The 142,759-nt window shown below is 41.4% G+C and overlaps 8 protein-coding genes across 14 annotated transcripts in view; 3 read left to right on the top strand and 5 right to left on the bottom strand.

Moving 5' to 3' along the window:
• hnrnpa3 (heterogeneous nuclear ribonucleoprotein A3) overlaps positions 1-1,492 on the top strand; it is an 8,627-nt gene extending 7,135 nt beyond the window's left edge. Inside the window, exon 11 of the mRNA XM_080478333.1 lies at positions 537-1,492. The gene's annotated coding sequence lies outside the window, so the exon portion shown is untranslated. The remainder of the gene's footprint in view (positions 1-536) is intronic.
• Positions 1,456-8,843, bottom strand: nfe2l2a (nfe2 like bZIP transcription factor 2a). Its single transcript, XM_080478331.1, has 5 exons — positions 8,370-8,843; positions 5,300-5,566; positions 4,955-5,047; positions 4,654-4,836; positions 1,456-3,730 (listed from the first exon to the last, which is right to left on the bottom strand). Exons 1-5 carry the CDS (start codon positions 8,403-8,405, stop codon positions 2,486-2,488), a joined length of 1,824 nt encoding a protein of 607 aa, XP_080334457.1. The 5' UTR covers positions 8,406-8,843; the 3' UTR covers positions 1,456-2,485.
• A 6,040-nt stretch (positions 8,844-14,883) lies between these two features.
• On the top strand, positions 14,884-43,407 carry agps (alkylglycerone phosphate synthase). The gene is made up of 20 exons (XM_080478380.1): positions 14,884-15,083; positions 18,201-18,290; positions 19,303-19,393; positions 19,485-19,605; positions 19,737-19,811; positions 20,800-20,871; positions 22,625-22,704; positions 24,676-24,756; positions 26,241-26,366; positions 26,625-26,733; positions 30,239-30,366; positions 31,276-31,327; positions 33,065-33,141; positions 33,231-33,343; positions 34,625-34,694; positions 35,612-35,673; positions 36,445-36,534; positions 37,813-37,912; positions 38,022-38,079; positions 41,527-43,407. Exons 1-20 carry the CDS (start codon positions 14,917-14,919, stop codon positions 41,646-41,648), a joined length of 1,884 nt encoding a protein of 627 aa, XP_080334506.1. The 5' UTR covers positions 14,884-14,916; the 3' UTR covers positions 41,649-43,407.
• Positions 43,408-49,130: 5,723 nt separating this feature from the next.
• On the bottom strand, positions 49,131-84,529 carry pde11a (phosphodiesterase 11a; the record flags this gene model as incomplete). Its single annotated transcript, XM_080479156.1, has 20 exons — positions 49,131-49,364; positions 52,354-52,437; positions 53,387-53,461; positions 53,967-54,030; positions 54,150-54,227; positions 54,436-54,536; positions 56,429-56,519; positions 57,330-57,439; positions 59,469-59,576; positions 59,690-59,836; positions 62,013-62,063; positions 63,086-63,178; positions 63,273-63,340; positions 66,694-66,769; positions 67,776-67,908; positions 69,332-69,396; positions 69,556-69,696; positions 70,345-70,434; positions 82,179-82,337; positions 83,726-84,529. 20 exons carry the CDS (start codon positions 84,527-84,529, stop codon positions 49,131-49,133), a joined length of 2,772 nt encoding a protein of 923 aa, XP_080335282.1.
• Positions 84,530-85,749: 1,220 nt separating this feature from the next.
• Positions 85,750-87,812, bottom strand: LOC308118478 (cytochrome c-like). Its single transcript, XM_080477916.1, has 3 exons — positions 87,668-87,812; positions 86,658-86,834; positions 85,750-86,562 (listed from the first exon to the last, which is right to left on the bottom strand). Exons 2-3 carry the CDS (start codon positions 86,827-86,829, stop codon positions 86,417-86,419), a joined length of 318 nt encoding a protein of 105 aa, XP_080334042.1. The 5' UTR covers positions 86,830-86,834; positions 87,668-87,812; the 3' UTR covers positions 85,750-86,416.
• A 3,586-nt stretch (positions 87,813-91,398) lies between these two features.
• osbpl6 (oxysterol binding protein-like 6) lies at positions 91,399-123,812 on the top strand. Of its 5 annotated transcripts, XM_080478434.1 has the most exons (24): positions 91,419-91,717; positions 91,851-92,043; positions 99,995-100,241; positions 107,019-107,141; positions 107,537-107,590; positions 108,136-108,249; positions 108,798-108,968; positions 110,701-110,845; positions 111,001-111,104; positions 111,494-111,586; positions 112,561-112,729; positions 113,473-113,603; positions 115,245-115,352; positions 115,754-115,885; positions 116,671-116,758; positions 117,796-118,049; positions 118,363-118,500; positions 119,108-119,171; positions 119,378-119,456; positions 119,940-120,084; positions 120,189-120,333; positions 120,474-120,600; positions 120,735-120,857; positions 122,600-123,812. In XM_080478434.1, exons 3-24 carry the CDS (start codon positions 100,095-100,097, stop codon positions 122,709-122,711), a joined length of 2,766 nt encoding a protein of 921 aa, XP_080334560.1. In that variant the 5' UTR covers positions 91,419-91,717; positions 91,851-92,043; positions 99,995-100,094; the 3' UTR covers positions 122,712-123,812. The 5 variants fall into 5 exon arrangements, with proteins under 5 accessions (XP_080334559.1, XP_080334560.1, XP_080334562.1 ...); XM_080478433.1 differs by lacking the exon at positions 91,851-92,043 and having other exon boundaries at positions 91,399-91,717; XM_080478436.1 differs by lacking the exon at positions 111,494-111,586.
• A 2,113-nt stretch (positions 123,813-125,925) lies between these two features.
• On the bottom strand, positions 125,926-130,183 carry prkra (protein kinase, interferon-inducible double stranded RNA dependent activator). Of its 2 annotated transcripts, none has more exons than XM_080478007.1 (8): positions 129,985-130,183; positions 129,051-129,226; positions 128,840-128,921; positions 128,049-128,127; positions 127,846-127,963; positions 127,675-127,769; positions 127,426-127,588; positions 125,926-126,611 (listed from the first exon to the last, which is right to left on the bottom strand). In XM_080478007.1, the coding sequence occupies exons 1-8, from the start codon at positions 130,029-130,031 to the stop codon at positions 126,454-126,456; spliced, it is 918 nt and encodes a 305-aa protein (XP_080334133.1). In that variant the 5' UTR covers positions 130,032-130,183; the 3' UTR covers positions 125,926-126,453. The 2 variants fall into 2 exon arrangements, with proteins under 2 accessions (XP_080334133.1, XP_080334132.1); XM_080478006.1 differs by having other exon boundaries at positions 128,049-128,142; positions 129,985-130,172.
• A 1,892-nt stretch (positions 130,184-132,075) lies between these two features.
• Positions 132,076-142,332, bottom strand: casp10 (caspase 10, apoptosis-related cysteine peptidase). 2 transcript variants are annotated; one of them, XM_080478892.1, is made up of 13 exons: positions 142,121-142,332; positions 137,686-137,971; positions 136,951-137,059; positions 136,605-136,740; positions 136,228-136,298; positions 136,044-136,080; positions 135,712-135,731; positions 135,576-135,612; positions 134,986-135,075; positions 134,770-134,849; positions 134,021-134,135; positions 133,397-133,898; positions 132,076-132,819 (listed from the first exon to the last, which is right to left on the bottom strand). In XM_080478892.1, the coding sequence occupies exons 2-13, from the start codon at positions 137,964-137,966 to the stop codon at positions 132,645-132,647; spliced, it is 1,653 nt and encodes a 550-aa protein (XP_080335018.1). In that variant the 5' UTR covers positions 137,967-137,971; positions 142,121-142,332; the 3' UTR covers positions 132,076-132,644. The 2 variants fall into 2 exon arrangements, with proteins under 2 accessions (XP_080335018.1, XP_080335019.1); XM_080478893.1 differs by lacking the exon at positions 142,121-142,332 and adding an exon at positions 138,375-138,929.
• Positions 142,333-142,759: the final 427 nt, after the last annotated feature.

Raw genomic sequence — 142,759 nt, 5'->3', positions numbered from 1 at the left:
TTGTTTGCTGAAAATGTTCATGATGTATGCATCGACATGTGCCAGAGTCAATAAAAAAGGGAGTACTGGGTAGTCCTAGAGAAGGGCCCATGCACACCTTTATGCCAGCGTTCAGCATTAGGATTAGAAGAGCCTCAAGCACCTGCAGTTGGGCCCCCTCGGCGCTAGTGTGGAAGATTGCAGATGACTGTCAGACAGGACGTCTTCAGCCCCAGCACAGTGGACCAGGCAGCAGTTTGACAGAGAAGGGAGAAGGCAGCATGGAGCACACCGGCCACGGAGGAAGCTTGCAGTGTCGTTCCTGGTAGTGAGCATCTATCCCTCTTTCAAGGCTAGCTAAACTCTCCGGCAGCTGGTGCTAGCGAAGAAAGACTAGGTCCTGGACACACCGGAGATCCCGTTGAGGCAGAGATACTGCAGATTAACCCGCAAACACTAGATTTCAGACATAAACGAGAAAAGGGAGTGAGTATATCACAAAAGCTGACTTAAAGAAGATGGAGCAGGTAAGAGTAACCACTTTTCTTGATTTACAGATGTGGAAAGAGGCATTCTCTTCTTGCTGAAAATCTGTAAAGACCTGATAACATGGAAGGTTCTGGATGGGTAAGAATCTTTTGAAATATTATCCAAGGCTGCTCATACTGTGATTTTACAAGGTGCAAGCCATGGGGTCTGAAGGTGAACCAAGCGAGGATGACATTCATCGCCGAGCCACAAACCGCTCGAGTCCTTCACACGTACTTTTATACATTCTCAGGAAAATGAGTTTACACGTTTCACTTTATGGTCGACCCTTTAGTGAGGCTCATCGGTCTTTCCAGGTAAAGAGTACGGGTCGAGTTATTCGGTTAAATTTCTTGCACTTGTCAGAGGCGCCTTTAAAATAAAGGAACTGCTCAACTTATCAGGCAGGAAAACACTGAAGATAAACACGAACTGCAACGGTGATAACATTTTAAACTGCTGGTAATAAATGTGAATGTTTCGTAATACCATATCAAAGTATTAAAGGTTAATTAATCTGCTCTGAGAAGTTCAAGGATCAGTGATTTTCACTTTAACGTCCCAAACAAAGAACAGCATTGACATTTGATATCATTTAGGGAGTAGACATGTCTTACAGGATTCCCCTAAAAATGAGGATCCACCCATATTTTGCTTTGTTCCTTTTTTTAAAATGGCAAAGTATTTTAAAACTTTTCTCAAATTTCTAAAGAAATAGGTTCACATGTTCAGATTGAAGCAAGTCAGCTTGGAGGCAAGTATTTTGATAGTATATTCAGCCACAAGGTGAAACTGGTGAAAGCACACAGGGGTCGATGAACTGTTGTGGGTTTAAAGCAGATTATGTAAATGTAACTTGTTTTATAATAAAAAAAAAATTTTCAATGCAACGAGTGACTTTGTTTCTGGAAAAAAAAAGAAAAAAGAATTGAGTGTTTTGCTGAGCTGTACATGTTTGAATTTATTGTGTAGTAAAACCGTTGTCAAAAGAGTTTTATTGTTTGATTTCACTGGTTCACAACAGTCCTTGAGTTGGCCAACCTGCTCGCCGGTTTGGTTCCCCGTAGAAGGTGGGCTTGGCAGGCAAAGGGTAGTATCTGTGTGAAAGTGCAGGCAAGAGACATACCGATTGCGCCGGGCTTTGCCTTTTGAATATGCCTCCCCGTCGGCCCATTGTGAAGTTGGCATGCATTCTTTGCACTAAGCATACTCTACTGTAACCCAACAATTGTAGTCTTTGTTGTGCATCAAAATGAATGCAGTGGGCGTGATTCCATTGGGCTGGATTTCCACCGAATTAAAAGATTTAGGTTACTGTACAAACACGCCAGCTCTAATAAAAGGGGCCAGCAGATTGTGCAAGCAGTTAAAACCAATGACGCTTTTGTTTCAATACAAAATTGCATTTATTGCCTGCCCCCCCCCCCCCCCCCCCCCTTTTTTTTATTTTTTTGCAAGCCCCTTGATAAAAGGCTCCAAGTCAAGAACTGCCTTGAACATGTGGTAAGTTATGTAACCGACCCTCGGACTATAAATCCATCTGGCATCAATCTCCTGCAGGATGTGGCTGCAGAAAACCACACAATGTTCTGTTCTCAGAAAAATAAGACGTATAGCTATATGAACAGTTTATTTGAAGGCACAGAAATCATGATTTAAAAAAAAAAAAATGCAGCAAATCATAAAGAGAAAGATATAAAACAAGTAACAGTGATTGAAACAAATCATTAGCATACAGAAATATATTTACAATGTATATACACGTACAGTAACATTATCAATCAAGGCAAGTAATGTATTTACAAGCTATTGGTTAAAGAATCTCAGTACAAAAGTAAAATATCAAAAATATTACAACATTCAAGAGAAGTGAGCAAAAACTATACAATAGTTCTGCCAAGCTACGACTGCTTAAAGCTGAGGGACTACAAAGTTATTGCATAGTATACTATGATAGTGCAGTACCATATTGCAAGGATTAGTGGTTGTTTTCACTCTTGTATGTCTTTTTAATGCGCGGAACAAGAAAGATGCTGCCGTCGGTTGACTGCTGGAGGGAGTAGTCTGAGGGGGAGTAAGAGTTCCCCTTCTCGTCTCTCAGCAAGCCAAAGACCTCCAGGTACAAGCTGTTCAGCTGCCGCTTCATATCCTTCAGATTAGTCATGTACTCTCTCTTCTCGCTCAGCAGACGGTCCTTCTCGTCCTTCAGTGAATCCAAGTCGCTCTCCAGACCCACAATGTTCTCCATCTTGCGTTTGCGACAGTTCTGGGCGGCCACCTTATTCTTGCCACGCCGGCGGATGTCGCGGACCAGGGCCAGCTGGGCCTCGTTCAGCTGCTGCTTTGACATCATCTCATTAAAGTCATCAACAGGCAGATTGATAATCATGTCGACGGTGAAAGGGATTTTAAGGGCCTTGGCCCTCTGCTCGTCTCGAGAGAGACGGACATCAGAGCGTCTCTTCTGCTTGTCTTTGGTGAAGGGAGCGCCGTTATAACCGCTCTCCTCTGCCAGCTCCGCCATGTGTTGTTTGAGTTTCTTCCCCTGCTGTTGTGGCTGACCAGTTGGTGCAGATAAACAAAGCACCGGATCTAGATCATCAGGTTGGAAATTAATGGAAAACATCTCAGAGTAGTCGGACTCTGCACTCCCGGGGTTTTGGTCGAACTCATCCATCTCTGAATCGCTGTAGCCAAAGGACCCGCTCCCATACATGGATTTCTGCGGTGAACTTGCATTTGGACTTGCATTTGATGATATTCCTGAGTCAGAGTCTGGCACTTCTGACAAACCTTGTTTGCCTCGGTCAAATCCGTCTCCAGGTGAGAGGTTGTATACATCCATGGGTGTGAAAGGGGCCTTGTTGGGGACATCAGACAAGTTGGCGCTTTCATTTCCTTCAAGTCTGTGTTGGGAACCGCTCTCTTCCACCATAGTGTTAGAATAAAATACATCAGAGAAGCTGTCTGCGCTGAAGTTGGAGTTTAACTGAGGAGCCTCCACCTTCATCTGGCTGATATCCTCAGATTGAGCCATCGAGGGAACGGAGCCTTCAAATGCATTTATAAACTCTGCAGGACCGACATTTAAACAGTTTGTTTTCTCATCTGTGATATTGGTCATGGGGTAAAAGGGGAAGTTTGGATTCTGCACTTCAGGTCTGTTTAGAAGAGGATAGGTTGTGGTTTCTGAAGTGTCCTCCATTGGCATGTTCAGGCATTGCTGTAAAAGAAACCAGATGGGTACAGGGTCATTAAAATAAACAACATAAATCATAGTAGTCATCAACTTTGTTTTGTTTACAATACATTAGAGAAAGCACACAATACGGGCTTGGAATTGCACCTAAAGTGGCTTCCACAAAAGGTTTGTCATCTTAAGATGACACAAACATGAAAATAATTGATCCTAATCTCTTGTATCAGAAAGGTGGTAGGTGCCATGGCTTTTGTCCATCGAGCCATGCAGTTGTCCCAATTGACTGACATTTCACAGATGAGTGCTGGTGGAGCTGGTTATTGTTGATAACTAGATATGCAGTTGTTGAAACCTTTCAGCATCCTGGTGACGGACAAGTCTGTCTCTATTATGCAGTGCTGAGACATATTGGACAGAAAACTGCCTTCCCCCTTAATGTGGCTGAGCTCGCTTGCCATAAAAGTGATGCATTGCTTTTTTATGGTTCAGATTGGAGTTCAGTCCACTCTTGTAAGCTGGCGAGAGGTCGAGGCAAATAAGGGCACACTGTTTCCACCCACCAGCCAATGCAAATATGAGGTGACTTGAAACTACACTGATAAGCTGCAGCTGAAAGCTACTCTGCACAAATCTTCACCTTTCAGCCACTAAGGGATAATTCGATGATTGCCACACCTCATATCTGAGATATTCGTGTCACAATAGTGGATATTAATGATAAAGCCTCCACCACATCTTAGGTACTTGCTCTTTTAGAGGTTTTAAAGGTCTTAATAAGGAAACCTAGTCACAGAGGAATGAACTGCATGCACTTGCCTTGTTTGAATGAGACCCCTCTCTTACAGGCCAAACAATAAAGCATCTGTCCTCCAATGCCAGGCCACTCATGCATTCTTTGGGTGTCTGTTTCATGCAGACCACCAAGCCATCAGGTGCAGAAACCATACCTGTAGCTCAGGCAGGGACCACAACTCCATCCACGCCTCCTCGACGTCTGGAGGCATCCTCTGTGTTGGAGGCAGCTGACCTGTAGCGAGGGCGGCCGGCGACAGAGCCGGCTGCTCCGAGGACATCATCGTGTTGTTGCTGATGGATGATGAAGCAGGTGTTTCCAGGCAAACTGGGGTATTCTGTAAGGCAACAACATGTGTAACACAGTTTAAACATGCCTTAAAATCATTTTATATATATATATATATATATATATATATATATTTCTTGATTTTAATAAGATTTCAATATTTTTACCTCAGTTTCTGCTAAAGGAAACGTCTCAGCCAATAGCAGCAAACATTCATCGAAGGACATGGCTTCATCACTTTCCGCTCTGAAGCCCACATTCTGCAAAAGACGTTGAGTTGCTGTTAAATGTAATAACAATTACTCTTATTAGTTTAATACTTCTCTTTTTTTAACCTTAGCTCTCTGGTGAAGACTCTGTGGCACAACGACACCCATGCAAAACTACAGACTCACCTGCCTGGCTGTAATTACACAGACCGAGGCGGTAACGTAGCTACAAGAGCCACAGCCTATCAAACACGGTGGGAGTGGTTCTCTTCTGACATGAGCAATGTTGGCATGTGCACATACCTGCGTAACCTCGAGAGGTGAGATGGCCGTCTGCTGCGGAGCGCTCGGTGGCGGGCGTGGTATGTACTCTCCAGTCTCCTCGTCTAGCTGCAGCTGTGCCAGCAGGGCCTTCTCCTGCTCCCGGAGCAAATGCAGCCTCTTCTCCTCCTCCAGCTTCCGCTGCCTCTGCAGCTCATGCTCTTTCTGACGGTGGTTATAGTCGAACACCTCCCGCCTGGCACCCAGATCGATGTCCTGCTTCCACAGTATGTCAATCAAGTCCATGTCCTGGAAAGACAAATGCGGACCGGTTCAGGGAGCTGTGAGCAGCCAGCCATGCTGTCCAGTGGCGATAATACAGCCCGCGTTGAAGGAAGAAAAGAGCCTCCCTGCTGTGAAGCGTGGCTGTTGCACTTGCCACACCCTGCCCTGTCCCTCAGTATCTGCTCACTGACAACATCACTGGCACTAATGTCAAGGGGGAGAAGCCGCATGAATAATGAATGCGCTTCTCTCATTCCCCTGTTGCCACCACACACCAGCTAAAGACATGTATCCTCACCTGATACTCTTTGCCAGTAAAGAAATCTTTACCCATTCATTTATCCTGAGGTGTGATGTTGCGTGTCATATTCAACCTCTTTGGCAGCCTGGTAATTTTACAAAATACTCTATGGCACAAATGCTCATTTCAGACTATACTACTTATTATGAAATCAGGATATCAGGGAGGAAAAAGGATATTAAGCCACATCCTTAGGGGCTATGACATAACACTATAATATTATGAGCCTCATCAAATAAAATCGATGTTACATTTTTGCTTTGCTGCAGAAATTATGGTTCTTAAATTCCCTACTTACACTTTTGAGTAAATAAGTATGTTTGTCTCAAGGGTTCACAGGCTGAGTGCTGTGAACAAGATTAGATTCAGCAAAACCACAATGATGACAGGATTATAACACTATATCCTCACGAGCCAATTGAAACGCCTCTTTATAAACAAGAAAGACTAAGACGAATAGTGCTGCTCTCTTTTTGGGCCCTTTTACCGGAATTATTTACAGAAGGAAACCATTTCTCAAGGCCCTGCTGTGTTGCATAAACCAAAGACACTTGTTCAGGGAGAAACCATGTGACTTGTTTGTTCCCCACACTGGGGTATAAACATAACTCATGAGCAAAGCAACTTTATACTAAGTTATAAGGGCATGGGCAGACTAAAGGAAGCTAAGAGGGAAGTGAGGGGAGAACGAAGCACAAAGAAGAACAATGCACAGTCATCAGGATGTTAAACTGTTTAGAGAGTACCTAAAGATAATGTTGGCTCAGTTGATGTGTTTTAATATATAAAAATGTGGCATTTTGTGACTCTTTATAGTCTAATATCATTGCTATACCAGTACAGCTCGACATATATTAGGCTATTGTTGACGTGTTCTTCTGACTACAACAGTGGCACTGGAAAATAAAAACCCACTAACCCTCTTTGCCTCAGTGTTGCATCAGCAGCGTGACCACTAACGGATTACACATTGCCAAGGCTGCCTACCATAAAGCAGCAACAGAGAGGTGAGCACACAACAAGAAATTATAGCCTCTGTCGGAATGAGGAAGCCACCTAAAATGTCTGTGTGGGAACACATTTCTTGAGGTCATTGATGTTTTCAAAGCTAAAAAAAACAACGCCTTTTGTCTGTTGGTCACACCTTGTCAGCTCATCAGACAGGTCATACAAGCCCCTTCACAAATTAATCATGTCTAAAAAAAGGCCACCTGCCTACATAACACCACTTCAATTCACACTTTCACTGTCACCCATGAAGCAGACTCACATGGAACCCCACACAAGCAGCTTGTTATTCAGGGCATATTTAGAACTGACCACAAACAGGATTGTTGAGTGCGGACGTGTTTATGTTCAGGTATGCTATCGTTTCCAAAGCCGTCACAAGACTGGGATTGGCACCAGTATGAGGAAACGAGCTCGAAAAATGAGCCAGACTATTTCCCAGCCACATCTAGCGAGGCAGCCAATATGAAAATATGGAGTCAAACAAGCTTGAAGTTTGAATTATAAGCAAAAAGCCCACACAGAACACCAGAAATTCAAAGATGATGACAGATAGTCAACTTTAATGGCTAATTCTGACAGTGTGTGTCTCTGTGTAATTGCTTGTGCTCTCACGTATGGGTTGTTCATTTACTTCTCTACACAAAGGCCTCAGAGGGGACCTGCCTCTGCTGGTTTTCTACACTTACTTTCATCACATTTCAGTGGACATTCACCCTTGGCCAGGGATGATGAAACACAGTTGCAAGCCAGCCCTCCATCAGTCATCACTGGACTCACACTTACCCCCTCCTCACGACACTCTTAAAACAACTTCACAGATGTAAACTCTCGCATTAGAAAAGTTCAACTCAGTTCAATATTTCAGCCAGGGCAAATAAGAAACTCGAGGGGGGGGAAACATGTCTAAACTTGACTCTTTGTGGTCATTTCACATGACTGGAATAGACAAGCACACAGCAAGGATAGAGGCAACAATATATCCCTTATAGAACGTGTTTGTGGTGGTTTGAGGCTTCTCTAAATCAGATATGGGATCACATGCTTGATAGAGGAGGGAGGCGGAGGAACACAGCTTCGAGAAAATACTGACAAGACCTCAGGTATTTTGAATACCAAACTTAAGAGGACGAAATAGACGATGTCTTTTTATTAATAAGAAAAGACAAAACATGGGTGTTTGACTCCTTTCTTGTTTAGAATTTATTTGATTTCCTGTCGGGCAAAAACGTCACAAGTGGATGACTTGCAGAACTGAAAGTCACTCTAATATCTGTTAATAAACACAGCCAAATACTCGATTTCCTTTGCTATCGGCACAACCTAAGTTGATATTAAACATTAGCAAAACTCCACTAGGCCTTAATAAGACTGTCATTGTGTGACAGCGGTTTGATCGGATATATTTACAAATAAAAAGTTTATCTGAACAGCTTCTCCACAGCAGCTTGTATAAAAGGGAAGTTCACAGCCAATGTGTCTTTTCAAGCGGTCACATAAGGAAAGCTCTTTATTTACCTGTTGACTGGAGCGCATCGCCTCCATTTCCAGCATCGTGGAGATTTGTCTTGTTAAAAAAAAACGTCTTATGGCCAATGAATGTGTGCGTTATTCCCCCAAATAGCAGGTAAGATGGCGAGCGGTCCACAGCCGACACAGTCCGTCACAGAAGCAGAGCTCGGGGGAAATGTTGCCTTCTCCAGATCTCACCAACACGACGGACCGGCAGGCCCTGCCCACTGGGCTGCTGCGCCGGGATCGTCCCCCTCTCACCGGCCTATGAGGCTGGAGAGAAAGGACGCGTGTGCGTGCGCGTCCGGTGCGCAGCGCGCGGGGCTGACAGGCGCAGACCTTACTGTTTTTTCATCATCAGCCTGAGCAACCTTACACAACACATTTTAGTACCTTGGAAGGCGCCTAAATGAATAAAGATCGACAAGATATCAAATGAAAGCCTTATTAATCGTTTCCACAGATTAGGTCCCACCATAAACAAGTAAAACTTGTTTTCAACATCTTTGTTTGAACTTCGTCATAGACTGTTTGTTGTGGTCCATAGCGCCCCCTGCTGTCCAACACTCCAGTCGTGGAGCTGGAGGCCCTGGGGCCCTAATGTCCCCGTGGAAACTCTGATGTCATCCACCAGCGCGTGGAAACAATGCCAGAGCTGTGAAAACACACACACACACACACCCACACACACACAACACTCGGCAGTCAATTAAAGCATTCTGACTTCTCTTTGATGGTCGAGAATATTCAAAACAAAAGCCACTTTATTAATTTCTATTTCTATCTAACCAGCCGATAACAATGCAGTCATCTCAAGGCACTTTTACAGAGAAAAACCAAATAATTCCAAATCAGCAAGCGTAGGTGGACAGTGGGAAGGAAAAACTCCATTTTACCATGGAGAAACTTGCAGAGCCAGGCTCAGAGGTGGAGACTTTCTGCGGTTCCAGTTGGGTTTGGGAGATCGAAGGCGAGAAAAGTACAGGACAGACACAGCGAAAGTCATGACAACGAGGAAATAGCTTGACCAAATAAGGTTGTGGAGAAAAACTCTTAATTGATCCATCTTTATGCCAAATATGAGAAAGCATTGTCAAAGAGTGTGATTATCATAATGAATGGGTTTATTCACCTGCAAAAAGCCCATTGTCTCTAATGATGAACTAAATGCATTGTTGAGACTGTCATTGTCAACATCTATGAATGTAAGGGTCACCCAGTATAATGACTTTATCTCTGCTCAGTATTAAATCTCAAAGAAAGTCTGAGAATTCAAATAAAAACCCAGAATTTTGATGGAGGATGATAGAGTACAGCAAATTGTTGTGCAAGAGCGAGTAATTGTTATTCTTTTCTTTATTTGCTACAAATGTAGTTTTGATTTTAATTAAATTTCATAAGATTAACTCCTCTCTTGTGGAAATAATTTTGTCTTGAATAAAGAACAGACTCTGCAAGACAAATACATGTTTAGTTGTTGGAGGGTGACATATGTGAGGGAGCTACATTATTATAAGAATAATAATTCTTAACTTGTTATGCAATCTTTTGCATTGATGTTCTGATAAGGAAGATGTGCTTTTTGTATTATTCGTCCATCTGCATAGGGGTCAACATCCCTCCCTCTTTAATGTCAGGTCACAACTTGGTGCTTGTGGCCTCATGCACGTTCCCCTAGTGATATGAATAACATCAGTGATTACATGGACCGAGTAGCGACAGATGTATTGCTGTGCAGTGTTGCTTTGAGGTGACTGATTGGGGTGTTTTCTGTGAGCCACATTAAGACAGACACCCAGGCCACGATGTTCTCATGAAGGCCAGGAGCACCAACAGCCAGAGATGCCTGCAGCCATAAGACTTTATACTGCCTCAAACACTAAAGAAGATCTTGTGACTTTAAACAATCGATATTTTTATTTATTTGATTTTTTTTCCTGTGGGATTATTGAAGTTTTGTGATTTTGACTGAAACTGTTTATTTATTGTATTCAATTGTGTATGTGGCTGCTCTTTTTATACAGGGGTCTGCACAATACATCCATCCATCCATCCATTCATCTTCTGAGCACTGTCACCCAGATCACATTGCACCAATTAAGAACCTTTCTTGCAAGTGGTGAGCCCACGGGAAGGTGGCGCCCGGCGTGGGACACAAACCCACAACCTTGAGAGTGTGAGTCTCACGCTCTACCAACTGAGCTAGCCGGGGGTCACAATACATCCATCCATCCATTTTCAATACTGCTGTATCCTGTTCATGGTCGCGGGACTCACTCCCAGCTGACTATGGGCGAGGGCAGAGTACATCCTGAACAGGTTGCCAGTCGAGAGTAGCTCATTCCAACTTATTACATTACAGATGTATGACAAAACTGTGTGTGTCTCAAAACTATAAGGTAGAAGCCAACTAAAATGATGAATTTTAAATGAATAAGTATATTCGTGGTCGTATAGTTATGAAATAGAACACTAAGTAAGTATTTCAGTGCAGTACTTCAGTAAAGTACAAAAAAAGAACATACTAGCCATTAGTGGTGAGTGTAATTAGCATCCTCCATAGACTCTGTCCCACTCTGCACATCACAGTGATGTTAACAATAAAACCTTCTGAACATGTCACATGGCACAATGCATAGGCTCATTTATTTGTATTACTTTATTATTACATTAGCAGACACTGCTGAAAACATTTGCCTTTTGGCATGTGAATGTCTTTATTGTGTGTAAAACATCTTGCTTCTTTTTTTGTGGGATAGGCCGAATGTGTGGGTTGTTTTTTTTTTGTTTTTTTTAGCTTTGATGGACAAAGATTTGTTTTCCCTCTTACCCTCTGTCTACACACATTGACAGTTTCAATTTGAAACTTTGCTCGACAAATAACAGTTTGAAACTTATTACATTAAAGTCCTTACGCAACCAATTGAATGAATAGATTTTCACTCAAAAGCTGCACATTCACCTATGTTACCCTTTCGAAAAACTAATGTGTTTCCCCTGTTTAGCTTGATTTTATTCCACAATAAAGAAACATGATGTGCTCTCAGAACTAAGTTATGTCAAGCCGTATATCCAAACAAACAACAAACTTGTCGGACTGTGCCCATGTTCATTTGCTCAGATATCTTTGATTACATTACTATGATTGTCTTTGTCTTTTACTCAAGTACGTCTATGCTTCTGTACACTTCACTACACAGCTAAATACTGTGTGGACTGACTGTAACTGATAGGCCAATTGATAGTGATTGATATGACAACATACATTTCATGTTATGAGTTGATCAAATGTTTTTCCCTGTTATAGTTTGAACTTCCAAACAGTAGATGGAGGTCATCTGTATTCTGATCAAATATTACAAGAGCATACAACTAATATTCTGGTGCGGAGTGAGCACTTTTACATTACTTTGAGTACATTCTGTATGCACATTTACAGCAATTTGAGTCTGACTGTGAGACTTGTAATTTAGGACAACATTAGCCAGTGGTAGACATTGTAGGCTTTTGGTAATGCATTTTCCATTACACATGCTGTGTATTAAACAGCAGTGAAACGTTGCTCCATTGTGAAGAGACAGGACTGAGAATGCATCAGAAATAAGAATCCGGAATTATAGTGTCGGCCTCTTCAACAGGGACCACGAAAACTCGATGTAAGCAAATTAAAGTGTGGTTATTTTTGTGTTTATGTTCTTTACATTGCGTAGTACTTTTAAAAGGCACAGTTATTTCAACACTGATTAACAGAACAGATGAGTGTCTGTGATTCTAAAATCTACTTTAAAGTGTCTTTCGTCTGCACGAGGAAACTTAAAGAAAGTCGTCAAGAGCAAAGTAAATTAGAAAAAATTAAAAAAATAGAACCGTCGTAGTTCATTTGCACTAGTCTGACACCTCCGCGTGAGTAAGAAGTCGGATCGAGATGTAATTAAGTGGCTTTTGAAACTCGTCAGGGTTATAAGACAGACTTCTCTCGCACCTATCTGTAAAGAAGCTCACACTGACGTGCAGCTCACTGTGCTACTGCGCGAAATTACACTAAAAAAGCCTCTTTTTTTTTCTTTTTTTTTTTTTTGCTCCCCCTGCCGTGCGCGCTCATGAGCACGCGTTCACGTTTGGCAGCTCCACGTCGACATTCTTCCAGCTGCATATAGTGAAGCGCTCACAGCCGGAGCGAGAAAAGGTGAAAGCGGCGAGAGACACCTTACGATTGGAGCGCTGCAAGTCCGCACACGGACACCAAACGCTGCCAAAACACACATTTGCAGCGTGAATCCAGCAATGTCTCCAGCTTCCTTTTTTTTTTTTCTTCTTTTCTTTTTTTTTGGTGCGTTTTAAGCTCTAGACCATTTGCCCCTCGTGTTGGATTGCAGCTGGTCTCTTGCGTCCACCTACATCAGGTACAGTATGAGAATCGACTTTTAACTATATCACAATACTTCTAAAGCACACCACTCTTCATTGTGTGCCTGAAAGCACGCCACTATTACAGGAGAGTATTTTGCTCTTGGGAAGTTGCTGTCACTTTATTGTTGATGGAGGGCCAAGTCTGGTAACTACCTTCAAACTGATGAAACTACTAGAGCTCAGTTGGCCTGTCGATCTTCATTGCTATCATATCTACCGTGCTTTCATTGTTTAGTAAATAGCTCGGTGCTCACAGCCTGAGGTATTCAAAAAGTTGTAAAAGCCCGAAAGGTAGGGAGGCAATGACACCCTCACACAGGAGTAAAATATCCCTCTTAAATATATCAGCAAAACTGTGAACTTCAGATTGGTTTGATTTTTAAACTTTGCAACAAACAGATGGTCAACCTTGAAGAGGTAAGTAAATACATTTTAGGAACATTTTGGGGATATGTGGTGAGCTCCAGAACTAGCTATTGCAAAAGCTCAAGTGATATTTATCCATTTAATCACTTCTTCAGAACTGATTGTGTAAAAAGACTCCACCTGGCCTGCTTTACCTGTGACTCTGGAGAAAAACCTTTTTTCTAGGCACAGGCTTTAAACCATGCAGATCAGAGCTACTGCTTCAACACTCTTGTATAAATGTTAATCATTTTCTCAGTCATGTACCAAACATTGACGTCTGAGCTGCAAAAAGGATAATGCAACACGAGTGTCCTTTCTTTTTTCTTTTGGTTTTTGTGCTTTGCTGCAGGTTAAAGGAGCACCCAGTCATGAGGAGGATACGGTTCCACACAAGGACAAACCTATGAGGTGGCACTGTGGCTTTCCAAATAAAGTTCTGTGATACACTCCGACTCTGATTGCCTGCAGTCAGTGCATTACAGAACTTTGTTTTGGGAGTTAATACATTAACCCTGGAAAAAAAAAATATCGGCAGACATCTGGACATTTCAGTCTCCAGCATGATTATGAACTTTCTGTCGACTGTATGTATGAAATATTCTCTAATAAAGTTTTGCTTTGACAAATGGCTTTCCTTCTTTGACAATGTGATGAAAGCACACTTTTTCCCCTTCATAATCGTATTGTTTGTAATATGTGTCGGGCTTAAATCATTAAACAGCAATGCTGTGTACCATATGGAAACTCATGCTTGTCAGGTGACTGACAGGAGGTGAGGCAGAAAGATAAACAATGTTGTCATATGTTTCAAACGACTCTGTTTTCACAAACACACCACAAAGCCTGAGGAGGATCTGGCATTCATGTATTTATCATATTGGGTAGAAGCTGCAGATTCTTTCTTTTCTTTTTACGACTCCATTATTTTAATATCGACTTTTCCTTTTTGCAATCATGTGCTAAAAAGAAAAAATTTTAATGTGTTTTTTGTAAAAGTGTCACTTTGTTTAAAGCATGACGTGTTGAATGTCTGGGCGGTTGGATGTCTGCAGACTGGCTGTAAATTCCACTCTCAATGGAGCATATGCAACCAGTCCTATAGAGCAAAGCATGCTGGGAAATGCATTAAAAGCTGCATTCACGTACTCTGGTTTTTCACCCAAGAGTTTCTTTTAGCAGTAAAGCCAATGCAATAAAAACATAAAACACTTACAGTTTCATCCATGTATTGTTTTATACGTCGTGAGATATATAAATCCGAAATACTAGAACGAGAACCCAGAACCCAACCATATATTCAGCTTGCTATAAGGTACCACAACGACAAGCAGGGTGTATGTTGCTAAAGAAACTATGTCCAGATGGTTGTCATACAGATTTTAAAGTGATGATAGTGTTGCCTAATCAATGCACCTTATTTCTAAGGTGCAAATTGTCCAAAATCTTAAAGAAAATAAAAGGGGGTAAAACAAATCGTAGTACCCCCTAACAAGTTTTATATGGTAGATATATTTGACGAGAGCTATATCAAACTGTGTGAGAGTTGGCGTCTGGAGCCTCCACACCCACCACTGTGTCCGGTTCGGTCCACACGGTGTCATGGGGCCGTTAATGCGCCTCATTTGTCCGGAATGTGGTATTTCCCACAGACCATGAACGCAGCCCACTTTCCCTGCGCTGACCTCTGACAGCCGCTCATGGATCCGCTCGCTCCCGTCACTAACACGGAAGCAGCATGGCGGCCAACAGCAGCGGCGGCAGCTCCGACAGGCAGCGCGCTGCACAGCACAGACTCGGCGTAATTGCCGGGCACCTACACAGACCCGTGGCCGTCCTCGCCGCGGAGTGCAAAGCCCAGGAAGCGGATGTGTCCAGCGAGGAGAAGACGGTGCCGAGGAGGAGGTACGAGGCGGCGATGGAGCGCTGGACGAGGGTCTATCCTCTCTGGCTTTTAGCTCGTCGTTGAATCAAACGTCAGCACACCGTGTGCCTGACGAGAGTTACCGGGGTGACATGCTGTGACAAACCGGGTTTCTCCCCCCGTCTAAACATTATTGACGTCTGGAGACTCGAGACTTGCGCGGTGTCTAAGTTAGCCTGTTAGCTCCAGATAAGCCATTCATTTTCTACGGGGTGGGTGCGGTTTGGGTTATCAGCCGGTGTGGTCGACTTTAACTAAGTTAGTCTGCATTAGTTTCCCCTGCTCTTCATCATATCTTGGGTTATTACTAATCTGATCATTTGTAAAGTTCAATGAAGTGTTGTCTGCCAGTCGTTAGCGCGGCTCCTCCAGTGACAGTGAAGATGAGACAGTCGAGGTGGGCTCCAGTCGGGGGTCCTGAGTTCGATCCCCGCTGTGATTACATTGTTTTCCAGGTTTACCACTCTCCCTCCAGCAATAAGACAAGTTATACTGGTCTGTATGTCTGCGGACTGAAAGTGTCGATGCTGGCGACATTTCTACTTGTTTTCCCTTAATGACACAACTTACTTTTATTTTGATTATTAATTTACACACGCACCATTTCACTTGCTTTTTTAAAACAGAAAATCTATATTATAGCTGGAAAGTAGGGATCTTCAAGTGAAACGATGACAACAGTTGGGTGTAGATATGAAACTTGTCTGTTCTGTTGATCTGATTGGTCGGAACAAATGGTGGTCTGACTTTCAACCTATTGGCAGGGTGGCTCCTTCTGAGGAAATGCCTCCACACTGTACTGACATCTAGTGTCAGTCTCAGACAACAGCAGTAAAGTGTACGATCATCACCAAGCACTTAGACTTATGCAATTTAATATGATCCAGGTCAGTAATGCTACAATAAACCCTGCCTATGTTGAGTTTATTAGGGTTTAAGGTTGTCTTGTGCAGTAATGTTGACTCGCAGTGCATCACTTCGTAAAGTATTTGTTTGATATGCTGGAGACGTACAGACACATAATACAAGTGTTTTGTCTGAATTTGCCTGTGTTTGTTCACTAGATGGGGAAACAGTCAGCCACTATCATCCACAAAAAATACCAGAAAATGGTATATTGGTATGCAGAAATCGTATAAAGCCGTGTCTGATGAGCTCCTTCACTTTAACTTTTTGTTTACTTTTGTCCCAGCTGGACTGTGGCAATAAGATTGTTTGGAAAGCTCCTGAAGACACTTCCTCAGTTCAGTATGTTAACTGTTATCTTTCTTGTATGACTAGTCTGTTGGTTTTTCAAGCATAAATCCTGCTATACAGGTTGCTTTCAGTTAAGAGCTTTTCCAGACATATGCCTCACCCTAAACTTAAACAGGCCCAGAGGCAAACTACCGTCTTTACCCTACATCTACTCATCAGTCTCCACACTGCAATGCACCAGTCGAGAAATGTAATCTCCTGTGCAAAGAATGCAAACATCACTTGCGGTTGAAACAATGTTGAAGGTGGCAAGCTATGACTTGATTGTTGTTGAGATGTAACTCTGTACATTAAGAGATCTGTTCAACGTTACAGGCCTGCCTTCCACTGCATCGTTATAAGGTTAAATATTTGTGAAATGAAATTTTATTTGATCATTTAAAGGTAGACAGGTTAGATTAGAATTAGAATCTCGGTCACATTTTTTTTTTTTATTCGTCGGAATAATGTGGCTATTTAATTAATTTGGCTCAACATGATAGATTGACGATTTGCTCCATAGTCTCTACAACATGTGGCACACTCTAAGTTGTCCAGAAATTGCTCAGGAAAAATCAAATCTTTAGTATGGAAAGAAATTCGGACCAGCAACAGAAAGCACACTTGCATCCAGAGTGGACATACGTGTGAGTGAAGTGTGCTATGTGCCTGTCAAGATGCACAGAAGCAGCTTTGCAGGATAAATTCAAATAAACCAACGATTGTCTTCTAACAGAAGCTTGCTAATGACCCGAAACTGCAGGTGCCTGTTGTAGAGAAAGCAGGTCGTCTCACTGACCGAGTAGCATTCTTTCTACTGATACATCTGTATGTATGTATTAGGTATGTTCAGCAGCTCACGGTGAGTATTCATTAAAGTGACTTAGGGTGTCACTCTCATTCCTGCAGTCCCTCGTAATTTATCAGAAACTCCATTCTGGCAGGTATTAATCTTAATAATGGCTTTTACCCCAGTGTTAGCATCCTGTCCTGGACGTCACATGAGTTATAGTGGATCGCTAAGTGGTTGTAGACCTGTCTTTCTGCAACACATCTCAGCACAGCACACTGACCACCTGCTGTATTAGAGTACCGGGTTAGGAAGTTTCATCTTTGCCTGTGAAGCCAGCGATTTTAATGAAAAGTCCCTCGCTTGTAACTGAGTATTTTTGTTTGATAAATTCCACTTTCACTGTCCGTTAGCTTCTTCTCAAAGTCGTCCCCTGGTTGTGCAGCAGAAGTCAGAAAGCAGTGTTGCTGTTTGCATGCCGCCGAGGTGGATTGTTGAGTTATTCGCTGAAACTTGTTAGGCCTGCACACACATTTGGACCTCATCATAAACACGAGCAGTTTAGAAGCTAACAGTGCGTACGAACATCTGACAGACACCATAACTGTAAAATAGTTGAGCGTGTTAGATGGAAATCGCTCACAGCTCAGGGAGTGTCTGCTCGCTTCCATCTGCTGACGGGTTTGTAGTTTTGATAGTGTCGCTCGTGTTCGTGCTACTGTGTGAGCGCGACCTTAAAGCTTGTGTGTTGATAAGACAATATTGATATTGTAGGAGCGTCTGTCTGGAGCCACGCTTGTTGTGAATGTGCAAGTTCGGGTTAAATAACACCTTCAAATAAATTCAAAAATCTCTGAATGATTTTGTAATTTGAGCAGGATTTGACTTTTGTTTCAGTGATTTTCAGCTAGGGAAAAATCAGGAGTAATTCACTTTGAAATAACTGTAAATCTTCTAAAGAACTGTCTGAGCACTTCAAGGACTAACCATTTTTTTTGGTTACTATGTCTGGTAATGCTATCTCATGCCAAGTGTATTGTGCATAGTAAAGTACATGTTTATGTTTCCACAGGCAGGAGATTATGAAGTGGAATGGCTGGGGATACAGCGATACAAAATTCCTCTTCAACAAGAAAGGCCAAGCGGAATTCACTGGAAAAAGGTACATTTTAGCAGCACACACTGCTCTCATATAGTTTGTATTTTTTCTATCAGTGATTCTGAGGAATCAATCGGCGCTGCCTTTAATCTTGTTTCAGTTTTGGTGTTAAGCCTCACCATCCACTCTGCTTGTGTGACTTGAGGCTGCAGGAATGCATTGATCTTTTTCACAGATCCTCCTCTGAACTCAGTCTTTATATTCAGCTCCTGTTCCCTTTCTACTCTCACAACTATGTGGTGCTACTGCCACCTAGTGGCTGGCATCTGAAGTGTTCCTTGCTATAGGAGAAGGTCATCGGCTGGGTTTTTTAATCCTTCCTAAACTCGGTCACAGAAACGATTTTCCACTGGAGACAAAAATTTATCATTTTCTCTTCCCAAGTTTTTTTTAGTTCCTCTAGAAAGTTTTATTTGTATGAAGCAAGAGAAACCGGAGATTTGGGTGCAAGAGATTAGAGAAGTTTTTGAGTATGGCGTCAGTTCAGCATGAAGACTTGCACTTCGACTGTTTTGTTAGTGACCACCTGACTTGCCGGTCTGGTTGTTTTGGGTCATGTATTGATCTGGAGGATGTTGCATAGTAAATGGTTTACCTCTGTCAAAGCTTTTGCAACAACCTGCTTTAAAATCTTCTATCTGAAACCTCGGCTGGTGCTGCTTCTAGTCTCACCGTTTGAAAGGAGTTTTCATTATCGAGTGCATTTCGTATTATTTTGGGCCAGTGCCTCACGATCCCCTGACACGCTCACCCAGTAGCTCAATTACATGAAAGTTGATATATGAGATCAGACAACCACTGCTGCTCTGCTTGTTTGGTAACGTCCTTCAACTAAAACATCATACTTTATCATTATGCGAGGATGTGCTTTTTAATAATCCACATAAAGCGTTTCGATATTTTCATGCTTGTTTCCTTTTTTTTGTGCCTCTGCTGCTCGAAGTCTTCCAACGCACGAGACTTGGTTGGTTACATTTAATGAGTGGTTTTCTCTGTTTGTCTTCTTTCACTCCAGGTATAGACTGAGTGGTATGATCATCCCGGGCCTGAAAGATTGGTTTGAGGGCACATTTGGCGCCAGCCTTCAGCACAAAACTCCAGCAACGGTGAGCGCAGTTCGTTGATTTGTTGTGTCTTGGGTGAATGTACGACGCATAGTCACGGCTACTAAAACCACAATGGTTTGTTTTGTTTCAGCCCATTCTGAATAGCAGTGCTGTGCAGCCTCCCACTTTAAATGAGGCCTTCGTGGAGGAACTGAAATCCACAAGTATTCTCTTCTCTCACGACGCAGAGGACCGGGTGTTTCGAGCCCACGGTAATGCAGAGAATAGAAATCGCATACATACATAGTCACCTTTGTAATGTCTGTAATTCACAAAATCCTGTGTTTAATGTAGCAATATTGTGGTAATCCATGGTAAATGTGATCATATGTATGTGTTTCAGGCCACTGCTTACATGAGATCTTTGCACTACGAGAGGGGAAACTCGGCCGTGTTCCAGATATGGTGGTTTGGCCAAGTGAGTTCACCGAGACGGTTTATCCCTGTTACCACTGTGACGGTTTTTTTTCCCCGAACCATCGGTTCGTTCTTTTTCCCTCCACCCACACAGCGTCACTGATCCTCCTCCTGGCTTTAGTGATTTAAAGGGTTAATCTCTGCAGAGGCAGGGATATTAATATGTATGAGTGGAAGCTTAATAAGAAGCGTCAGGGGGAGGATGGTTGACACCCAATACTCCACAGTCTGGCCGTGCACAGCACACGCTTGAATTATGATTCCGAGATTGGTTTTCTCTTGTTTTGGTCGGCATTATTTTATCATGCAAATGAGTCTTGACTGATGGCTGAAACTTGATTAGCAGTCTCCCAAATGAGCAGCAAATCTCAGAGCAAATGTAAGAATATTTTTATCTACACTGGTACCAAATCTGAACTTTTCCCCGTTCCCGCATATACGCCCGCATTTGATCAATCATTTACATCCCTGCGTTGTCCTTTCAAGTCGAGCTGTGTATTTTAATTGGAACTTAAGTGTGTCAAGGTATAATCCATTGGATGGCAAACTGTACCAGAATATGAGCATTTGTCAGTGACTCCCGGGACCAGCCAGGCGCGTCCATGTGGGTGGGCATTGCTGCTCTTTCCACTCCACTCCATAGTGTGAATGGATGTGGGCCCTGTGATTGGCTAAAACACATCTGTATTGATCCAGCACATCCCACCCAAGAGAGCGTAGCTCAATACAGGCTTACTCCGCCCAAGAAAAGCCCCGGGCAAATAAAGATGCCCCGTCTCTCAGCCGGTTCCTCCTACTCTAATGGCACAGGCAGCCAGTATCCACATGTTGTCTACTGTGTGCATATAGCGTTACATCCTACCCTCTATTTCCTTTGCGATGTATTTGCTTTTGTTATATGAGCATTTACTATGGCAGATGGCTGCTGAAAACACTTCCTTTATCATGCTTTCTGTTTATTCTTTTTTAAATTGTGTGTTTTATTGCAGACTGTCACAGTGATGTGGAGAAAATAGTGGCGCTGGCGTGCAAACACAATGTTTGTTTGATACCATATGGAGGTAAGTCATGCATACAAAAAAGTTACCATATACATACCGCATGAGATTAACTTTAATGCATCTTTGTTCTCTTTCTCTGCTTTTGAAACATTACAACCTAGCCCTATGGTCAATGACCGTAAAGGGTACATTAAGTACGACTGACAGAATTTCCTGATTTGTTGTGAGATTTTAGTATCCGAACATAAAGATAATAGCAGTCAGTGTCTTACTGAGGCAACACACTGAGATTAAGCCACCTATCTTGTTTTGGTCTCACACAATATCATTTAGTACTGCCAACTCCATAATTGTGGTAAATAGCTGATATATATAAATATGTAATCCATAAAAGTAATTTTCTCATTGATGCAGTGAAAGTCTTAACCATCCAGTCAAAGTAAAATAACATAATACATTCTGTCTGTAACATTCTAGTTAAAATATTGTGAAATTATAAAACGTGTTTGCTGCAAGATTCTTTTTTATTCACATAAACATATGGACAAGCTCATTTGAAATCTATACAGGTGCATCGCAAAAACATTACAAACTTTACAAGTACATGGATTTTTCAGTTATGGGCACACTCAAGACGCAAACTAAAATTCTGAATTCTGATAACCATCACTCCTTTAAAAAAAAAAAAAAAAAAAAAAGAAATCAATATTTGATGTAATTAAAAGCATTCTTTAAAAAAAAAATGTTATGGTATTTTTTTTTAACTTTCACTACTTTTAAGCTAAAATTAGAAAGATTTAATGAAAAGCCTGGTCAGGTAAGTATTTGTCAGTATGTATATATATAAGTTTTAGTGCTTGAATTAAACTATTGTAAAAATGGACTTTTCCATTACATTCTGATTCGCCAGCATGTCACACGTTTGTAACATGAACTTCTCAGGGGCATTTAAAACTCACAAAGTAATGTGTTAAAAATAAACCACTTAAATGTGACAAAATAGTGAGTTAAATAGTTTAAGCTGTGGGAGCGTCACAGTTATGAATTTAAGAGTTCAGGATATTCAGAGTGTTCAAGGTTAAATTAATTTGTCATTCATTTGTTGTCATTTCACTAGCATTTGCATACACATAAGAAATTAAACGTGCACATTAATTAACTACTATCCTATATATATATATATATATATATATATATATGACTTGCCCTCCATAGTCACCTGACCTAAACTCAGCTGACGACCTCATGAAGCTCATCTAGAGTGCACAGCAAAGGGTGGCTAATTTAAAAGATCAAAAATATAAAACACTTTTTGAGTTCTGCCACACTTTTTTGTTTACTACAAAATTCCATATGTTTTCATTCATTGTTTTGAGGCTTTCTGTGGGAATCTTGAATGTAAATAGTGAAGAAACGGAAGACAAAACATTGAATCAGAATGTGTCCAAACTTTTAACTAGTTTGTTTATATAAAGGCAAACATTCAGCCACATCAAACCTTATTTTAATATGACATTAATTAGTATAATATTAATTACACAACATGTTGGAAACTCTAATGCATACCATTATATAATTTCCTAACCTGTCACAGTAGGTGAACGCACATGTTTATTGATGGCTCCTGGAATTTACTCATGTTGGATCCCCAGTTTGTTTCAAGCTGGTTCGCTATGTATGGAGCACTGGGATATTTAAGGCGAACTGAGCCAGTCCGTCCTGTGTTTTCTCTGCTATGACAAGCCAAACTGTGCTGTTAAAAAAAAAAAAAAAAAAGAGGCTCTATTGTACAAGTTGTTTTTCTCTCTTTCAGGAGGGACAAGCGTCTCCAGTGCCTTGGAGTGTCCCCGAGAGGAGACTCGATCCATTGTCTCTTTGGATACGTCACAGATGGTACGCAAGTGCTTGCAGCTCTGACGAGGAATAACTAATAAAGTACTTTATTATACATTTTCAAATATCACAGGAATTTAGTGAAGAGTCTAAAATTGTAAGCTGAAAGTTTTGTTTCAGAAAAAAAATGCACCATGCAAAAAGCATTTCTGTATATGAATAGAGGTTGACTTAATGTATCAATATCGTTAAAATATATAGATATAAAACTTCACAAAAACTGTTGCGGCACACATGAGAGTGGAGCCAAAGAAACTTTTGTCAGGTGTGGGTGTGACTGTTTATCTGTTCACTTTGGTTGAATACTTTCATGGAGAATGTGTTATCTGTCAGTGATCCCATTCAATAGACATGTAGAGTTTTGTTTTAACTTAAAATTCCTCAATAAGATTGACTTGTTTTATTCGACTAGCAATATTATTTTTGCACCTGGTTGCTGTGACGTTGCTCTTGTGTCTTATGCTGTCAATTCACACTGCTACATAGGGCATTTAGGGCATTATCAGAGATATTTCAAGGCAACGTTAGTAGAAAATGCGGAATACAAAGTGTAATGGCTGGTTTAGAAATCATACAGTAAATTGTAATTTTTGCAGGGAAATTGTTTTCATAGTAGATGTCGCATTGCGTTAAGTCGTGACCTTGAGTGAGGGGGTTGGAGCAGAAAGGACATCCTGCGGGAAGACTTGCCAATTGGTGCAAGTTGCAAAGATTTGCTTGCCTCTGTAAAATGGAGCAGTTGAAGAGACACGACACCTAAAATTGTCATAAACTGATTAATCGGTTCTTTCAAAATGTATTTTGGTTTGTTTGCTCCATGTCTGCATGTAGGATCCAGTGAAAGTAGCACAATCTCCTCCTCCTGTTATCTGACAACCTCTGGGGCCCACCAAGCTCACAACAGGCTGTTGTTTTCTGTTCGCCCTGGCTAACTGCAGTGGCGTCACAAACAAGTAGAGAAACAAACTATGATTCAGTTCTGAACAAATTGCATCAGATTATCAGCAGTACAGTCCTTTGATCCTGTCACACATTGATGTGATATACAAGCTGTCTGCATGCTGCTAGTCTTACCAGTCATTGAATTCGGTGCCGCAGACATCAGCAGCCAGAGTTGTGTGTCAGCGGTCAGAGGTGAGGTGGCTCCCATGGAGGCACATGAAAGGAGCAATGTGCCAGGAACATAAAGTTTATTACCTTTGGAGGATAATTGATAGCATGTATGAGATGACCTCCTGCAGGTAGGGGTCGGTCAGCAGCCCAGCGACCTCAACTGGAGCCACATATTTGGAATCAGATGTTAACCTCAAAGAAACGGAGTGTTGTCTCCACGCTGCAGCCTCTCTGTAAACATTTATTCTCAGACTCGGTGGAGAAAAGCGTACGGCGTTGAAAGCAAACTGTCTCCAGGGACTTCTCCTCAGAGCTATGTTTATGTCTCGGTGAGATATTTTAAGGCAGCGTGACAGATGCAGGGACAATCGGAGTTCAGATGATACACATGGGGATACACAATATATTTTAGGATTCTGTTACTTCAAATCAGAGGTTTTACACTGTGAAACAAACATTGCACACTGATCAGCTCAAACATTATCACCAGATATTATTTAGTAGCACCGTTTGCTCTGCATATGCAAAAACTGATCTGTGTATTTTCAGACCTTTCTACCAGAACTAGCATTAACTTCTGTAGTAGTTTGAGTTGCAGTGGTTCGTCCATTGGACCTGAAAACACGAGCCAGACTTTATTCTTCACATGTACCAGTTTTTTACTTTTGTGTATTTTCTTCGGACAAAATGTTCATTTGCTGCTTAATATATTCGACCCTATAGCATATGCCACGATAAATAGATGATTGTTATCCACTTCACCTGTCAATGGCCTTAATGTTCTGGCCAATTGGTTATCTGTACAAAAAGAAATTATTGTAAATGTGTACAACCTGCTGTTTGTGTTGTTTATGACAGAACCGCATTTTGTGGATTGATGAGAAAAATTTAACTGCCCATGTCGAAGCTGGCATTGTCGGTCAGGATCTGGAGAGACTGGTAAGTGCTGCTCGTCCATCCATATTAACTCTCTGAAATACCTTCTTGGAAAATAACGGTCATAATTATAACGGAGAGAATGTGGGCATGCAGGATCCCTGCACCCGGTCACCTTGGTACTCCCTGCTCTGTCGATCGAACGGGGTTTCTGAAGGAGCGTGAGATGGGAGCAGAGTGCTGAAGGGGAAAGATTAGAGAGTAAGACGGTGGTCATGAGCAGATGGCACCATCAAGCTAATTCAGAAAAATGGAGAAGGAGCGGGTGTTTGATGTAGAGGAATCCGTGAGCTGCATGTAAAGCAGACTCCACCTCTGCATTCAGACTGGGATGTTTTGATAGAGCAGATGGGTCGGCATTAAAAGCTGCCTTCCAGAGGAGTGCTGTGATAAAACCAGGCCTGACTTTACCCTTGTGCTTCTGGGTTCATTGTTGTTATACTTTAAGGTCTTTATTATTATTACTATTAAATGTTGTGCCTAAAGATGCAATCTTTTGGGGTTACGGCCGCCCCGAGGAGACGTGGCGCCTTCCTGATGACATTCTTCCCGGAGCCTTGAGGCGGAGCATCTGACGAGCTGTTTTCTTAGAAGCTGTTTTTGTGTCACAAATGCACAAATATCTGCAGACGCACGTCGTCAAGTTAATCCCACACGACATGTGATAAAGTCATTTACAGTATTTTGTGTTCTTCGTCTGTGAAAGATGAATTTGCAGCTACTATTATGAATCACAGTGATTAGGAAAAACAGCCCATCTCTTTTACAGAGACATTTTTTTCAAATGGTTCTTTGCAAAACATACAAAAAAACGATGCTTACAAACACATTGGATAAATATAATTTACCCTCCCATGAAATGATAGTACCATTCATTAATCAAAGAGATAGATTTTGCAAATACCCACATATACATTAAAAGAACTGATCTGACAAATGTAGCAAAAGGAGAAAAGATGTCAAGGAAGGGAAATAAAATGAACTAAATATATAAACAATAATATCACAGAACTGCAATATCGGTAGCATCCATTCTTTTTATACAAGTTGAAAAAATGTTGCCAATATTCTGAGCACAGCTTTTTGTGGTGTAGCAACTGTTATAATTTCACTAGTAACAAAATGGTAAAGCACCCAAGATAAATGCTTTCAATGAAATCAAATTAAATTCAGTCGGTATTACATACATGGCATCAGTGCTGCAAACAGACTGACCTTTAACATCGCCAAATAATTCACTGCTCTCTCTTTACTTCTTTTGGGTTACATTTGGTAGCATAAAGTGAGAGTTTTTATAGTTCCATTAACTGTAACCTCACTTATTTTCTGTTTGTTTTTTTCCTCTGCTTGCTCCTGGTTTGTGTTGATTAGTAAGGCATTCTTGTGGGTTTACAACACTGTTTTCTCATATTTGGCTGGCTTTTGACTACAGTAAACAAAACCAAGCAAAAAAAAAAAGTCTGCTTTGTTTTTTTTTTTCATCACAGCTTAATGAGAGCGGCTACTGCACGGGGCATGAGCCCGACTCCATGGAGTTCAGCTCCCTGGGGGGCTGGGTAGCAACCAGAGCATCAGGCATGAAGAAGAACATCTATGGAAACATTGAGGACCTTGTAAGTCACATGACTTTTTTTCTTTCTTTTTTTTTTTTTTCCCACCTTCCTGTTTTTTCGAGACATGTGACACAGTTACCACAATATATTTACAAAGAAAATGATTAGCAAGCGTTTTGCGGACTTTAACCTCACAGTGTCACTTAAACTATGCATGTCTAACAAGCATGACTATGCCCAAGTTTCTGTTTGGTTTATGTGTATGTGAAAGCAGAATTTAGATGTTTATTTGCCCTGCTGTGTGCTCTGATTAAATAGGTTGTCCATGTAAAGATGGTCACCCCGCGAGGCGTGATTGAAAAGAGCTGCCAAGGCCCACGCATGTCCACCGGGCCGGACATTCACCACTTCATCATGGGCTCAGAAGGTTTGTCAGCTCTCTGATCGGATTTCAGTGTGACCAGGGCATTCGAGCACACGTGCAGTTGTGTGAAACTTTGTGCTAATGAGGGATTGTGTGCACGCCCGTAAAAACCTTGTGATGAAATCGTAACATCAGGACGGTTCTCATGCCGACCGGCTCTTACACATTAAACTAACGTGGCTGGAAACGTGATCTGGAGGGGTGTTAGTTAGGAACCAGCAAGTGTCCTCTGCTCCCCATCTGCAGTGCCCTGTCCTTGTGTATGCCCACAGAGAATACTGCCATATGCCAGGCTCCCCCTACATAATGAGGGGGTTCAGAGACTCTTGGCATCACTATGTTAAACAGCTGTGGAAACAAACTTTATATTCACCCTACAAAGCTCAGCAATCTGCTCCCTGACTGGACTGGAAGTGCTGCAGAAATCTCTATTTGTACTCATTACAAATGATTTTGATAGCAGAAGTAATGTTTCATGAAGGCCATGCAAAATAGCAAATATATGTAGTATTGCTTTCAAAACAACTATTGATGTTAAGTTACCGCACAGAGGTTGAAATGAACATTTAGCATGTCTGCAAGAGCTGCACACACAAACTCTTTGTGTTTCTGTGAAGTTTTATATTCACCCTCTTGCTTTTCAGGTGTATGAATAGACATACGAGAGTATTCTATACTGTCTAATGAAAGGGAAAGACTTCTGACGAATGTAACTTATTTAGGTATATTAGCAGACAGGGAATTTCTAATATAACTGAAACAATTTGCAAGAATTAAAGATTTTCAGTTCTAAGATAGTGAATTAACAAACATGACAAAATGTCAAGTTTGTTGCAGGATACATTTTCAACATTTTGTTTGTAGACGTATTAAATAACACATGTTGGTACTAACATCACGCAACAGTTTAACAAAATGTGATTTATTTATTTTTCCACTAAGAAAGAGGATTAAACATTAACTTGTGATAACAGTTAGACAAATATATATTGACTCGTGTGTGTGTGTGTGTACCTTTTGGTAAAACACTTTTTGTAACATATCTCACCTGGGGAGAAAAAAACTGAGCTTTGAGAAGAGACCAGATCATAAAATAAGGTAATAAAATCAAAGATTAGATGGCTGCTGTGGTCGGCGCGGAGATGGGGGAGTCCCACACGTCTCCTGGAGTGCATGTTCTTCTGGGAGGCCTAACACTGAAACTAAAGAGGTCACACCCACCACATGGCCTCATTAAAATTATCTACCTCATCACCCGGAGAGCCCCAGCCTGCAGCTTGACAGTAGGCCACAGCAACAACGGCAAAGCGCCACACTAAAACCCTAAACTCGTCTCTGCATGATAAGTAGAAGGCATCCATTTTAGCAGAAATTACTGCGAAACCTCGAGCTTCTCATTCTGTGCACAACAACAGGTCTGTCTATCTGTCTGACCTTGAAGGAGCCTGAATGCAAAATAGGTTGGTTTTTTTTCCTCCTCCCTATTACAACCGGTGTAAAAAACGATTGGAATGATCAATGATAATTCTATTCCCTTTTAACCCCTTTCAAACGTGGAGAGAATAACATGAGGCTAGTTAAGGCTCATCTAATGTCCAGAGTTAAAGGATTGATTGTAAAGAAGTGAGTGTCGCCACCAAGGTTTTTATTTTTTTCCTCTCTAATAATTGTCCTGATCCTTCTTGGCCATTAATTCCTCTCTGCACATACTAATCCTGTAAAATGAGGTTTTTATCACACAGATAGTTGCCGTAAAAATGGCTTAATCGCACACTAGCATTTTGTTGGATTGCATCCATCCCAAGAGAGTGTTTCTTTTTCTTTTTTTTTTTACTTTGCTCCTTTTATTGCCTCCCTTATGCCCTTCCCCTCTCTCTCTCCTTCTCTCTCTCACTTTCTCTCTCTCTCTTCCTTCATCCAAGCCCCCACCCCTCTCCTCTCAGTAGCTCCTCCCGCTGTCTGTGAAGAAGGAGGAGCCCTCCTTCCTCCTTTGTTGAAGCCCAGTGGAGTTACATGTTTTCCACTGGGCCACTAGGGAGCAGCATGTGGCATGTAGTGTCACATTAGAGGGCTCATTAACAACCATTACAAGCTGAGGAAGACCCCTAATGGACTCATGTGAGATACAGCTATTAAATGAATGTGAACTATAACAATGCAGGACTTCCAGGCAAGAGTAAAGCAAAAAGTGAAGAGCAAATAACATTTAGAAACGAGCCAGATTATTCATGGTTGATTTCTTTTTTTATTTCTTCTTTTAAATATTAAAAATATTTTTAATATAAACGGCAATCATTTCATATCAACTGACACTGTAATTTATCTAGGAACTGTAAGCATACTTTAAAAGGGTAAAATAAATACTGTCAGAGGACAGTGCATTTGATACACGGAGGTCTCTGTTTTTGTGATGCTGACCTTGTTATGTTATAGAAACGAACCTCAGATTTTTGGGGGAAAAGCTGCAACAATTGGAGTACCTACATATAATACACCTACTAACTATAACTGAGTTGATCACAACATTTAATCTTTAGATACAGAAGAGGTAAGGGAGGAGAAAAAAAAAAAGAATATGGGTTTTATATGACAAAATGCATTGCTTAGGCAGAAAAAACCCCAACACCATCAAGACCCAGCAGAATTGCAGGGATGCCACTTTATAACAAAGCATCCCTTGTGTGCCAGGTCTGCTATGTGACCTGGGAGATGATTTAAGAATGGTGCCCACAACTTAAACTCTCTATTGGCAGAATCTTAAAAATCTCCCCGTACCACTGGTCGATGGGGACAAAAGTACATTTTGAGCCAGTGTTATACGTGTATGTGATTGTGCTCTTTACAAGGTCATGAGGAAAACTATTCCACTTTTCAAAAAGATGAATTTATTACCCGCCTGTTCAGTTCAGCCGTTTCAGTTTCTCTGTGTACTTTGTTGTTAATAAGGTTTAGGTTTTGCTTTGTAACTTGCATTCAAACAGATATTTTGGCCACATCTGGTCAGAGCACGACAGACGTGCCGAGATGTTTTCTACCATTATTATTTTCTCAAAAGGTTTTTATTTAATAGAATGTAATGAGCATAAGGACATTTGCAATGTGACAGGAGAGCCGAGTGTGGTTTTCAAACAAGCAATTTGACTCCTGCAGCAGCAACGGTAGCTAATAGTTGCCTGTTTTCCGGGTCGTGAGGTCAGCCAGCGGTTTCCTTGTACCTGTCTATGTGTTGCTGCTGTTGGCCTCGCAGCCTTTGATAGAGCCCTGCTTTATTTCCTCCTGCTCTTATGCTGATAAATCTTAGTTGTCCCCTGGTGTGTGGTAGAAAACCAGAGTCACTGAGTGAAATGTGAGACAAAGGTCAGGCCTTGGGTCCCTTGAGACATGCAGCAGAGCTCTGGAAAATGGTCTTGAGTTCCTTTCTCAAAGGGTGTGATCACAATAAAACGTAGGAACTTTTCTGGTCACAGATTGTGATTTATTTATTTATTTTTTTTCGTTTTCCCCACAGGGACGCTCGGGGTGGTCACTGAAGTGACGATGAAGATTCGTCCCATGCCAGAGTATCAGAAATACGGATCGGTGGTGTTTCCTAATTTCGAGCAGGGAGTCGCCTGCCTTCGAGAGGTTGCCAAACAGGTAACGTGTTAAACTTACTGCTTCACCGTCACATCACAGACTGATGCCTTTGCCATCACTTTTTTTTTTTTTGTCTTTCTTAATCAGAGCGCCAAAATTTAAAAAATGCATTTTTCAAGTGAAATGAAATCAGAGAGCAGCTGTAATCAGACCATTGATACAACTAAACAAGCAGTTGTTTGTATTCACTGAAAGTGTGAAGCCATCTGATGTCCCTTCATCCAATTTTCCCTGAAATGTTTTGTGTCCACTTGTGGCCTCAGTATTTACGGCTGTTGTCTCATAGCCTCGACACACAAAGTCCCTATTTTTTTATTTTATTCTAGAGGCTATTGACCACCTGCGTCCAATTATCGCCTGCAGTGTTGGCGGTATGTACGGCATCACTGGTTGTACTCTGCCTTTATCGGAGCTCTTTAGTTCATTCTGGCTGCTGATTCAGTAAATTCACACATTTACTCCTTTTACCACTTGTTTTGCTGCTTTTGTGTAAAACCAAAACAAACAGGCTGAAAATGAAACCTTTACGATGCCATACTGCGTAGGATAAATGCAAATAGCAGATGGAAGTGAATTCCCTAGAATGGCGCAATGGACTCTTCAGATAATCTCGTGATTAATAAAATGTAGAGCATAAAACTGGAATTATTGTGTTGCAATACATTGTTGAACTGAATTTATTTATGTTTAGAAAGAAATTGTTTAAAATGATGAAACAGGGGCGTCAATGTAAAATGAGCCTGTGTGGCTGTGACAGGTGAGTGAACGGTATTCCAAGCTCTTTGAGAGGGGGTCGTCCTCGAACACTTTGAAATATTCCTGCAGCAGACTGAATATACGGTGGTCTTCTGTCATCTGTAAGCTTCACTTTGATTCAAGGAAACTTATGTAGACTGTTTCTTTTACCAGAGGTGTGCTCCAGCATCTATACGGCTAATGGATAATGAGCAATTCAAATTTGGTAAGTTCTTTTGTTTTTGGTATTCTTCCTGTGAATGCCAATCTCTCATTTTAAGTCGCATTTGTTTTCACCTGGTTGAGTTATTATTTTTTCCTTCTGAGCTTTTCAGCAGAAGCTGAAACTGCCATGAAATGAAGAAGAAAAAAAATAAACTAAACATTTTCAGTTTTAATCTCGCTTCTACGGCTTGTTCTTTTTGTTTCATCTTGAAAAGACATTATTTTCCACATGAAATCGCCTCATTTTCTCTTCATCTGAAGTTATGTCAATTTTCAGATGACTCATTGTGCCCTCGTGAACATTCATTAATTCTGTATTAATCCATTAATGCATATGCAGATTATTGTGCGTTTCCGCTGCACCAACAGCAGTACCAGCTTCACATAAAACACACACACACACACAGTGTGATTGGCTATTGAAAATGTAAGTCATATCTGCTGTAAAGAGTTTTTATTGGAAATAACTGACCATACATGAAGCACTCCGCCATTGTTTCATGAGGAACTTAAAAGCTCTCACGTTGAATATTTATCACCACTTTGATCAGGATTTTACATAACAATAAAAGTCTGCGATGAGGCGTGTAGTGATGCGACACTGGAAAGCACCAAATTGTTCTACTGATCATCTCTGCAGCAGAATCGCAGCGAACGCACACCACCGAAGATTTTTAGGCACAATGAAAAATCATCCCGGCCAATATGAAGTCGTTGCTATGGTGAAGTTTTTTAATGTTGTTTCTTAAGGTCTAGAGGAATGTATCTGGCGTTGCTTGAGATCTCTAAGGTTCTCCACTCTCCAGGGATCTCATTATCTCCCCCATATTCCCCGTTTCCTCTGAGTTGGCAGTTCTTAGCATTAGGCAGGAAAGATGAAGTGACCAGTTTTATATTTTATACTAATAACTAAAACTCGTGCCTCTATGACACCTTCTCGGTCCTATTACTGGCCTGTCCCTACTGTTTATCGCAAAGGCAGATTTCGTGTGGTCTGGAATGACGGATACAACTGAAATCCTCCTATCTTGATACACAAGATGAAAATTAAGATTTATGTTGTCAGAAGGAGCAGCAACATGTGATAGAAAGGAAAAAGCAAGCACACTGCCGAGCCACAGCAGGGAGAGCTAAAAGTAGGATCATGCCCAGTTTATGCCCAATTCTCCCTCTCTGGATTTTGAGTATTTAATTAACGAGTATGATGGCTGTGAGAGACCTTAAGACCTGCAATCAAAATTTGGAATGGAAACAATTAGGACACTAAGTGATGAAGAGACTTGAGCATGGGGGGAAATAAATGAACTGTTAAGTCTCAGCGACATCACCCATGACTTCCCCACTGTGATTGATAACCATCCCATTGGCCCCAGCCCCTCATTTTCGCTTGTCCACAGGCGCTTTTGTGCGTCCGATCAGGAATAAATCAAAAAGTGTGGGTGAGGAAGACGGATATCACCGTGTCAACCCCACTTCCCTTCGGAAACTCTCTGATTTATTGGCGCTGTCGCTGGCAGCCACTGGCCAGTTGTAAAGTTATTCAAATGTTACCATTTATTTTTCCCCTCTTTTTGCGTGAAAATCCAAATAAATGTGACTCGCTTGCCCCCTCGGAGCGCTGGAGGGTGCAGGCAGGAACAGGCTTTTACCTCATGTGTGAACAATAGCATTAGTTTCCGAGGCGCACCTGTGGGGGGGGGGGGTAAAGAGAGCTGACTTTTATCTTACATTTTCACAGGTCATGCCCTGAAGCCTCAAGTATCTTCACTTTTCACTTCCTTTTTGGACGGGTTGAAGAAATTTTACATCACCAAGGTGAGAAATATAATTCAAAGTGAGCGCCACCAGTCTCATAGCTGCAGGTGTTTCTCCGTGAAATATGATTCCACCTTTTATTGTCCCAGTTCAAAGGGTTTGACCCCGACCACTTGTGTGTGGCCACCCTGCTGTTTGAGGGCGATCGTGAGAAGGTCCTGCAGCACGAGAAGCAAGTTTACGACATCGCTGCAAAATTCGGGTAAGCTGCCGTTGCTCTCGTTCATAACTCTCTGTTTCAGAATGAGGACGGGCCGTATAGAGCGCTGAAGTGCCATTAGGTGGAGCTTCAATCATGATGTGGATTAGCTCGAGGACCTGATGTTACTTAACCAGGAGATTTGTAACGGCAGTGAAAGGAAAATCACACTTAAAGCACTTCGAACTTGGCCCTCCTCTCTGTAGTTTGTATCGGTTTGGATTGATGAATCACCTGTGGATGTCATCCTGTCAGGGCAGCTTTAATGTTAAAGTAAGTGTGGTGTGGGCACTGATCTCAGGCCACAGCTCCCTCCAGGACAGCTCGGGGCGAGAGGACACAGCTGGGGTGTGCTCCACTGCTGTGATTGATCATGCAACAGATCTGCGAAGACTTTGCTGTAAATCAGTTACCCAACAGCATGAGAGGGAACCTCCCTCCATCACAGGCCTGCTTTAAACGTGTCGCCGTGGCCCACTTTCATAGATCGCTTCATAAGTGAAACTTTGTGCCAGTGCTTTAATCGAAAACTACTTTTTTGGGGGGGGTGGGGGGGATTACTTAAAAGAAGACTTAAGTAATTTTTTGATCTTGTGAAACTGAATTGTTGACCTGTTGTTAGTTACATTCTGTCATATGTATATACATTATCAGTATTAAAGTATAAAGTAGGTTTATGTTTCATTAGGATTGATCAGTAAAACTTTAAACAGTCATCCTGCTATAAAGAAACCAACAACCCAATCATATTGTGGATCATTTCTGGGCACTGATTTCTTCCTGGCTCCTTTTGTTTAATATTCCAGCTATACATGACTGTGTGGCTCGGTGCTTATTGCAGCTGCATTATTATTATTAGCTGCGTTGTTGTCAGTTACTCCATGAGAAGCGTTTCACTTACATTAACATCTTCTGTATGACTGCATTATTCCAAATAAATCTCGATCAGCCATCAGATCAAGTGCCTGTGATGGATTGGTTCACTTTGCTTCGGTGAGGAATGTTTTCCTGTGGTGTTGCAAAACAGGAAGAAGGGTGAAAATCAATATAGTGATTTTCTAATGAGCTTGGCCTGATTAGTTTGGATGGTAGATGAAAATGTGATTACCCACTGCAGGTGATAGATGTGTGGCTGACCTGTGGCGATGCGCGGAGCATGGCGCCATTGATCCGCACATTGTTGGATTGACAAGCTCCATGACGGCCGTTGAGAGGGGGAGCGGCCCAACCAACAGAGCTCCAAGAAAAGAGCTGTTAAATATTAACCCTGTTGTCTCCTTGCAGGGGCCTTGCAGCCGGAGAGGACAATGGGCAGAGGGGCTACATGTTGACCTTCGTCATCGCTTACCTCCGGGTGGGTCACTCCTCTGGCTTTCTCTCTGCCTGAGCTGACAGGCAGGTGGGGCGGGCGGCGAGGCTGCAGTTTGACAGCAGATAGGAAAGCAGCATAGAGACGCTGCAGCATATGACCTCAGGAGGTCTCTGATTTGATCTGGTCACAGTTGCTTACAATAGAGCGCTGACTTAGGTCAGTCCTGTTACAGATTCTTCTGATACACGCAACCACAAGTAGAGAGTTTACATCCACTTGTAAAAAAGTCACTGATAGCTTTCTGCAAGTTTTCTCTTTTTCAGAGAAATAGAAGGGAAGACTAATTAGAGAAAAGTGCCAGATTTACATACATGCAGGTAAAACAGTAAAGCTGTAGAATGAAGGAAATATCAGTCCACACATCAACACGAAAAGTTTAACACCCTAAAAATACAAAATGTCCTTTCTGTTTAGACTAATTTTAACTGTAAAATAGATTCTGTGAATATCCTAAAGAAGCAGTGTATTGTATCACTACTGAGATTACCATAAAACAGTCATCTTGTCTTTAGTGTTTGAGTATGTGCTTCCAATTTGGTCCAAAACCTCAACAGCCAATAACAAGAAAAGATCTGATGCCCATTTTGTTTGTTTCACCCAGTTAAAGTTAAAGACATCCTGATAAATTGGTGCTTTGGAGGGTCGGAGTTAGACATTTCCACAAGGACTGACTTATGAAATGTATGTGATGATGTTGAAGGTGAATTGGGGAAGCTTCGGTTGTAAATGAAGCTTTGATTATTATTTTTTATTTATTATTGCTGCATGAACAGTTTATGTATGTTTTCCAATAGCCAGAATGCAAATAAAAACTGTTGGCCCTGATTGTTGTGTGCAAGTAAATGTGCTAAATACGATTGATTTATCAGTCTACTGATGTAAATGTTATTTCCAATCAGGACTTGGGGATGGACTACTATGTGATTGGGGAGTCCTTTGAAACCTCTGTGCCTTGGGACAGGTAAATGCATCAATACGAGCCTCAGGGCTTTCCGTGTTTAATTTTAAATAGCTGCACACTTTCTCTCTTTCTGCTTCCCACACATTGCATCCTGAGAGAGTCCTGCTCCTGTTTCCTTTTCTTTTCTTTTCTTTGCTCATGTCTTTGACATTCACCTTCATGCCCCCACCCTCACCCCACATTAAACGACTGCGTTGGCGGGAACTCAACCTACAAACCTGACATTTCTATCACTCAGAGAGCGGAGATCTGACTATATGGCTTGTGTGTGTGTGTGTGTGTGTGGAGAGATTCATCTCGCATGCATGTCGTGTGATCTGCATTTTCTGCATGTTTCCATTATCCTGTTTTGTTGCACAACAAACAGAAGCACACGCAGTTCCTTGTTGTGTAACATGCCTGACGGGAGAGACCAAGAGATCAGCCACTGAGGCGAACATATGTGCCTGGCTCATTACCCAGCCTCCTCCCCATCCTCCACCCTCCACACACGGCTGCACATGCTTAGGACTGGCGGCCATTTCCACACCAGTGGGAATCTCTCCCACAATGGTCGTCATGTTGTTCAGTCTGTCCTCCTTTCTGTCCTCTCCCCCCTTTTTCTGTGGTTTAATAATTTTGCGCCGTGAACTATTTTTTCAAAGCTTTGCTCACACACAACACTGTCGTATTTCAACTGTAAAAATGTAAGCTTGGACTGTGAATACATGTCGACCTGTCATTAAATCCTGTTGACAAATAGTTTTTGTCCCTATTTTTATTTATTCGCAGGGTGTTGGACATTTGCAGGAACGTAAAGGCTCGCATTGTTCAAGAGTGTAAAGACAAAGGAGTTCAATTCCAACCGTTGTCCACATGCAGGTAACAGTTTTGATATGAATTGAGCCTGAACATGAAATATGCTCCCACAATCTCCCCACCCAGACTGAGCCTTGTTTGAACTGTTTTGTTGAAAGTGCACAAACTATTTATACGATTTGGACTGTGAAGAAATGTCATTAAACAATTGCAATGACATTTTACTCCTTTTAATTTTTCTATCCCGTCTGCAGCATTCGACCTCAAGCCTTGTGGCTTTCTGTGGGATGGAAAGCTTTAAGAATAAGGGACTTTGCCATTTAAAGAAAAACAAAAAGTCACTCAGACGATAACTTTATCATGATGTTTTATAGTATCCTGACTGTATATGGGGTGTTAGTTGTAAAACTACAAAAAATGCTCCGAGAGCTTTATAAAGAAAAGTGTCATTCATGTTGCTTCTAGTTTTTTAGTCATTTTGGGACCATATTCCATATATATATGTATGAAATGAGGTATATTTCACATTCATTTTAAAAATGTTTGAGAGATTTAAGCATTGAGGCAGGCTGACCAGTCCAGCCCCTGTTGAGAGATGCAGACAGACCGTGTGACAGACAGACGGCGAGCTGGCTGAGGAGCACCAGGCTGCTGCTCGCAGATTGCGGACAGATTAGGCCTCCGCCTGATTATGCTACAGCCATTCATTTCCCGACTGCAGTCTGTCACATGATTGATTTGTCCATTTAACCTCTAGAAGAGTCAGCGTGCCAGGTGATGGGCCATGTCAAATGAACAAGGGCTCTGCATCTTGCGCCCCAACAGGGGAGCGAGGCCACAGAAGCTTATTATTCCCCACAAAAGAGGGTTATTACACATGTTGGCACACCTGAATCCCTCCTGCATTTCATCAGAAGCCACTTTCATAAACTGTTGTGTGTAAAACCACAAATATCAAAGTGCCAGGTGAATCATCCCAAGTGTTGCTTGCAGTGATTCGGTAAAAGCATTTTGATCGCTGTTTAACGCCTGATAATGTCACTTTATTAAAGGTGACGGCGTTTCCGCGCCGCCTCCGCTTTCTTGACGCCATGAATGGATTGAGGTCAAAGGTCTGGTGGTGAAAGCCAAACCTCCCACATCACTTTATTCCAATTACTCTGTAAACAATGCTTTTATTGGAGGGAAAGAGGCCTTTTTGACCAAACATGGTTCTTTAGAGTGATGTAAATGGGATTTTAATAGGAACAGCTGAAGAGAAAAACATGACTCAGGTTTTTCTGCTTTTTTTTTATATATATATATATTTTTTTATTTTAAATGTGTGTCTTGTTTGTTCAGGGTGACTCAGACATATGATGCTGGTGCCTGCGTCTACTTCTACTTTGCCTTCAACTACCGGGGACTCGGCGATCCAGTACATGTATATGAACAAGTGGAGGTAGGCCCATGTGTTTGTCGAGACATTTTTCATGTCAGAACGATATCTGCTTAATGAGGATTTGTTGAATAGTTCTATGTCGTTTACGTGTGTTTTCTTTCTTTCTCAGCATGCAGCTCGAGAAGAGATCCTCGCCAACGGAGGGAGCTTGTCGCATCACCATGGAGGTACTAAAAGAAAAAAAACTGATGCACAGACAGACTTGAAGTGAGGTGGTGGTTGCACTATTGTCCACAATATACCTTATAAAAAGAGGCGGCATTGACGACGTGTTGAACGTTGTCAATACCGCCTTTCATGGCTTCCTTCACGTGTTCAAATTCTGCTCCGGCAGCTCAGATGAATGACTCTGACTCGGCTATTTGTTCCTTTCAGCAGAGACCAAATGAAACGTGCGCAGGGGAGGGCGGCGAAACAACTCGCTGGACCCCATCGGGCCAACCGAAATGGCTGCCTTATCTATATTGCCATCCGCCTCGCTGTTTTCATACATCACTTCAGGCTATTCATCACGCCTGTCAAAAACAGTATGCAGTGAATCAGCTGCGATATTAAATCACAATTTTTCCTGAAGGCGGGGACGGGTTCAAAATTAAAAGATTGCTAATAAAAAGGAGGCAGCGGGCCGGGGTAAATGATGCTGCCGTTATCGCCGGCTGTATACTGACCTCCAAACGGTGGCCCGACCACCCCGAGCAGCACGGGGAGGTGACGGGGGGGGGGGGGGGGGGGGGTAGAGGAGGTGATATTGATGCAGCTCCCTCGTGCGGGGCCCACTCTGTAATTGTGATTAATAACAGTGGGGCTTGCTATCTGGGCGCAGACAGGCCGGTTTGTCTGCCCACAATCAGCGGTTGACAAATGGAGCTAGTTTCACTGGGTTTTGTGTATCAAACAAAACAGATGTAGTCAAGGATGGTGAGGTGGGAGGGCAGCGGAGGAAATATACATTTTTGTGGCCCTTTTATTTACAGCGGGTCAGCATTGTGTTGCATGGGCGTAGGGACAGGCCTGTGGGCGTGAGGAGCACTCTGCTCCTTCTTCTGCGGGACATGATACTCAGCCGACGGCACCAGCAGCCGTTTGATAGAAACTCCAGGAGGTAATCGAAAGTTATCACAGCGGGTTTGATTATTGACTGGTTCTGTAAGCCAGGACAGTGGGAGAAATGTCCTCTTTAACTAGGTCACCAGTGTCACAGCGGTGAGGAGTTGTTGATCATCCATCACTAACGGAGTCATCCATCTATCAGCCCCGCACGGCTCGGCCATATCATGAGAACGCAGGGCTGCTACCTAACTCTGTCACGTCCTGACCCCCATTTGTCAGACGAACCCAGTGAGAGTGAGAGCGGCATGTCGCGGGGGTCGAAGCTCAGCTCAGCTTCTCCCTTTATTCTCCACAAGTACCACCCCGGGGTGCCAGCATCCTCGCCTCACCTTGTGGCTCTTCACAGATTCGATCTCGCCAACTCTGCCAACCGCACGTCTTCACAGGTCACTGCACCCAGGAGGCGGAAAAGAAATGACCTGGTTTAGTGAAGTTCCTCTGGTGCCATTCCCCCTGAACTTCCCCGGGCTTTTCCACATGAGAGAAAAATCAGTCTGGGGGGGGGGGGTGAAAAAAAAAAAGAAAAAAAGAAAGTCATTTCTGAACTGAGTACCTGTACTTCTTTGCATGTCTCAGCTGCACAGACCAAGCCTGGTGAGATTGATTGCGATAGCAAGCAAAAAAGAGCGAATATGACAAGATAGATGTGTAAATTATCACTGTGATGGAGGCAATGATGCAGTCCCAGCACCTTCTGTTTTGTCTTCTTTTCCTGAGAGGAGGGAGGGATGGAGGTGGAACAAGGGGAAGGAGTGAGGCGGAGCAGGAGGAAGAGGTGGTGGTGGTGGTGGTGGTAAAGAGCACGGAGCTTTCTTAGTTATTGGGTAGCAGCTGATTGGTTTCTCTGTCACCATCTGGAGGCTTGTGTGGTATCAGCGTCCCTGGTGACCCTGCTGTCTGCCCTGTTTTGTCGGGAGACGGGCCTCACTAGCCTCATGGCTGATTCCCATCTGGGTTCCTGGCTGGTCTCTGATAACGTGGAGCTGTAATGCGTCAGGGTGACCTGTTCCCTCAACACCCCCCCCCCCCCCCAACACCGGGGGGGGCTCCCTGCTACTGATGTGGAGAGGAGCGTGTGAACACTCCCATCATGCTCTTTCCTATTTCCAGGCCTCCCTATCTAATCTCTGCTGCTTTCAGGTGTTTACACAGCGAGCTGCACCTGTTCTGAGCCGCTCGGTTCTCAAATCCAGCTTTTTGAAGTCTTGATCCAAAGCATAGCAGTTTTCTCTGAAGCTGTATGACCCCCAAAAGTTAACAAATAACTTTAGTTTATGAATATGGAAGGTAGGTTTCATTTAACTTGAGGGACTTAAACATCTGTAGTCCAACTCAAGCTGGCCTTACCGAGTTCCTTTCTAATATTATTGATGGTCATCTTTTGGATTTAAATATTTGGATTTGTTCATGGTATTTTGAATTTAATTAAAAGTAATTTTTTCTGATGATTGTTCAGTGACTTTCCTTGAAGAGGCTGGTAGACCTGCATGGACCAGATGACAGTTTGCCCTTGTTCATAATGAAGAAGCAATAAATGACGTTTCGTGTTGTTGAGGTTCTTGTTCACCACCTTGTTCTGGTCTTATTGAGCGAAATGAAGAGCAGCTATTCCTTCAAAGTCTCAAACACTAGTCTGCTTCACTCTCAGGATGTTCAGTTTACAAAAAGGAAATCAAAACTGTAAAATGTGTAATGGAATCTATTTCTCATATATAGGAACTCGTTAGAAACGAAAGTTTTTGTCTTTTATTGAGTTTCTGGAAAACTAGGCGACTGAGGTTTCCGAGTCCTCGGAAGTCTCCAGACTCTGATCTGAGCACTGTGGAGGATGTCGGACCGGACAGCTGGCGAAGTAATGGGCGCCCTCGCTCGGCTCGGTGCCGATGCTGCTCTCGCTACGCAGGTTGAGAGTTTTGGACGAGCTGAAAGAGAGACGGCGGGGAGCGGCTCCGAGCCAAAGTCCCACCGACAGAGGAGCATTGTGCGGCGCTCGGCGGGTTGGCTTAGACACCCCCCCCCCCCCCCCCCGCGGTGGCCCGGCCGTTGTCGGGGCACAGAGCGGCGTTGGGGGCGACCGAGCACTACACCGTCTCGTGGGTCAGCTGGAGGGAGCGCGCTCCTCCAGCTGAGGTGTGCACAATGAGACAGAAAGGCACGGGGAGAACGCCCCGGTGGCTCGGAGGGAGGGAATTGGAGGGGAGTGGTGGCTCAGCGAGGGAGCCGGGGACGGCCTGCTACAGCCGCCAGCCGGCCCCTCCTCTGGGAACACACACAGCCTAATGAGTTTGATAGTCTGCTGAGCTCCATAAATCATGCCATGCAAAACATTTCTCCTCTCTGAATAAAAGCATTTATCACCCTCTGTTTATTCACTCACTCTCACAAGATTGATTGGCTCCCAGCAGCCTGCTGAGCAATCAGCCGTGCCGATTCCTCTATTTCTCCCCCTCGGTTGTCTTCCTCCGTTTTTATTTATTTATTTATTTCTCTCCTCTTTCATTCAGTGGGGAAACTTCGCAAGGAGTGGATGAGAGAGACCGTCTCCGATGTCGGCATCGGGATGCTCAAGTCTGTCAAGGACTATGTGGACCCAAATAACATCTTCGGCAACAGGAACCTCCTCTAATGCCTCCTCTCATCCTGATCTCACCGTTTGTCTAAAAGCATCACATGCGCTTCGGATTAATAGATACTAAATGTGAAGTTGAAACAAAGACGGAGATCTTGTCATTCGGTGCCATTTAATAATCCTCCCTCACTTTCCTTGTTACTTTGTATTGCACTTAATCTGCTGTAACAATCGTCTTTATCATCTTTCATGTCAAAGCTCGTTTTTATTGTGTGGCAGCCTCAGTTTGGATGCGACCGCACAACTTTAACAAGATGTGAGAAAACTTGCTTGATTTAAAAAAAAAAAAAAAAAAAATCTTGTTTGGGTCACATATACTGAAGTTACCCTCGTTCCTCAAGTTCCTTGCCAACAAAGACACCAGAGTGTGTTTTCCTGTTCCTCTTTGTGTGTGTAATGTTTGCGTGGCACTTCTTTAGTGGTAAATTCTAAAGCTCTGTGCCTTTCTACAAGCTTCTGTCTGCCTTCCCTTCTCCTACCACACACACACACACACTCACACTCGTGTGCCGTGACTCCCTTTGTGAAACAGAAGTGGACGAGAGTTTCTCGGTGTCCTTTTATGCCTCCTGTTGTTCTGCCCCCATTGCCATAAAAGACTTGTGTCTGGACTGAAAGTGTGTGTGTGTGTGTGTGTGTGTGTGTGTGTGTGTGTGTGTGTGTGTGTGTGTGTGTGTGTGTGTGTGTGTGTGTGTGTGTGTGTGTGTGTGTGTGTGTGTGTGTGTGTGTGTGTGTGTGTGTGTGTGTGTGTGCGTGTGTGCGCGCGCCTCTGGTGATGAACTCAACCGAACCCCCCTCCCCTCCCAACCCATTCTACTAAATGACACAAAAGCCCCTTACAAATAGAGTACAGTTCGAGAGATGTTTCCTGTGTGTTTGGTTTTTGTACTGGAAGTGTTTACCTTCCGCGATTTGTTACTGAGAAGATGAAATTGTGTGTGTGTGTGTGTGTGTGTGTGTGTGTGTGTGTGTGTGTCTGTCTGTCTGTCTGTGTGGAGGGGAATAAAGCCATTTCCATCATGCTTGTTTCAGTGTGACCGTGTTTGCGATTGAAGGCCTCTGGATCCCGGTGCTCGCGTCCTACCAAAGACTCCATTCATTGGCTCATGCAAACATACTGTTAACCTGCATTTGATATTCTGACCACCGCCCTCGTGTACATTTTTACTAACTTCCTGCACAGCTGGACTCTATTTTTTTGAGTAGCATATGCAAAGATGCCCGTGTGGGAGCTCTGCGGTGTAGATATGTGCGACATGTGCTGAAACTTTCTATCACCCCATTTACAGATAAAACACTCTTTATTGATATCTCCCTGTCAGATAATTGCATATTTGGTGTTTGTACCTCTAATGACCTCCTGGAAGGGTGGAACGGTTTCTTGTCTGTACTGTGTGCAAAGGATTTTGTGAAGGAAACTAATGTGATACATTTTGATAAGAGACTTGTGTCATTCGGACACTGGTTTTAAACCAGGTTTGTCTTGCCTTTCCTGCCCTTTTTTTATCTGTGCTTCACCTTTTCCAGAACCACCGTGTCCTTATAGTTCAAGATATTTCCCCTACATAAGGACTTGATTGGGACCGGTCATATGACATGTTACCCCATGTGTCAAAAATGATTTAAAGCTTTTTTTTTTTTCTTTTTTTTTTGGAATGTTCTTCCTCTATTTTTGTGTCTATTTTCCACTTCTAACAACATTGTAACATCTAAATAAATTTTGTCAATGCTGTTTGTGCAATAAATTGAACTAAAACACCTTAGTGGAATTTCTCGTCTTTATTTAGCTCACACCACATTGTTCCGGGAGCAGAAATCTCTCTCTCTCTCGCACGTCATCTCTAATTCAGCTCCTCAGTAGTAGTCTTTATTTATACTGTCGGTGCTGGGAAGGTCAGCAGGAGCGGCTTTTGTTTGCCCTGCCTCTGCTTTTTGCCGTGCAAAGCTCAAGGTAATCCAGCACGGCTGAGTTTAACAGAGTCTGTCTTTCCATTCCTCTCAGGTTTTTGTTTTTTTTTCTACACACAGGCTCATTTGGGAGTTATCTTCACCCACACAGCCACCCACACACTGCCGACTGACGTCACCGCTCCCCTATAAACAGCATTGAGCTCAGCCTTGAAAGACCAAACACACTGCAGCTATTATACCAGACCTTAATACCCAACGCTGTGCAAATGCATACGTCAAACAGAGATTAGACGCTACAGATTTAATGTAAACGCAAATTCTGATGAATGCATGTCACCGATCGATCGCTGTATTATATCTGCAGCGCCGACTTTATATATTCACATGTTCGTGTTTCCAACCTCACTAATCTGATCTGTGTGTCTCGCAGTTTGCCCTTTTCTGCTTTCAAATATATCTCAATGAAATGTGCTTTTACCTGCAGTATTTCATTGAGAGCGCCAGCTCGTGTGTGAGGACACATCTGTCCACATGAGGGCAGCACTGCACAGGGAGACACGAAGGGGGAGGGAAAGGCCATGATGGAAATACTGGGATACAGAAGAAAAAAAAGACATTAAAAGCCACTTCCAATTCAACCATGGTTACTGGGCTTGATTTATACTCAAGCATTATAAAAGTTTACAAAGCACTGACGTTGGTGTATAAGATGTGAACACTGCGTTCGACACTATTGTCGCGGGTGTGTGAGTTGTACATGTATGACTTGCACAACTATTTATATATTTTTTCTTATATTTTCTTTTTAAATGCGCGCAGCTCGCTACAGCTGATACGTGGTTTCTCCTGGTTTCTGTCGCAATGATAATAAACTTTATTCCAAAACACAATCATCCCTATTAATGTCGTCAGGATGAGTGCAATCCGTCAAACAAGCTATGCTTTTCAGACCCCTGAGAGAAGCTCGTTTATGACAGTTCTGCCAAAAAAAAAGACAAAAAATTATGAACCTGTATGAAACGATCATATGCAAAATATATTATTTATTCATCGTTATTAGTCCCATGGTAATTTTTGCTGTAGCGTCAAGAAGAAAAATATTATGGTGTGATCCTGAAACATGAGACAAGAGCAGAGCACACATAGCAGCATATTTTTATTTAAACTCTGAACAGAAACATTGCACATTTGCCTTTTCATGCCTTAGGTTTCTTTCATTTCAGCTTGCCATGAATAAGTCCAAACTGGGAGAGGAAAGAAGAAACACAAGAAGCACGTTACATTGCAAAAAAAAAAAAAAAAAAGACTATAGAGGTCGACTCCACGTCTGGAGGCCTGATAGAAAAATAGAACAGCGCTATTTATACGGAAATCACGTTAACATGATGCAATAGAATTCAAATCATGCATTTCTGGTGAGACAAAGTGTTTACTGATGAAAATCCGAGGTATTTGTTGGCTCACTTGTTTGCTACATCTTTAGCAAGTGGTTGAATTTGACACTGCATGAAACATGCGATTCAAACGAAATTAAAGAAATAAACAAAACTCTTCTGGTCGACTTCGATTTCAAGATACAGTAGAGCACACAGATCCATGCCACACAATGTGCACAGTCACGTTTTAAACTCCAGTTAACAAAGCTACAACACAATTCATAAGGCATACCCTACCCAACCCCCCCCCCCCCCCCAAAAAAAAACGACACCCACAGAAAAAGAGCTTGTGACTACGTGGGCACTTCAGTACTACCAGTGTCTGTGTCTCAGTGGTCTGGAGATTCTAACAGTTTGTAGCGTTTGTGAGCTTTGACGAAAGGCGAGAAATAAGATTTAAAATCAAACATGTGAGGAATTACGCTTTAGTGCTTTTGGGTGGAAAGTTCAACAAGAAGATGCCGTTTTGACTCGGCTGTTATTTTGTCTAAAAGCAACTGTGAACAGTGAAACCTTCAATTTGTACCAGCGTCTTTAAAGCTCACCAACAAACACACATCAACAGTTGTTTTTTTTTTACGAACAACCTTTTTTTTGTTTTGAATGGCCCGTGAGCCAATTTTCAAAAATCCATAAAGTATTGAGTTTAGTATTTAAGTGACTGGACGAGGGAACCTCTTTCATGTATGTTATCAACTCTGTATTTACTGTATTTGTTCTTCCATTTTAAATAGAAAAGTATCAACTACATGTCTTTTGATTGAATGAACCAACAAGATTACATTTGAAGGCTGACACACACACACACACACACACACACACACACACACACACACACACACACACACACACACACACACACACACACACACACACACACACACAATGGTCACGTTTTCCTATCCCTGATCTAAGCACTCTAGGAACCAAGAAAGAAACCAGCACCCAGTTGAATGAGCCATGACATTATGAGCACTGACAAGCGGAGTGGGTAGTGTGGATGTTCTCTCCAGTGTCGGGGGGATTCATCAGGCAGCAAGTGAACGTTTTGTCCTCAAAGTTAAAGCATTAGATCAGAGCATCTTTAAAAACAGCAGGTCTCCTAAGGGGTTGGAAGCCTGCCGTGAGGGTGTGACTGTGCACAGGGGGGGCTGGAGGCTGGCAAACTTCAGCAGGAGTTGATAGAAAAGTGTCAGAATGCACAGTTCATGGCAGTTTCCCACGTGCAGAGGCTGAATAGTCGCAGACCTGTCAGCTCCATGAAATGAAAAACCCTTTCCTCTTCTTAATGTCTTTTGTCTAATGGGGCTAATTCATTATTTATCTCCTGAACTGTGACAGTGGGAAAGGTCTCCTGCACCAAAGTGGGAGCGTCCTACTGGGAAAGTGGAATTTTTCTCCCAGGAGAGGGTCTGACGTCACTCAGACTCACTTTTCAAACGTTTGAAACTCTGAAATGTTGAAAGTTAAGAAAAGTTCAAGCGCAGTTATTTTTATTTTTTTTAAACTTTTTTTTCATTCTTATATTAAGGCATAAATTACCACACCACTTCAGCGAAACAGATTTTTCCATTTGTAGCCATAAACATTTATAGCATCTGTTTTAATGAAAGCTTAATTGTCGGGCAGTGGTCGCCTTGAGGTGAGAGAAGCAAACTTGTGAGCGGATGTCCCCTGGTTTGAATCCCACTGTGGCTCCCCGAGCAATGCTCTTAGCCTCCTCCCTTCTATCCTGGGTGCTACCGCACACTTACGCTTGTATGGTTATTGTTGACTGTGAGCAGACGGGCTGATCAAAGCACTGCGGAAAATGTTTTGAACAGCCGCTGTGCTTGTTGTGTCAAATCTATAAAGTGCTGGTGAAGTGGGCACTTCCCGGCTGTTTAGGGGTGCAGTGTGTTTTAGGCCCCGTTTACACAACAACGTTTCACGTGACAACACCTAATCCATTAAAAAAAAAGGAGCGTATTTACACTCCAGCAGGGGACACACAGACAACGATGTAGTTAGTATGCCGGGCCACGGGAGGGCGCTGTTGCTTGATTTTGTAATGAAACTACACAGACGTGCGTGCAGAGAACAATACACTATAAACGTGAAGAAAATGGAGAGAACCCGACATCCGAATGGACTGATGGCACATCGGAGGCTCTCAGGGGTGAGTCTCAACTATTAAACTACTGATATGGACGATAAAAGTAGAATACATACCACGAGTGCGACCACTGCGTGTCCGCCATGTTTGTTTACAATTGGATGAGCAGAAGGGAGAGAAGGGAAGAGATGCGCATGCGCAGTAAGTGACTGTGAAAGAATCTTTCCACCTTGTGAGCCGGATTAAAAACACTCATGCCCTGTAAACAAACCCCCTCAAAAGTGAGGAAAGTTTTGTGCCAACAACTGCATCTTTAGTTTCAATCATTTCAAAATCAAATTAATGCAGCTGCATTTTTTTTAGATTTTTCTTTTTTGCGACTGATTTCTTTGGAATCACGATACTCAAAAACAACAGTTAACATGAATGTTGTCGTTTTTACTTTGTTGCTTCAACAGATGGTGCTCACAGTGTTTTGCAAAATTCCACTTTTGAATGAAACTCAACCACAAAAGTCAATTCTGCAAAATTTGGAGTAATAGGACATATGTAAGTTTGAATGAAACAATATTTTTAAACAAACAAAATATAATGTGGTAATAGTAGTGATGGGAATTTGTAAATAATTAACTCCGTTCCAGTATTTGATGCAAAAAGCAACACTGTTTGATTGAAAAGGGTGAAGGAATGAATTCATGAATGGACTTAAGTACAGTATGTTTCCACTAAAATATCATGTTGTTTTTAAGCTTCTAATGTCAACAATTGTTCATATAGGCAGAATATTTGTAACGTTATATTGGGCATCCATGCTCAGATTCAGATTCAAGTGTGTACAGTGTGCAAAGCTGGTATAATGTGCTATTTACTGTTACTAAAAGTATGTATCATTAGTGAGCTTTACTGGCCAGTTGCTGTATGTGTATAACCACAACAGTAGTGTAGATCTTCTTATCAAACCCTCTCATCTCATAAGCACAATTTCAAAGAAACCAAAAATATGTAGCTCATAAAAAATGTCCAACTGATTTGTTATCAAATCAAATATCTTTAAGTTTTCGGTTAAAGCGTTAAATATTGAATAATAAATCAATAAATAAGAAGGTTTTTCCTGCACAAATTAATGTAAGAACGTCATCAAGGCACATTGTGTGTGTGTATGACAAGTGGGACCCTGCGTTTATAAAACTGGGCAAAATATATAGTTCCAGTCGTACGAATACAGAGTTGATGTGTTTGTGGCTATACGGGGTCAAGACATACAGTAACTGCAGTCACTGCTTTTAGAAAGGATGTCAAAAATACAGCATGGTTCAACGTGGACTTCCATACCATCCAAGAACCTCAGCGTGGAGGCCATGCATTTTTCATTAGGATCTTAGAACAAGGCACAGGAAGGGAGGGGGGAAGGGGGGTGGATGGGGGGGGGGGGGGGGGGGGGGTTGCATTGCAAGCACTGTCCCAGGTCCTTCTGTCCCTGAACCCTTTAATCCTTCAGAAACCCTACAGCCACATAACAATACAATCCTTACAGCGTTAAAACAGCATTTGTAAATAACTCAGTAGCATATTTACAGATTTACAAAAGAAAGAATATATCTGTGTTACCCTGGAGAAAATGCAAGCGACAAGGAGGTACCGAGAGCAAAAACAAATTACAGCAGATACAAGCTCTCGTGTTCTCCATGCCTTGTGCTGAAAATCTGTGCAATGCCCAGAGAAGTTAGTCGTCTCGTTTGCTGACATGTCGACGGGAGTGGTTCGAGTTTCCCCTCTAACCTGGTGTCATCAGCTGAAGCTGCTCCGACGAGCTCGCCGAAACGCAGCTCGGTCGGGCCTCCGGTGCAAGAAACCCGAAGGGAGCAGGGAAACGTCTACAAGTGCGCCGCACTCTAGTGTAAAGCTCATCTCGAGCAGCAAAAGCAAAGAGGAGCAGAGCTCAAGAACCCCGTGCATGCACTGCACCGCCTCTGTCGCAGGCCGCGTTTCTAGAGGAACCAGGCCCAAGAGATCAGCTCGGAAACCGGACCGCGGGCGCTAACTCGCCGCTTTGGAGGCCGTGGCGTCGGCGTCACCACTGCAGCAGGGTGTGCTGCCGGTCTTGGCCACGGCGCAGCCGCCGCTGTCCGTGCTGTCGCCGCTGCAGGGGCTGGCGGGGGCAGAGACGCTCTGGCCGCGTTGCCTCTTCCTGTTCAGCTCCTCCCAGTTGGACCTGTTGGCTTGGATCATGTCAAGCATCGGCTGGAGTTTAGGATTCAACTTGACCAGCGTCTGGAGAGAGGACGCAGGAGAAAGAAAGAGAATTGAAATCAATGGATGAAAGGGTTCGACTGGTTTGCATCATTTTTTAGGTTGTATGTGTGTGCAGTGATTTTTCTTTTTTTTTTTAACACAAACTATATGATCGCTTTGCATGTAATCATTTCATGGTGTATTTATAATGGAAATAATGAGCGTGACTCCTTGTATTGATCAGTGAGTTGTGTTTAAATTAGGCTGCATGATATTGGCAGTTTTCTCGTCATTAATGCTGTGAATGCCCCTAATGCTTGAAGTTACTATCCTGAGGGTAAACTCAAGGCACAGCCCTATCTCTGTTGTTCAGTCATACTTGTCCATCAATGCAACTGTAAGGTTTTCATACAAAATGACATCTTCTCGAAATAAGCCCGAAAACAAATGTTGTTGTTTCTGGCTTCCTGGATTAGCTGCAAGAGACTCAAGTTAAAGAAGGTTAAAGAGTATGTTTTTCGTCCATATTGTTCAGTGTGAAAGGAGTTTTTTTTTTTTTTTTTGAAATGATATGCATACTTTTTTCCTGAAAAACCGTGCGCTCAGTCGCGTGGTAATTCATGAGCGTCTCAGACCGGAGCTGCAGAAACGAGCACCTTATTCATCAAATGCATTATATGAGCAGAACAAATGAAACGCTACAGACCAGAACAACAGCAACATACTGCCAGTTCATTAAAGAGCTGGTCTCTGAAGATTAGAAAGCACATGTATGACTGAGATTAGCCGCTTTTGTCTTTTTTTTTTTCTTTTGTTTGCGTTGCATTGTCAGTGACAGTGACAGTGACAGTGCGGTGAAACGTGTCACCCAGTACTTGATGAACGACCAGAGAGAGGACGGATTTTGTTACGTGGTCCACCGTCTTAGTGCTTTAGCAACCTTGGTTTCAATAGAAGTTGGTGAGCTGTTGTAATAATGACTAAAATAGTGTGAGTGCTTTACACGGGGGATTGTAGTATCATACGCGTGGAAGCAGGATCAATTCTTTGGAAACACAACTAATCGCACCTGCAAATTAACTGGGCCTTAAATCGGAGAATCGTCTGTAAGCAGAAGGCGGGTTCACTAAATCACGTGAACAATTAAAAAGCTCGCATTAGCGGCCGATGAGAAAAGTGCTTTTATATGCTGCCGCCCCCCACTCAAGACATTCCAACTCGGTTCACTTCATTAAAAACACGACCTGCTCCCCACTTTTAATCAGGAGGAATTCATAACCTGCCGTATACCCTCACACGTGACTCGATAAGTCTTAATATTGCATTTGCTTTAATGTGCACGGCGCTAATTATGAAGCAGGTCGCATAAGAGCAGAACATGGATTTCCATTTACACCATCTCAGGCAAAGTCAGCGTACATTAGTTTAGTCACAGCAGCTTTTTGCCATGCTTCTACTTCCTGTGTTCGATTTTGTACATATATTATTGTGTGCTATAAATCAGTGTGGGACAGCCTTGGGGGGGGGGATAAGCAACCATGCAAACAGTGAATTCAGTTTTTTGTGTCTAACAAAAAAATAAAAGTATTAGTAGAGTGATTTTTTTTCTGTAAGTGCTTCTTCAACATCTCCCTGTTTGAGTTGATTGTCTTGTTCAAACAGCGTGCGACAGATTTTTAACGTTGAATCGCCTAAATACTGACCAAACAGTCAATAAGTGATTTAAATCGTTTTCCTAGCTGCAGCTCAGTAATGAATGAGTATGTTTCATTCATTTAAGTCTCGTTCCTTAGTGCAGCCGTGTGCAGGCAACACAACACGAATAATAAGAGCGCCGTTCCCCGTCCGTCTCTGCAGCATCAACCCACACTGGGGCATCGCCACTGGTTTGCAGAGCGTCAGTATTCCTCCGAGGGAGAAGAAGAGGGGAGAGCCCGTCATGTGGTGCTACAGTGAGATGGAAGGTTATATAATGGGGGATTAATATTCCACAAAGTAGCAAGCCACCACCAGGAGAGGGAGATCAGTGAGATCAAGAGCAAGATCTAGTCCGCCCACGGACAGAAAACCTCGGCCGCCTCTGAACTTTCTTACCCCCCCCCCCCCCCCCCCCCCCCCCCCCGACACACACAAACACACACTTTTCATCCTTTTTTTTTTAATCGACACGACACAGACAGAAACAATGGAGGAACCAGAGCGCGGCTCTAACTTTTGACGCTGATCCTGGGATAATTCACCAGATGTGAAAATGATCAATGGTTTGTTTTCTTCTCAAGATGACTTAGAGTAATGAGTTCAGCGTAGAAGTAAAAACAAAACAAAAAAAACACAATAAAAAACTGAGGGGCCTTTATATGTCGTGTAACAGTTTAAAAGCATAAAAAAAAGAAATGTAATAAATCAGCCAGCGCTGAGAGAATGAATGGTTTTTCTTATCCCTGATTTCTTTCCCTACTCCTCTGTTGACATTCATAAATTTCTCTCCTGCACGCCTCATCTCTTTACAGACCTGATGTCTTCAGTGAGCCAGCCTTCTTCTTCTTCTTCTTCTTCCTCCTCCCACACAGCCATCGCTGCCGGTGGTGGGAGGGGCAGGTGAGACTGTTTATGTCATTTGGAAACACACATTCACACACATTTCTATACCAGCAAGGACGCCATATAGAGTTTTTTCTTCTTCTAATTCCCTTTAAGAACACCGCAAGTTCTAATTCTGCTGTTTGCTCAGCTCGGATGTCCATAATGAAATCCCCTTTATTTTTGGGGGGGTGTAATTCCATCACTGTGCAGTGAAGCCCAAAGTGTTCACACACCTCAGAGAGCGTGCACGTTCGTTCTCAAAAGAACAACCTTGAAGTTGTTCCAGAGCTATCAAAGAAAGCTGATTATTTCTCTATGGATAATGCCCAGCTGCAGAGAAAGTCTAATGATTGTGGATCGGTGAAGGGGAAGAGGGGGTCGGGGGGGGGGGGGAGACCTGATGTCACAGGTGGTTGTGTGACAAACACCATTTGCTGGATTTTACCTCGTACAGTGGCGCACAAATCCCATCGATCCACTCCAGCTGAAGCCCCGGCAACTCGTCCTTCCTGTTGCGGTCGAAGATGGCCTGAAACATTAACAACTGGGTTTGTTTGTGCTCATGCTAGAGAAAATAAAAGGCTTACGGGCCAAGCTGAGTCCCCGGTACGCTGCGGTTTGTGAACCGTCTTGAGTGAAAATCCTCCTCCGGCACATCTGGGTTTATTTCCCATACATTTTCTGTTCTCATTCATTCTTCTGCAGCCTCAACTTAAGAGGCTCCACTGAGGCTGTGCTTCAGAGATAGTTACTGGGCTATGACTTAGAAGTTAATATTTAATTTCCAACACCCACACACAGAGCGGTAAAGGTTTGACACAAGCAGCAGCCCCGAGGCTACTGAATTAGTTATTTCAGAGAGGAGGCAATGTGGCCCGCCTCGATTACTCAACAGCCATTAATTGCATGCAGAAAGCTGTTGGCTTCAGCCTTTCAAGGACTTGCAACACAGTTCAGCTTCAAAAAGTCCTCAATCAAATTGGCGGCACACATCTGTTGGCTGAGGTGAATAAGAATCTGCTGTGAATGAAGGCAAACACTTCCGGTGAGCTCTTTGTGCTTTTTTTTTTTGAGAAAATATATGTTTGACTATCAGTAAGCCGAGTGTAGTTAAATACTAAAACACCAAAATTGTCTCCAAATTTACAGCTGAATGAAAAGAAATGTCAGCAGTTTGTTAACATCAAATGAAGTCTTTTTTTTTTTTTTTGCATAACTTTTTATGAATGGCCTACAGTTTGCTGTTGGAGCAGCAGCAGCAGCAGCAGCAGCAGCAGCAGGGGCAGTGAAGCGGTCATGCTGACCGTCCACTTTTCTCACACTAAGACACACGACGGCTCACATTTCCCAAACAGTCGCTATGCTATGGAACTGCGGACGAAGTATATCTTCATCAGCTGTGGAGGTCGAAGAGGTGAGAGAAACTGCTAAAAAGGCACAAACCCCCCCCCCCCCCAGATCTGGTTTGAATTACTCACAGAGGGTGTCAGCTTCAGCTCCAGCCTCTCTCGGTCTCCCTGCTCAAAAAACTCGCTGGTTACCAACTCGGCCACCTGAAATGACACAAAACTGCCATGTAAGAGCTGCAACTGAGCTTAATGAGCAACAAGATTTATGTTTGGTGGATTACAAGTCTTTATACCTTTTAGAAAGCTTGTTAGAGCTTTAACTCTCCCCTTTACTTAGTGATATTTGTAAAGCGTAATGAGCATTTGTGGGATGAGCACATGTGTTACATGGTGGGATTTATGAAGAAACCAGGAGGGAACTGTAGGTAAATGTAATGATAAAAATGAACATGATGCTGGTCACACAAATCTATTTATGTGTGTGCTGTCTTTACTGGCTCCTAGCAATGACAAATCTGCATATTCTAGAAGCTACAGTTTGGCATATTTTTACCTTTTTTTACGTGAAACCATCTTCTTCTTTTTTTTTTCTTCCGTCAATCAGCTGATCGACTTGCTAATTTATTTCAGACGGTGAATGGTTTTGAAATACATTCACAGACACGACTGAATACATTTTAACGCTGCGAATTCACACTGTATTTGTCACCTTGCGTGATATTTCCCATGGCTTTGTAACAGCGCCGAGATCACAAGCTGTCATCATCATGGATCTGCAAAGAAAACAGATTTATTTCACAAAGAAGATGTAAATGTAAAACACAGTAAAATACTAATATCAATGAATAAATCTGCCTTGCCTTGCCTTGCCTAATGTTATCAAGACTTTTACCTGCACATGTCCCTGTGCCCCTTCACATTCCAGTTGTATTCCCCTTTGCTGACCAGTTCAAAGAAGGTGTTCCTGTTCCTGAGGAGAGATGAAGCATGTACAAGCAAATGTAAATCGAAGGACGTCCACAAGGGGGCGGTATTACCTAAAAGAAAACCAGATGCCTGATCTAGTAACCAGTGTCCAGAGACACTCTCAGTAGCTGTCAGTGTGCTTCACTGTAAATGTGTCAGAGCTCTGGACTCTCACTAAGAGTTTAATCAGCAGTCTGCTCAGAAGCACATACTCAAAGTAAAGTGTGAGGTCTGTGGCCAGAATCGACTGCTTCAGCAGCTGCATCAGGTCGCTGTACTCCGTGGACGACAGATTGGAAAAGATGTTGTGACCCTAGGGGGGAAGGGGGGGGAGACACACAGTGACATTTAAGTACAGTATTTTTAAGTGCTGTTGAATAATTTGATATAAATACTCAGAAACGTACTGGTTTTAGACCTGCTGCCATCCTCTCAATAAATAACATTCTGTGTTTTAAGTGCTGCTACTACTGTACTTAGAGAAAATCACCCACAAGTAACTTCAGTCAGTCTCAGATCGAGGTCAAAGTTGGAAGTAACCCTGGAAAAACGACTCTTTTATTACATGGAATCATGATCTTTAACAAAAAGGAAAGAATATTTTACATTTCATAATTATGTGATCAAAACCCATTTTTAGAAAACTGACTTTAATTTAAATGTGTTGATGACAAATAAAGTGATAAAAAAAATCTGCAACAGCAAACATAATTGGGCAGACATTTATATAAAGACCAACTCACCTGACCTACTTGGATAAAGAAAGCTCCCAGCAGACCCTTTGCATATCTTTTTTCCACTTAAACAATGTTTCTAGACAGTAAACTCATTACAAAGTCCAAAATCAGCCCAAAATGTGCCGCATAGCATGACAATATGTACGTTGTGTGAGATCTTGATTGTATTCAAATGTCTCTTGAGAAAGTGCAGATTTTGGGTTTTTTCAGCAGTAATCTTCTTCTTAAAAAAATAAAGAAATAAAATAAATCATGAATGAGGCCTATTTGCACATTTAAACAACACTTCTGTAATACACAATAATAACGCTGACCTTGCATGGGAGGAGAAAAGCCAGCCGCTTTTAATAAATAAACAACATGCATATCTTACTTCATTATTAAAGCAGAAGTCTCCCAAACATATATTATACATTCATTCACCACTTAGACGCTTCCCTCTAAAGCTCTGGTGTTAAACATACAGCTGGTGGTTCCCCCAGAGGCTTGATGCAGCCTGCGCAGATAAACTCCCAAGTCTTACAACTGCAGAGGAAACAAAAACGGACATTTTCCTAATTGAAGAAAACGGAATTTCTGAATTACTGTGGTTATACGGCACGATTAGAAGATACAACACAACTCCGGAAAAGTAGAAGTGGAGCGCTGATTCCAGGACGATGCTTCAGTTAAAGCTCGTTCGCCATCATCTACAGACCTAAAGCTCATCTCAAAAGCAACATTTTGTTTCTCTAACATTTACCGAAAGAGACTCCCTGACGCAGAGATCAAGCGAAATTTTCTCTCCCACTTGAATTAGCCGGTTTTCATTTTGTATGCTCATTACCGAACGACAACAGGAGCTCAGCTCCAGTACAAACAGACGTCATTATGATGTTCTAAACAAATGTTTGTCAGCTTACTGTGTTGTCAGCGAAACAATAATGAAGCCACCGGAACCGGCCTCCTCTCAGCTGCTCCCTCTAAACGCCTTCGATCACAACTTCAACAAAACCCAGTCACCTGGTAAAATGTCTCTCTCAACCAATTACCAGCAGATCCATCATCTCTGTAATTAAATTGATTGGAGAGCAGCACGGGCGATTTGTTCGCCCGCTCACATGTGGAAAACACTCGGGCTGGAACGGCGGACACTTCAGTCGCTATTGTTAGTAGTTACTGAAAGGTACATTTTAGGATACTGTGCCAGAGGCATCAGTCCCACGAAAGCTCGCAGGGTTGCTGCTAAAGCCACTTACAACCAATAGAAACGCAGCAGAAAGTGTGTAGATTCCCAAGATGATAAAACGGTTTACTACACCTGCATTTTCCGTCAGCGGAGGTTTCTTGAAAGCAGAAGTGGCTGTATGTCAGTAACCCGACTCACTCACTCACTCGATAACTTGCACGAATACAACACGGAGTGGAAGACATGAGCACAAGCTGTATGGACACTGCATCGCAGCACACATTGGAGAAGGTAGCGTACCTCACTCTGCAGGATCATAACAGCATGGTTGAAGTGGTGGTGCTCCAGTGTGGCTGAGGTCCCGTAAAGCAGAGCTAGAGCTGAACCCGTCCTGACACACACACACACACACACACACACACACACACACACACACACACACACACACACACACACACACACACACACACACACACAGATTGGGATAAGGAACTAAGAGGGATAACATAGCGAGGATTCGACACAGTCGGACTGATTGGGATTGTCTCCCGAACCACTCAGCTCCGTGTCGCCTCCTCGTGGCTCAATAATAATGAAGTTTAGAGTCATATCACAAACCACTGCTGAAACCACTTTGGCACATGTTGATAACAAGGAATAGTCAGTTTTTTTAAATGAGTATTTTGAAAATAATGAACACAAAACTCTACTGTTAATGGCAGTTTTGGGTTTTTTTTTAACGACTATCATTGGTACCATTGGATTATTTGTCCTCAATCCATAAAAAACTGCTCTAATACTAATAAATTCTCACCTTACTTAACAAGACATATTTTTCAAATATAAATCTAAATTCACATCCCAATCATGTCTTTCCTTCACCGATACTCCAGCATAGTTTCAGTTTACGGTAATAACATGAGCAAAGGTTGGAAAACATTACCTTTAGGTAATTTCAGAGCTATTTACCTGCCGAACTCGAAGCGCTCAGAGTCAACAGTGTTTACCATCTCTTTGTTAAGCAGACTCTTATATAAGCTTTAGACTACTTTCCAACTTGACTTGCTGATCTGAGCTGGACCGCTGCAGACTGCTGCAGATGGGAAGGCGCACTATAAACAGTGTGTAGGAGGCGGTGTGTTTATGCGCGTACGTGTGTTTGTGTTTATCAGTGGTGGAAGGAGAAAGCAGGGACACTTACTTTGCCTGAAACGCGTTGTTGGTGCCCCTGTGGTCCAGGTCATGGCACACGCAACCTACAATAAGCGCTAAGATCTCCACTTCGGTCAGAGTCTCCTGGAAACCCGCCGTCTGATCGGCACAGAGGAGGCAAATGAGAAAACACACACAGACGCACTCCAGAGCCGCATCTCTTACACTCTTGTTGTTCTAGGAGGCTGTGAAGAGTACATTTAATAAATACGGAAAAAAGCCACTTCAACAGCACCAAAAAAATAAATAAAAAATAACTCCGGTATCGTCTCTAAAATGCCAGTGGGACTGCAGTAACACGGCCACACAGCCAGATTTATGACTTAGATGGATGGATTCCAGAGGCCATGTGCTGAGTGAGTCACTACAGGTCAGAGTAGGGATACAAGCAAAGACAGCGAGGCTCTCAGCCCACTCATTAAAACACGAGGTAGACAACCAGAGGGACCCGGAACAGCTCATAAGCCACTATTTCATTCCCCCTTAGCCAATAATCAATTCAGATGGGACGCTACACATTAACGTCACGTTTGATTAAACGAAGTCCACTCTGGTGTTCGTATAAGAGCTCGCGTTAATGTCCTTCTGTATGTGTGTGCGTGTGCGCACAGGAGTGTGTTCTGGAATCGCACGAATTGACTCCCTTGAGGTCTCAATTCAAAACAATCATCTCTGTATAGAACCTCTGTGTTTCACAGTTTAGATTTCAGTGACTTCAAAACGTTTCGGCCTGAAATATGATGCCTGCCCAAAATGATAACAGGATTTTATCAAATTGGTTCGTCCCATCGATTGCCCGTCCACCAGCTGAATAGTACAGTTCAATCATAGTTCACGCAGCGGCGCAGAGAGGCCGCTGCAACCTGACACTAATCACTTTCACTATCGTAGCCTCCTGCCAACACTAAATACTGAACTCTGCATGGATGCAGGTAAACAAAGATACCAAAGTGAAAATAAAACAGGAAATAAATCTTAAAAAGAAATCCAGTGTAAAGTATCAGTAGAGGTCTGAGACAAAGGGACTGAATTTGCGCAAACAAATATGCCTAAATCATATATCTAGATTGTTCATATAGCAAGAAAGACTTCTTTGTTGCAGAGGCAAAAACATTTCTTCAATGTTCAAAATGACAAAAAAAACTAAATAAAAGACAACGTGGAAGTGAATCACCGCAGACAAATGCAGAAATACTGGCTCTGCTCTTGAAAAGACGTTTTTGAATTGACATTTATGCCTTTTCGGGTTTTTTTTTTTTGTCCTTTTCTAACTTCCTACTTTACTTGATATATGCAATGTTTACATTTTCCCAAAAAAACTTACAGATTACATTAAAGTCATGGTTAGTTTGGTTTGAGGAGTATTTTTCTTTCTTTTTATTTTCATCTCCCCACTGTCAAGAACGATTTTCAATGAATGCACTAATAGCTGAGAAAAGAAACAACAACAATCCAGTTGTTCCTCATCAGTGTGGATAGAGCAGGATATTAAAAGGAATTAACATGAGTTCACTCTTGTGTGATTCAGGATAAAGGACAGAAGGGAGGAATGATGGGTGGGAGTGGGAGGCGGAGCAACATCATGACCGATAATATCTGTCATTTTAAAAATACGGGGAATGAAGAATCCAACCAGAACTCACTTGGCTTGAGGCAGACAGCGTGAAGTGTGAGTGTGATTTTAGATTTAATCACGTTTCACTCTCAAGATGTGAGTGATGATGGCTCTGCTTTACTTTATTTCTTAAAACTACCTTCATTTGATGTGTTTTGTGCCATCTTCGGTTGAGGAATGTTCAATCACTGGAGGAAAGATACAGTTCCTCCCTCTTAGATAAAAAATAACTTTGTATTGGGGATTTGTATTGAACAAATGTGGGTATATCCACTTTTTTCTAGGTTTACATTTCATATATGAGATGTTGAGAAGGTGAATCAGTGTCACGACAAAACGTTTGACAATTTCACATTTCATCACCCTCTTTTTTTGTGTGTTAAGCGTCTAATATAATTTATTTAAATTGTATTTAAAGTTGTCATTTGCGTTCATGCAAAAGAAGAGTACATTAATCTTAGATGTTCCAAGAAATGTTGAGATATGTTTTAATGTCCTTCCATTTTCCTTTACCGTCAGCATGGCAAACATGCACTGGCAGACGTTGAAGGCATGTCTCCAGTTGTGATAGAGGACCATTCTGTAGTTTTTCCTGACAGTCAGCAGCCATCTGCACAGTGTCTGCAGGGGGAGACGGGCAGAGAGAGAAATCAGCACGTGGGGTCAGCAGACGTTGGGAGGATGCATGCATCGCTGCGTTCAGGGACCCAATCACAAACAGAGAGAAGTCTCGCCTCGTAGTCGATCTTAAATTTCTGCACCATGCCCAACTCCATGAACATTCTCAGAGCAGCCGTTATCATGGCGTCGACATCCAGGGAGAAATCATCAAAGGACAGCTTATCGATGCCCAGCTCGCAGACCAGGGGGATGTTCGCCGCCTGTTTCGTCACGGCGGGGAGGAAACGCAGAGGGAGAATGAGAACATGGGTTCACAGAGCAGAAGAAGAAGATGGAGAGGTCAGAGGAGGCTGTGCCATTTTCAGATGATCTATGGAAGACATGCTAATTAAGACTCTGAGGCCTCATTTGAAGAGGGTTACGATTAATGAGGGAGCTTTACTGATTCCACTGTTGTTTACCTTCAGAGCTCATTGACAAACGCAGCAGTGTGGTAGTTATCATCATCGCCCCTTTTTTCTATTCTTATTCAACAAAAACACACGGACAGGATTCCAATTAACCGTATTCATGCTGAAGCATGTCGTCTGTCTTTAATGCGGCCTAATGAGCTCAGCGGCTATCTGAGCGGCTCCGAGTCAGCATTTATACTTGTGGCCATTTCGAGCTTTCTAACCCAATTACATCGAGTCGAGGCATATGGCCATGTGTAACACTTTCACTACAGCTGTTTTTTTCTGTCCGTCTCTTCACACCGACGCCCACCAGAGCACATCATTTCCCCTCACAAACATTCCGGCTGACGGGTCAGCAGGTATTCTCTCCTTCACTAAATTCCCAGCCCCGGGTCACAAAGTGTCAGCCCGGCTTGTTTGTCACTGTCATCCGCAGGCCACGGCAATCACAGGCCAGTGTGCTCGCTAAGGCTTCATATGTAGAGCAGTTACGAAAGAAAGAAAGTGTGTGCGTGTTTGGTGTGTGTGTGTGTGTGTGGGGGGGGGGGGGGGGGGGGGGGGGGGGGGGGGCAGGGGCAGAGCGTGGTGCTGGAAGATGGGGCTGAAAGATCACACAGGCACACGAAGGATGGGGGGGGGGGGGATCCTACGATGTGGTAATGGCCACAGGGGAAAATCCTACACATGAAAGTGCAGGAAAATAGGTCATATCTATATTTCAGAAATGTCACACCAATTAAAAATGTAGATATTTTCATTTTTCGTATCTTTATAAACAATGCATTAGGAATGACTGCTTATTGATCGGAGTAATCCATCTCAAATGCCACAATTAGTTTATTTTAACGGGGGGATTCTTGGCCCACATTTAGAGTTACGCGCCAACACGGTTTTTAGAGGGACTTCAATACAAAGTCTCAAAGACAGACATTCAATGGGGCCTCAGTCAGTCTTTTTATTCAAGTGAACAGAAAATTACTTAATTTTGAAAAAAATAAACAGTCTTTAAGCAATTCAATTGTATAATGAGGTAAATGTTCAGAGCTGTACTAAACACTCTTTCGGCATTTTCCCTCAAATTACACTTTTGTGGAATATTTGGCATTCGCCGAAAAATTAGGGGAACATTGCTTTTGAAATTGAAGTGTCTTAATCCAAAATAACAAAAATGTCCACGATAACACCGCCTTTATTCAATCTGCAGCACCAGAAGACGCCTCATGATCTCAAACTTTAAGAAAGTAATGTCTCCTCAACCAGAAAATAACAGAATAACCCTGAATTGTTTACATTAGACCTGGACTCCTTTTTTTCTTTAAAATCTCTTTAAACTCATCAAAATGGACACAGACTCTTAAAACAAGCCAGAACTCTTTGTCTTCAAACAAGCGGATTGCTCAGTAAAAGCAGTAACACAAAATCCACTTTACCAGATGGTTTAATGAGGTAGTTAACGGGTTAATAATTAACCGTCTCATATTTCTTTTCATATCAAAATTGAAACTGAGAAAAGTAATATTAGTTAAAAGAAATGTTCCTGTAATCTACAAAAGATTATCTTTTATGTATCAAAACAAACAATTTAATCACGCTTGTAGAACTATCACACAGAAGATTTAACTGCTACCTGATGGAGTGCACACAATTTTTTATTTTATTATTCTTTTTTCAAAGTAGATGTAAATACGCATGTCGGACATAGCTTATGTTTGTAGTGAATACTTTGTTCTGTTCTGACATTCTTCCACTCATCCAAATGGACCAAACTATTGTGATGGAGATGGAAGGTAAAATATATACTGTTTTTATCTATTATTTAACGGTCATCATCTTGATAATTAGATCTATTTTAAATTGAACCTCCCTCAAAATTAATTGAAATAAGATCATTTAGTTTAATTGAATTCCATATTCAATGGAGGGGTGAGAATTTCACCATCTCAAACATTGAAAGGAAAATACAGTGATGATTGTCTGTTACCTTGAATTTGTCAACTTCAGTCTTGGAGCATGTGGCGTGGTAAGAAAGAACCTGTAAAACAATCACACTGTGTCAAGCAACATATTTTCAAAAAAAAAAAAGATCATTGAAACAACTAAGATGAATTAAGAACAAACACAAAATATCACAAAGCTCTTGCACATTGACGTCAGGGCATTTTAGTGTGTCTCGCAGATTAGTTAACACGAGAGTATGTATGTCAGCCCCGATTCCATCGCCATGTTCCTCTCATTCCCTCAGAGAAATACCTCGCGCCGACCTGCAGTTGCTTATTTGATCATAAACACTCATGTTTATTCAGTGCTGCCAGAAGCGGAGCGTCAACATGTCGTTCATTCTGTGTCTGCCTATCAAATACTCCAACGGTTTGAAGCTTCTTCTACCTTCCAACAGTGGCGCTCACGACCGTAATGCAGCTGGAAGCCCCCTATTGTAATCTAAGGACATACTGGAAAGGCTGACTAGTGCTGAACGGGTACGTACTGCAGGGCAGATGAGGGATTGCTTTTCGCCAACTCTCATTAATTTTCAATAAAACCTTTGTGAGAAGGTTATCTGCAAAGAGAGATCAGCACTTTTTTCATGTGTACATTCTTGTGGAAATATGAGACTTCAAAAAAAAAAAAAAAAAAAAAAACCTGTGAGAGAGTAAAGGAGAAAAGCTTCATATCTTCCATGTTGCTGTTGTTTAGTTTTTTTAGTTTTTTTTACAACTTCTCGAGAAACTTGCCATCTCTGAGCATATGCAGATAGGAAAGGAAAGATACTATTACGTTAGACTGAATTGAATTGAGGAATAAATATCTAAACAATAAGACAGGACATACTGAATAACATCGTCTGAGGCGAAACATGAAGCGAACACAGACACAGTGAACACACGTTCAGGAGCAGAACCAAATCGAATTAACAAATTAACTTTTTTTTTTTCTTTCTTTCTTTCTTTTTTTTTTTGCAAATGTAAATGGAGGGTAGGATTTATTGTTCACAGCACATTTTAAATTTTCAAAGGACGCCGTGATGCAGAAAAAGAAACTAGACGGGCAGCTTACATCCAAAGCCACAGACTGCTTGGCCCAGGATTTCTTCACCTGGTCGTACATGATGGTGTTGTTGATGCCCAGTCCACAAAATATCACAAAAGCCTACGGACAAGGATTACATGTGAATATATAACACCTCTCACGGTTTCCAATAAGGCGATATTATGCAGGGAGGATACGGGAGCATGTGTGATACCTCAAAGAGACGCTGATCGGCGTCATCAAAAGGTTTCCCATCGAGTCTGTTGAGCACCTGGGCGACACCTGTTCAACGAATCCGTTCACCCAGGAGAGAAAAACACAGCAGAGGCGTTTCAGACTCGAAGCTGTCGGTGGCTTCGCTGCACATTGCCTTCAGTTTTAGGAGAAGCGAACTAAAACGTTGCTGATTCCAAGGCTCAATTACAGAAATGAAGTCTTAATTTAACCTATTTTTTAGGCGTCTGCTAAAACAAAAAAGAAAGAAAAAGCATTTCCACTAATAGTTTCATAACCTGTGGAGTATCTGCAGCAATGTGACTTGTTGTATAGTTTATGTAAAGCATGAAGTGGCCTAAAGAAGTGAAACAACGTTGTGTATTCTTGTAGAAAGTGTAACATCACCATATATTTACATTCTGAGCACATTGTTTTATGCCGTTTGTGGCGGAGCTTTCCTTCTGCTCCCAATTTGGGCGAGTTGTGCAGAAACCTGTAATCTCTTCCTATGTACAGCAGCGTCTGCACATTTCTACAAAGCTGCTGCAGTATCTGTTGTGTTCATCTGAAAACAGTTGTGAAGTAAAAAAAAACAAAAAACGCACCGAGCTTCATTTACTGGTGGTTATGCAGAATGACAGACTGACTTCAATTAATGTTATCTTTGGGAGGAAATCCTGTTATTGTCCACAGTGCTGTGATGGGGCAGAAAGCCTTTTTATTTGACAGCTGTCTTCCTTGTTTAGATGACTTCTCTCGTCATCTAATTAAAAACCGGAAGGGCTTAGATAGCAAAGCATGAACAATTAATTGGCACGGAGCGACTCCTTCAGTCACTGAGGAAATACACCAAAAGGTAATTACACTATACATTACCATTTTCATTTATCTGTAGCAAGGCAAAACAAACCTGCCAATGTGACATTTTAATTTCAATGTGTGGTTGCAAACAGATTGCAACTGAGGCTAGGAATGACTCTCATTATGGAGTTGATCTGGGCCAAATCTACCGTTGCTGCCTGTCTGTAATGAGCTTGTAATTTGTGCTGAGTGGGCGGCCCCGAGGATGGGCAAACTAAATGACGGCTAAGACCAGGGGTGCCAGACATACAGCACAGTTGGCCAGCCAGCGGGTCCAATCGGACCGACCAGATGACATTGCACGTAGTAAAAATGACAAAGAAAACATAAACTGTGATTAACTACGAGGCTTTGCCAGCTTTAGCTTGCAGGGGGAAAGAAACAGCATTAAGAAAAAATAACTAAAAATCCACGATGGTCTATGTTAGTTCTCATTTGTCGAGGTAGGAGACATCTCAAAGCGACTGGACATGGTTGAATGTTTTGGAATCGGAAAATGATTCTGCGTCAACATTTTCAGAATGTCGTCATATCTCAGGTCGCATCATTTTACTGGTTCAGCCCCATTAAGATCAAATGATGCTGACCCATGTATAACATATAATATAAATGTAAATATAAAACAGGAATAGCCATTGTTGAAATAATAAACTTATTTGCAACACGTCTTTCTTTAAACCATCATTGATCTGCTCAACTAATGTAATAAGATGTGTCAGTGTGTTGTATGAATGCTGTTTTCTTTTATGCACGTTTTACTGCTGGTTGAACCACATCCAGTAGCAACTTGTTAGTATAAGAGTAGCAAGGTAGATTTAGCAACATAAATCATACTTCCTTTGTGTAAACGTAAACCTTTAATACTCAAAATACTCATATTCGTAAAAGGACAAGTACCCCAATTTGTTAATTTCACCTATGTGAACCGAGCACTGGAAGATAAAATATTCAGCATTTTCAAAGCTCGTCGTACAAATCGTACATGTCAAACTCATTAATTATTAGCTTGTAGAAAGTTGTTATCCCACAGTTTATGTACGATCTAACCCTGGAAAATACAAATCCTTATTCCTGCTTTTTAGATTTCTTCATTTGTGATGAAGATTAAAATGAGCTGGAAAATACAGTCATTTCTTGCAACGATCTGATCGAACTATAGACTTTATACATAATTAGCCAACACTTTATAATCTGTAACAAATTAAAAAGTAATTTCACACAGAAAGTGATGCCTTAAAAAGAATTTTAAACACTTAAGTGAATACTAGATTATTTACCTACTCGTCTGGCTAAAACTGTAAATATTTGTGGATTTTCTTTAAAAAAAAACCTTGTGAACCAATTTCAAATTACTTAAATCACTCACATTTGATTTGTGACATTAATAAGCCACATAATTATTGTAGTATTCCCAGCAGTAATCTTAGTGGTTATATTTCAATGGGCTGGCTGTAACCTTAGCAGATGACACAAAGCCATTTATTTTTCTAACTGAATGGAATGTATCCTTGACTTGAGAATTTCATCTCTTGCTGCTTTGTTTGTATAATGGTTTTTCACTCCAGATCCTCAGGTGCCTCCCACGCACTGCATTTCTTTCTCCCCTCACTCTTTCTGTTCCTCTTCCTCTTCCCTCTCCCCGCTCCGAACAAATGTACTTACACCTACGCAAGGACGCACACAGGTCTTAACCAACCATCTGCAGCAGATATGCTGATCACTTTGCTCTCAAATAAAACTAATGACTTCCTGCGTCAGATCTCAGCGGACCTAGTGCAGCAGCTATCGCTGCTCCTGCCTGCAATATCCAGCGCCAAAACCAGACGAGAGATCAATGATTTATCAGAGTGTCAGTGTGGCGTTAGCCCGAGGCTGATTCAAACACAGCGCACTGCCAGAAGAAGGGGACTCCACCTTCAAGTGTGGAGTGATGGTGCAGCATGGATCTAATCATGCACACACTCCAGCTCCCCTCGCCCCTTTTGTCTGCTTTATGCAGCGGGGGGAAAAATAAAAATGTATGCAAGTGCAGAGCTGATGTCACAAATGTAAACTAAGTGGAGGAATCTTCAAGAAGGCTTCACGCAGTGTGACGTATTGGCAATACGTGAGTTTTAATTTCATTCACACAAGTTTTGTTTTTGTGTCCACGACAATGACAATGACAATGACAATGACAGAAAAGCAGCAACTTTTAAGGTGGCAGTTTAGCAAGAGCAACTTGACAATGTACTGGTTTTCTTCTTAGTAGTATTGGCTCATCTAAATTCACACATTAATATTCAATACATTTTGATGAGGATAAACACAACCTGTAAGAAAGTCTTACTTTCAAGCGTTCTCTGAGTGTTGTGGGTAAAAACGAGAAATTGTCTCTATCAATCTCATTTAAAGCCTTCCAAGAAGAGGAAAAGCTAGAATATAGTGTCCACATTTGTTACATATATCATTACGCTAATGCATTTTTAATCAGTGTAGGAAAAGCGTTTTATACAAATAACAAAAATAAAAATCAGCACATAGCTCATTAGAAAACAAAGCTCTGATAGATAACTTACCAATAATCTGGTGGTTGCTGTTCCAGATGGGAACACAAAGCACAGAGCGGATATGGAAGTCAGAGAACTGGTCTGCCTACAAACACATGGAGATCAACACATAGTCAAGCATCATCATCTGTCTACAGTTTCAAATAGAATCTTTTAACACTCAAATGTAAGCCTCAACTACAAAACTGACAGAAGATTTTTTGCAAATTTGTGGCTTCATTTTTTATTTTATTTTTCTCCTTGTATAGCATTAGCAGCAGCCAGGTTTCTCGTTATAAATTCATCAGATGAGTATTAACTATGTTTACATTCCTCACCTCTAATGGAAGAGAAGTGCAACACAGAAATACAGGAACTGCAGCCATGCAGCAAACAATAGCAAACAGCTCGTTGGCACGTTTGTACCGTTCGGTGAGGTTTTGTTGGGCGCAGCAGCGGTGGTGTTATAAATTACTACACACACTTTTATCTTACTCAGTCATTCCAGGTTGGAACTTTTTGCTGCCTGCAGCTGGTTGCAGGGTGGGCATCTGGCCTTAGTGAGAGATATTATTGGTAACTGCACACAACATCAACTGTCAATAGTGCTTTTTAAGAAGGTCGTCATTTTACAGAGATCAAATAGCAGCTGAGCAATTTTTTATTTTTTTTTAAATCCCCAAAAGGAGAGGTATTTAACAACAGGAGTAACAGGCCAAGAGCAAAACGATTCACTGGGTCACATCGCAATTACTACAGAGGTATCTCACTGAATATTCATAAAGCAACGTAACTTGAGAGGCTCAGAGGTGGATGTTAGTCAGACACTGATGGTCCCTGTTTCCTCTGTTTCGCACCATCAGTCTTGTCAGGATGCACACCTCTCATGCAATACTGACCTCACCTCCCGTGTGGTTTCACTAATGAAGCCATCAGCGACACCTAGTGACCTTATTGACTCGTGAGTGAAACCAGCATCCCAGAGTGGCTTAAAATAAAAAGGACTCCCGAAGATGTCGCTTCAATCAACAGTGAAACACCTCCAACGCAGACTTTGGTTTAATACTTCGATGTATGAAAAACCGAAATCACTTAAGAGGAAACGAGGATACCTCGGCGTCGAAGCGAGGATCCTGATAAGCGTCGCTGATGTTCACGGGGAGTCCCGTGGATGCCACCAGCTCTGCAATGCTGTTGTTGATGAGCCAGTCTGAATACGACGATTTCTCTATGCTGTCTTTGAAACTAGGGTCAGAAAATACAAACGTCATGGAGCAAAGGAACCGTTTTCAACCAAGAGTTTCTTTACTCAGAAGGAATTTCATTCTTTTTCAACAAAGGGATAAATTCCTTCGGCTGGCGGCACTATCACAACTAAATAAATGGCTTGTTTTGTATTTTGAGTTTAAAAACTAGAAGCAGTGACGTACTATCCATTCATGGGATTCGATCGTTCCATCTTGGGAAACAACTTTGCGTAAATGTTGCACCTTCAGGAAAACAAGTAAGAACCCTCATGAGTCCTGTCCTCCTCTGAGCCTCACTCTCTCACTCTCTTAATGCTCTCTGCCTTTTCCCCATTTGTAGTCTGTCAATAAGCAGAAATATGACCCGCCCCCTGAGAGTTATGAGAGTTGTAGACACACCAGAAAGTTCACCTTTTGACATGCAATTAATTTATTTAATTACGCTAATGAATTGTGTAAAGGCCTCTTGTTGTGCTTCTTTACCTGTAGAAGCTTGTGCAGCTTTATTAGCCCAATCCACAAATTCTATTTCTAATTGAGGGATGGGAATATCACGTTTCAAAACACTGAATCAAATAATCTGATTGAGGATCAGTTTATATGCATCTGATGTTAGTATTGCGGATCAATTTCTTAGCTGAGATCTTGTGTTTATTATACAATTCTTTTGAAACTGTAACACCAAAGAAACATCGTCTTTGTCCAAAGTCTGATCAGGAGGAGCGGGTCCATTTACAGGGAATCTGATCAGATTTTAAAATGCCGTTACACCACATCATCTGATCCGGTCAAAATTTCATTTGGATAGAGTGTTTACATGACCTGATGTCAATCAGATTGGAATTTAATCAGATCGTCCATGTAATGACAGTGAGAGTGTCTTTTTCAGGAAGATCAAATTGCCCAGTCAAGAAGTCTGTTAATACTCTGATTACTTCTAGTTTATTGATATTGGGAACTATTGTTTTATTATCATCATTATATTTTTTCAAATACTGTTGCAGTTTTTTCACTATTGCTCCAGAGCGACCCGATCAGTTCTGGTCAGTGAAGGGCTCGGGGGGAATGATTTGTCTTACTTTCAGTGTTGTTTTCTTCCATAAACATCCCACACAATATTAGGCCTCACTTTCTCCACTCAGCCATGTCTGGCGGTGGAGAGAAGCAGCAAAACCCAATTAAGTGTGGCTCCCACAGTATGCCATGTATTCAGAATCAGCATTTCACTCCCACAGACCTACAGAAGAGCAGCTTTTCACACTTATTTTTTTGTGTTCACTTATTTTGAAAAGAAAACTCTATGCAAAAAGCAATCATGGGTGAGGACATGACTATTTGGCACGGGTAAAAATAAATGGCAAAAGGATGTTTTTCTTCTGATGTTTCTGAGGAACTGAGAGGTTTAATCACTGAGTACATACCTGCTTTCAGTATCTGCGCTACACTTAGGGGACAGTAGTTCAAACGACTTGGTGAACTTTACCACCTGAAAGATTTGAGAGAGAGGAAATCACTAAAGCAAACAGATCACCGAGCATTTACTGAAACAAACTGAGACAAACAGAGAGAACAAGCATACACGTGCACATATACACAGACAGACACACACCCAAACACCGCAGGACATCGGAGAGAAAAACAGTACCGGTGACTCAATGTCCTCCAGCAACTGAACAGAACAGCGCTCGCACTTAAGCAGCGTCTGGGCACGGTGCATGATCTTCCTGACAATCTTCTCCAGGTCAGTCTGTTCCTCAAACAGGTCATTGACTACTTCCAAAAGTGCCTGGACACCAGCAACAGAAGAAGATACCGCTGGCATTATTCCAAACAATCTGAGTCACATGTCACAGCAGAAACCCCAAATGAAAAAATCTGTCAGCAAATAATGCGGAGGACCCTTTAAATACAGATGTTTTGCTTCGCTCAGCTTTTGGAACCTGATTATTATCGTTATTCTTAAACCATAAACCAACAGGATGATATAACATGATTACTTTCTCCAATAAAACAAAATTAGGTCCTTTGTCTGAGGCAGTACCGGTCCCATTTCATTCACAAGCACATAAAAATCATATGGTGTAAAAAGAGCTTTCCTCATTTTTCTCCTCTCCTCACTGAACTGTGTTCTCGTTATGTTCTCCCCCATCACAGATCAATGTGTGACATGAATTAGTGCATCTCTTAACATTCCCTCGGAGATTTAGACCACAAACCAGGCCCTCATCTGGATACAGGCCCTTCCCCCTCTACACATCCGGAGAAAATGTCCAGGCAGGGCTGCATGCTGCTCTGAGATTCCCACTGCAGTGGCAGCAAGTGGGCTGCTGCTGATCAATACTCAGCCTCTCTGTCAGCACTGGGTGGGGGAAGGAAGTAATGCTGATCCCAGGAATGGGAGGGTCGTTCTCCTGGTCGACCCTGTGGCTCTTACCCGACTCCTGTCATACTCTTTCCTCGAGGCGGCAAAGAGCTGGGCGTTGGAGATCGCAATACCACAGAAGGGGAGGTACATTTGCAGCACCTGTGGATACATTAAACACAAAGGCAGACTTAATAAAACCAGAATATTTGGAAATATCTTGAAAACCACAATGACACAGTGCACCTTTCTTCTTTTCTTTGTTGTTTCAATTATAGTTTTGATGCCCTTACAATGATATACATCATATTACATATTACAAGGCGGAACAGCTTAATGCATGTGACACTAATTCACACAGGAGTTACACACATTCCTACACTGGTTGCATAGAGATTTATAAAAGTATTGCATCATTAAACACTTGAATCCATTGGTTTTGTCATTGCATTTAGCTAAGGTTTGTCTAACACAGCGGTGGCCTGGAGTTTAGAGATCTTGTAACCTGAAGATTTCCCGGAAGAGATTTCGGTGGGGAAAGTAAAAGCCACTGCTTGTCCCCACCCTAATCACCACCACTGTGGCCCCTTAAGCCCCTAAACCCTCGATGGCTCCCCAGGTACAGCAGAGTGGCTGCCAGCTGCTCCTTCTCGATGGGTTAAGTTTAGTTTATTTGTTTAGTTGTCAGGGACCACATACAAAATATATTAATCTTAAAGAAAAGATGCTTTGTACCAGATTTAGCTGTTGCTAGTTTCCATCTACAGTCCCCACACAGGAACACAACATTAAAATACACATCATAAATATTGCCTACAGTAGGATTAGTAAGATTATTAATACATTATCAACATTAGCAATAACCCTTAAAATTCATCACCTGGTTTCCTAACATTCATACAGAATGCTAATAATCTTATGATACTACATTATACAAGCAACACAATGGGCAGTTTAAATGGACTAATGCTGACACAGCTGGTTTTCCATAATGAGTTTTTTCAAGTTTCGAGAAAAGGCGTTCCAATCTACAGACAACTTCGGACTGTCTGGAAGCTGTTTCCAGAGTTCGACAGCTCTAAACGAAAAGGCTGTTTGTGCAAATGTTGTCGATCTTTTCAGGATGGCACAGTTTCTGTGAGCCGTGGAGTGGGATGTTCAGGTTGTTTGTTCAGAGTAAAGTTTGATGAATTTTGTCAGTGGTGATAGTGCAGTATCATTAACAATTTTGAAGATGGTCCTTCATTTTGTAGAGTATTTTGTATTTGCTGCGAAAATTACAGGGTTGATAACGAAGTCCAGTACCTTTAGTGCCTGATTATAGAGAGATCTGTGTGGCGTGAGTGTGGTCTCATTGGCCTGAGACCAACAGGACTCACAATAAGTGATGTGTGGAGAGATCATGGTATTAATGTATGTGTACAATGCTTCAGTGTTCGGACTATTCCTGGTGTGTCTAAATGAGGACATATTACATTGAATTGAATTACAAAGTTTTATTAATGTGCTTTTTGAAGCTTTTTAGATATATCCTTTCTGTCACAATGTTTATTTTTGTTCTATTAACTGAGATGTTGAGCTAGAAAGGCTGCCCGTCGATCACAAAACATTTTTTTTTAATTCTCACAGACAATTTAGAGTCATCAGTTAAACTAATCTTTATTTGGATTGTTGGATAATCGCAGAGTAACTAAACTAAAAACTGACCAGGAATCTATCCAGGCTCCTCTTTCTGAGTGTGTGTGTGTGTGTGTGTGTGTGTGTGTGTGTGTGTGTGTGTGTGTGTGTGTGTGTGTGTGTGTGTGTGTGTGTGTGTGTGTGTGTGTGTGTGTGTGTGTGCTCACCACTGCAGAAATCCAAAACGATATTTACTTGTATCATGTATAATACACAGTCCTGAACTGCACATAACAATATCACATAATTACCTATATGTTTGAAAGAGGACTACCAAAAGATTAAACAAAAGAGAAATATTTCCATTCACAAAAAACTTTTCAATTGGAAGAAATGAGAAACATTTCATAAGCATTTTTTTCATGCTGGGACAAATAAATCTATTGCACTGACATTTTACCATTTGACTGATTAGTCTGACTTACTGTGCCTTGGGCTGATAACATAAATTCCTTATTTCACTCATATTTTCTTCTTATAAATAATGCAGTCACTTGATGTGGCCAAATAATATAGTTCGCATGTACACAGGAATCAAATCAATGTTCTATAGTTAGGAGTCATTTCTTGTTTCTGCACCTCTGTGGATTCATAATAAATATCAATATTAAAGCTCTCGCTCCAGAAGATATAAAAAGTGGCTGAAGCTGCCTGCTGCTGAGACGACCAGGATGTGAACGTGCAGGTCTATACAGTGACAACTAACCAATGGCATCATCTTCCAGACACTCAGGCCCCATAACATGGAATCAATACTATTTAGGTTGTGTGCTTTCTTACTCTGGCTTTTGTGTGTGTGTGTGTGTGTGTGTGTGTGTGTGTGTGTGTGTGTGTGTGTGTGTGTGTGTGTGTGTGTGTGTGTGTGTGTGTGTGTGTGTGTGTGTGTGTGTGTGTGTGTGTGTGTGTGTGTGTGTGTGTGTGTGTGTAGCAATCTATCTTTAGCATCAGGCTGCTGTGTAAACAACACAATCAGTACAACAAACCCACTAATATTTACCATCCGTCAGCCTGGCCTGAGGGTAGGAACACAACAATACATGAATGGGAAGTTACTCAGCTGCGGTGGCTGATAGAAGCACGTGTCTGTCACCTTTCAGTGATGATTATGTTTCAGTATCAGTCGTCAGCTACACATAATCTTCATGTGAAGGACACAGCTGTATTACACAGTGTAGAAAAGTATGTCTATACATGTTCAAGGTGTGCTTTTTTTTTTTTTTTTAGGTCGGCCAAACTTGTATGCATGTAGAATATGGATGGGGCAGAGGGTAAACTGATTAGCCACCGTGTGTGCCCTCACAAATGTCTTTCAGTGATGTCAGTTATTTCATGGAGTTTCCACCCATCATTGTGTTAAATGGTAATAAAACCAAAAAGTGGTTTTGAACAAAAAGCATTGTGTTAGACTTTAAATGTCCTTGCTTTCATCTTGATGATATTTATGTGCATTTCTCACACTAAAAGACCTGAAATATTTGTTATACTATGTAATATTTGACAATTTGCCACAAAATTGCACCACTGAAGCTGTTGAGGATGCAGTTGAATAGCTTACGACTCGCACTGAAGAACTAGATGTTGACCAAGGGTACAAACAACGAACACCTTTATTGTGAAGGAAAAAGGATTCACTTATTCAACAAAAGCAATATAAAGAAAAATATACCCTGAGTTGTTCCCACTTAGGACCTGATTTACTAAGATCTTGTGTAAAGTATGCTTAAATACACACTCGTACAAATAGATTGTGCTTTCAGTTTATGAGAGACTGGGGTTTTCAAATGATGGTTTTATATAGATTAGGTCGTCTTTACACGCAAATGATCTGCTGTGTCCCTTCTGTGTTCGTCGTGGAGGGATTGGCTGGAGCGTTGAGCCTCGACAAGCTCAAAATGATATGAGGTTGGATGTGAGGAGGATTGTTAAAAACATACTGAAACCTTTCTGCTAATAAATGTGAATTTGTTAAATAAATAAAAAAGTTTGTATTGGGATGATCTCACACAAATTCAGAGTGGGGGGTGCAGAACGTCTTGTATTACAGTGTGGAAACAAAATTCGAGCAAGTTGAAGAAATTACTCTCTTCACAGTAAAAACAGTTGTTCAGGTAAAGTCAATTTGTACCTGCTTTTCAGACACATCATAAACAGATGAAATCATAAACGATGCAAACTTTTCAGATGTAGTAAAACAAATTGTTTGATGTACATTAATTTATACTCATCTGGTTAACATAGCCATTATTCCATAGTCATTAAGTCAAATGTGCTAAATTGATATCAGTCCTGAGTGCCTTCCATTGGTAGATCAGCTTCCACACATGACGGCGTTCACACACATTTTCACACATTTTTATCCACTTGAACCTTTAGTAGAAACTTAGTAGTATGAATATGAAAGAGACTGTGTGAGAAAGCGTTACGTGCAGGAAGAAAACCAGCATATAACAGTGGTAATCAAGAACACACCGATTTGTTCAGAGTGGACAAAACAGAAGGAACATCTTTCTCTTACAGTTCATTAGTAAATGTTAACTGCAGACCTAAAATAGCATCACAGGTGGGCAAAGGGTAAGAAAATCTGCTTTAATTCTTACAATTACCATTTACAATCAAGCTGGTCTCCTGGGTTCACTGGATATGTTTGATTTCTTAGCCTATATTTCACTGATGGCGATGCTGCTTGTAGAGCATGTTGGCTGTGTATGGAGTAAATCTTTTGCTCAACCCCCCCCCCCCCCAAAAAAAAAAAAACCAGAGGAAAAAAAGGCATCTGTCCACACAGGATGCAGCTCTTCAGTAAACAGTAAAATGGATTTTATAGGGAGAGCTACATGCATATGAACTGGTCAGTTGAACTTATGCAGACAAGAAAATAAGGCCTTACTGTGCTATATTTCACAGTGATTGAGCTCTGATGTGCAGAGATTTCTGTATATGGGAATATTGTATTAATTATCACCTTTGTTTAATCCATCCCTCTGCGCTCACATGTGCTGACGTGCATGGCATGATGCACAAATCAGAGTTACGCAATGCACAAATGCATAAATCATTTAATATGAATCATTTTAAATTACAGTGTGTAATTAAAGTGTGTGCGTAAAATATCACTCATGCAGATGTGTAGATCAACTTCATGTGCTTCATTCAGACACTTCAAATGATCAAGCGCTCTCGTGCAGCCTATTCCGGCACAGAAAACAGATGATGCCGAGCAATATGTTCATTCATAATGCTATTTCAGCTGTCCTGTGGAATTCTGTAATAATGATTTACCAGAAAGGCAGTCGCCATCAATAGCCCCAGCAGGAGCAGATTCATTAGTGAGCGGGACTTTGGGGCTCTGGCTATGGATCTGCCCGTGGAACTAACAGGCAAACCCAAGAAAAGCACTGCTCTCTCTAATTACATTCTGTCAGGCAGGCCATTATACAAGCTTGCATTACAAACAAGATGCTTTGCCCAGAGACCTCTGGACTGACCAGTAAAGAGTGGTTTAATAACAAAACTAACTGGCCAAGGCCTCGGGGACCGTCAGTTCCTCTAATCTCAACGACTGCCTTTTCCACAGCTGATATTTCATATGAGGCAGAGAGAAACATTCAAGCACTTCTACACGTGACTGACAAATACTGATCGGCCTAAAAATAGAAATGCAACTTAAACAAGACAAAAAAATCTCCAGTTATCTTTTATATATGGACTTCTTTTTTAATTCAACATTCTGCTGACATTACAATCACTCTAAAATAAGAAAACTACATCGACACTGAGACCTAAAAAATGAGAAAAAAAAGAAAAAGAAAACATATACATTGCAATTCTAAAAAATTGAGTTAGAAATTAATACGTTGGACTAACAACTCTTTCACATCACAGGAGCCTCAGCCGCTGGCTTTAAGCTGAATGCTTAATCCCTGTCTCACAATGAAAGATGATTTCTCACCTTTATCACACTAATTTTACACCACAACCTATTTTAAAGTCTTTAATTTGTCCTCATCACACTTTTTTGTTTCACTAAAACATTCAGTTCCAAAACAGTAATTGAATTATCACTAGTAACGAGTAATCATCTCACCAAAACCAGACAAAAATACAAAGTCTGATTCAATTATTGAATTTCCTCAAAAACATCAATAACAGCAGTGGATGCTTTTACCGCACTTCGCTGTAACACACGGCCATTTACGCATGTAAATCTCTTGGCTCAGAGCTCTGAATTGTCAATTAGTTGTAATAATAATGAGCTGTATAAATGAATTTACATCTATCAAGAGAGGAGAATCGATGTGCTTAATTACAGAGTTGTGACTCTATTGACATGTTGAACTATAAATATCATGATTGAAAGTAATGGCTCGAAAACAAAAAGCTGAATAATGTAGGACAAAATCAAGACTTCAATTTTTATTATTTATAGGATTCATCCATTCATCCATTCATTCATTCCAGACTTTATGAGCATACATTGTTAATATCCGACTTGGAAAGTGGAAAGCCTGTATGCAGAATTTAAAGATGAAGATTTTATTTCACAAGTTAAATCACTCTCCTTGTATCAGTGGGTCTTACCCGGTTTAATTAAGACTTAAAGGGGTCATATTTAACAACGATATGTCTGCATGTTGGTTCTTTATCGCAGCTGCTTTGTTACTGCTTCTTGCCATTGTCAGTGTTCGACAAATCTGTTTGTCTAAAGAAGGACTGATGTCTTGATTATAATGCGTCTTCCTTCAAATAAAACATCAAATTTTATGATAACTAAATGAAAGAGTCACAAAATGGACCCACGCGGTGCTGACAGGTCAGGTGTACTTTAACAAGACAAAAAAGCTAACACAAAAAATACTTTCTTACGTAAGTAGTTACTTTTCATTTGTAAAAACTAGTACCTCTGTCTTTGTTTGTGACTTGTGATTATCAGTGACGTGCATAATGCTAATTATTATTAAAGCCATTCTGGTACAACCTGGACAACTGAGCTGTCCAACACAGATCTAATACAGACTGAGATCATTCGTTTTTTCAGTTCAGATTTGTAGTTATGCAGAGAAAAAATTCCTTAACATGCCTCGATAATGCCTTATCTTGAACATGTTTTATCAAAACAAGTGGACATACCATTGTTTTGTCTATTTATTGTCGCTTTAAAAAAAGTTTTTGTGATAATTTGCATTTATATGAAGCACTGTGACAGGAACTTGTGTGGCACCATGCTCTGTATTTGTTTTTCTGCATGATTGTATTAAAATCATCTAGCTCCAAGGGAAAATTGCATTCCCAACTTTGATTTATATTGGGACAGTCTGTGGAAGTACTTCTTTTTTTTTACAGCAATGCTTTGACCCAGTACGACAAGGGCTTTGATAGCCAGAGGGAGTACGGTGGTGAAGGGAGAATGCTATGTGACAATTGACTCACGCAGATGCTGAACTATATTGGCGTGCACAATTTAGATGTCTCATAGAGAATATTACATTCCATGTGTGTTATATAGGCATGTGAACTGAAGCCACATCCAGATCACAATGCAAGCGAGCAAGAAAGCTGAACAACGCAAGCGTATACTCTTAAATTAAGTCAGAGGTTAATGAGACATTGCAATTATACATGGGCTGTACCATTATTCCAACCTCCACAAAGGTCTTTGGTTCTGTGATGTTTCAATAGAACATATTTCAAGTAACAGGAGATTCAAAGCCAGCCATGCTGTGTTGGAAATCCTGTAGCATTTCACTACATACGGTCCCATTAAACCTCCTGTAGTATTTGCTATTGCGGTGTCATCCATGATTTGAAAAGTGAGATGCATTTTCTTATTACAAGGTCCTCCATAAAAGCAGAGCTGCAGCTGTGCTGCACTGGGAGTTTACTGTGCTCTCTGATGCTGGCATTGCACGTCATTACTAATTCAGCTGCAGCCGTTGCCGGCATTAGTGTGATGTTAATGCTATGTGAAACCAACTCAAAACAAGGGAAACAAAAAAGGAATTCCTAATTTCATATATTATGGACAATGAGCTGAAACTGGAGCTGCGTTTCTGACAGCAGAAAAACATGTGACAAATGGAAAGACCTCAGTCATTTACTCCAGTGAAGCCTAAGTCTAAAATAAAAAGCACAACTGGCTTTTTGCTTTCATGTTCCATCTTCTCTCCCCTTCAGGGGCTCATGCAATATGTGAGCAAGTCTGTATCGACTTGTCACTGCCATCCTGCTCCGGCTATTCAAGTGTGCTGATGGACTGAACACGTGCTCCTCGTGCTTCTCTCATAAACAATCGTTCACAAACAGACGACTAAATCAAACACAAGCACTGACTGCTTTAACATATTTCATCACTAAAGTCTGTGTCTTTGTGTTTGTTGCAGCTGCCAACCTGACCGAGCTGTTTAAAGATTGAACTGATTCACAAATGAGTAAAACGCTAAGCAGTAAACGTCCATGAGCCTCTTTCAGTCTTTCCAGACTTCAACTCAAAACCACCAAATAATTATGGACACTGGATTAGTTACATTTGTCAAACCTCCACCGCCAACCATACTTTGCTGGTGCTTTACAGTATGGCAACAATTCAAAGTCATATAAACCATGCATATGCAATGTTGCAGTCTCAATGTATATGATATTAAATTATACACTAGTAATGCACTCATATGCGTGCGGGCGTGTGGGTCAGCCTTAACATTAAGACTACAGACAAGTGAAGTAATTACCATTAATATTCCCTTTATCATGGCACCTGCCAGTGAGGAAATATTTGAATGAAATGAAATATTCAAAATGAACATTGTATCCTCCTAGAAAAAAAAGGTAACAGCATTTGGATTTGAACAAGTGTTGATTTGTAGTGGTGAGACAACTGGGTCAGATCATCTCCAAAGATGCAGCTCGTTTCCTGGTCTGCTGTGGTCAGTATCTATCAAAAGTGACCCAAGGAAGGAAAAGCCATAAACCACTGACAAGGGTCATGAGTATTCTAGACTCATTGACGCATGGAGGACCCGGGTCACAAACTGAAAGGATGTGCTGCTCACATCTTACCACAACATACTATAGCACGCCTCAATGCTTCAGTGAATCAGGACTGGTTTTCTAGTGACTGAAGGACTTACACAATATTAGGCAGTGGTTATAATCTTATGGTGTTATATGTTGCTGGCAAATTGTGTGCGGCTCTGTGTGTCGATGTATGCATATTGCGTGCGTGTGTGTGTGTGTGTGTGTGTGTGTGTGTGTGTGTGTGTGTGTGTGTGTGTGTGTGTGTGTGTGTGTGTGTGTGTGTGTGTGTGTGTGTGTGTGTGTGTGTGTGTGTGTGTGTGTGTGTGTGTGTGTGTGCATGCGTGCCTGTGTGTGTTGCCGGCATTCACAGATATTGTTCCATTCAGCATTTAAGTGAAGCGTTAACCTCTTGTGAGACATCTATAAAGCTATTATTCTTGCTGGTATTCACCACAGTGTCCTGGCCCTCTAGAACATTCTGCCTTAGGAAAATGTAATGCGTCTCAAAGACGAGCTGAGACCCAGCCGGTAACTAAGTACTGGGAGTCATCGTGAGGGTAAGCTTACTACATAACAAATCAAATGAGTTGGGTGAATTCTTTAAATAATGAATGTTGGCCGCATCCAGTTTGGGCAACAGAACAAGCAGAATGAGCAAACATTATCGGCTGTGCATGTGACAGATGTACAATGAGTCTTTCTCTTTAAAAAAAAAGAGAAAATGAGAAAAAAACACCTGAACATGAGTTGCATTCGATTTCTGAAAGCAATATGTAATATGTAATCTGATACATATGCATAATGTGTTTTTCTTTCAAAAGCATAAAACAAAAAATTGCGACTGTTCCAACAATCTATTTTCTGTATGAAATTACAAAAGTAATAAGCATGAATTGAAAAAAAAAAATCACTAATATCCTCTTGATTGACATAATAAATTAAACACAAACAAGCTGGAGCAGATCCCAGCTGATGATGGGCCAAGGCAGGGTACGCAGTGAACAGGTCATCAATCCATCACAGGACAAACACAGACAGAGGCAATAGCAAACTCCTTTTTACACCGACAAGATATTTAGTAACTAATTAGTCTCAAACTCATACGTTTGGACAGAAAACCGGAGTGCTCAGAGAAAAGTCATGTACTCATCACTAACTTCGCATGGGTTTAAATCATACAGAACCTACAGACAACAATTTATCAGGATCAATAACTGCACGTTCCTCTGTATTGAGTAATTGGACCCATCATTTTTTACACTTATCTTTGCAGCGAAACCACTCAAAGCTCAAACACTCTCAAAGCTCAGCTGAAAACGTATCTTTATATATATATATATATATATACTTTTTATTTTTGAAATGTTTTGCTCTCAATTTTTGCTTTGGTTTTGTCACTCGTGTCACATTGTTTTGATTCGTAAATCGTCATTCAGCCTGGTTAAATGAGCTCTATAAATGCAGCATCATTAATGACATTACTACATGTGGAAAACCCTAAATCTCAAAACTGCAAGCCATTGTCTCAGCTCTTGATTTGCCACAGGACGACAAAAGCCACCCAATGGTTTATGAAATGTCCCATGCCCAAGAAAAACATGAAGGGAACAAAATTGATAAAAGGTTAAAAAAAAAAAAAGAAAGAAGCACCCTCCTCTGAAGTCCATTGCTGCTACCGTAAACAGATGAATTTTACAGCTCTGACAGTAATTAGAAACTACTGCCGCTATTACTGTAGTACTGCTCGGCTTGTGTCCCACGAAGCCAAAAAGATAATGTTTGTCTACAAAGAAAAACAAACTTAATGGCGTTTCTAAAAGGCCACACATGAATCATAAAGCATGAAAATTACTTTGGGCCATGATTTCCTCTGTACTTTAATTGCCCGGCAATAACAACAAGACTAAACGTCAGGAGGTGGGCTTGTAACTGGAGGGGTTGGATGTGAATCTGACTGCAGATGTGCTTCATTAGGCGTCTCTGAGCAAGGCCCAACGTGAATCCTGAACAAGGAACTGATAAACCTTTCTGACAAAAGATGGAATGTCTTCTAAACATCAAGCAATACCAGATTCTAACGTGGTGTGATGTAACGTAGGTCCTCATTTCGCCTCCCGGAGCCATGGAGGTGTGGACTCCTCTCGTTCTCTGAATGCGTACTGAATCTGTCACCAAGATGTACGCAGCGGACCCTTTAGGTCCTGTACGTCACAAAGTGGGTCTTCATGAATTCACATGCAGCCTTGGACCACTTTTAAAAGACCAACTTCCCCCAACAAAAACTCCCATTTTGGTGACGCTCTGACGCAGTTGTCTCGCCATTACTATTTGGCCCTTGTCAGATTCACTAAAATCTTTCTCTCTTGTCCATTTTTCTGCTTCTCGCACATCAATTTTAAGGAGAAAAGACCCAGTTGATGCCTCAAAAAATCCAATCCACCAACAGTGCCATGAAAGGGAGATAATCAGTTATTCACTTCCCATGTCAGTCGTCATCATGGCAACATTATGGCTGACTGGTGTACCGCGACTGAGAATCTTCACAGAGCCATCAGGAGGCTGTTAAATATCACCATATGCAAAATGTCAATTATTTCAAGACGTGTTGAAGTATTTCGCTCCAAATGGTCAAATCCGTCACATAATTATTGATGTTTGAAGTAACAATCATAATTTGAACCTTGCCAGGTCAGGGAGTTACGTGTGGAGGTATTCCACTGTGTTTTGGCGTTTAAGGATTTCTGGCACAAACCCAAACACCCACCCCCCCCACCCCTCTAAAGAAAATATATAACATCAGACCAGAACCTCACATGATGTACAATTACTAAGACAAATGATCTAATCAGAGCAACTTGTTAACAACTCCTTCACAGGTATTTAATCATTACTAAAACCAGGAATGGGTCTCCTCCAAAACTGCGTCGAATACAATTTTGCACCGTGTTCTGCTAAGTAGATGTGATTGATTCAGACATACAAAGATTATTTCTGGTTTGTGGAGCTCCACGTGTGTGTGTATTACATGTGCAGTGTAAAGAAAATGCAATACAGATACAAAATGGAGTGAGCAATAACAATCTTTTGACACAAAATGTTCGACTCAAACAAGGGAAATCTGCTTTGCACATGCCAAGCAGCCAGCAGGGTGCAAATTGGTATTGTGATACCGTCTCTTCCTCACACCGAATGTATTCTTGCAGCAATAATGATGAAATTACCTTCTCATCATCCTCAGTGAAGAGTTCCCCACTTGAGGTCTTGTTGATAGCCTGAGCGACTCCAATGATCTCTCCATCGCTATTGCGAATGGGCATGCATAAGAGGGACTTGGTTTTGTATCCTGTCAGCTTGTCAATCTCGTCACTGAAGCGGCGATCCTGCAATTCACAGGCACAGAGCAAAACTAAGACACAGTGTGGTGGTGGTGGGGTGGGTGGGGATGCAGTTAAGCTTCTTTTTTCTGGCAATGCAATAAAATCTGTAGCTCATCCGGGCTGCTAGTGCAACTAACAAAAACACAGACAAACTACGGTACTTAGTTTGCCTGTTGCTTTAGTCTCTGATGCAACCTCTTCACTTCAATTCCCATTAAGTTCATAAGTCCCCATTGCATGTCAGTAATAAGTTTATACTTCACTCTGTCATCTGTGCTTTTTACTCTATTTTCTACATTTCTGTACCTTCCTGCAGAATCTCTGACAGTTTAGATGGAGGTTCATGCTTCTTTCCCAGATCCAATCTGCAGAGTGTAGATCAGCTCTCTGTCTTATGTACACTTGTTTGTTTATGTCCAATCTTTGTCATTTTTACTATCTCGTGAACACAAACCAGTGAAATCAGAAAGTCTGCACCTCTGAGTTTGGATTTAGACTTGTTTTTATTTTTATTTTAACTCTGGCTTATGCTTGCTGATGCAGGATTGTTGTGGTTTGTTTCTCTCTAAAAAAAGAAAGAAAAGAAAGTGCCAAGAGAGGCCTACATTATAACTGGAATTAAGAGAGTTAAGATTACAGCGCACTGCAATAAAACTGAAGAAACATCTTCCTCTCCATTTGGACATTGTATCCCCTCGCCAGGTGTAAATGGATGATTAACCAAGAAGAGATTAAAACCTTTTTCTCTTGGACAGAAAGCATTTCTCATCATTAAGCAATGCATTTCCTATACATTGATAATGATACTTTCCTTCAGAGGTTCTGAAACTTTCTTTAATCCCTGTGAAGGTTTATAAGCTCACATGCTCTGTTAAGTAATATATGACACAAAGTCTATTCAGTATTTAGACAGTTTTAGTTTCCTGACCCTCCAAAGGTCAAATCTGGGTTGCAAATCCCAAACAGTGAAACATCTCAGTGTTATTTAGTGTCATGTCCAAGGTTGTTGATAAATCATCACATATTTTTAAAGTTGTTTAAGTCTTTTGGGAAGCATTGACAAGAAAGATTAAATGCTGCTGTGCCGATGCCAGATATTGCTTGCAAACGTTAACTGTTGCATTTATTGTTTTTTAATGTATAAATATGTTTTGTCTTTTTTGCATTACATCTGGTTCTAATCAAAAATGCGCCTTGAAAAAAGTTGCCCACCAATATTGACCTGAAGTTGTGTCCATCTAACGATAGACATTGGCTTCCAGTTGTTTCTGTTTGAATGATGATACATTAACTGTGTCATTTAAAAGGAAGAGAAGCCCTGTCTCCCTGTGACTGTGACTCATGCAAATGTACACACACGCATGCATGCATGCACAAGGAGGCGCGGGCACCTGATAGGCGTCAGGAATGTTCACGGTCTCTCCATGTTCAGCCACATAGCCAATAATCCCTTTGCCCCACGGCACTTGAACTTCATCTGAATTCATTGAGGGTAAAACTGTTGTACCTGCGTGCACGTCAAAGAATTTGGACACTAGTGTTTGCTTGTTGCCCGTCCCTTCCACTAAAAACAAGGAACACCGGTCTGCATCGACCATGATGCAAACAAACACCAGGACTTTGTAGCTGAGACTAGTTAGGTCCAAATCGTTCGAGATGTCTTTTACGAGCTCCAGGAAAAACTCCCTCTCGTTGTGTTCTTTGAGGTAATATTTAAAATCCACTGCTGTGGACGGGTACTGGGGGATGTTGACTCTGGACTCCAGCAGTGCGCTCAGGATGTGCGCAGTGGTCGGGGGCAGAGAGCTGGCTTTCCTCAGCAGCGCTCTCCTCCTCATGCTCGTCAGGGGCTCCTGCGCCCGAGAATTCACGTGTTCATCGTAGGTCCTGTTGACGTTGATGGCCTTTGATCTGGCGAAAGTTTTCCGGAGCTCCTTCTGAGAAGCCCTCCGCTGCAGACCGTCACATTTGCTCGCCCAGCTGTCCTTGCACGCGCTGCTCTTCTCTCGAGGCTCCGCGGGAGCGGACGACGCTGCAGCCGCCGCCACCGCCGGACTTTTGCTCGCCCGGTGGTTCTTGAGCCATTTCTCCACCATGCTATAATTCCCCTTTCTGTTCAGGTAGTCCTCGAATAACTCGGGATGCGAGTCCAGGAAACTTTCCACGTCAGAGAACAGCATATTTGACACTGCCATGTCTGTTCTTCATAAGGTCCTCAGCGAACCAAATCCATGAAGTCGTGCGGAGAAATCTCATCTATGAAGCTTTACGGAGGGTTAAAGTAGAAAAACCCTGTAAATATCACAACTTCCAAGATCCGCTATGCCGGGAACATCCCCGGTGCCCCGGCTGCACATCCAGGTTCTCCCCGGTGAGGAGAGGTACGGAGACTCCCTGTGCGCACCGGCATCTTCCTCCACAGCATCTCCACAACGCTCACTTAATGTAAGGTCATCATGGAAGCAGATCTAAGAAAAGCAAAGTGGAAGCAAACTGAGGCTCGCGTCCACCGTCACGGGCTGTGGGGGTGGGGGGTGTTTTGGGGGGGGGGATCTCGCACAGAGCCACTCCAGAGAATCGCCGCCGTACGGGTCTTCTTGTGAGCGCATGACGCGCGCTGTGGTTGGCTCGTCCTACTGATGCTTGGCTTCGTCACACACACAGTCAGGAGCTCCTGGTTGCTTCTGCGCTTCAGCCCTCAGGCCATTTGAACCGTTTGCCCTCCTTAAAGTGTGGGGATGATGGGGAGGAAGTGGAAGTTGCCGATGATGTGGATGATAACTGGGGTAAATGCCCCGTTTCATCATGCATGCTTATTATGATGGAAACGGCATTATCAAAAGATATAAAATGGTGGCCGATGGTGGTGAATGCTTCTGGTGGAGAGGGGTGAAAATAAGTGAATAGGATGTTTACAAGGTCTTGCAAAACAAAATATCCCTATATGGAAGGATTGCATTTTAATTTGATCTAAATGTGCTTCGGAAGTGTTCCGTTGTATGCACTAAATACTACATGGGGACAATATAAATATTTCACAAAGTGCAAACTTGTGTAACTGTGTAATAATTATATTTAACAGCGACTTTTACTGGTAGAGTGTGCCTGTCAGAAAAATCAAATTCCTTCATCCAATATTATGAATCAATTTCTGCAATGGCGTCAATTGAACGCTAGGGGGCATTGTTCTCCATAGCTTGAACTAAGGGATGCAGCTCACAACAGTTGGGTCAAATTAGTCATTGACGCTCCCTTTCCATTCATCACAATTGCTTACTATAACTGAAAATGCCTGTCTTCTGGAAGCACTTATCTACATGCACACTCAACATATAACCTTTAGGCAAGTCAAAAAAAATAATATGCCAATGTGAAAAATAAGTGCTTGTAACTTAGTCACAATCTTACCATCACTGCATTGAACAGAAGCTACTCCCTTTCTTGGGTTTATTCAAGTAAATGCAACATAACGGACATCAGACTAGCACTTCAACACAATGTCCTAACCTTCAGGTACACCAAACACTGAAATTACCTCAATATATATATATATATATATTATTAACCAGTGATTTCATTCACAAATCTTCAGATGAAACACTTTCCTTAAAAGGATTTGAATTAAACAACTTCTTAAATGTATGTTTAGTGTCAGTTTTATTTAACTTGCAAATGAATTCAAATGACAAAACACAAGTGAGGTATCATCGAAGCAGAAAAGGCATATTCATTTTTGGAACAGAGTTAAGACAACTTGATTATAAACCAAGAAACTGTTCATTAAAAAAAAAAAAAACATGGATGACAGGTAAACACATCTTCAGTCCCTACATTTTGAATAGACAGTATATGGATAATAATTTATGTTAAACGACATAAAACCAAGAGATATCGTGTAACTTCACTTCATGGGGGACGATGATACCAGTCATTCAGGTACAGCTGGGACAATGATGACAACTTGTCATGCCAACACCAATCCGATTGGTTCCTGTTCTGTCTTATTTGAAAAAACAAATGTCCTGGTCTCTGAAGCGATTTATCAAGGCACAAAAATTGACAAAAAGCTAAATCAGAATCCTCTATGAGGTTGCAGACTTCAGATATGCGACAAGGTCAGTTCTTTCATTCTTCTTTTTGATGCCAGCAAAGATCATCTTTGTTCCGGGAATGTACTTCTTGGGATTCTCCAAATAAATCATCAGAGTGTCCTCCTCCCAGATGATGCCTGAACATAGAAAGGAGCAGTGAGCAAATAATGCTGAAGCAAAAAGCAGGATTCATGTGATTTAAATATTATGTATATACCCATACACTATTTACCTTTGCTTTTGTTGGCATCAGTGTAGTTGTAACCGTCTGCCTGGCCTGTTTTGCGTCCAAAGAGTCCCCAGAGATTGGGTCCAACCTTGTGCTTTCCACCATTCTCCACAGTATGACACTGGGCACACTTCTGGACAAAGGCCTTCTTCCCCTTGTTGATGTCTCCAGGCATGGTTTCTAAAGAAGAAAAGAAAAAAGACAAAAAAAAAAAGATAATTAAACACAATTTCTTTACTAAAGCTAGAACATGCATGGGAACCTGACATCTCGTGGGCTACATGTGTCTCCAGTCTCTATACTTTGCAGATACTTGCCAATTTCCAAAATTATTGGTTCAATAAGCCATGGCAGGGTACATGTGTTCAGTCACACTTGACCTTCTGGTAGTGAAGATCCATTATTTGCAGACCTCACAACCATCCTAAACCAGATCTACGATATTTTTTTTAATAATTTACTCACACCGGTCTCCACAAAAGGTGGGAAAATACATTTGAATTCTTTTTTTCCCCCAATTCTTTGTGTCGAATAAGAATGTAATGCCCTCATTTGGCCGCACGGTGGAGTAACTTCCTCGTTGCACAACCACTCAAGAAGTGTTACAAAACTTCACCAAGTTTATTTATGTAATACAGCCTCGTCCAACAAAAAAAGAAGTTTGGGTAATCTCCGTAGTTATCAGTGATATATGAATAATGTCTTTTAAACTCACTTAATGGGTTTAATATTCGACATGTTAAATAAAGCTCAATCGTGGTAGAAGCTAACGTTTCAGAATAACACAAACTAAACTTATTTATATATAGCACGTGTTAAATACGTTTATTCATGTCGTTAACTCACTTATATGGTTTATAAATAAGATATTTCCTCAGGAAACGCCGGCTCAAGACCACGTTGCATAAAAGTAGAGCCTAGAATGATTTCAGTCGCAAATAAATTCAATTCATGAAACTCCCACCGCCAGAAAAGTTTCCTCTCTTGATCACTCTTAGTATTTCTGGTCTTACCTTCTCTTGGCGAGTGTTCAGTCGGTTAAAGCTGACTTCGGTCTGCGCGGGCTTCGGCCTTCAACCGGCTTTGCTTCACAAACGTGCTCCGTTTCCGTGAAATTACGCCCGGTGCTACGTCATCGGTCAGCTGACCTGTTTCATCACCCTCCGCGTCATTGGATGACCGTTAAGCACGCGCCGGGGACTCGCCTTCAGGGGTTGCGCAACGAAAACTTCCAGAATGATTTTCACGATCACCTGATTTTAATATGAACTTCGTATCACTTCTTGAGGACACAATAATCAGAAATGTTTCGCCGCAGGAGTTTATTGAGTTCAGCATCAGAGCTGAGTAAAACGCTGTGATATTAATTCTCCATAGCAGGGTAAATAAACACCTTTTAGGGGTCATTTTTATCACGTTAAGTCTATTTAACCTAACTACACTTACTGCCTTGAAATGTGTTTAGAAGTGTTTTATTTGTGTAGATTGTATAGTTTTAAAATTATGAGTGTTTTGTGTTTTAACCTTCCGTGGCTATAACATGCCTACTTTTTTGTACTTTTTTTTTGTTTGTAGGCTTTTTTTAGACTTTATATATTTTTTTAAATTATGAGACGTTTATATATATATATATAACAAATAAATCTATCTATCTATCTATCTATCTATCTATTTCTAAATGTCCCTGAGGGTAAATAAAATACCTACCTAATTTTGTCCATCAAATGCAGTACAGTCACTGTGATTTATATGTGTGTCCATCAATGCAGTGAACTACACTAGTCTTATGGCTGAAAAATTATCTTTTTTTATTCTTTATATAAAAGAGTATGAGGAATTAAATCCCAGATTGGATAGTTGGTAAACAAACAGCATAGAGGTTACCACAATAATGTGTTTTCAGTAGTTATAGAAAAAAAAGAGATATTCAAGATAGTAGCACATGTTATATCCATGATAGTAATGAAAAAAAAATCTGAACTATATCCTACAAAATACAAATATTTTGAAAACAACATCTGTCTGATGAATTCATTCCATTTTGTGAGCATCTTAGTAACTCAAATTGGTGAGAATTTTTCAGTTTTTTTTAATCCATCCTCCATACCTGCTTCATCTACTTTAGGACCCCTCAGCAGATGATGTGCAAAAGGCAGTGTGCAACAGGTGAGCAGCCCATCAATATGCTAATAGACAGAAAGCCACCCGAAGAGACACCAATACACTTCATATTCATCTTTTGGAGTGATGGAGGATCTGAGTCTGTATCATCTTATAAAGAGGGCTGTAGACAAGCAGTTGAGTTGACTATGGTTAAAAACTGGGCTTTCCCGGGGACAGGTCATCAGTCCATCATGTGCGTGCACGCACACACAAACACACACAAACACACCTCTTCAGTACATTTTTAGGTTGTTGTGTTTGGACCTCCTTCAATTGCATTCTGTGACTGCAAGTTAATAACTCGAATAAAAGACAGTCTGGATACAACTGTAAATGTGTTTTATTTTTTTCTTTCTACACTGGCAGAAATAAGGAATAATTTAATTTTTTTCCTCAATTGACACAGATGCTTCTCACATATTATATTGTTAGATTGTTTGAAACTCTTTCCAGTATTGTGAACAATCAAAATGTCTTTGTGATTTATACAGTTACAATAAAGTCAATGAAAAAAAACAAAAAACATGTTACAAGTCTCCAAAGTCTACACTTTCATTATAGACACAGTTATAAGCTTGGGGGAGTTTCTATAACTCTTCTAAACTGTTTGAGAATGTTATTTCAGTATTTCAGAAATTGTATAAATGATCTTACAATGTGATTGAGGTCATGCTGCAGTGGGCTGGAATAATTGCTCTAACAAAGGAGAGTAAAATGTGTGTCATGTCAGACTTGAGCTCAGGGAAGAAAAGGCAGCCTATTAATTCCAAATTAATGAGCTGCCTTTGTCATCCCACACACGTTTACCGATTCCTACCCACACAGGACTTATACAATTCACTTGCTGTCCTACAATAGAAAGTTACTGTGAAAAATTGTACGGATGACAAGGGGTATTCTGACAATGACAAGTGTTGAGACACAGGAACCCTTAAATTGGAGCATGTCAGAGGCTGGGTATGCCTGTCATACCAAGTTATTTTGAGACTGACTGACAAATGGGAAGGATTTATGGTCGCCTTTACCTGTGGATAGCCCATTGACTTTTGTATGGGACATGTTCTCATTTAACCCCACAGCCTAAGGCTCCTTACTGGGTTAACAGTTCCCTACTGTTGATCAGAAAGTATTGGATTCAGAAAAATTATACAAAATAACTAAAATTGGATTCAAAATGGAAATTTAAAACGATACATAAAATGACCTCAAAAGAAAAGTGTAACTACCAAAAGTGAATAATAGCAACAATAGGAGACACATAATAACACACCAGAGACATAAATTAAGTTTCCCAAGATTATCCACTTTATTCAAAACACAACAAAAAAGACATGTGAAATATTCCAATTGGTCTGCACCTTGCATAGTGGATGTCATTGAGTCAAGTGGGAACTTATACATGTCTGTGCCCAGGGGCAAACTGTTTCATAATCTACCCTGGACTGTGCATAAAAATCCCAGGAGCACACCAGTTTCCAAGATACTGGATTGGAGAAGCAAACACTAATGAGCACTAAATATAAACCAAGGTTTCCTAGGTCACTTCGACTTTCGACATTCAAAAGAGTAACAACGTCCATTCATACTGACCTGCCAGCATTCTTTCACTGAGTTAGACTGGTTGATTATGTGTATAATGCTTTCATCAATAATATTATCTAACCGAGGTCACCAGCAGGGTGAAAGACCACTTTCTACTAATCAGTGTTCACGATGTCGATATCATTGATGGCCTCAAAAATCCCACATAACAGGTCAGGACAGTTGGCACACTTCACTGATGAGCTACTTGTACTGAAGGTATCTAAAAACTGTTTATTTATGCTGTGATTGGTGGCAGTTTTGCACTAAAAAAAACACTGAGTGTCGTTCTAATATTCTGCTCTTCTCATGAATGGTCAGGATAGCCAGACAAATATGTCTCTGACAAATGTGAGCATGTGTGTGTGTGTGTGTGTGTGTGTGTGTGTGTGTGTGTGTGTGTGTGTGTGTGTGTGTGTGTGTGTGTGTGTGTGTGTGTGTGTGTGTGTGTGGTTTAGCTATGGGAATAACATGTATAAAACGTGACATATGGTTGAAGTGCGTGGCAGCACCTCTGTGGCTCCCCACGTGGCAGCAGCCGACTGCTGCACGCTCAGTCATTACTGTTACAGTTGGGTTGAGCCGTTGCCAGGCAACCATGTGTTCTATTACTTAGGAAAAGGTACGAGCGGGCAGAACAATTTAATGCTTCAGACGTGGCAGATAGTCCATTTCGTGCGGCATTATAATGATAATTATTGCTCAGTGATGCTTCGGCTTTATGTTTGAAAAGAACGGCACCATGTTTGACCTCTGAGAAGGCAGAAGGAGCAGAACTAACAGCAGGATAGTCTCTCTCTCTCTCTCTCTCTCTCTTTCTCTCTCTCTCTCTCTCTCTCTCTCTCTCTCTCTCTCTCTCTCTCTCTCTCTCTCTCTCTCTTCCATTCAGAACCGCTCCGGGTCCTCGACACCACGGAGTCCGGGTTTTGCCCATCACTCCGTCGCCATGTCTTGCGAGCAGCCGCTGTCCGCCTCTGTTTGATCCAGTCCGGTGATTAGTTCCCGCTCAAAGCCCGTCTTGCTGCAGGGAGGAGCGAGCGCGAGCGGAGTGCAGTTGAGCCGAGCTCGAGCATCACATCCCCGCATTCAAGGAAACGGCCAAACACAGCACTTTTTATTTTGGACTTCCCATAATGTTCTAGCTCTCGTATGGTGCAAGTGCTTGATAAGAGTGAATAAAGGTGGCCCGTGCGGATCCCTATGGAAGGCGTCAGTGTTTGAGGAGCTGGGAATCTCTAACCACAGTCAAGGGAGACCCCCTCAATTGTTTTCTGCGCCAAGAACTGTAAAGACATGGTCATCATCACGCCGCATCTGTGGTAAGGCGGGCAGCTTTTCTCTTTCTCCTTCAACCTGTGTCAGTGACGCTTCCACGGGGAGAGCCATCTTATCAGAAACAAACATTCTGAATTAAATTTTGCACAGCTGTGGTGTTTTCGTGTACCCTCTCAGAGCGAGACCCCCAGCATCCTTTTGTATTTGCATCCTGAGTGAATTCGCCGAGGACCAGTCAGACATGACCACCGAGCCCGAGCCGAGAGCTAGCCGCTGCTAGAATAACCCCGCACACCGTCCAAACATCGCAGCATCACCAGGATCCAGTCCCAACAAAACATGGACGCATCAGTGTGTTAAAACCCTCCAGGCAAGCCAACTCTGAGTGACTTTGAAGATGTGGGCATTATGCGTCACTGACATTTTGACCTTTTTCTTTTTTTTCTCTCTCTCTCTTTTTTTTTTTTTTTGTGCCTCATGCTTTCTCCCACAGTCACGTGAATTAACTGCTTAATGACAAACTAAACACCATGACACCTGCTCACAATCGTCTATCCTCCCATTCGTGATGTCGTCAGTGTCTGAATGACAACGGATTGAAAGTTAACCAACTTCTGTCAGTCACAGGGTTGTCCCACATTATCACTCAGTCTGCCTTTCCCCCCACTGAAGGTCAGCCAGTGACTTTGCAGTCATTTAAAATAGATTCAAATCACATAAATTAAAGAAGAGCAGAGGAGGCTGGAAAGCTCTATGCATCTGTAGTCTGTAGCTGACACACTTGCTCGAATAGATGTTACATTGATCAGCAGTGATTATTGATTCTCTGATGTACTGCTTGTCCCAGCCTGAGGAAACCTCCTGCTGAAGGTGTCCTGTCCCATTCACATCTGTACAAAGCCTTTGTGGCTCATTCTTTGTCCAAGGGTGTAAAGCGTCTTGCCAAACCTCACAGGTGCTCAAAATATGAAATCCAGATTGTGATGTTTGTCATACATGATTAGTAAATCAGACAGTAATAAATGGTACGTCACACTCGCCAAACAGGCTGAGACATTCAAGCACAGAGTTCAATATGTGAAAGTAGTAACAGTATATAATACATGGTTTGAAATGTGACGACTCATCCATGGACGTTGTGTTTGTTTCCTTTTAATCGTTGTTTTTACTAATTATAAGCATGTCTGTTCATCTCAAAGTTGCTACCCCAATCAGCTTTTTGTTTATTTTGTCTAACATTCTCTAAGTACAGTAGTTGTTGTCATTCACAAATCATTGGTACCTATCATTTAGTTTTGAGTCCACACTAATAGGGCATGTTAGTTGCCTGGACATGTTTGTCTTTAGGAAAGCACCTAAAATATTAAACCATAACCCCCCCCCCCTAAAATAAAAATAAAAAAGGAACATTATGATGTTAACAAAGTATAGTAGTTTATGCCAAGCAACTGAGAAGATCTGTACAAGTTCTCTGTGCCAACTTGACTTTCCTAACAGTTTCCAACTGTCCAAGTTTTCTAATATGGGCCGGAGTCAGACAGTACCTTAAAAGTATTACAGCTCTACCTAGATGATGTAATGTCGAGCAGCGTGGGATAAACTGGCTCTGTCCAGTTGGTGGTATTAAAAACAGAGAGAAAGAGAGAGACGGGCCTACTTTAAAGGGATGTGCTGCTCACTGCTTCCAGATGTCACAAGATCTACATCCCTTTAGCCTGCTGTTGTGCACACAGGTAAACCATCAAAGCGTGGCTCTCTTCATCGATAAGCATTATTATCCAGTTGTAAATTCAGACAATACTTGTCCTCAAGGACCCGGTAATATAATCTAGGGACATGAGTCTCCTTTGGTTGGTCCACCTTAATTATGCAAGAGAGAGTGGTGTGCGTGTGTGCGTGCGTGTGTGTGTGTGTGTGTGTGTGTGTGTGTGTGTGTGTGTGTGTGTGTGTGTGTGTGTGTGTGTGTGTGTGTGTGTGTGTGTGTGTGTGTGTGTGTGTGTGAGTGTGTGTGTGTGTGTGTGTGTGTGTATAACATGATATTATGTTTCTTGGAAGTGGTGACAACATAAACATGAATGTCTTTCTGCCACTATCGGTGCATTTCACATCATGCTTCATCGTGTTACATGCTTGTGATGAGGGAGGCTTTTAGTGACTGTTGCTTTTGGTTTATTGTGCGTTAACAGCTGGATTGTTTGGACTTGGCTCTCGCTGTCCTTGACATGTCGGGTGTCTCACTCAGGTCTTATTTTCCTCATCCTTCTCATATCTCTCAGCGCTGGGCACAGGGATGGTGGGATTACTGCGGTTCTCCCTGCCTCTCTTGACATCCTTGTCTTTTTCCACTTGGCTTCACGTCAGGACAGATGATAGTCACTTCTTTATTTTTGATGCTGTATTGATCCCTGAAGGAGAAATTTGACTTTACAGTTGCCACCTCCTCTAAGGTCACAGTACTTTTTCAGCAGCACAAAACAGCCCTGGAGCCTGAGGGAAAGTGTTGTTGAAAGACATTTCAAGACAGGGAATTGTTCTTACAGCAGGTGTCTGGAGTTTGTGGTTGCCACTCAACTCAAACCATTTCCTGTATTTTTATTTAGTTTCATTTTCCTGAAATGACAGGAAGCTATATTCTATATTCGTGTTTTTTAGTTTCGTGGTAGTATCTGTCCCAAACACAAGCTGGGCTTGGCGTCACTGCTGGCGCTGTCACTGCAATGTTTCAGTAGTACAAAAAACATTCTGCAAAATCTGTTGTGATTCTTCAAATATTTTTGGAATGTTACAAAACTGTAAACAGCGGATGATCTTTCTCTTTATTCTTAAAAATCCTTTTCTCAAAATGTGATGAACTAGATAGATAGATAGATTTTGTTATTGTAGCATACGTCAATGTCTAGTCAGTGCATCACTTGCACACAGTAAATATGAAAAATATAAATACATAAAAATTGATAACACTTGAGTAAATAGATAAATGTTAAAGACCACTAAAACTTAATAAATAGTAAAAACAACCACACAAATAATGAATTGCACAATCCCGTCAGTGGACTAAAAACATGTAAGCATCATGAATTATTGTTAGCTGCTTTGGGTTTTGATTTTGCCATAAGATAAAATCTGTTTATGAGTCTGTTATTACTTGTTTGTTTGTTACTACTGCTGTTAAGCTGACACTTTGAGACATGCAGGGCCCCCCTCCCAAAAAGAAACCTCTCTAAACATTACAAACATGTTCGGGGATCTCTCAGACATTTAATTCAGCATCTTTTTGTCTTTAGGCTTTGAGCTGAAACAGCACAGCACTCACTGACAGCCATGGGTTTACGAGTAACTGAAAACATTTCTGGTGCTGTTGGTTTCCAATAAACTAAAGTTGCTGTACCTGTAATGCATCTGTTAAGAAACTGCCACCACAACCAATTTTTCAAACAACGCCAAGCGTGACACATTTGCTGTACAGCTGCTTAATAGTGTGACCATTTTGAAAAATAATACAGTGTTGTGCTTCATTTGCAGTTGCATCAAAAATGGCCCTTTTGCAATTTAAAGGGTTCAATGCGTCAGGGTTTGAGACAGATTTTTCTTTCATTCAGATGGTGACGCAAACTCCATCTTGCAGGATTCTTCAGTTGTTGCTTTTACTGGCCAATTTTTTTTCCCCTCATAAAAATCCTAAGTGTTCCTGAGAGCTGCATTCACTTTTACAAACTAGACAGTTTTATAATGGTGTAATAGTAATAATGATGACCCTTCTTATGTGATGCATCAACAGTGCATTTGTAAACAAACTATCCAGAAATGAAGCTTGGGTTTTGTTTTTACTTCATCATTAGGGTTGTTGACTCAGCTTGTTTTTTAGTGTCCCTAGGGTCTGGACTAATGAACCTTGTGTGGATCCTGAATGTGGAATCTTACAAGACATCTTTCGTTGCTTTATATAACTACTAGGGCGGCTGTGGCTCGGTTGGTAGAGTGGGTCGCCTTTCAATTGTAGGGTTGCAGGTTTGATTCCAACGTCCACATGTCTTTGAGCAAAAATATTGGGCTCAACAGTGTGATCCAGAATACTAGAAAGAGCCAAAATTCAATTTAGTTTATTCCCATGAATTCCCGTTTACTCCCATGGAAGGTTTCCAACTTTGCAAATTTCTGGATTTGTGGTGGAAGTGGTGGAAAATGCCATATAAGTGAAATCAATTACACCATTCACCATTTTTACTTGCTGAGGCTGTTAAGTGTCATCTGATGTTTTCACAAAACATCTCCATGACAGTTTTAATATGTTGATTGTGAAAGCTTCCCTTCTTAAATTTGCTTCTTGTCTTGAAGAGTGAAAAAAAGGCAGAACTGCTTCGGGTTTTTGAAATTAAGCTGATGTTGCGTTTTGAGATGAACAAGAGTAACCAGAAAGGGAATTGAAAGTGTTGTGTTTTCAACCGTGGAAACATCGCACGGCCATGGTGACACCGAGCTGAGCAGTAGCCGGTTATGAGTTGGAATTCTGCGAATAATTCTTTCTGGTGTTTTTGCGAAACACGACAGATGTTGAGGCTGCTTAAGCATTACCTCTCATTTGTTTGAAAAGAGCAACAGTCTCTATGATTTCTCTGCGGCTCGGCACTAATCTAAGTTTTGCTCCAGATGATCGAGGCATATTGATTGCAACTTTTAATGGAGATGATCTGATGCTCACATGATTCAGAGGATCCTTTGTGCAGTGAACTGCTCATTTTGTGGAAGTTTGGTGACATTTTGCCCCGACTTGAGGCATCCGGAAAATGTCGCCTCAAGGGTCTTCTCCCCAGACTGTTACATACTAGAGCTGTTGTTGGATTACATGAAGGACCCACTTTGTCTGTGGGATGTTGAAACTTGACGACCATTCCGTTCAGATCTTCCAATCAGGCTTTACGTGAGTTTGAGCTGCGAAAGTATGCTTTGTACTATTTAAAATAATTCTACAGAGTCATGCAACTCAATTAATTTTATTGAATATGATTTTTGGATAATGTTGCAGAATTAGAGTTGTTACAACCTCGGGAGAGGGTTATTATTAGTAACATGATTTTTCTCAACATCTGAAGTGTTCAATGAGACTTTTCATAACTCCAGAAGAAGAATATTATTCCTTAAATTAAGTGTCCAAATGCTGGAGGCTGTGAGGGATAAAGAGCGTCACTTGTTGATAATTATTTAGGTTCTGATGCACAAAATGTTGTGGTCATCGGAAAATATGTTGAATACAAACATGTCAACTGAATTTCACGCATTCAAGTAAAACCATTTCAAAGTCACTGGAAGACACAAATAACACACCAGTGTGTCTTTGTGAAAAGTGAAAACTTCTCACATATTCTTTCAAATAAGAAATGAAATAAAGACATTCAAATAGAATCTGAGATTGTTATATATCGATATAAACACTGTATGACGCTCACAAAAGTGCCATGTTTTCTTTATTTTTCTTGTTTTTTTTCAGCCATTCAAATCTTTATCAGGAATATTGCTTGCATCTGTGTGCACACTCGAAGTCGCACAGTTTAAAAACAAACAGTTGGAGAAGTACTAACACAAAAGTGATAGCAATACACATAAACAATCCATACAAAATCTTTGAGGCTCGAGTGTTATAGAAATAACTTACAGAATTGATACAACTCACCACACTAACACACAGTTTTTTTTTTTGTTTTTTTTTTCAGTTCCTGTTGAGTATAAATCATCGTTATCATTAATCAATACAATGCTCAGGTGTTGCAGAAGCACCCGCTGGGAAGGACTCTGCATCTCCTCCTGCTGAGACACATAATCATGAACAGATTTAGAACAATAAGCTCATGACTAGTACAGTCCCGATCGGACATTCCCCAACGTGTTCCCCCGAGCTTTGTAAGGAGTAATGTCTGTCAGTAAAAGTCTGTCATAATAAAAGTCAAATCAATAGCTCCATGTATGTCTGTCCAATGTATAATGGTAGCATTCTTATTTACTCTATTGGCTATAGTAACGACTGATTTATAGAACTTGTGTTCTTGCTTCAACTAAAATCGTACTTTCATTAAGAGGGTTCTTGGATTAGTGCTGGTGAAGTCACATGGTCTGACAAATTGAAAAAAATAAGTGAAAAACTGTTGGTTACACCTTTTTCCTTCACTTTTTTGATAAGCGTATAGGTTAATGTATTTTAAAGTACATTTTACTTAGAATAATTCAAATTGTAGCCTATACACTACAGCATGCTCAACCATTTATTACCGGTGCTTTAAAACCTTGAAAATAATTTTTTTGTTTTTGTTATTGTTATTAGGTCAAGAAGTGCAGAGTGAATCTGTTAAATAGGCTAAGTTAAATTCACTATCTGATTGGACTCGGTGCCTTGTCTTACAGTCGCTTACACCCTCGTTGGCTTAAGTCAGAGCAGGGATGATGACGTTGTTGAAGGATCTGAATTATAGATTATAGTCTGTGAGGATACTGCACAGTTGCATGTGATCATGCGGGTTGTTGCAGTGTGCCGAGCTGCTCGGCGGCCTCAGAGGTTTCCCTGGCAGACCGAAAACCTGAGCAGAAAAATCCTCCTGTCAAATCATTGGGTTGTTTTTATGAGTGTATCCCGGGAATGTAGTTTGTGATTGCGTGTTGCTGTATATTTTACTTCTATGCACTTGTAGAGTTTGTCTTTGAGCTTTAAGTCGCAAAAAAGTGTTTGAGCAATAAGTCCAACTTCAGACATTATCGTCTGCAAACGTTTCTGTAGAATTAATGTATTAATTGATCATAATATGTCAACGCTATCAGTTTATCATTACCTGAAAAATAAACTGTGAAAACAGTTTTTGTTTTCGCAAAAACACCACGCTGTTTGTCTCCGTACTTAAGGTTTAACAGCTTGATGTAACTAAATTAGACAAACAACAAATGTCCGTTACAGTTGGCCAATTATATTAATGATATCCTTTTCTGAGCATGTGTTAATTCTGGCATCTTTTCAAACTCCAGAAGCCACAAGAACAACACCAATGTGTTTCCTCTAAAATAAGCTGATATTTTCCCATGTAGGGATCCTGCATGCTCCTCAGTGTCTCATCAAGCGTCCCTCAGCTAAACAGGGTTTGTTTATCTGTTTGTTTTCTACTATCTGGCAATCAATGTATGTTTTTAACAGTGCTGAGACCTCCTGAGAGCTCAGACAATTACACATCACCACTGCAGGTATGGGTGTCAGCATGGAGCAACACGGTGCAATGACTAATGAAGAAAACAAGCACCCCCCCTGCTATTCTGCACATAAGGTTAAACAGACATTTTCAACACAACACATTCATTCAAAACATGCCTTTCTCTATATTCTCTAAGGATTTTGGAGGTTAACCTTGAGCATTCTCTGGGTTGTTGCCAGTATGACAGCATAAGGAAGGTGAAATAAACCTGTTATAAAAATTTTTTTTTTATGAAAGCACTGGTTCTGACATATTAAACGATTTATAGTACAAAAACACTTTATTTTAATTTCTTTATTCAACTTTTAATCAGAGAAGCCATTGACTCAGTTAATATTGTAATTGACAAAATAGTGTTTATTGTGCAACTAATATATTTAGTCACCACACAGTTAAATGTGCATGCCCATAGAGGTTAATACAATGCCACAACACGATTATCCTGGAGATGAAAAGATGCAAATAAACAGACGCAATTATGCTTTATTTTTAAATGTCAAAAAGGTATTTGATAATAAAATGTAGATGTAAAGTGGTTATCACTGCAGCCTCACAGTGGGATGTTTGAATCTAGACGCTGTCGTGTTTGACTGGAGTTTGAATGTTTTTTCACGGCCTGCCTGGATTATCCTTCGATTGACTGCTTTCATTCAACAAGCCAATTCCCACCGTTTTCTCTGACTTTGCTCAACAGGCCTCAGTACCCCCACAACCCTAGTCACTAAAATGTATTTATTTACATACACAACAATCAGAATGAAGGGATATATTCCAGATTTGAGAATGTTTAATGAAGTGGAACCCCCCCCCCCCCCTCAAAAAAAAACCCCTCTCATGTATTTTGGGTAATCCTGAGAGGCACAGGTCTAATAACAAACATGAAAGGCTTTTTTAGGTATGCTGATACAATGAGAGGAATGTTAAAACCCCATGCTTCACAAACAGCTCACAGAGCTTCAGCCGAGCATACAGAAATTCACGGGTGGTGTTTTTAAAAACTCCGTTTATGGCTGTGTTGACTTTATGATGTTAACGACAGCACTGCGATGAAATGAGGAAGACAAAGTATGTAACTTCCTGCCGCTTGTGTTTCAGACGAACAGCGAGCCGTCAGCGTGAGGAAGTGTCAAGAGGATGCTCCTGATCCGTGGGGCCCAGTCGTGAGGGAGGTCGGCAGAGCCAACTGGTGCCCAACATGTCACACCATCAACACCATCAGCGGGGCCCGCACGGCCGCACCATGAGCTCTGAGGACAGGAGTGCTGTACTCGTGAACAAAACCTCCACGCCGGTTCACAAGAGCGCTTCCTCCTCTTCCTCCTCCCAGCGCGACAGTCGGCAGGTAATTTTCAAAGCGGCTGGAGGTGCATGAGGAGAAGTGCACATTATTGTGGTTTGGTCCAGTCTTGTATCAGGAGGCATTTATCAACTTCTCCTTAATTGTGCTCACTTCACTATCATATCAGCTCATTCAAGATTGAGGTAGAAAAATATTCCCCTCGATGTGCCAGAAAGCGTTCTAATTGTCCGACAGACAAATGGTACATCACTCCTGCAGTTAATCAATGTCAGTAGCCAGTGTTGGAGAACATTAGCCCAATTCTTAATTTAGCCAGGGGCTTCCAATCCACAGTTGAAATCAGACTATGTAAAGTGTTTTACTAGTTAACCCATTCAATCTCATCCTCCTCACTGACACAGTTTCACATGCATATTTATCATCTAACTCCCAGACTATTCACAATATCTAGAAAATTCAATACCAGAGAGCCGATAAGCGGGCACATATGCCACTCTGCCACTCATTATGGCGGCTGGCAGCACTGCTGCAGTGTGAGTGTCCAATCACTGACAAACTGTAATATTGAAAGTTGTAAAGGTGCAAAAAAGGGTCAGAAGCACTCACTCATTGTCCATCAATTTGTGTTCATATTTCCTTTTTCCTTTAGCCAACACAGCATTCTCTAACGATAATGGTTAATGATTAATTCCCTGTGAAAAGTTAATTAAATGAAGGCCAACCAATGTTCAGCTTTACAAGACCTTACCAACTGATTAGCTGACTAATCAGCTACGAGATATCCGCCTTAATTCCCCGATTGTAAATAAGAGCTCTGCAGAGCCAGTGGTAAACAATGCCATACACTCTTGTTTCACAGTTCATGAGACAAGTGCTTAAACTTGAACCCCGCTGTAAGCCACGCGAAGCCCCCGGCCCGCCCGAACTGTCTGTGCTGCTGTGTCACTGTGGCCGCACAGAAACAGGACACCGAAACCGGAATCTCTGACATCACGGCTTTTCCGTCGGCACCGGGCGATGAATATTTCATGAGGGACAGGCGGAGGCTTGGTGCTCCACTGAACATGTGGCACACTGTGGTAGGCTATGTGGGAGCCCAGCTTTGTGCCCGCAGGAGATGGCTCTCTGTAAAGAAAAGGGAGCTGGGTGGAGAAACGGGGGCCGTTAAGAAAGTGCAGTGGAAGGCCTGCTGCTTGATGAAGCTGACTGTTAACCCTTACAGACCGTCTGTCCACCGTTCCTCACTCTTCTTCCCTTCGTAGGTGAAAGACTTCAGCGTTTCTCACACACTTCTATGAGTTCAAAAGAAGAAGCTTTATTTATGAATCTCTTTTAAAGTCTTAAGTCAAAAAAGCCCAAAAAAAAGAGCTCCCAAAATATAAATGGAAGTCACTGCTCAGTGGATTCCCCTAATCTTGTGCACCTGCGCGATTGAGACCTCAGTATTATCACAAAACTGGCAGCATGACATGAATTTTATTGGGAATTAGCCTTTGATTGTTGCAGCTGCTCCTTGTCATCATTTTTAGCAGCGGAAAGGCTTCAGTCCTACCGCTGTAGGAACTCCACACCGATGGAGGACCATTTCTGTATTTTTAACCTGTGATCTCACTTGAGATTCTTCACTGTTCAAAGTTGGTGAATGTTGCTTGTTTCAGCCTGAGAGAAGTACTGCAAAACATAAAGATGAGCACATCCGTGTCTGTGTGTTTGTGTGTCTGTGTGTGTCTGTGTGTGTTCACTCTCCAAAACCCTAAGACAAAAACAATTTCACATTTCAGAGCTATTACACTTTGGTCATTTGTTGTAAAGACAGTGTGAATCTGTTAAAGCATTGCAACACTACAGAACCATGTGTTACTAACCGCCAAGCCAATGTCAATTCATTCAGAAAAACTGATCATACAGGAATGACTGTGCATCTAATGTCAACTATAATGACAGAAGTTATTAACAGTCGCAGGTTGCTTCAGCCAAATTAACCAGTAACACCAGATAAAGTTCCAGTGTCCAGCAGAGGTTGCTATTACTGTTGTATCTCAGCTCTAAATCTATGTGACTTTTTACTAAATTAAATTAGTTCTTTATCTTATCAGTCTGAAGAAACTTGACGAAGGACACTGATTGACTGGATCACTTCAGGATTCCTCTGTTTCAGTGTGACAGTTCCCTGTCACGAGATTTGTCATTTTTTTGACATAAAGGCCTGATCTACCGTAAGTTTGCACGTATGAAAACAGACACGAACATGAGGACACGTGAACGCTGATATGGTCAGAGGGTGAAAATTAGATCACATTTCATTTTGAATAAACGTGGAAACAATTCAGCTTCCAGTAGAATTTCTTCATGTAAACAGAGCCTAATGCACATGAAGCCATCATTTGAATACACCTGTGTGGTGTCAGTCTTACTGAAACGCAAACTGAAAGCGGAATCTATTTGCGTAAGTGTGCAATATAGCAAGCATTGTGCAAGCTCTTACTACATCAGGCTCATGAATTGTTTTCTTTGAATTGTAATGAATGCAAATTGGGGTCAAGATTACATCTAACACTATGAATATCTGGACTGTCACAGGTTCAGGATTTTGACTGCGATGCCAAACCAGTAAATTTGAAGGTCTACTGATGTGCATGTCTCACAGTTTTCCTGCGTCAGTGGGAGTCTGCTCATGTCTCAGTTGATTTGAAGTCGCCCTTTATTCTGGAGATTTAAGACATCTTCTCCTACTTTATTTCTGTTGTGAATAAAAGGTTTAGCGTCAACTAAACCCCTGACACAACCTGATGTAGACGTTGTTGTCTGAGGCACCAGAACATGTGTCAGACTTTGTACTGAAAGATGTGTTTTTCACCTGTTGTCTCCAAAGTGACGAAGGGACTTTTACATATCATTGTTTTAAACTCCAGGATGGGGATTACTGTCCCCCTACATTATGCACTTCTACCTACATCTGCATCGCTGTCTGCTGAGCCTTTTATGTGCTGGGAGATTTCTTTGATGCTGTGTTAGTGGACCGCTGTAAAGATCAGACAGTTCAGCACATTTTCCCCGGGACACTTAAAAAACACATTAGCTGGCTTGGCAGGGCCTCCTCCTAGAGGAGAAATGAGAGAGGGGCAGTTTGATTGGGGAAAGCCTTAATGGGATCCTGCCCCGAATTTCAAATCAATACGTGTCACTTTCCCCGCTGCTGACCTACTGTTCAGTCTGGAGACCCTCAGGAGAGCAATTAGATGCACCACCTGCAGTAAGCACGGACTCACACAAACACTGATACACGAGCATACACCTTCTATGTGGATCAAGATGCCACAGTAACCATCAGTTGTAGCCCTTGTTGCATGTCATTTCCTTGAAGAGAGAAAAATGATTGATTCACTGTGTTTCCTAGGAAAATATTAAGGAAAGGTTCCTTTGATGGAAACTTTGTGGATTGATGAGAGATTGATTATGTGATTTTTAGTTGCTGTTGATCAGATTGTGGTCATTTGTACTGCAATGTCCAGAAATCAATATCTTATCAGCCTTACAAACGTCCTATTTTCAAAACACAGGAAGAGGACTTAACAGAAAACTGATATCATCCATTAAATGAATTATAAATGACAACATAAATGATTTTGCCATGATATTGGTGAAAGTGTTCACCCTTTGATAGAAAATACAGAATTCTGTGGTGAAAACTCTTACTGTATAGTTGTTATAGTATTGTACATAATTATTTTTCTCAGTTGAGATGGAGTACACACATGCTCCCTGAAATTTCACAATTTACATCCCACTACTCTTCACAGTGTTACTGCTGCTGCACGCTACTTACAACTTAGAGAAAAGCTGCAGGAAATGTTCCAATGGTTGAAGTGACACCTGAGCTTTTGTAAAACACATGTTCTCGTGCCCAAAGAGTGAAGACACTGGTCTACACCCACACTCTTCAAAGACTTTCATCCTAATGACACCAGTGTTAATGGATAGATGACAAATAAGATAGTAACGTTATTGTTGCCTCAGACTAACTGAAATGATATTGTATAATCCAAGTTATTGTCTCACTCTTAGATAATAAAATCCATGTCGCTCAGTGTATGACATAATGAACATTTACATCAGTCACCACTATAAAACCTAAACGTATCCAAATATTTCATTCCAAGGCGTACCTAAGAATAAAATAAAGAAAGAAGTATCTTAGTGAGATAATCAATTAGAGACTAACCGCTGCACATGCACTAAAAGAGACAATTGATGGTTTACACAAGGTTATGGGAGAATTAGACTTATCATGTCTGTTTTCACTCAAGATTATTAACTGGTTCAGGAAATAAATAACCTTTGGTATCCTTTATGAACAAAACAAAAAATTATAATCAATTAATGAAGTCAGGTTTGCTGGATGAAATAAGAATTACTGCAAATAGTGCCGTCCTCTCAGATCCTCAACGTTATTCCGACTAAATGATATTCCCTCAGCAATTTTCTGAGGAACAACAAGCTTGAAAGGTTGAAATCGGTTTCATCTACACGAATCCCATGGTATTGATCGGCTTCATTATGTTTCATTTTGGTTGGAGCACACTATATCTGAGGGTGTTTGTGTTGGATTCTGCCCTTTGGACCACGGTAGGAAAGTAGGGAGAAGGACAGGTGTATTAGTGTCTTCATAAGAAGCAGAAGTGGGCTGAAGTACAGATATTTATAGGGCTGATTTAGCCTAAGGTGTCCCCGAGGAGTGTTTGTCCTTTCTTCTGTTCAGGGAGACCTTAACTGTAATAGTTTGATTCATGGCTGCATTAAAAGGTCCACTGTGCTACAGTGCTGACTGTCAGTGTAGGTGTGCATCCCACATGACTTATGAAAGTGACACAACTCCTCTGCTCCATTGACTCATTTCTTTGAATTCTCCCCATAGCTGACTGCTACTTTTGAAAATATGTCAGCCATGTCGCTCCCTCCTGAATCGAAGCATGTGATTTTCAGCGGCGTTATTGCGAGTTATCCCCTTAACAAAAGAGCGAGCTTCTGGAACAAACCTTTTTAAATCTTGACACAGAAAAGCTGGCGGGCTCGTATTGAGTCGGACACAAGATCCTTCATTAAAAGGGTAAACTCACCAAGAGGGACCAGGCTTCGTTCAGCTTGAAATTATTCCTCAGTAAAATCAATGAATGAAAGCAGAGTGCAGGAAATCACTTTGGCTTAATTCAGTTCTGTTCTCAGGGCGAAATAACATAAGCAATTTCTTTTCCTGTTACAGTAATTTCCATATTAGCCAGCAGTAGACATCCACGGTAAGATTTAGGCGGAGCCAGCAGTTCTGATGGCCTCTGTACCTTGTAAAGAATTTGTTGATTTATTTTGTTGATGCCCAAGAAAGTGCAGTCAACCGCAATATCTGCAGCACATGCAGTTCTTTTTTTTTTTTTAGTGTGCTATTGATTTATCAATCGAGAGCCAGTTGGAAGTCTGTATGGTGCAGATAACACACAGGAAGTTAGTGTGAAGCATTTCTCTGTCATTGCTGCTTGTTGTTGTCTGTCAGGCTGAGTGCTCAGCATGCACGGCATTACACGACTGACAAAGACACGCTGATCACTGGGTACATACAAAGGAGTTGGTAATTATGACTGATTATAAGTGAATCACTCTGAATGTAAGCCGCTACCTTTTATGTAATTTTACTTCTTTTAATGGTGGAGTTCAACTCTTCCTGAATCTCCATTTTACATAGTGAGGCTGTCCTCAGAGAGATCTGTCATTATCACCCCGTCATTATATTGAACGAGCTGTTGTCACCGTTTGTCGAGGTGTCGAGAAAACCAAGCTCAGGTTCCCCCACACCCTCGAAGCAGTCTTGTGTGTTAGGCTGTTATTTGTCTTACCAGGGAGGATTGTACATTTTGCCACCATTCAGTTCAAAATGGCAATTTAAACAAAAAGACTCATTTTAGTGATACTGCATTGAATCCCTCTATTAATACTTCACGTATTTAAATAGATAAATGCCCCTAAAACACGTGGTTATGAAACGTTCTGAGAGAGTAGATGGTATTAACACTTCACAAACTGCAGTGTCTGAACATATTGCTCTATTGGGCATCATTATTTGTGAAAGTCTGCACTTTGTTGCTGGAATAAAACTTGTCTGGCCTGATATCACGTTGTTTCTTCTTAATACTTATTACCACTTTATGCTTTTAGCACAGTCGAATACAAGGGCAGACTGTTGTAGACTGTTCTCCAAAAAGCTGTTCTTCACTAAGCACTTTAAAAGGTGGAGTTCTTCAACTGTTTGGTACAAAATAAGTGTGTCACCCCCTGTAAAAATGCAGACTTACAAAAAACTCGATTTCAATGTGTATGCAGTTACTAGAAGTGTCGCCCACTCTGACACTAGACATCTTTCTGCCATCAAATCTTTGTCCCCGTATTGTCCAGCAGTGTCTCCTCACCAGGGACAATAGTGGAATATCTCACCTGCCCCTGCATGAACCCACTGCCCCTTGACTCCACTGGTGTCACGTTGATTTACAGACCTGGTCAGAGCAGGAAGAGCCTGGTCAGGAAATCACTAATGGAGTGGAAATGTTGAAAGAGCTGCAGGGATCACAGTGAGCCAGTATTTTTGTAAAATGTTGTGGCACAGGGCAGAGTGATGAAAGAAGTTATATGTGTAATCCCCTTGTTTACCTTGATGAAAAACGACAGGAGATTTTGGTGTATTTATAACAGCACACATGTCACCTGTTCCCGACGTATTCTGGAGGACGGAGTGGATTAGTTCTCACACAGCTGTATTTTTTATTTTCCCTCTAGGAGGCAGACAGCTGGGAAATAATCGAGGGGCTGAAAATCGGTCAAAGCAACGTCCAGAAGCCTGATAAGCATGAGGGTTTTATGTTGAAGAAGCGGAAATGGCCGCTCAAAGGCTGGCACAAGGTAAAAAGCAGAAGTACACACGAAACACTTATACATTTTGATCACATCTTGTCCCTTAGAGTTTAATTGTGTTCTGTCTGACGTCCTGTTGCTTGATAGGAATGTAATTTTTTTAGGCTTGACCCTTTTTGAACCGGTAGACTTTTTATTTAATGAATTCTCCTCTTTTAGTATCAATTCGAGTGTTCCTTCTCCCTGAATACTAATGGAAACGGATACTTTTCATGCACCTATTCTAACTTAGCGTGCCATGTCAGAGTCAGTGTCCCTCTGTGAACTATGAATCAATTAACCACAGATGGCTTTGCGTTTTTACAGAATTTACAATTTCTATTCACTCTCTTCCTGTTTTTTTATTGAGCATGTTTTTTGTGAATTTTCTGTTTCCTCCGCAGCGTTTTTTTGTTCTGGACAATGGTATCCTGAAGTACTCCAAGTCTCCCATTGACGTAAGTAACCCTGACTCTCGCCCACGGCACAAAGAGGGCACCTCGGCCTGAAATCGACTTGCCGATGAGTCAGCAAAAAACATCTGCAAACACTGGCCACAATGTTTTAGAGAGGCTACAATTTACTGACAAAACAGAAACATGAGTGATGAGAAAAAGGACTTTAAGGAAAACCATTGAATTATGGACTTTATTTATGAGGTTTCTGTGTTCACAAACGTTTGTATTAACTTTTCTATTTCGAGATGTGTAAGGCATTCTCTCGGGCAATATTTGTTACAATTCAAGTTGGTGGACAATTATGACGAAATACTAAGTAACAAAAACACACTACTTTGTTTTCTTGCTTATATCATTTTTCCTATAATACAAATATGTGCACATAGATCTTTTTCCAAGTCATATATCTTTATCAAGATGAGTGAGCCTCTTCTCAGTACGTATTTCCACATATCCACAACCAATTACAGGAGATGCTGGTTCATTCATTCACTAGTCCAAAGTGGATTTTACATTGAAAAATATGCATTTGGGATTTTCCTCAGATTCAAAAAGGAAAACTTCACGGCAGCATTGACGTTGGCCTGTCGGTCATGTCCATTAAAAAGAGGGCCCGTCGTATCGACCTGGACACCGAGGAGCATATCTACCACCTCAAGGTAATTCTAATACCTCTTCAGACTTATATGTATTGTTCAATGTTGTCCTTTGAAAGAAATTAATGGAAACTTTGCAGCAGGAAATCAGTCTTAATGTGACAGAATAGGTAAAAAAAAAAAAAAAGTGAATTAGAATTGGTATTAAAAAAAGCCCTGCATGACGAAACATCCATGTACTGTGTATTACATTGCTGGGCAGCAGATACTGCATAGTTAGCACTGGGTGGATTATGTCCATTGGAATGGAGATTGCAGAGGCGATAATGTGTGTGTGGAGTCTTGTCTGATGCTTCTGCTCTGCTCCTTATATCTCTGATTTGCCATGACAGCACAGTGAGGCCACACTGATGACCATAACCAATTAAACATCCTAAAATAGTTGGAGTTTCAAAACAAATGCACTCTAAAGCTTCATAGATCTGCTCTGGGTCTGAAAAGTGTATTATTCCAGTGTCATTCACATGTGCATTTTTAATTTTGACATTTTTCATTTTGAAAGGTGTGGTTTATTCACTACTCTTTTTATTTCTGTCTCTCTCTCTCTTCAGGTCAAATCTCAAGACATCTTTGATGCCTGGGTGTCAAAGTTGCGCCACCATCGGCTTTATCGACAGAACGAGATTGTGAGGTCGCCAAGAGAAGCTACTATGCGACCTTTTCCTCCCTCTTCTGCCATGGATTCTCCCCAACCTGCCCCAATTGTGGTGAATGAAACTAAGGTGAGCTTCATCAACAATGATAACTAATAATAGCAACAAAAAAAAAAACAAGGTGCTAACCAATAAAATGAATTAACTCGCTGAGGGTAGTGTCGTGTTTTGTTTTTTTTTTTTGTTACAGAAACAATAAAAAAATGTACAGATTTTTGTGAAGGAATGCAAAATATGTAAAAAGATCAAATTTATTGACTTACTGATGATTATAGAAATGGACCCGCAACACATAATTTTTTATTTTTCATACTTCAGCTGTCAGCTTTAGAGGAAGTCTCTCTTTAAGCTCTTAGCAGGCTGCAATGATTTATTTACCAAGTTTATGTCAAGAGTAAGAAAAGCTTCCATGATTCTGTTTTAACCGCAAACTTGGTTAGTACACTGAAATGTAATCCAAAAGAGCATAGAAATGCACTCAGAGGAGTGACGGATGTTATGATCAGATGTGACTGAAGTATGCCTTCGTACAGCTGTTACCAGGTGTGTGTGTGTGTGTGTGTGATGACAGCAGGTTTTCATACAGTTTGTGTGTGGAAGACAATCTCTGACCTGCAATGACCTGATATTTTGTGATCTGAATTTTTTTCCTCCTTGGCCGTGACATGCCAACAGGGTTTATCTGACTAATTACTTGACTAATGAATGTGGAGCCAGATTTCTGCCTAATGCAGCAACACTGATTGGGAAGGTTATTGTATCCAGACCACTAAGATAAAACAACGGGTCGTTTGTCTAGACTATTGTAAGTTTGATATGAACAGTTGTGCCTGTCAGTGATTTTGAAGAGCGTGTAAATATGAGGATGCAGCCCGAGCATCTTCTCCTCAGAGTGATGCCACATGGAGGCTATTAGGGGTGATCAGTAGGATTGGCATTGGGAGCAGCTGGCTGCAGCTTGATGAGCTCTCCCTGAAGAACAGCTTCACTGAAAGAGTTCAAGGCTACGCAGAATTAATAGCTGCATCAGAAAGAGCACAGTCAGGATCTCCTATGAAAAACAGAAAGCTCCAGTGTGTCAGCCTTTTGTACTTGTTTCTACACCACATTGTTCCTGTCGTCCTGCTACCTGCTGAATGTCATAAGTCAAATAGATTCTGTCCAAGAGCCTGAAATGAAAGCTCATTTTGACACAATCCAAAGCCTCTCAGTAGTTGATATCCACAAGTCCTTACCTGCTGGACAGATTTATTAAAGCTGTTGACACAAGAGCACCATTTAAGTCATTCAAAAAGACTTAAATATGAGTGAAGGTTCAAGATAAAATCCAAATATTTACACCAGCTTTAATGAGCATATTAATGAAGCAAATATTTGATGCTTCCAGCTTTTCAACTGACTCAGTTATAGTCATCTGCAGTTCTGTGTATTTTATTATTGTATATTGATAAACCGCAAATCATAATCATTAGTGCGCTTGGTTTAAATGGGTTGCTATTTTGCAAATGTGTTTTTAATTCAGTGACAAAGAAACCCCCAACTGTTTTAACTTTAATTCTCATAGAATGATATCTGGGTCCACCTGCTATTCCATGACATGTTTTTATTTGTCTGATGTGTTTGCTCAATCCCTGTTGTGCCACTTAATGTTTAATTCATAAGTAGTAATAACATTTATCACAATAACATTGTAACAGGATACATTTTCTGGGTTTACTCTTGTTTTATGGGGTCCCTAGATAGATTCCCATGTGAAGTTTGATAGAAATATTTGAATTTTTTGGTTCTTGTATCACATCAGCAGGCCAAGCCAAGCAGCTTACCCTGGCAGCCTGCGGCCCCCAGCAGCAGCAGCAACAGCAGCCTGCCGGCTTCCTACAGTAATGGACAGAGCAAGGTGGTTGCTTGGCTGCAGGATTCAGAAGAGATGGACAAGTGTGCAGAGGGCAAGTACAATTTCCCCTTTAATGCTGAGAACAATCAGATTTAACTAAACACTGAATTAAATCAAGGCATTGGCCCTGGCCTTACAATAAATCCGGAAACATGTAACTGTCTCCAGTTTGCAGGTGTCAATTCTTTTTACATTTTCTTTTTTCAGAGCTCGCACGCTGCCAGTCCAACCTGACCGAGTTGAGCCGGTTGTTGCAGAGTCTGGAGATTCTGCAGCGAACACAGTCGGCACCTAACTTCACAGATATGCAGGTAAAATAGACACAGGGCCATGCACAGACAAAAACACACAGATACAGTGGCAAGCGTGTGAGGATAATACAGGCAGAAATGGTCATATAAAGTCAGTGGCTGCTTTCATTAACCGTCCAGACATGCAGGTGTCAGTGCTGCGTACCGAATACCTCGTACATCTGTAACTAATCAGTATCTATTGATTTAATGTTACTTTTTAAGTCATGGCTTCTGCCTGAAATGCATTTTAACACCGCATATTCCATCTTTGTTTGCAACTCATTCGTAAGAATGTTGTCTTTTTTTGGTCATTTCACTGCAGTCTGTGCTTTAACTTTTGCATTTTCTGTGACGTGTTTGTCTTATTAACCACACTTTGCATATTGTGATCCATGTTTGCCTCAAAGACCAATTGTGTAGAATTGTCAAAGAAAGAAAAACGCTTGAACAGAAGATGGAGAACAAAAAGTGTCGGCAAAGACGCAAAATTCCAGCTCCAGGTACTCTTCAGATCACCACACTGTCTCATAAAGACACACAAACACACATCGCCACTAAAATACTTTATTGTATTATTGTTCACCCAAAAGCTGTTGTTTTTATTCAAAATCATAATCTACTTTATGTAAATAATAGCTACCAGAATATTAGTATAATAGTATAATAGATTAACTTATTTGAAATACAGTCAGTGGTCCGTATCGGGCGCTAGTTGTTTTAAATTCAGAGGCCACAATACAACTGAGATTTCAGCTTTTAATAATACATGTTTAATCACGAGTGTTGTGGAGGACAAATGAAACCTTAAGTGTTTTCCTACAGCTTTTAAGAGGGGATGTCGCCACAGCACACATGATTTATTTGCCACTTCTGTTCTTTTGTGCTCTTTTTTTGCTCTCCATGTTGCACTGCAGCTGGTACTCATCACTGTTGTGTGTCATTGAATACTCCTTAATATATCCTTATTTTGTGTGCTATTTTGATCCATGCTCCCTGATAAAAAAGAATTAAATGTATTTTCATACGCCTTTATTCGCCTTGTTAAACCAGCCCTAGTAATGATCATGTTTGACCTTATAATGTTCTAGAAAAAGACAAGTTGATGTTAAATCGTACCCTGCTGCCTAATCAGTGCATTTCCGAAACATTTGTTGTAGGTTATTTAACTTGATTTAGGTTTATGTAGAAATCTAATATACACAGAATGCTGTTTTGCAGAAACACTGCCTCTGTGACCTTGATTAGTAAAAAGGCGTACGCTCAGAGAGAAAATACCAGTATGTGAAGGTGAATAAAGAGACATTTGTCAGTCAATACTGCATCGTGACATATTTTAATGGAGGAGTACAGTTATAATTTGACTGTATGTTGAGCTGGGCAGATGGCTGCCGGCTCTCAGACACACAACTCAGCAGCACACATGTGTCTGGGAGACGACTGACAGCTGTCCTGTGTGGTGTGCGTCTTTCTGCAGGTTCCTCTGTCTGCCAGCATGTCCCCCGTCCGGCTCCACTCGTCCAACCCCAACCTGTGTGCAGAGCTGGTGGACTTTCAGCCCCCCGTGTCCCGGCTGGCGGACAGTGTCGAGTGTGCCAGTGACTACATTAAACTCCAAGAGGAATTCTGCACCATTGCCCAGAAAGGTAAGCAAGCTGTACGTCTGACTCATCCTTGAAGGGCAATTGTGCTTTATCAGAAACACACATCGTGTGCAGTCATCGTTTCCCTCATTGGCTTTTGGTTAGGATGTCATCGTGTTTCATTTAAAATGACTTTGTTGAGATTGTGGAAAATGGTGAAGAAAGAAACATACAAGAGCAAATAGTGATTGGCATTCGGTATACCAGTACAGAAGGGCTGAAGTAGGAGGGGCATGAGCTCTTGGTCACTTTAGGGTTTACAAAGCTAGTCAGAAAGTTATTTTTATCTAGGTAAGGGAAGGAATGACACTTAAAACAGGTTCAAGGGGTAAAATAGGTCTAATTCTCACAAAATGTTGTCTAAAAATCATTGTCAAATAGAATCTCCACATTTGTTGCTGCAGTTTAATGAATTTTGAAAAGACCGAGCCTCAGGCCTGGTGACGTGGATTTCTATTTAATAGTGACTCAGCTGGAAAAATAAATCTGATGTAAAACTGTGTGTCATCTGTATACCAGCACAGCTTTTTATCATTAGTGCTGTGCTAATCAGTTTTAGATCGGACAGTTCAGACAATCTAACCAGACTGCATGGAGGGCTTGTCTTCTTGTCGTTCATCCATTCTCCCGTTGGACTCGTTTGAGCACTTTCATTCAAATATTGATACAAAGCAGTAAAGAACAAATTTGAATTGGTGCATGTTTCAGTAAAGGTTCTCTCGCTAAGTTCCTCCATTTCTTTCCAGTCCACTCCCTGCTGAAGTCGGCCTTCAACACTGTGGCCATCGAGAAAGAAAAGATCAAACAGATCCTGTCTGACCAGGAACAGTCCGACCAGTCCGCCCAGATCAACTCTCTCAGGAAGTCTCTGTCACAGGTAATGAGCGTCCGTCAAACACTGCCCATGTTGCCTCTGTTCTCCCACTGCAAGTCCAGGGCTCAGTTAATCCCAGCTATTCATCAGATGTATTGGACTGTAGCCTTATTGTAAATGCTCGCCATGGGGATGTTTTAACGTTACCCAAAGTGTTTGACACATAATGTTAAAAAAACAATGGCCGCTTAATTTGGCCAGTGTGTCTTTGGTCTCCTAAATCTCGACCCCATTCTGTAGTTGTCATGTTAATGGCGAGCTGTCACATAAATCCCACAAACCACAGTTTATCTTGAGCAGCCACCGTAATCAAAACATTAAAAAAAAAAGAAAGAAAATGATGTGTGGACATGGAAGCAGAGACCAGTGAGTCGTGAAAGGCCAATCATCTTTTCCCATATTAATTGAAGAGAGAAATGTGCAGCACAGTTCATTAACTGAGCTCCTTGAGGCCTGTTGCTCTACCCCAGCGATTTAATTGGCCTGTTCCTCTGCTAACAGTTGACATCATTTCAGGGAAATGTTTCACTTGCTGCTTTATCTCACTTTTGTTCCTAATTGGATGCTTTGTGTGACTCGGTTGTCACAGGCTGGAGATCAAGTTTTAGGGGACACCCTGTGGGGGGTTGATAATCACAAGTTGTTGTTGCTATAGAATAAATAAATAAATTTAATTGCATCAAGATATTAAAGATAAAGGTCATGCTCCTACTTTTGTTTATGTAATATTTGCACTTGTTCTGCATCAGCTGATAATGGATTCAACTTGAAATAAACACTTCTGTTATTACCGCTGGCTGATATAATGACACCTTGGTTATTGCTTTGCTTTCAACCTACTCTCCTAAAAAGGCAAATATCATTGAATGTCGTTCACATAACATTTGTGTCGGAATGATCTGCATATCATAAAAATGTTTTACACTACATTAAGTTGAAGGGGCTGTCTTATTTTGCTCAGTGCAAGCACACATTTTGACATGCCTTTTATCTCTGCATCTGCCAGTCGGCCATAATGACGAGAGTTGGCATAATGAAATGATGATTTCCCTTCAGGAGGTCTGATGTTCTCTTCAGTTAGGTGGAAAGAATGTGCGTGAATGAGCATGTGAGCATACATCGTATCATCAGTATGCCATAAGAGTTCTGCAATTCTCAAAAAAAAGAAAAAATTATAATCCAGCATTGTGAATCGCTAGTTTGATAAACCTGTTGTCACACATATCCTTGCATCTTCCAACATACGGCTTATTTAAAAACAGTTAACATTTGAAAGCATAGACCTACCCTTGCAATTAGACTCAGTTTGTGCAAATGATTATGTTGGCATACAAACACAGTGGGTCTTGAGTCCTTCGTATGTGTGTGTGTGTGTGTGTGTGTGTGTGTGTGTGTGTGTGTGTGTGTGTGTGTGTGTGTGTGTGTGTGTGTGTGTGTGTGTGTGTGTGTGTGTGTGTGTGTGTGTGTGTACTCCAATGTCCTCAGTGTATGTCATGCTAATTGCTGATACTTATTTAGCTGTTGGTGTCGATGTGATGGAGCAACAATGGGTTTCAGCCTTAATCAGCTGGGATCGGCATCAGCGCCACACGACCCGCAGTTGTATTATATTTGAATAACAGAAAGCTTTTGTTTGGTCTTTAGGCCCTGTCCCAAAACGCAGAACTTCGAACTCGACTCAATCGCATCCACTCTGAATCTGTCCTGACTGAACAAGTTGTCAGTGTGAACATCATCTCCACGCCTGATGAGGTGGGTCACTGTTGTCAGTCTGTCTCCAGCAGAGCTAATTTCTCATTCCTATATTGATAAAAGAACAGCTTCCAAAGCCGACCAGGTCGTGTTCGCTTCCTGCATTTGTCGGTTGCATTATGGATTGCTGTCCTTATAGACTGATGCTTTTTCCTGTACTCCCTGGCAGGTAAGCTTTAGGGATCGTTATTCTATGCAGAACCTGACATTAAGTTAATGGGATAAAATGATTAATTAGAAACGGATGGCGTCTCGTCCTTTGGGAAAAATACACGTGCTGTAATGTAGTGTTGTCTACGGACGGTGTTTGCGTTTGTGTTCCGAGCCATTTTGGTTCTTAAACTTGTCGTTGGAGCAAGAAACAGTGAAGATCTTGTGTGTTTGCTCTTGTTTCCCCGCAGGCTGGGGAACAGATGGGGATCCCTCTGACTCAGCAGGCCTCTAATGAGAGTCGACTCTCCATGTCAGAGTCTGTCTCTGAGTTCTTCGATGCCCAGGAAGTGCTCCTTTCAGCCAGCTCGTCTGAGAATGAGGTATAACGGGGGGACGGATCGAGGTTCAAAAAGAAGAGGCCTGTTGCAGGGGGCTCTGAGCTGTGGGTTGTTCGGGAAGTGGATCAATAAGGAAGTTAAACGAGCTTTGCAGCACTAATGGCCGAGAAATCTGTAAAATGTGTGTTTGGAGCCGAGTTAGTCACCAGTGAACGAGGGCATCATGAGAGTTAACTGAAACTCACACAGAAGCCAGGGCTCTTTTTCAGTCTGTCCTGAGGCCAAATCTCTTTCTGAATTATGAATATTTTTGTGTGTTTGCACCCTGCAGAATTGTTAAAATGGTAACTCTTTTAGCTGTTCCAATGTACACTGTACATTGGAACAGCATTGTCCTTCCCCAGGCGTGCGTTCAGCCATGTTGACGGATTACTCACCAAGGATATTCATCAACCCCCTGCCCTGTAGCTTAAACACTGGGAATGTTCACTCCACTGATCTCTAAACCTTCACAAGCCGCACTTGACTGTCACAGAGGCTTTTACGAAAAGTGGTTACAGAATGCTCTGCTCTGGTGCCGTGGATGGCCTCGTTGTGATTTCTATATATACAAAGTATGAAAATGCTGCAGTGTCTTGTCTCACCATCTCTGCAGTGGGACAGATAGCTGGCGACTGCTGCAGTTTGTTAGCCACTGGCAAACCGCAGCAGCTGTGTGTGTGTGTGTGTGTGTGTGTGTGTGTGTGTGTGCGCACGCGACGCGAAGTCCGTGTCGGTGTGTGTACTGTGTGCTGACTCACTCCGCTCTGTACCTGTCCCCCTCGCAGGGCTCAGACGATGAGTCATATGTCAGTGATGTGAGCGACAACATTTCCGAGGACAACGCCAGCGTGACCGATAACGTCTCCAGACAAAGTAGGTCCAGTTCGGCACAATCGCAAACCGCCATAGTCTCTTGTTTGAGAAAAGAGCAGAAGTTAATAAAGCAGGGGATCCCACTTCCTCTACACCATCACAGCCACGTACAGAGGCACACACTCCTGTGCCGGGAAAAGTCATTCATCAGCGCTGCCGAGGCAGTTGACTTTGCAGTGTCGCTCTGTGCCAGGGGCTTCTTTCAAGTTTTATGAAAGCTATCGGTGCACTACGGGCGGGGATCTCCCTTTTCCATCTTTGTCACAAGCCACGGTGAGAGAGAGAGAGAGAGAATGAGAGGAGACAGTACGTAGTATCTCATGATGATCAAACTGCTGTTACAGACAGAAAGATTTAAGCAGAGCTGAGATCCGTCATAATATTTCTAGCCGAACGACCGACTAGAGAAGAACAAAGAGTCGAGGCTACAACATATGTCTTCTGTCTTTGTGTGCCCTGATTCTGCCCCATTACAGCAAAGTATCTTGACGGTTACATCATCAGACAATCAACCAAATAAGACAACATTTGGGTAAAAGACCATCAAAACAATTCAGGACTAACTCTAAACCACATGACCCCTAGTTTTAACCTCCTGACTCAGCAGTTCAGGAGGCTAGTTTAGTTCAAGCCCTTATTTTTTGTTTTGAAACTGTTTTTGTGACCTTGTCAACCCAAAGACTCTTGATTTATTTATTTTTTTTATCTTTCTCTCCTAAAGGGTCTTTTTTTTTTTGTTTCTTCAATTAAATTCAATTAAGTTATTTTTGTGGGTTTTGTTTTTATCTGTTTTGTCTTCTGCTGCATTTGTAACCGAGATGAAAGTGCTCCACAAAAGATCATTACTATAGTAAAGTTATTAGGAGTATGTCGATGTACGCAGCAGTAAATAAGAAATATAAGACAAGAACAAATGTATAATAATGCCAGACTAGATTTATTAGATTATTCTGTTACACTTTCTTCGATCTGTGTTGTTATTGGTCAAATCAGTTTGTAAATGTTTTTTTTTTTGTTTGTTTGTTTTTTTTGTTAAGTGGCCAACGGAGACTTTGCTGGCAGCGCTTTCCGCAACGGACGTCGAATCTGCCTGCCAGCACCCTGTCCAGACACCAGCAACATCAACCTCTGGAACATCTTGAGAAACAACATCGGCAAGGATCTGTCCAAAGTGTCCATGCCTGTGGAGCTCAACGAGCCCCTCAACACCCTGCAGCGGATGTGCGAAGAGCTGGAGTACAGCGAGCTGCTGGACAAAGCTGCCGAGACCGAGGATCCCTTTGAGCGCATGGTAAAGAAGCCGGCTGCCCCCAACACGATGTTGATCAGTCACAACATCGCTTCTCCTGCAGCTTGATGTTACTGGTTTACAGTACGGGCTGACGTAGGAGGTCGCTCTGAAAGGCTTCCATAAAGAGTCGGGGTCGTGTTTGTGATGCGGAGGGTTGCTTTAATACAGTTTTCGACCTTGGATCATCCTGTTTATCTGTCTTCTGTCCCTCAGATAGTGTTGGACGCATACTAATGTTTGGATTATGCGAGATGACGCTTGCCATTATGAGCCAGTTAATCCCCTCCTGTTTGTGTCGCTGTGACTCTGCCAGGTTCTGGTCGCTGCGTTTGCCATCTCAGGCTACTCATCCACTTACTACAGAGCGGGAAGCAAGCCATTCAACCCGCTTCTCGGAGAGTCTTATGAATGTATACGGGAAGACAAGGGCTTCTGTTTTTTCTCTGAGCAGGTAAGTTCTTGAAGGAGGCGAGTTATCTTTACATGAATGCATCGTCTTTACCGCTGAGAAGAAAACCACTGACGCTGACAACGGATTGGTTCAGAAATACGATGATCTCTACGTGGGTCTTCCCATAGAGGTTTTCTGTTTGACATCGACTGTTAGACTCTCTCTTTTTACTCAAATCACAACTCCACTTTGAGGATATGACGAACCTAAAAAAGGGATTTAAGCTATGGGGCGATAAGTCCACTACCTTAAATACCCCAACAGTCACAATGCTCATGGTTTGTCTCACACCAAGTTGTCATTTTGTGATAAATGTTGAACTCCTGAATGTTGTGATTTCTTATTAAAAATAAAAACATAAAAATATCATTGCTCATAACAAGATATTTATGTTTGATAAAATGCCAAAAAAGTAAATATTTAAATTTCGTGTTTTGCTTGACAAGCAAAAAGGATAGTTTCTTTTTGCTGTCAAATATACTGGAGAGAAAAAAACCTAAATCTTGAGTTTGATTAATCCGCTGTGTGAAGTACTCGCTGTATGTCTGTGTGAGATCAGCCACCTGAACAGCTGTCGGACTGTTTTCATTTGATCTTTTTCCCAAAGGTGAGCCACCATCCTCCCATCTCTGCCTGCCACTGTGAGTCTAAGAACTTCACCTTCTGCCAAGGTAGGTTACCTGTCTAATTAGAGCAGGACCTTCCTCCCGGGATTAGCAGCTCAGAATACAAGACTTAATTATTAACGTTGTTGAAATTCGGCGGGAGTTTACTAAAATGAACTCGGATTTGTTTTCCTCTGAATTAAAATGTTAAACGAATGTAAAATTCAGTGCTTGTTACGTGCTTCTGATGTTTTTTGTTGTTTGGTTCCCAGATGTGAGATGGAAAAACAAGTTCTGGGGAAAGTCAATGGAGATTTTACCGATCGGAACCGTAAATCTCATGATTCCCAGGTAACTCTAACCGCGATGCTTCAAAACCTGAAATCACAGATTTTTCTACAGCAGTCCAGGTATTAAAATGTCTCGGTGTATTGGTGTTGTTGTGATTACCATTTTTTCCCACATTTAATTACATTTGTGTCAGAATCTAAGTAGTAATTATGCTTCAAAAAATCACAGGAGGCTCAGAGGGCATTAAATCAGCAAAGCATATGATTACATTATTTTACCACTGCTGTGAAAGTCCCTGATCACACACTGGTCATCTTCAGGCCCACCAGAGTCGATCATTGAGTATAATTAAAACAAATGTTAATGTATTTCGCGATAAATATCTGCACAATACAGGAATGTATTTTCTCAGTTTGTTTATTCAAAAAGTGGAGGCATTAACAGATAAAAATAAATAAATCTAAAATAATAATAAAAGTAGTTGTTCATTAATTATTTAGATGAAAATGACTCTGGGACTGAGCAGCTGTTTGGTCTTTTCAGGTTTGGAGATCACTATGAGTGGAATAAAGTCACCACCTGCGTGCACAACATCCTCAGCGGACGACGGTGGATCGAACACTACGGAGAGATCACCATCAGAAACACGAAGAGCAGCGCCTGCCTCTGCAAACTGACCTTCGTCAAGGTGAACAAGACGACACCGACACCAGATGCGCTTCGGTCCTGTTGTCTTGCCGTCGCAGCGGGACGCTGTGGCACTCAGCTGACGCTGCAGTTTGCGTCTTTCAGGGAAACTACTGGAGTTCCAACGTCAACGAGGTCCAAGGGTTTGTGATGGATCAAGAAGGGAAAGTGATCCACAGACTCTTTGGGAAATGGCACGAAGGTCTTTACTGCGGCGTCCCGCCGTCTGCCAAATGCGTCTGGAGGCCCGGTTAGTATCACACACACACACACACACACACACACACACACACACACACACACACTGACGACTGCTTCTAGAAATGATCTCGATGGTCCGGCGGCGGTTTTCAAGTTAAAAGAGCAGCTTTGTTTCTTGTCTCTTGGCAGGCTCCATGCCCACAGACTATGAGCTCTACTACGGCTTCACCAGATTCGCCATTGAACTGAACGAGCTTTGTCCCGAGTTGAAAGACGTCCTACCGCGCACAGACGCTCGATTCAGACCCGATCAAAGGTACATCACCTCCTAGAACACCATTCTGGTTTCTCACAAGTCCGATACAGTTCCGGAATGTTTTGCACTGTGTTGTGTCGCTGCGGTGCTTCTTTTCTGTCTCTAACTGAAGCGTGTTGTTTTGAATCTCACAGGCATTTAGAAGATGGGAAACTGGAGATGGCGTCCTCAGAGAAGCAGCGTATCGAGGACATGCAACGAACCAGGAGGAAGTGGAACGACGAGAACAACATCAAGCACGAGCCACGCTTCTTCAAGTGAGGGCAGATGGCACCTTTTGTTTCCTTTGTCACACTATTAGTCGTGTCTGTCGGCAAGAAGCAAAACATTCAGATTGTTGTTTGGGCTAGTCAGCTTTCTGAAACATGTGCCGACACAATGATTTATGCCACACGCTTTAGAGCAGACATGGACAGCTGGCTGATCTGTCGCCACTTTTTTAATTTTATTTTTTTTTAATATTGAAGGTGATTTGAACCAGTTTTGTTCCAGATACAGGAGTTCAGTCTTTTATTCTGGCACGTAACATTCCTCTATTCACAAATCTCTTCATTTAATTTATACAGCCCGTAAAAAGCTTTTCCAAAAATCATGCAAAATAGAAATAATGCAGATTTCAGCTGAATGTAAAAAGTGATTAAAAAAAAAAAGTCTACACATGTTAACTTATAGAAAAAGTGTTTCTTACTGTGTTGTTTGATGCCAGTTTTATATTTGCATTATTTACTATCTGTTTGCAAATACAGTCATTGTTTTTGATGCATACAGTTAAAATTATTATCATTATTTTTAGCCAACCATTTATTACTATTTGGACCACTTAACCTGGAGCTCAATAATAACCACCCTATTAAGATAGTGAATGTAATGGTGAAAGTAACTCAATGAGACTGTTTCACACGAAGGAATAGAGAATTTGAAGCACACTGGAACCAGCCATCATGATTATTACGAGTCATTATAACTCGGAGGGAGAATCGATCTAGTCAGAGCTGCGCGTCCGCCGATGATTGTCGGTCTGCTTTTGTCCCACCAGGGACGGCCCTTTAATGCCTGACATTATGTTACAACGGCGGCCAGACGGCGGCTGAAAACGTGTCTCGTCACACACAGCTGACACAAGTGTGCACAGGGTGACATTTGCCCACTTCTGCTGCAGACAAGCAGTGAAAGAGCCCTGATAACGCGGCTGCTTCTGTAGACTTACACTTGAATATTGCGTTTTGTGCTATTTACGGAGCCGTTCATCCAGTTAGTCTTTTTTTATCAGTCGAGTTAAAGCTCCTTTCTTGAAACAGAAAAAAAAACAGATCACATGCGCAATATATGAGGAGCACATTTGATGTAGGATTTTTCTATAATCACAATAAAGTCACCTTTTCTTATTTGGTCTGATAAAAATTCCTCAACTGGCAAAAGGAGTTCACTTATTCGCCTGAACAGCCAACAAAGTGCTTTACACTGTGAATCACATTCACACGTCAGTGGAGGCGGCTGCCATGCAAGGTGCTCAATTCCTCCATTGGGAGCAGTTTGAAGTCCAGTGACTTGCTCAAGGACACTTCGACATGTGGACACGGGGGAGTCGAACCTGCAACCAGCTCACTCTTCAGAACTAATAAAGTCTGTTCCGTGCAACTTAAGAAACAACTGCATCCATTGAAACCTGAGTTGATTTAATTAGACAAATTGAGTGTCATGACGGTTAAAAGACACTTAATAGTAATGCTCTGAAAACCTTCAGCATGGATCATTTAGTGTTTCAGCCTTATTGATCAATACAGTGACATACTAATTACTGAAATTAATCTATATAAGAGATTGATCCTTGATAAAACAACAATATGCACGTTAATAGGACATAAAGTGACCACATAAGTTGCACTATAGGATAGAGAGAAGACACGTTATCAGCTTTAGTCTAGTTTAGTTTCAGTTTGAGGAAAAATATCTTCACGGTGTGTTTGATCGGCGCTATGCTTTCGGCGTCCTCTTGCAGGAAAGTGGTCGACGCCAATCACCGGGAGCGGTGGGTCTCCAACAACATGTACTGGGAGCTCCGCAAGAACCCCGGCTTCATCAACATGGAGGAGGCCATGAGCCTGTGGTAGCACGAGGGCCGCCCAGTCTGTTGCCGCCGAGGCTGAGGCCGTTACCTATGCACAACAAGGTGCGGGGAGAGACGGGACGTTAGCGAGGAAACATCTGCGTGCAGAGCTGAAGGATGGCCTGACGTCAGGGTGCCGCCACCGCCGCCGTGCGGTCATCCACCCACGGAAACATCCTGTGGGACCACCTCCATTGTGCTTGTCGAAGCTGGGTTGTCAGGGCAACAGCGGTACCACTCCCGTGTAGATCTCTCTTCAGCTCCTCTGACTTCCTGGTTTGTCCTTTTGCCTTAAACAGACGTGTTGGAGTCACACGATTAGGCACCTTTTAGTTGAAGCCATTTGATTTCTGACAGCAGTTTGATTAGACTAGACTATGAAGTAGATCTTTTGATGACCTTCAATAATGTGCATGTTTAGAGAGCAGCTTTCACTGACATGAAGCCGTATTTAGTATATCACCAGTTATTGTAGAAAAAAAAAAGAAAAAGAGGTATTTTTATAAAATATCTTGAATTTAGTGAGAGAGAATTACGTGAAATGGCAGATCCTATTTATTTTTTGCCTTTTAATATTGTCGAATCTGTGAGATAGCAGTACGCTCTCCCGGGAAACGGCCCATTTGAAATGGACCTGCGCGGCAGTAGAGGGACCCCGGCGTCCGCCAGAGGGATTTTAATCTGAACAAAGGCACGTCGGAAGGCGAAGTCGGACTCGCACACCGGTTCTGTTGTGATGTAGTGTTGTGACCTCACGCCTCCCCCTGCACCGCCGTCTAATTTTAAACATTGTTACATGAAACCGACGCCTCCGAATCACGCCGTTACATAAATACATACACAACTCCCTCCATATATAGTGGCCATGCATTCAGCCCGGGCTCCTCCCTCGACGTGGCGCAGACGCAAACAACTCACACTTGTGAAACGAGTCCTCAGAAAATACAGAGCGGCAGATTGTACAGATTGAAAGAAAAAAAATCACCTCTGGTGATTTGGTCCTTAGAAGTAAGATTTAATTAGAAGTGAGCATTAAAAAAAAAAAAGAAGAAGAAGAAAAGAGCCCTGTGGAGCCACAGCATGCTACGACTTTAAATTATTAAAATGTTTTAATCCCTAAATGAGTCATTCTTCTTTGTCAAACAATAGAGAGAAATCCCCACATGTGTTCCAAGGCCCAAAGATTTTCTTCACTTTCAACCAAAACGACAGAAACACAGACACAACCTAAAAGGGCGTGTCTATTATCAAGAAATGTTGACTATTTGTTGTTCAGTGACCCATTTAATGAATTGATCACCAAGTGATCAATACCTCTAACTAAGATATTATGTCACGCGCCATAATTTAAGTTCACAATGAGCCACCAGAGACACCTGCTGGTCGTCTTGTAGAAATGCAGCAGAAGTCAACAATGTCCAAAACAAATTCCTTCTTTTTTCCCCATGAAATGTTTGGAACGTTTCAGTCAGACATGTTGGTAAAGGGACGAAGAAGAAGGAAATTAAAGCAGTTTTTTTTTGTTTTGTTTTTTTAATAATGCGTCTGATTCCCTGAGAATTTACTGCTATGTCGCCCGCTTCTGTTGAGCACCACTTCATTTTCTCTCAACTTTGATATTTATTGCAAAGCGGATTAGCTTTAATGTTTGGACTAGCGCCCCCTGCCTCGCTCCTTTGGTGTGACGACGACGATGGTGGCACCTTTAACTGGTCACACGTTGCCCTTGTGCTTTGAGAGCACACCTGAGTGGTGGAACAGCGAGGACTGAAGGCCGTGCGCAGCAGTAGACCCACCATCCTGTGTGCACCGTCCACTCAGTACTGTAGATTACAAACCAAAAACGTAGTACTGCTTTGCATTTGTGTACTTTTCTTTGGGGGGGGGGGGGTTTAAAGGAAAAACAAACAAAAAAATCGCAAATTTCTTTTTCTCCTCGATGCTACAAATTGTCAGTTTCACTTGCTGTGCCTTAACGCATTTATTAATGCCTCACAAACACGACTGATGAGAATCCCCATGCCAGGAAGAAGGTATGCCACTAACAAGTTCCACACACACATCCTCCACCGTTGCAGGACTCCTCTGCGGAGAAGAGTTTGACCAGACTGTGAAACGCTCGCAGCATTTGAAGAAACTCCAGAACATGGAGGCTGATCACTGTAAACACGGCACATCTCCCACAGGGAGCTCGACTGCAGGAGCTCCGCTCTTCCTCCTCCTATCATACGAGGAGGAAGAGTTCGGCATCGTAGAGTCAAAAATGTAGTGGAGAAAATACAAAAAAAAATAAAATAAATAGATGAGAGAAAACTTCAAGCTTTCTTCATCCATCCATCCATCCATCCATCCACCCTTCTACCTGCATGTCTAGACAACTTAGCTTGCCAATGAATGTTGCAGATGCCTTACAAAATAAAAGGTTTTGTTTCCTCAATTGGACACATCATTGGTTTTAATTTGTTTGTTTTGGACTGATGTCTCGTGAAGCACTATGTCAGCTCTGTCTCCTGATGGATACCTTCTAAAGTGCAATTTGAACCAAGTACATATCTTTCCATGAACACTGTACACTGCTGCTACATAGTGCTTGTTCTAATAAAACTGCAAAACTACTGAAGGATGTGTGCTTGTGTTTGGAGGGGAAAAAAAGAAAAACATTTCAAATGTGAATTGTTTCATTGTTAAGTTGAAAAACTATAAAATACTTGTCAAAGTGCTCAGTACTTCTGTTCTGAAGGCTTCTGTATGATTTTTTATTTTTTTTTACATTTTGTTCAGAAATCCAAAAGTACCCACACTATTTCCTTAAGTAGAACTACAGATACTAACGTAAAAGACCATTTTGAAATGCAAAAGTATAGATTAGTTCACAAGAGTCTAAAATGAAGCCCACTTCTTTGTGGTTATTGAACTTTATATCAAATCTCATTTAATCAGCCAATATGTCTCACTGCTAAATAAAAACCAGAACCACTGAAGAACTGTGACCACATTTCATTTGACTCCATTAAATGTGAGAAAGTTTCTTCATTAATCTTTTTGAAGAAAAACACACTGGTTTACCGTTTCCTCTCCCATGTGTGCCACTTCCTGTTTGTTTCTGAACCCCGTCAGTAGCACTCTCACCTCCAAGTGATCCCCGGTTCGAGCCTGCGGAGGTTTGGAATATCCGAGTACTCCGTTTCTGTGTGGCCAATGACAGACAGGACACTCGGGAGCGCTCGCAGTGCGGCTTTATTCTCAGTTCACACACACCGATGTTCTCCTCCGGGGTTCAGACGACAATACACGGGTCTGTGAACGGATTAATAGTATCGGCGTACTACGAAGCACACAGACTGAAGTAGCAGCGGCCCAGTGGAGAAGGTGAGATGTTATCTGCTCGTACGCACGGCAGATTGCACGCTGAGGTGGAGTGGAAGCAGGGAAAGACGTGGATCGGGTTTTAAAGCAGACAGTCTAAAAAATAAAACTTATTTACATCAGGGAAAGTCACTCCATCATTTTTTTTTTTTAAAAAGTATTTTCCAGCAAAGCTGCTGGGTTACACGCCGTCACCCTCACCACTGCTTCCTTCACATCTGATTAAATACAAACAGAACAAGGTCACAAAAACAAAGGCAGCTGCAGGGTGAGATCCTCCTGTTTGGAGATTTGCATGGTTACAAAAATACAGCTTGTCCTCCGACCGCTGGAAGACCTCGTGGGGGAGGTGGGGGGGGGAGATGCCCCCGGCCGGGGTTCTATTGGCCGGCGGCCATGATCTTGACATACTGGAGGGCGCTGTGCGCCGCGTCGTTGTGCGCGTTGCTGCAGGAGATGCCGGTGCCGTGGCACACGGTGACGGGGGAGGTGGAGAGCTCGGCCAGGCACTGGTACTGTCCGTTCACCGTCAGCTCGTCTACCAAACAGTCAAGATTAGTTAGTGCCGGTTAGTCGGTGGGATTTTAACAGTGAACAGTGGCATTTATGGTCGACAAACTCTTGAGAAAACCGCGTGAGCCAGCGATCGTTGAGGCGAAGGTCAAAGGGTCAGTCCGGCACCTTGTTTATGTCTCGTGTGAATCCAGGAAACATGAGACAGGTGAAAGATTGGACACATCCTGGATCATGGTTTGATCGAACCGAAACACCCAGTGAGTGTTTCCAGGAGTATAATACACCGTGCTACTCACAATAAAATACATTAAATATGACTTAACTCAACTGATGGGTTTATCTTTATATTTGGACTATTTGCGTTCTCTCTCTATTCACAGTGATACAGTTTATTCTATTTGTAAGATAAATACAGTTTCTCCTGAAAAAACTATTTAAATAATCATCTTTTAAAAAAGGTAATACTAGTTGACCAAACATGCTACTATAAGAAATACTACAAACAACCACGTAAATAGGATTTAAATGTGTCTGTTAAAATACTCAGCTTGTTATAATGACTGTTTATAGAAATATTTTTGCATAAAGTCTAATATTGCCTGTTTCTGTGGGAATTTAACTACAAAACCACAGAAAGTTTCAATAATTTGATCAGTAATGGTGAAATGTTGAGCCACACTGTATTATATTAAATACTGTTTCTAATCACCTGTCTTCTCATGCAAACTCTTTTTCCACCTTTTTTTGGATAATGAATGAATAAATATTGTGTTAATAAACAAGTCGCTCTTCCAGTTTTGTAACTTGGAAGCAGCAGGAGTGTGTGTCTGTCTCACCGATGTCGAAGTAGGTGACCTCAAAGCCTTGCTCATTGGACAGCTCCAGCATCATCTGGATGTAGTCTGTGTTGGGGATGCTCAGCGGGTTCCTCCTCAGCAGGGAGATTTTCTCCGCCGTCGAGTTTCTGATGTTCTCAAACCTCACGCTCGGCGTCGGCGTCTGCAAAAAACCACGGATCCCTTTAACTTTTGAAATGTGGCGGTTGCGTCTCGCGGTCGTGGCGTGGCGAGGAATAGCCGACGCACCCACGTGATTTCGGAGGAGCCCGACAGACTCTGAAGCTTCGCCAGCATCTTCTCCGCCGAGGCCTTTTTCGCCGCTTTTTTTGAAGTGGCCACGGCTGTTGAGACACGGAGCGAAGCGTGACGAGCGCCGCCGCAATCAAGACACTTCACATCGTTCAGGCGGGCTCACACCTTTTTCTGACAGCGTCTCCAATCGACAAGTGACGGTGAACTCCCTCTGGTGTGGCGGCCCGGCCTCCCTCAACATGGAGTACTCGGGGAGGCGCCAGCCTCGCTGCAGCGCCAACTCCTGAGAGGAAACCACAGACATGAATCCAGTGCTGAGCAGAACCCTTGGGCTGGCACAGTACAAACTGTGTTTGGCTTCACCACACCTGGAGGATTCCCACCGAGTTGAGCCGGCCGTGTGTCTCTGCTGCGACGCCGTTACTCTCCGACTTCACCGGAACGTTCCTGTTGGGAGGCACACTGAAGCTCGCACTTTGTTACAAATATTTCAGTCGGTGGAAGGAAAATGCACATCTTTCGAACTAACTGCAGAACATTGTGGGATTAGGAATAATCCTTCCCAGCAGTCCAATCACTTCATGGAGACGGGGTGCAACTTCTTCTCAATGCTTCTATAGGCTTCCTAGTTTTTATTTGATTTATTGAAATTAACAATTAGATATTTTAACATTTCTATTCATGATGACTTCATTCATAATCTTTTTTATTTCTATAGTCATTCGAGTAGATTTGATTTATTATATCTGATGTGAGATTATGTTGCTTCTATTTTTTGACATGATCAAAATAAAGTGCTACTAACTACGACTAACTTCAGAGTAACAATTAATCATTAATCCATTCAGTTAATGTTTGTGATGAAAAGGACAAACAGAATCAACTAAATTACTCGTTTTATTTTGAAAGATGAAAAAAAAAAGTGCAAATCAGTTCTTGGATTATTTGTCACGGAAAACAGAAGAATACTATTTATTTTGCCGTTTTTTTCCTCTTTCACAAACAGGCTCAGTGTGCACCTCAAGTCCGCTGCAACTTCCACTTGGATAAAGTATTGAAGTTGAAGGACTGATGAATGTTTTTTTTTTTTTTTTCAAAGATATTTTTACAACTCCATTGACCTAAATGAGCTGACGCCAAGATGAAATGATCTACTCACACTAGTCCAGCATCGATGTTGAGCAGGCGCAGAGCAGCCTCTGCAGCCATGTGTTTCGCAGCCTTTTTACTGGAACCTTCACCTGAAACAAAAAAAAAAAAAAACGTTTGATCACAGTAAGAATTTCACTCTAATGAAAACCAGGTCATACAGCGTCTCTTAAGACAGCGGTAGAAGAACACAAATGCTTTGCAGAGATCCCACATCGGACCTGTGCAGCTGACTTCTCCGACTGAAACGCTGAAGGCGAAGCTGGGCTGGTGAGCCTTCCCTTCGGCCTTTTCCATCACGTACTCGGGCAGATTCCCGCTTTTAGTCCCGTACTCGTGCAGGATCTGTATGGGCGTCTTCCCGGGGCTGGTCTTCTGCTTGTCGGGTGCACGGAGGCTGCGTGTGTGTGCGACAGTCAGATGGAATCGAATTCGTATCGTCACTTTCACACAGGGAACTGACAGAATGAGGTGAAGCTTGAGACGACAATAAAACAACCAAAAAACAATGATAAACTAAACCGAAACAAGCAAAGGCACGACAATAAGAGTTCAATAAGAAGCAGAATTAGAATAGAAAGACAGTAATGATATTAATATAATGTTCAATGCTCAGGAGGGTTTTGGTGCCACAGTGTGTTGGAAGTAATCTAGAAAAGTAGGACCACCTGCAGCGATCAGCCGCACCAACCTCCTTTACTGCAGAACAGCTTTCAGGTGTTTTCTTGTTCCCTGAAATAGGCTTTTTATATATATATATATATATATATATATATATATTTATTTATTTTTTTTTTTTTATTTTTTGCAATATTCTGAAATAGACATTATTTGTTTTTTAAGTTTCAAGCAACCTTCTCCACTTTTCTTTGGACCATTTAAAGCTATTTATTGAAATTGGGGTATTGTAAATCTTTGCTATTATTATTATTATTATTATTATTATGTTTGTCAGCTCTGCTGATGCTCTTCAAAGATAACGTCATAAACATCACGATTTACCAGACATGAAACGACAAACAAGCTGTCCAAATGTAAATCGATTAAAACTTCATTTCTGCAGTCATCCTGACGACACAAGCCCCGAATCGAACCTCCGAATAAATGTGACGTTTAAACATTAATGGTGTGAAAGTGTCTATTTACAACATTTACCTCGTTTCGGCGCTGACTGCTGGACTCTGCTGTCCCTCCTGAGACATGTTCGCCTCCTCCTCGGGCTGCTTAGGGAATCTCCTGGGGAGCAAAGTGGAGGAATAAAGCTCAACCTGCACTTTGACAGGTATTTCGGAGGATTCAGTGGCGATGAGGAGGAGAGCGGAAGAACAACCACATTAAAGTCTTATCAACATCCGGTCCAGGCACACCCACTATATTGTTTACTGCCCCCTGCTGGTCACAGTGCCACTTTACGTCTGCTGGAAGCCATATTGGACCGGGCAACTTGTGACGTTTCTAAAGTTTTTTTTTTTTTTTTTAAATAAACAACAATATTGAACATTATTGAACATACCAGGGATGTACAAATAATGATATGAAATAATGATTACATTTAAAAATAGAGTTCGTTTTCATTGCCTTCAGTTGTAGCTATTTCCTACTAGACCTTACAAAAGCCCCTTTGGCTTTTTCTTCTTATAGTTTATCTCATTCGAGTTGTAGAGCGGTCAGTTCTCCCAGTCCCTCTCCAGATAAGCTTATTTTCTCTGATAAGTTGTTTATGTTTGTGATTACCTGTGATTATTTTTCTCTGTTTGCATTAGCAATCCTTTTCCCAACAGTTATAGCTAAATGTCTAACTTCAGATTTCAATAACTGCCAATACTTTCCAAAATTGTTAAGGACATTTACATGCTTCCGATATTTTTCAATAATTGCTTGAGTTTCAATTTTAAACAGTTTATCATATAATCAGGTTTTATTTAATTTCCAGTAATCTCTAACAGGCTGATAATCTGTAAAAACTGCAGGCTCGACCATCACAGATTCCACCTTCTCTTCAATGTCTGAAGAGACTAACCATTAGTCTGAAGGTGATCGTTAAGATCTGTCCTTATTGCAGCAGGTATATAGTTTTTGCGTTGGATTTCCGTGTCTCCATATATCAGAGGTCCATTCTACTTCATACATTCCCTAATTCATTCAATCAGTACCCCATAATACTTTTGCTGTAAGATTGTAGATAAGATTGTAGAATTAGATTATAGAAATTGACATTAAGAACACAAAAAATCTAGAAAAAATTCTTTGTACTTCGTAAATCGCTTCTTTTCATCGGCTACATTTTATGTTCAAAATTCAAATCCACACAAAAGATCGATTCAGTGTTAATATTCAACCCTTCATAGAGCATGTGTTGAAATACCTCAAGGCAAATATATTTATAGAGCATTCAGACACAAGGCAATTCACAGTGTCTTGTGTCATAAGGCACAAGGCATTAAAAAGTAGAGTGAGGTAAAAGCTTTATGAAGATAAAGGTAATAAAATAAGTAAAATCTTCCGTTTAGTTGAAAACTTGAGCAAATAGTTGTTTTAAGGCCTGATTGACAAGAAGTGAGTGTGTCAGCAGTCCACAGGTATTCAGGAAGTTTGTTCCACAGGTGAAAAGTGTATAGGGTATAAAACCTGCTTCATGTGGTTTGCTTCTCACTCTGAGAACACTAAAGCCTCGTTTCCAATGCGCAGTATGTGTACGGGTTTTTGTTCGTTTCCACTGACAAAATAAGGGGATTCAGTGCGAGCTGGATGCCGCTGGTCAGAATGGGAATGTCACACAGCGCAGTGGAAACAAGGGTTCAGTAAACCGCTTTCTGGGGACCTCCGAGGCCAGGATGTTTCATATTCCACAAGTAAATCTGAGATGTATTTAGGTCAATCCGTTAACACAGAGACAGCCAGTGCAGAGGTTTAAGTTTGGTGTAATGTGCTCCACCCTCTCTGTGTTGGTGAGGACGCTGGCTGTCGCGTTCTGGATGAGCGGCAACTGGTTAACACGTTTTTTAAATTGAGACCTGTTAACACACCGTTACAATAATCTGGCCTACTGAAAATAAATACGTGAACAAGTGTCTCTGAATCTTGTTAGCTCAGAAATTCTTCAGTTCTTGCAATGTTTTTTTTCATGTGGTAGTTTAAAACATTAAAATATACATAAAAAGGAAAACCGGAAATTAAAAAGTCCAACAAATTTAGATATGTCAGTAATTGAAAAGTTAACAAAAATAAAAACTACTCTGCACATTTAGGGCCAAGAGTTTACTTGTTTGTTTGTTTTATTATTTTTGTAAATAAAAACAACAACATATTTTTCTCTTTCCTTAAAAAAACATGTTTATTTAACAAAAAAACCTGTAATTGATCTATCTATCTATCTATCTGTCTGTCTGTCTGTCTGTCTGTCTGTCTGTCTGTCTGTCTGTCTATCTATCTATCTATCTATCTATCTATCTATCTATCTATCTATCTATCTATCTATCTATCTATCTATAATAACTTAATGACATTTACCAGCTATGCAACAAATAACTTGTAAAAGGTGAGACATTTTGTCGAAGCACAATCAGTCCATAAATGCAACTAACTTTTTCTTCTTCTTTTCCTAAATGCAAGAAATGTTTATTTATTTTCCCTCAGTGCTTTGGAAGAAGAAAAATCCGATGAGCCATCCAAACAAATACATTTACTTAAACTCACACTGACTAATGGGGGACTTTTTTCCATCTTCTAGTGCCATCTCATGGTCAATATTATTAAAGCACATTTAAGATTCCACATATAAAGAGTGCGCGCGACACATTTCAGTCGATCTGTTGTCAGTCTATGGGCAGGTGCGTCATGCTCGGAGGAGGAGCAGTGGGGACTGGAAAGACCACTCTCTTCCTGAGTGAGAACGCTGGCTGTGGCATCTGTTTTCTCCTGCCGGAAGGACCACTCTTCTGGCTGACGTCTGCATTCACTTGCGTCAGAATAGAGACAAGGTCGTGTCGTCTGGAAGCCAAAACAAAAAAAAAGAAAAAAAAGAGTGAGCTCTTTGACATATTCCAGTGAATCGACTTCGAAACTCTACAAATGTACATTCTGTTTATCGCAGAAATAATCAAGTCAAGTCAGAATTTCTATTTCTTTTTGTATGTTGATGAAAGTTTGTCAATTATTTTTGTGGGGTGCTTTTGATTAAAACGCTTCATATTTCAGTGGATTCTACGAATGAAACGTCTATTGGGTGATCTTGTGCACTAACAAGGAATAAAAAGTGCTCTTTCAAAGCAATGGGAGAAAACAAACTAGCGTTTGTGTCATTATAAGAAAAGTTTCAAACGCATGTCGTGCTTTGTTATTATTTCCAGCAATTTTAAAGTTCGTATCCCAGCAGCACGGGTTTCAATGTGTTCCAAAGCAACATTTAATGTCTTCCATGACTGTCATTAACTAATCAGTGTTATGTTCAAAGAAACAAAGAGGATGGGCTGTGTATGAGGAAAGGTTTTCTCAACACAGTGTTTCGGTAAATGAATATACTCCATTAAAACCAATCAGAGTATCTTTGATATGTTGTGTCACTAACCTGGGCACCATCTTTATGAGGTTTTGGCACAAGGACTGAATGTACCAGGAGCCAGCAGTCTTCGTTCTGAAGGAGACGAAAGAGGGAACCGTGGACATTCCCAGCAGGAAATCTGCCCCAGCTGGGATGGACTCTCTGACGAGTCTCACAGCATCAGATTCAAAAGGACTGAAGTCGGAGTTGTCTGCCTCGATGGGGACGGGCTCCTGCTCCCTAACGCCCTGGCAGGCTTGGATGAAAAACATCTTGGGCTTATCTGCTAAAGTGGGACACCTTAATCCATCGAAAGGATCCATGAGTTCACTGATCCTGACGATGCTATCGTCCACTCCACACACGCTTCCCTCCCTGCCGTGGCTGAGAACGCAGCACACCAGACAGTCCATCTGACTGTGATCTCTGCTGCTGAGCTCCCGGAGCAGGGAGAGCATTTCATTCCTGTTGCAGTCTGTACGCGTCTGGACCTCGAAGCCCAGCCACCGGAACACGGCGTCCAGACTCGCTGAAAGAAACACAGATACACCCAAACAAATTGGGATGATACATCCTCGCTGAGAGCAGAGCTGTGAAATGTGCTTCTGTTTTAATCTCCCGTGTTCAGGCAGTGAGTGAACATCGGCTCACCCTGATCGATCATTGTTCCGTTGCGGACGCTCCCTCTGGATTCAGAGAAGTCGTGGTTGTTCACAATCAAACAGACGCCTCTCTTTGTTGAAGTCATGGGATACGTCCTCAAATCCTACAGATGAAATAATCCACAACAGATTATTAACCAGAAGTGGCGGTAAAAAGAATAATACTCACACTGATAGTCGAATATTTTGGTACTGTTACTTTAATAGTCTATTCTCATACAAAGTACTTTTACATCGTGTTATAAACAATAATACTACATTCCCTGAATAAAATCAGAAGTCCTGGCTGAGTACGGCCACAATTCGAACTCACACCATTCAATCTGCATCTTTGCAGATAATACATTTGTTATCTTAACTGGAAAAAAAATTGTTTTTAATTGTTTACCACAGTCTAGTTAGTATAGATATCCCATAAAAGTGAATTAAATCTCATTTCTGCAACAAAATGCGGTAAAATAAAAGTTCTTTTGAAGAATACTGTATACATTTTCCTAGAGTACTTTTCATTGCAAAAATACTTTTAACTGTTGTTTAGGACAAGTTAAGCAACGTAACAGTAGTTGTACTTATAAGTACTGATTTTCAGGACTGTTTCCACCTCACTAAGAAATTCAGTCATCATTCACATTTCCTCATTAAACTAAATGTTTAAATCCAGCACATAAAGGATTAATATACTAGTGTTTTTCAGTCATTTTACAGATGAACCTGCAACTACAATAATAAACCACAAACCTCTGCGTCTGTGTTTGTAGTCTGAGAATTCAGCACTTCGGGGGTCTTGTCGTCCTGAGCTGGAATTCTTTCACCTCTCCCTATGAGACAGATAACAGGACAATAATAATAATATTTTAAAAAAAGGTGGGGGGGGGCACATTCATTGAAATAATAAAAACACAAGCAAAATCAACACAAACTTTGGACTGAAGTAACAAAAGAGGTTTTACTGACCTGTCAGTGTTGTAGAGTTTTCTGTCTTCGTCCATAAAGAGCTCAGTTCGTGGGTTAAGATCTCACATGGATCTCCCCTCTTCACTAAATCTAGCAAAGTATGAAAAGAAAATTAATAAATACATATTAACAGCTTCTTCAATTAAAGGGCACGCATCAAAATACTAGAAAATAAAAAATGTGTGAATAAACACCCTTATGTGCAATTCACAAAAAAAAAAAAAAGGTGCAAGAGCATTAAACTGACAATTTTACAATTTTTCCACAATATTCACAATTTTTTGCCTTAAAAATATAAATTGGACACTTGACTAAACGGATTGCTGTAAATGATCAACACCACTGCCGTCGAGTGTACTATAATGACTGTTGGCAAAAAAGTAATCAATCAGGAGCGCCGACCGGTCAGACATTGTGCGATACCAAAGGCAAGGGGACAAACATAACAGCACCTTGCATCTTGTTTACTATAAACATTGAATTATGTTCCTATGGCTGTCATGTATCCACAATTATTGGGTAAGAAGAAACCGAAGAATATCTAAATATTGCCACTTGTGCTGTGAAGGGGGCGCGGACACCAAACTCACCAGGAGATGTGCAGGAAGAGGAAGAGGTCATAGGCGGCTGCAGAGTCCGAGAGGAGTTTAAAAAAAACAAACATTAAAGACAGAAATATCGATCATAAAAGCATTCACCATCACATATTATTATCTGAATTCTTACCGCAGCCAAATGTTCCAACTCTGTGGAGGAAAGAGGAGACTTGTTTTTAAAATATTATCACCAAATGGCTGAAATTTCCATCATTCTAAATGTGGCAGCACAATTATAATGTGACATTTTGAAAATCCTCATTCTTATGTGAATCCATTGAACATGAAACTGAATATTTAATATGGAAAAAAGTCCTTCAATGAATAGTTTCACACTGAAGAACAAGTTACCAAATGAACACACAAAATCCCAAATATAAAACCTACAAATATCTTTTAATATGAGCGCGTGCCACATGCAGCACGGTGATAAAAGTAGGTCAACACATGTCTTCAGTTTACCTTGTGAAGATTTAGACTTCCCTAAAGACGGAGCAACCTGGAAAAAAAAAAAAAAGCAGAATGAGACATTAGTTCAGCTGCAATCAAAAAAAAAAAAAGCATCAGTAACACGTGTCGCGCTGCGCGGACTCAGTTGAAACTTTTCACTGCAGTCAGGAGAGCTGAAAGCATCCAAAGCGTGTACCAGGTGTGGATCCATAGGATCGGTCAGAGACCTCGGGCGACTCTCCTCTTGAGCGATAACGATCTTCGGTGCTGAGAAAATAAAAAACAAATACTATATGTCAGGACATGTCCTGATCTGCTTCGTCTGAATGTGCTCGTAAATGTAAATTGTTCACGTCACGACGTTGCGTGTGTAATGGATGGATATCTGCAGTTTTGTGACTTTTCCGTGCGATTTTCTCTAATAACTCGCTGGTGAGCTCTCGGAACTCGCGAGGCTCTCGCACGGTATAACCGCCGCAGACCTCAGTTCCTGCTTCAACCTGCCTGCCTGCCTCCTGCACCGCTCCACCTTAAGTCCTGCTCCAACCTGCCGTCGTCTCACAAGCCACTCACGCTGCAGAGCTTTGAAACGCTGGATCCTTCCTCTCAACATGGGACACACGTGCTGAATTAGGATCTCCAGTTCTTTCTGGTCAGTGTCACTCAGGAGGTCCATTTGCTCCATCTGCAGGAAGACGTCCAGTGTGGTCTGAAAAATAATTAAGACACAGAGTCAGAGTTCGGTCTGCATAACCGAGGACTGTGTTCTGAGAACTCTTACAGAAATATGAAGAAGAACAGAACTTGTGTATTTGTGACAGTAGCAGTTAAAAACACAGTGTACGGCCAGAGGGCAGTTTTGCCGCTGATTTCCCAACATCAGACAAAATAGTCAGTGAAATTCTGAAGAAACACTCACCACATTTTCTGCCGTAAGATGTTTACGTGGTAACTTGTCGGATAAGAGAAACTTGATATCTTTCAAGTTTTGCGACGTAATCTGCTCAGACAGTTCATAAAGCAGCTTCCTGAAAACACGCAAAAATTGAAAATAAAGTGTTCAGTCATTGCAATAAATCTGCATTAATATAACCAATTCTAGATCATATCAACAGAACAGTTTGATAAGATGGGAAATGATCTTTAAGACTAATATACCAATAGAATCATGTCACCTTGTGCCCCGGAGATCGCCGACAAGCAAGTTCAACCCAACCTAACCCCTGCACCGCAGGGATTCTTCAGATGAGACGTATGTTGCGTCTCACAATCACACAACATTTCAATATCGCGTCAACTAAAGCTTTTGGACCCACTTTTTAATATAACCTTCTGCGGGGATTAAAACGGAGTGTCTAAACCAAACCCAAACAGGTACCCAGATGCAATTACACCACTGTTATTAAATCTTATGATGCGATTTCTTTTTGAGGTTCTATAGCTAAAATGAATTCATTTTTATCCCCTCAATACTTTATAATGACAATGTGGGGGGGGGGGGGGGGGGGGTTGGAAAACTCTCCAGTGTATTGATGAGTAGTTTAATTCTATTTATGTGATATATATATATATATATATATGTGTGTGTGATATATATATGTGATATATCTATGTGATATATATATCAATTTGAAGCCACATGTGAGCCGCTCACCTGTAGGGAGAAATGATGTTCCTGGCTGGAGAATCCTGGTCTGGGAGCTTGAGGTCACGGACCAGACGGAGCCGCTGGATGATGAGGAGGAGCTCCCTGAGCAGCTGAGGACGCTCCTGCGACAGCAGGTCCAGATCCATCAGGCGAGAGAAGAGGTCGCTGGCCGACTCCACCGATGCCGGGTTTTGACCCAGGAGATCAGTGCAGAGGAACGCCAGAGATCTCACCTCATCTGCGCGCAGGGCTTTCCCTACCTCCAGCAGCAGCTTTTGAAGATCCATTTTTCCTGCATTCAGGGCAACATATAACAGAATAACTTTAAAGTCTGGAAGGTGAGCTGGACGTAAGTCATTTAAGTGAGCAGTTACCGCTTCAACTGATGAACAGAAGGAATATTTGTTCATGTTTTTTCAGACCGTTTATTAAGACGTCAGCGCTGAATAAGACAAGAAATCCCTATCTTTGTCACTATCTGAGGTCAATTCGGTGACCTGGTGGCTATACCATTCAAAACTCAACCCTCCACATAGGAAATGTTAAGAACAACAACAACAACAACAACAACAACAAAAAACACGGGCCAAGACATAACCATGAAATCTTGAGAACTGAGTTATAAAAATAAGACAGACAAACAGTAAAGACTATTTTTAAGGGTTACAATATTTGAAGATCATTTTGAGAGTTACCTGTCTATTGGTTTGTGGTTCGATTCCCTGCGCTCCTTGTGTTCTCCTTTATTCAAGAAAAGGAAAACTGGTCCCACAACCTACTGTGTTCGGCTTTCCTTCCTCATCCCGTGACAACAAATAATATAAGTGGAGTTCCATGAACTGAAAACGAAAGTAAACACTTGCTTCGGGAAGCTACTCGTGTGTTACTGTAATAAGAATGTCTTAAAAGTGCGTGACACGTGACCTGCGGCTCTCTGCATCGAGTCAGTCAGTCTGAAATGATTCAAACGACTGGATACACTCGTGTTATGTTTGGTTCATTTGAGTCTATCAACTTAGCTTTTCCTGTTTACTTCTCCACATATAGCCCATCTTGTCATGGTTAGGTTTGATATACATGCTCGGATCGGGACGGTGGGGGTCAAGGATCGTGCTCAGGGAGTCACCTGGTAACCTGTCAGCTGTGGGACTTGAACCTGCGACTCGTTGTTATTATTATTATTAAAGTCTTTACTTCGTGATGCACTTTTCAGCAGCCATGCAGAATTCCTCATAAAACTGCCGTCAAGTGAGCCGGCGTTCGCTGAAACAGCGTCAACTGAGCCCGCACTTGTTTCTTGCTGCTCTTTTAAAAGCGCCTTTACGGTAAAACACAAGCGAGCGTGCGGCCGCAATGCTGAAAGGGAACCCTTCAAAATAAAAGCCCAAGAAGCAGCGATAGACAGACAGAAAGACAGAGTGACAAAATAATTGGACGGACGGATGGATGGATCGAATGCAATATCTGTACAGACACAAAAGTGAAAATAAACCCTTTAACCCTTGTTTTTAATTGGCCATAAAAATGAATTCCTTATAGGTTTGCTCCTAATTTCACTTCAGTACAATACTAGACATGTTCCTTTATTACTACAAGCAATATGAAAGGAAATTACTGTAGAAATTTGGAGTAAATTGCTGTTAAACTTGGATCTGACCATCGAATGTAATGGTCTTTCACCTGTTTTCAATTGGCCATAAAAATGAATTCCTTATAGGTTTACTCCTTATTTCACTACAGTACAATACTAGACATGCTCCTTTATTACTACAAGCAATATGAAAGGAAATTACTGTAGAAATTTGGAGTAAATTACTGTTAAACTTGGATCTAACCATCGAAAGTAATGGTCTCTTGCCTGTATTCAATTGGCCATAAAAATGAATTCCTCATAGGTTTGCTCCTAATTTCACTTCAGTACAATACTAGACATGTTCCTTTATTACTACAAGCAATATGAAAGGAAATTACTGTAGAAATTTGGAGTAAATTGCTGTTAAACTTGGATCTGACCATCGAATGTAATGGTCTTTCACCTGTTTTCAATTAGCCATAAAACTTTATTCCTTATAGGTTTACTCCTTATTTCAGTACAGTACAATACTAGACATGCTCCTTTATTACTACAAGCAATATGAAAGGAAATCACTGTAGAAATTTGGAGTAAATTACTGTTAAACATAGGATCTAACCATCGAAAGTAATGGTCTCTTGCCTGTTTTCAATTGGCCATTCAAATGAATTCCTTATAGGTTTACACCTAATTTCACTTCAGTACAATACTAGACATGTTCATTTATTACTACAAGCAATATGAAAGGAAATTACTGTAGAAATTTGGAGTAAATTGCTGTTAAACTTGGATCTGACCATTGAATGTAATGGTCTTTCACCTGTTTTCAATTAGCCATAAAACTTTATTCCTTATAGGTTTACTCCTTATTTCACTACAGTACAATACTAGACATGCTCCTTTATTACTACAAGCAATATGAAAGGAAATTACTGTAGAAATTTGGAGTAAATTGCTGTTAAACTTGGATCTAACCATCGAAAGTAATGGTCTCTTGCCTGTATTCAATTGGCCATAAAAATGAATTCCTTATAGGTTTACTCTTTAATGCACTTCAGTACAATACTAGACATGCTCATTTATTACTACAAGCAATATGAAAGGGAATTACTGTAGACATTTGTTGTTCAGTGTTGACTCTTCAATTTGTGCTTGGCATGGTCTACTGCAATGCAAAGTTCTCTTTCAAGTGTACTACACTAATGCTAGACTTGCCAAGATTTACCCTTCTGTCAGGGACAGTTGCAACAGGTTCATTCAATCACCTGCTAATCACACGCATATGTTTTGGTCATGTCCTAGTCTTGTTGGTTTTTGGCATCAGGTCTTTCACACACTGTCGGTGGTGCTTGACCTGGACCTTGACCCGGACCCATGCACGGTTCTTTTTGGATGCCCTCCCCTCTCTATATCGAGCTTGCCGGCAGCTAAATGTCATGTAATGGCCTCATCAACGCTACTAGCGAGACGTCTTATCTTATTTAAGTGGAAACATGCCTTCCCTCAACGCATAATAGTTGGCTTCATGAGGTTCTGACCTATATTAAATGGGAAAAGATGAGATTTTCACTTTCTGGCGACCCTTTATGGAATATTCAGATAAACACACGATCCACCCTGACAGATCCCCCCTTTTATTGTATCTATTTCTTTTATTCATCATTTCTTTTTCCTATTTTTATATTTCTGTGTGTGTGATAATGACATGTATGTATCACTCTTATGATTAGTTTTGTGTCTATTCCAAATTTCTACAGTAATTTCCTTTCATATTGCTTGTAGTAATAAAGGAGCATGTCTAGTATTGTACTGTAGTGAAATTAGGTGTAAACCTATAAGGAATTCATTTGAATGGCCAATTGAAAACAGGCAAGAGACCATTACTTTCGATGGTTAGATCCTATGTTTAACAGTAATTTACTCCAAATTTCTACAGTGATTCCCTTTCATATTGCTTGTAGTAATAAATGAACATGTCTAGTATTGTACTGAAGTGAAATAAGGAGTAAACCTATAAGGAATTCATTTTTATGGCCAATTGAAAACAGGTGAAAGACCATTACATTTGATGGTCAGATCCAAGTTTAACAGCAATTTACTCCAAATTTCTACAGTAATTTCCTTTCATATTGCTTGTAGTAATAAATGAACATGTCTAGTATTGTACTGAAGTGAAATTAGGAGCAAACCTATAAGGAATTCATTTTTATGGCCAATTGAATACAGGCAAGAGACCATTACTTTCGATGGTCAGATCCTATGTTTAACAGTAATTTACTCCAAATTTCTACAGTAATTCCCTTTCATATTGCTTGTAGTAATAAAGGAGCATGTCTAGTATTGTACTGTAGTGAAATAAGGTGTAAACCTATAAGACATTAATTTTCATTGAAAACAAGGGTTGAAGGGTTTATTTTCACTGATCCATCCATCCGACCATCCATTCATCCATCCATCCCTTCTACCTCTCTATCTGTCTATCGCTGCTTCCTGGGCTTTTATTTTGAAGGGTTCCCTTTCAGCATTGCGGCCGTACACTCCCTTGTGCTTTACCAAAAAGACGCTACAAAAAGCGCAGCAAGAAACAAGTGCGGGCTCAGTTGACGCTGCTTCAGCGAACGCCGGCTCACTTGACGGCAGTCTCATAAACCCCAGTACGAACTAACGACAGCAACAAAACAGCAGAGACGCCAACAAACAAATAAAGAGAAGCAGATTTGTGTTCCAATAAAAGAGCTTCAGCTCAGCAGGACAGAGAGACAGCAGCTCTGTTTTCATGTAACTTCACTAATTATCAGTTAGTAACGCGTTACTCCCAAAAGTAACACTACTTTATAGCCCAAGTTTGTTTTTCTGCAGTATAAATACCTGGGGGGTTTTTTCACAGACGGTTCTCAGCTGAATCACTTCCACATCCTTTTAAAAGTGCTGCAGACGGTCTCAGGAAGGTGAAATTGTGCGTAATAAATAAAATCCCACGAGACAAAATTGACTCAGTCCTCTCAGGTCCGGACAAAGCTCATGTCATGACATGTCCCGGGACAGAAGCTCAGAAGGTATACGAGAAACGGCGCAGGTTTGTTGGGGCGTCAGTTCCTATTAGACCAGAAGCTCGCTATGACACAAATGACCATATATGGGCATAAACAAACCTGTCAGACAGGTAGACGGCCAAGCGCCGTGCGCGGTAATAATTAACCCACTCATGTTGAGCCTGTGAGATTTATATACTGAACTCTTCTTCCAGTTACCTGTTGTAACAAAACAATGATTTTGTCAATCCTGCACCGAAATGTGAAAAGGTGCTAATAATAGACGTGATGTAGGAACTAAGTTGTAATTTGTTAATGTACTTAAGATTTGTCAGTTATCTGTACTTTATTCCGACGACTTCAGAAAATGTCAGTATTTTTTATATTTTTGCATCATACAGTGTAAAATCAAATGACACCCCACATATGCTTTGTCTCATGGTCTCACAGCGATTAGAACATTTTGGCTGATGAA

This window comes from Lipophrys pholis (genome assembly GCF_963383615.2).
Source record: "Lipophrys pholis genome assembly, chromosome: 13".
In the NCBI taxonomy this organism is placed as follows: Eukaryota; Metazoa; Chordata; class Actinopteri; order Blenniiformes; family Blenniidae; genus Lipophrys; species Lipophrys pholis.
This window is presented reverse-complemented; position numbering and strand designations above follow the sequence as displayed.

What these genes read in the sequence shown, in the direction of transcription:
- nfe2l2a (XM_080478331.1), bottom strand. Translation starts at nt 8,405, where the DNA reads ATGCTGGAAATGGAGGCGATGCGCTCCAGTCAACAG. An exon ending in CACCTCTCGAGGTTACGCAG is followed by an intron (nt 5,048 to 5,299) that starts GTATGTGCACAT and finishes CGTCTTTTGCAG; the next exon opens with AATGTGGGCTTCAGAGCGGA. An exon ending in GGTCCCTGCCTGAGCTACAG is followed by an intron (nt 3,731 to 4,653) that starts GTATGGTTTCTG and finishes TTTCTTTTACAG; the next exon opens with CAATGCCTGAACATGCCAAT.
- agps (XM_080478380.1), top strand. Translation starts at nt 14,917, where the DNA reads ATGGCGGCCAACAGCAGCGGCGGCAGCTCCGACAGGCAGCGCGCTGCA. An exon ending in AAGACGGTGCCGAGGAGGAG is followed by an intron (nt 15,084 to 18,200) that starts GTACGAGGCGGC and finishes ATGTTTCCACAG; the next exon opens with GCAGGAGATTATGAAGTGGA. An exon ending in TCGTCATCGCTTACCTCCGG is followed by an intron (nt 34,695 to 35,611) that starts GTGGGTCACTCC and finishes ATTTCCAATCAG; the next exon opens with GACTTGGGGATGGACTACTA.
- LOC308118478 (XM_080477916.1), bottom strand. Translation starts at nt 86,829, where the DNA reads ATGCCTGGAGACATCAACAAGGGGAAGAAGGCCTTTGTCCAGAAGTGT. An exon ending in TGATGCCAACAAAAGCAAAG is followed by an intron (nt 86,563 to 86,657) that starts GTAAATAGTGTA and finishes TTCTATGTTCAG; the next exon opens with GCATCATCTGGGAGGAGGAC.
- osbpl6 (XM_080478433.1), top strand. Translation starts at nt 100,095, where the DNA reads ATGTCACACCATCAACACCATCAGCGGGGCCCGCACGGCCGCACCATG. An exon ending in CCAGCTCGTCTGAGAATGAG is followed by an intron (nt 115,886 to 116,670) that starts GTATAACGGGGG and finishes TCCCCCTCGCAG; the next exon opens with GGCTCAGACGATGAGTCATA. An exon ending in CGATTCAGACCCGATCAAAG is followed by an intron (nt 120,601 to 120,734) that starts GTACATCACCTC and finishes TGAATCTCACAG; the next exon opens with GCATTTAGAAGATGGGAAAC.
- prkra (XM_080478006.1), bottom strand. Translation starts at nt 130,031, where the DNA reads ATGTCTCAGGAGGGACAGCAGAGTCCAGCAGTCAGCGCCGAAACGAG. An exon ending in ACTCGGTGGGAATCCTCCAG is followed by an intron (nt 127,964 to 128,048) that starts GTGTGGTGAAGC and finishes GTTTCCTCTCAG; the next exon opens with GAGTTGGCGCTGCAGCGAGG. An exon ending in GCTCCTCCGAAATCACGTGG is followed by an intron (nt 127,589 to 127,674) that starts GTGCGTCGGCTA and finishes GGTTTTTTGCAG; the next exon opens with ACGCCGACGCCGAGCGTGAG.
- casp10 (XM_080478892.1), bottom strand. Translation starts at nt 137,966, where the DNA reads ATGGATCTTCAAAAGCTGCTGCTGGAGGTAGGGAAAGCCCTGCGCGCA. An exon ending in ATCTTACGGCAGAAAATGTG is followed by an intron (nt 136,741 to 136,950) that starts GTGAGTGTTTCT and finishes ATTATTTTTCAG; the next exon opens with ACCACACTGGACGTCTTCCT. An exon ending in GCGTTTCAAAGCTCTGCAGC is followed by an intron (nt 136,299 to 136,604) that starts GTGAGTGGCTTG and finishes TTATTTTCTCAG; the next exon opens with CACCGAAGATCGTTATCGCT.